At 41.8% G+C, this 112,990-nt stretch overlaps 5 protein-coding genes across 6 annotated transcripts; 1 reads left to right on the forward strand and 4 right to left on the reverse strand.

Annotated features, from left to right (window-relative positions):
* Window positions 1-5,836: 5,836 nt before the first annotated feature.
* LOC117516292 (casein kinase II subunit alpha') lies at window positions 5,837-25,168 on the reverse strand. 2 transcript variants are annotated; one of them, XM_034177233.1, is made up of 12 exons: window positions 25,065-25,168; window positions 22,671-22,782; window positions 20,742-20,843; window positions 19,046-19,096; window positions 18,787-18,846; window positions 15,811-15,894; window positions 14,790-14,900; window positions 14,326-14,427; window positions 12,360-12,460; window positions 8,280-8,428; window positions 8,115-8,197; window positions 5,837-6,396 (listed from the first exon to the last, which is right to left on the reverse strand). In XM_034177233.1, exons 1-11 carry the CDS (start codon window positions 25,166-25,168, stop codon window positions 8,121-8,123), a joined length of 1,053 nt encoding a protein of 350 aa, XP_034033124.1. In that variant the 3' UTR covers window positions 5,837-6,396; window positions 8,115-8,120. The 2 variants fall into 2 exon arrangements, with proteins under 2 accessions (XP_034033124.1, XP_034033123.1); XM_034177232.1 differs by having other exon boundaries at window positions 5,837-6,400; window positions 8,101-8,197.
* An 8,411-nt stretch (window positions 25,169-33,579) lies between these two features.
* On the reverse strand, window positions 33,580-41,632 carry znf319b (zinc finger protein 319b). Its single transcript, XM_034177231.1, has 4 exons — window positions 41,357-41,632; window positions 38,395-38,573; window positions 36,436-38,312; window positions 33,580-36,402 (listed from the first exon to the last, which is right to left on the reverse strand). The coding sequence occupies exons 2-3, from the start codon at window positions 38,397-38,399 to the stop codon at window positions 36,455-36,457; spliced, it is 1,863 nt and encodes a 620-aa protein (XP_034033122.1). The 5' UTR covers window positions 38,400-38,573; window positions 41,357-41,632; the 3' UTR covers window positions 33,580-36,402; window positions 36,436-36,454.
* A 403-nt stretch (window positions 41,633-42,035) lies between these two features.
* usb1 (U6 snRNA biogenesis 1) lies at window positions 42,036-49,735 on the forward strand. The gene is made up of 7 exons (XM_034177234.1): window positions 42,036-42,331; window positions 43,444-43,583; window positions 43,707-43,890; window positions 46,130-46,183; window positions 46,528-46,633; window positions 47,886-47,966; window positions 48,831-49,735. Exons 1-7 carry the CDS (start codon window positions 42,186-42,188, stop codon window positions 48,936-48,938), a joined length of 819 nt encoding a protein of 272 aa, XP_034033125.1. The 5' UTR covers window positions 42,036-42,185; the 3' UTR covers window positions 48,939-49,735.
* Window positions 49,736-51,143: 1,408 nt separating this feature from the next.
* On the reverse strand, window positions 51,144-64,326 carry pla2g15 (phospholipase A2, group XV). The gene is made up of 7 exons (XM_034177235.1): window positions 64,012-64,326; window positions 55,829-55,985; window positions 54,355-54,473; window positions 54,105-54,203; window positions 53,144-53,368; window positions 52,900-53,012; window positions 51,144-52,812 (listed from the first exon to the last, which is right to left on the reverse strand). The coding sequence occupies exons 1-7, from the start codon at window positions 64,142-64,144 to the stop codon at window positions 52,411-52,413; spliced, it is 1,248 nt and encodes a 415-aa protein (XP_034033126.1). The 5' UTR covers window positions 64,145-64,326; the 3' UTR covers window positions 51,144-52,410.
* A 16,077-nt stretch (window positions 64,327-80,403) lies between these two features.
* Window positions 80,404-98,364, reverse strand: lcat (lecithin-cholesterol acyltransferase). The gene is made up of 7 exons (XM_034177236.1): window positions 97,909-98,364; window positions 92,392-92,548; window positions 91,941-92,056; window positions 86,001-86,096; window positions 85,572-85,796; window positions 84,570-84,765; window positions 80,404-81,906 (listed from the first exon to the last, which is right to left on the reverse strand). Exons 1-7 carry the CDS (start codon window positions 98,069-98,071, stop codon window positions 81,498-81,500), a joined length of 1,362 nt encoding a protein of 453 aa, XP_034033127.1. The 5' UTR covers window positions 98,072-98,364; the 3' UTR covers window positions 80,404-81,497.
* Window positions 98,365-112,990: the final 14,626 nt, after the last annotated feature.

The following is a 112,990-nucleotide window of genomic DNA, read 5'->3' on the forward strand; positions in this document are numbered from 1 at the left end:
TGTTCAGAAGAACAGCGTAGTTTGATTAAAAAGTTGATGATCTCCAATGCTTTAAAATTGACAACAAAAAAAAACAGAGACGCGTGGAAGAAAACGGAAAACAACCATCAAAATGGATAGAAGAATAAACAGAATGGCAAAGGCTCACCCATTGATCAGCTCCAGGATGATCAAAGACAGTCTGGAGTTACCTGTAAGTGCTGTGACAGAAGACGCCTGTGTGAACCTAATTTATTTGCAAGAATCCCCCGCAAAGTCCCTCTGTTAAATAAAAGATGTGCAGAAGAGGTTACAATTTGCCAAAGAACACATCAACTGGCCTAAAGAGAAATAGAGGAACATTTTGTGGACTGATGAGAGTAAAATTGTTCTTTTTGGGTCCAAGGGCCGCAGACAGTTTGTGAGACCCCCAAACTCTGAATTCAAGCCACAGTTCACAGTGAAGACAGTGAAGCATGGTGGTGCAAGCATCATGATATGGGCATGTTTCTCCTACTATGGTGTTGGGCCTATATATCGCATACCAGGTATCATGGATCAGTTTGGATATGTCATAATACTTGAAGAGGTCATGTTGCCTTATGCTGAAGAGGACATGCCCTTGAAATGGGTGTTTCAACAAGACAATGACCCCAAGCACACTAGTAAACGAGCAAAATCTTGGTTCCAAACCAACAAAATTAATGCCTCGCAGATGTGAAGAAATCATGAAAAACTGTGGTTATACAACTAAATACTAGTTTAGTGATTCACAGGATTGCTAAAAAAGCAGTCTGAAAATCATAGTTTTGAGTTTGTAGCATCAACAGCAGATGCTACTATTATTGTGAACACCCCCTTTTCTACTTTTTTTTTTTTAATAGCCCAATTTCATAGCCTTAAGAGTGTGCATATCATGAATGCTTGGTGTTGTTGGATTTGTGAGAATCTCCTGGTACCCTTGTTTCCCATGTAACAATAAGAAATATACTCAAACCTGGATTAATCTTTTTAGTCACATAGCACTACTATTATTCTGAACACTACTGTATTTAAAAAAAAACTAATTAATTAAAATTTACAATATTTCTATTTTTATTTGTATTTATTATTCTGTCTCATCTTTGCGAGTCCATGTATTTATCTTAGTACTCTAATTTCACTATCCATGTCTCACACGTCCTTCCTGGTCTTAGAATCCTGACCTTAACCTTTGGTCACTCCTGAACACACTTAAAGATTAAATGCACCTGGACCAGTGGAAACAAGAGGGATCCAGTTTCCTCTGGTCCAGGTGCATTTAATCTTTATCCTAAAAGAAACACACACGAGGCCATCACGGGACACACACGTGGTGGACGCGACGTACCAACAGCTCGCGGTCCAGACGTTTGTGGCGAGCTCACAGAGGAAGCAGCAAATTATTCACACAATCACAAAATGTGTGGAAACCACCAGCTTACATGTGCATGACCTTTTGACCTAACAGCAGCCACCGCCACATCTGTTGCTAAATGCCAACAGCGCTGCGGCATGCGCACGCTGACACAAACACGCGGCAGAACGTGACCGAGGAGTCGGGTTGTAAACAGGAAGCTGAAGCTCCAGTTTCCTGATGAAGAACTGATCCTCTCACACACAGACAGCAGGAACAACAACGTTCACCCCCCCCCCCCCCAAAAAAACAGAAATAAAAGGTGTAAATGTTGCTTTAAAAAAAAAAACAAAAAAAAAAAACCTCCATTGACTAATTTGCAAATCCATAATCTGTGCAGAACGTTTTGCAGTGCAGCAATTTGGTGCAACATATTTTTTACTCAAAAGAAATTTTTGGTAAGTGGCTGAAGGTCAACCCCAGAATGACCCTGACAGAGTTCATTTGGGCAAAGGTCAAGGCACAGTCACTGGAGTGGAGGAATTTTGATTTACAAACTAAACTTGATGCACAGACATCTGTGAATTCCAGAATAGACCCTCGTCAGCTCAACCAAAGGTCAATCATTAGGATGAAGTTTAAGGTCACTGCATCTTTTTTTGTTATTGGGAAAATTTAACTCAAACAAGGTGACACATGCTACACTTTCCCATGAATAAGAAGACAATTCTGATCTAATCTATACAACAGACCACACAAATGTACGGTGGCCATCCCAGGGTGTTAGCTGTAGTCAGGTAGGGGTTAATGAAGAATTACACAAGGATCAACATTTAATGCTCCAATCATATTTAGAAGTATACCATTTTATTTCTCTGATCATGAACACTCAAAAAAAAAAAAGAAGTATAGTTTGGACCATCTATGACGAACATTTTAGACTTATGGGGGAACAAATTAAAGTTGTTCCAAATTTTGGTAAACGTGATGCAAATTATTTTGAGCAAATAGGATTAATAAACAGTACAGTTTTTTACCGCACTGAAGGTTGACTTTAGAGTACAGGTCAAACAAGATCGACGTCTATTGCATTTTATGATACACGAGACACTAACGTGATAACTAAGCATGACAGATGCTGCAAAGTATTCCATTTACAGTAGTGTTCAGAATATAGTAGTGCTATGTGACTAAAAAGATTAAACCAGGTTTTGAGTTTATTTATTATTGTTACATGGGAAACAAGGTACCAGTAGATTCAGTAGATTCTCACAAATCGAACAAGACCAAGCATTCATGATATGCACACTCTTAAGGCTATTGAAATTGGGCTATTAGTAAAAAAAAAGTAGAAAAGGGGGTGTTCACAATAATAGTACAACCCCTGGCAAGAATATGGAATCACCGGCCTCGGAGGATGTTCATTCAGTTGTTTAATTTTGTAGAAAAAAGCAGATCACAGACATGACACAAAACTAAAGTCATTTCAAATGACAACTTTCTGGCTTTAAGAAACACTATAAGAAATCAAGAAAAAAAGATTGTGGCAGTCAGTAACGGTTACTTTTTTAGACCAAGCAGAGGAAAAAAAAAATATGGAATCACTCAATTCTGAGGAAAAAATTATGGAATCACCCTGTAAATTTTCATGCCCCAAATTAACACCTGCATCAAATCAGATCTGCTCATTGACATTGACTCTATGTGTCTTTTTGCAAGGAATGGTTTTGCAGTTTTTGCTCTATGGCAAGATGCTTATCATCTTGAAAAATTATTCATCATCCCCAAACATCCTTTCAATTGTCCAAAATATCAACATAAACTTGTGCATTTATTGATGATGTAATGACAGCCATCTCCCCAGTGCCTTTACCTGACATGCAGCCCCATATCATCAATGACTGTGGAAATTACATGTTTTTCTTCAGGCAGTCATCTTTATAAATCTCATTGGAAAGGCACCAAACAAAAGTTCCAGCATCATCACCTTGCCCAATGCAGATTCGAGATTCATCACTGAATATGACTTTCATCCAGTCATCCACAGTCCACGATTGCTTTTCCTTAGCCCATTGTAACCTTGTTTTTTGCTGTTTAGGTGTTAATGATGCCTTTCGTTTAGCTTTTCTGTATGTAAATCCCATTTCCTTTAGGCGGTTTCTTACAGTTCGGTCACAGACGTGACTCCAGTTTCCTCCCATTCGTTCCTCATTTGTTTTGTTGTACATTTTTCGATTTTTGAGAACATATTGCTTTAAGTTTTCTGTCTTGACGCTTTGATGTCTTCCTTGGTCTACCAGTATGTTTGCCTTTAACAACCTTCCCATGTGTTTGTATTTGGTCCAGAGTTTAGACACAGCTGACTGTGAACAACCAACATCTTTTGCAACATCGCGTGATGATTTACCCTCTTTTAAGAGTTTGATAATCCTCTCCTTTGTTTCAATCGACATCTCTCATGTTGGAGCCATGATTCATGTCAGTCCACTTGGTGCAACAGCTCTCCAAGGTGTGTTCACTCCTTTTTAGATGCAGACTAACGAGCAGATCTGATATGATGCAGGTGTTGAAATGACTTTAGTTTTGTGTCATGTCTGTGATCTGTTTTTTTTTTCTACAAAATTAAACAACTGAATGAACATCCTCTGAGGCCGGTGATTCCATAATTTTTGCCAGGGGTTGTAGTGTGGCATTCAGTCAGTGAGTTTGTCAATTTGTGGAACAAACAGGTGTGAATCAGGTGTCCCCTATTTAAGGATGAAGCCAGCACCTCTTGAACATGCTTTTCTCTTTGAAAGCCTGAGGAAAATGGGACGTTCAAGACATTGTTCAGAAGAACAGCGTAGTTTGATTAACAAGTTGACTGGAGAGGGGAAAACTATTCACAGGTGCAAAAAATTATAGGCTGTTCATCTACAATGATCTCTAATGCTTTAAAATGGACAAAAAAAGAGACATGTGGAAGAAAACAAAACCATCAAAATGGATAGAAGAATAACCAGAATGGCAAAGGCTCACCCATTGATCAGCTCCAGGATGATCAAAGACAGTCTGGAGTTACCTGTAAGTGTTGTGACAGTTAGAAGACGCCTGTGTGAAGCTAATTTATTTGCAAGAATCCCCCGCAAAGTCCCTCTGTTAAATAAAAGACGTGCAGAAGAGGTTACAATTTGCCAAAGAACACATCAACTGGCCTAAAGAGAAATGGAGGAATATTTTGTGGACTGATGAGAGTAAAATTGTTCTTTTTGGGTCCAAGGGCCATAGACAGTTTGTGAGACGACCCCCAAACTCTGAATTGAAGCCACAGTTCACACTGAAGACAGTGAAGCATGGTGGTGCAAGCATCATGATATGGGCATGTTTCTCCTACTATGGTGTTGGGCCTATATATCGCATACCAGGTATCATGGATCAGTTTGGATATGTCAAAATACTTGAAGAGGTCATGTTGCCTTATGCTGAAGAGGACATGCCCTTGAAATGGGTATTTCAACAAGACAATGACGCCAAGCACACTAGTAAACAAGCAAAATCTTGGTTCCAAACCAACAAAATTAATGCCTCGCAGATGTGAAGAAATCATGAAAAACTGTGGCTATACAACTAAATACTAGTTTAGTGATTCACAGGTTTGCTAAAAAAGCAGTTTGAACATAATAGTTTTGAGTTTGTAGCGTCAACAGCAGATGCTATTATTGTTAACACCCCCTTTTCTACTTTTTTTTTTACTAATAGCCCAATTTCATAGCCTTAAGAGTGTGCATATCATGAATGCTTGGTCTTGTTGGATTTGTGAGAATCAACTGGTACCTTGTTTCCCATGTAACAATAAGAAATATACTCAAAACCTGGATAAATCTTTTTAGTCACATAGCACTACTATTATTCTGAACACTACTGTATTAATGCTATTAACCAATAATTTGCACCTTTTTTTTTTTAACCAAAATTGTAGCAACTTTGACTTTTGACCCCTGTAAAAACTGAAACTGACCGTGTCACTTTTTTTTTACGCTGTTTTTACCCCATAACTTCATCACATTCAGTTTACTTCTGATGTTCCAATAAGACAAATAATGTGGAACAAGTTTCAAAATGAATGAAGCATTTAAGATTTTTAGTCCTATGTAATTCTTCATTGACCCCTACATGGCCACACCTGCAACCCTGGATGGCCACCATACATTTCTGTGCAGGTCATAGTGCACTGAGGCTGGATTGTAAGTGTTGTTTTGTCCTATTTAAGTGGAACTGAACAGCTGCTCGGCCTGTGGACTGTTAGCTGTAAGCAGCAGACAGTAAAACTAGACGTCACATTGTTTTCAGTAAAACGACAAAGTTTTGCCAGGACAAGGACGTCCTGCGCCGTAAACAACCAAGTTACCTCCACAGTCTGAAGCAAGTTTGCAAGACGTTAAAGAACCACAATGCCACATCCATGAACTTAACACAACAAACAGATTCACTCACCACACAAGCAGAGTTCAACTAAATAAAAATCATTTATTTTTTCATTAATATTATTATCATCATCGTCATCATTCTATCTATAGAGTCCACCATGCCACTTTCAGGACTGGAGTAGTGCTAAGACGTCTGTCTGTTGAGGATGGGTAAATGGCGGCGGGGCGGGGTCAGACAGACAGGTGGGCGGGGTCTCGCTCAGGCTCACGCCCCTGCTCGTTCTCCATGCTGATGCAAACAAAGAGGGGACGATGTCCAGGTGGAGGGATAAAGACGGACCGAAATGTCTTTAAAAAGTCATTTTGTCTTCAATGACCTATGTGAGGAGCTGGGGGGGATCTGAAGGATGGGGGGGCAGCTTCAAGCTCATTGGTCGGGCTGCTTGACAGGAGAATCAGGAAAAGCCAGACTGACACAGACCGATACAGAGGAGGAGTGTGTGTGCACGTGTGTGTGTGTGTGTGTGTATGCAACTGGTCAGAATTACTTTGATCCACCGTCACTGTACACGTGTCAAAGTTACTGTCACAACTGGGTACAAAGTTGAGGTAACAAACGTCCTTCTGATTCCACATCTGCAGACAAAGAAACAAAGAGAAAAACTGTGGATCAGAAATCTGATTTCATCTGTTTTCAATGTATCACTAACCCGCCATCAGGTGAGTCGCCACCGGAGGGAAGAGTTCAAGATCACTGAAATATTCCACCAAAATCATTTCTTCACGTTTTAGTTAAGTGATCATTTAAAGAATAACTTGACTCTCACCAGATAGGACACTAAAGCACCAGCTAGTTTGACAGACTCTGCCCCCTGGTGGCCATAGTTATAACTGAACCACCATTCATGTCTTCATGTCTTGTGGTTGAACTCTGAGGTAAACATTGTGGAAAATGCTCAATTTTTGATATAACAAATCTCTCAATATATCATAGACGCGTTGCTTCATATTTGGCCCCCTGGTGGCCTAAATTATAAATGTGTTTCAGCTCTGGCTGGACGACCCTTTGGACCAGGCTTCACCTCGATGCACTGTTTCCTAAACCTGCTCTGCCTTCGGCACTGTAGGTAAAAACATTTCATTCCTCTCCTGCCTGACCCGAACACGTTCAGTGACACTGTTGCTACACTCAGGCACGTGACTCCGACCCGATGTGGTTAATGCAATCAGGAGGCTTCAAATGTATAGCGAGGTGGGAGGGGCTTGACAAAAATTACAATGTACTGGTGATGTCTAACTGAAAAGTTTAAGAAAAAAAAAAATAAGATTACTGTTTGTGGTACTTTCCCTTCTGTTGTGTACTGCAGTTAAATTAACGGAATATAATAATAATAAAAATAAGTTAAAAAATACTAACATAACCCTTTTGTAATTAAATAAATGTTGGTGGGAAAAATGCATTTTTTTTATTCTATTTGATTAGTTAATCATGAAATATATTTTTGGGGGTCAGTGACCGTAAACAATACTGTAAACAAAAGCAATGCAAAAGTCACATGACACGCTCGCATGTGAAGACGTTGTGTGGTTTTATAGCAGAGGCGAGTCAAAGTTATTTATACAGTGAAAGACAGCAGATTTACAACTGTCTGAGGTGCAGTGACTCCAGTTTAAAAAAAAAAAAAAAAAACCTTCCTCCAGCCTCCTCCAACCAACCACCAACAGATAGTTTCAATCAGACGAGGCGCTCTTTAGGTATTGTAGGGAAAGGAAAATGAAGATGGCAATCTGTGGCGACCGTACTGGATGACGGACAACCCGTTTTCAGAAGGAACCATCTTGTTACCTCCTCCAACTGGTCACCAAAGAATAGTTTCAATCAGATGAGGCATTTCTGAGATATTGTGCAGAAACAAAACATTTACAGACGGACGGGGTAAAAACACACCACCACCCAACTTCACAGCAGCACGGTGGATTAGTGGTTAGCACTGTTGCCTCACAGCAAGAAGTTCATGGGATCAGTTCCCACCTGTGGCCTTTCTGTGTGGAGTTTGCTTGTTCTCCCCATGTTTTTTTTTCCTCAGGGTGCTCCAGTTTCCTCCCACATTTAAACACATGCAGTTAGGTGAAATGGAAACTTTATAACTGTCCAGGTCTCCCTTGCAAAGAGATCTTGATCTTAACGGGACTAACCTGGTTAAATAGCGTTTAAATTAAATTAAAAGTTAAATTCATTAAGCGGAGACTTTAACATGTATAATTAAAGGGGTCTGTGTGGTTGCCTTCCAGGACCCGGGGTGGTTCTGTGGCGGTGTGGACCCGACTGTTGTCTCCTGTGACACGGCGGTTACCTGGTTTCATCGCGCTGTCGTGTTGCCACTGGAAACCATGTTGTTGTCAGAGTTGGACAGAGACTGCTCCTTCACGACTGGGTCTGCGGGAGAAAACGCGTAAGAGGCGTTTGTGTTAACGGACCCAACCCATTAGTGTGCATATGATTGGCGCGCAGCGCTCACAGAAGTATGGGTGGTCCATGGCCTCGGTGGCGGTCAGCCTCTGTTGGTGGTCGTAGCGTAGCAGCTTGTCCAGCAGGTCGAGCGCTTCAGGACTCACCAGGTGCTGGTTCTCTGTCTGCACAAACTGCTCCCAGCGTTTCCTGCTCTGCCTGTGGGGGCACAAACAGCCACCAGTCACGCCAGAATGACTCCGCCCCCTCAAACACAAACAGCCTTCACACCAACAAACAGACTCCAACAGGCTTCCACGCGGCGTTCATCACGTCTGTTTAGTGCAGGTACGCGCTATCATCTGGGAGTCGGCAGAAAGTCAAACTGCTTGTGGAGCTGAACTGCTGCCAAGACGGTTTCAGTCACGGTTCTGTTTGTGCACATCAAACACGCCACAAACACCACAGCGAACTCACTGTAAAATATCTAAAAGAAAAATGCCATGACAGGAATCTGCAACAAATACAGACTCCAGATATAACTGCAGCACGACAGAGCACAAACCTCCACCAACACTAGTTTACAAATCCACAAATTTTACCTTGGAAAAAAATTTTCAAGGTCAAAGTCCTGTTAGAAGTGACTTTTCATAAGCCAAATTAGATGTGATCAAATGTCAGGAGGATGCATTTAGTTTGTGCACTTGAATCAAAGGGTTTTTTTGTGGTGCTGTCAGGCTTTTTTCAGTTTCTAAATTCTTTTTCGGATCATTTTCACAGAAAGTTGGTTTTCTCTGCTGTGCACAATGTGTCATTGCTTTTTGGCACTTGTTTTCCAACTGATAACTGAAAGACAAACAAGCATATAATTGGAACCTCATTCAATTTTGATGTTGTAAGTAAAACCATAACAGAAAAAGGAGAGTGATTGAGACAATTTTGTTTGAGATATATTGCAACATGTACATCAAATCTCCTTAGACATAAGCGTAACGAGATTTGTACAAAGAAAGCACACCACCACTTATTGTACTCTCTTGTAATTTTCTGGACTATAGGCTGTGGTTTTTGGAGGCGGGGTTTGCTAGTTTAGGAGGTCCTGCAACTTCTAAACAAGGCAACATACACATTTAAAAAAAAACCATTATCATCTATGGCCACAAGATGGCAATGTCTACACACGAGAAGCTGCTTCTGTATACTGTGATTCAGATTCTGGAGAAGGAAGGAAGAGAAACGGACAGACAAAGACAAAAAAAAAGACAGAAACCGGCAGACAGAAAGAAACAAACAAAGACAGAAACAGGTCCTTATTATGTCCATCATTATTGTCACATTTCCCACCATCTGATTGGACGTCAGCTCCACTCTAACCTGTCCTTGCAGAATGCCATCATGTGATATTTATCCCTATTATCTTTGTTGTCTAGCGTTGTTCTATGCTGGACTGATAGACCCTCTGTCCTGTATTTAACGCTGCAAGCTGCTACGACACATGACAGAGGGGTGCGACACCAGAAGCTCCCTACCTAGCTGACCTAATTAAATCTTACGTACCAGCTCGAGCTCTGCGTTCTCAGGGTGCAGGACTACTTTGTGTCCCTAGGGTGAATAAGAAGTCTGCGGGTCACAGAGCTTTCTCTTATCGTGCCCCTGTTCTCTGGAATGATCTCCCTGCATCAATAAAACAGATTCTGTGGAGATTTTCAAGTCCAGACTTAAGATTATTTGCCCTTTCGTATGGCTAGCATATTGGCATGGTATAGTTCTAAGCTTTTTACACTTTTAATTCATTTTATTACAATCCCTGGCAAAAATTATGGAATCACCGGCCTCGGAGGATGTTCATTCAGTTGTTTAATTTTGTAGAAAAAAGCAGATCACAGACATGACACAAAACTAAAGTCATTTCAAATGGCAACTTTCTGGCTTTAAGAAACACTATAAGAAATCAAGAAAAAAAGATTGTGGCAGTCAGTAACGGTTACTTTTTTTAGACCAAGCAGAGGAAAAAAAATATGGAATCACTCAATTCTGAGGAAGAAATTATGGAATCACCCTGTAAATTTTCATCCCCAAAACTAACACCTGCATCATATCAGATCTGCTCGTTAGTCTGCATCTAAAAAGGAGTGACCACACCTTGGAGAGCTGTTGCACCAAGTGGACTGACATGAATCATGGCTCCAACACGAGAGATGTCAATTGAAACAAAGGACAGGATTATCAAACTCTTAAAAGAGAGTAAATCATCACGCAATGTTGCAAAAGATGTTGGTTGTTCATAGTCAGCTGTGTCTAAACTGTGGACCAAATACAAACAACATGGGAAGGTTGTTAAAGGCAAACATACTGGTAGACCAAGGAAGACATCAAAGCGTCAAGACAGAAAACTTAAAGCAATATGTCTCAAAAATCGAAAAAATGCAAAACAAAACAAATGAGTAACGAATGGGAGGAAACTGGAGTCAACGTCTGTGACTGAACTGTAAGAAACCGCCTAAAGGAAATGTGATTTACATACAGAAAAGCTAAACGAAAGGCATCATTAACACCTAAACAGAAAAAACAAGGTTACAATGGGCTAAGGAAAAGCAATTGTGGACTGTGGATGACTGGATGAAAGTCATATTCAGTGATGAATCTCGAATCTGCATTGGGCAAGGTGAAGATGCTGGAACTTTTGTTTGGTGCCTTTCCAATGAGATTTATAAAGATGACTGCCTGAAGAGAACATGTAAATTTCCACAGTTATTGATGATATGGGGCTGCATGTCAGGTAAAGGCACTGGGGAGATGGCTGTCATTACATCATCAATAAATGCACAAGTTTACGTTGATATTTTGGACACTTTTCTTATCCCATCAATTGAAAGGATGTTTGGGGATGATGAAATAATTTTTCAAGATGATAATGCATCTTGCCATAGAGCAAAAACATTCCTTGCAAAAAGACACATAGGGTCAATGTCATGGCATAGGGTCGTCAATGAGCAGATCTGATTTGATGCAGGTGTTAATTTGGGGGATGAAAATTTACAGGGTGATTCCATAATTTTTTCCTCAGAATTGAGTGATTCCATATTTTTTCCTCTGCTTGGTCTAAAAAAGTAACCGTTACTGACTGCCACAATCTTTTTTTCTTGATTTCTTATAGTGTTTCTTAAAGCCAGCAAGTTGCCATTTGAAATGACTTTAGTTTTGTGTCATGTCTGTGATCTGCTTTTTTTCTACAAAATTAAACAACTGAATGAACATCCTCTGAGGCCGGTGATCCCATAATTTTTGCCAGGGGTTGTAGTAAACGGAGCGTGCCGCAGCCTCAATTTTACCTAAATTCTGGGTCTTTTAGTGAAGCTTAAGGCTAGTGGCCAGCGATCACCTGAGTATCCTGTTTTTCTTGTTGTTTAATGCTGACAAATTATACTGTATTTCTTGTCTTCCTGTTGCCTGATTCTGTTTTTTCTCTCTGTTTAAGGTGCAGCTCCATCCAGAGATGGGTGTGGTATTTGTGCTGGAGACCCTCCTGTCCTGTGCACCAACAGCATTTGTGCACCAGCATGCTGAAGATGTTGAGATTCTCTTTGGGAGTGACAAGAATGGACAAGATTAGGAATGAAGATATCAGAGGGACAGCTCAGGTGGGACGGTTTGGAGACAAAGTCAGAGAGGCGAGATTGAGATGGTTTGGACATGTGCAGAGGAGGGACCCAGGGTATATAGGGAGAAGGATGCTGAGGATGGAGCCACCAGGCAGGAGGAGAAGAGGGAGACCAAAGAGGAGGTTCATGGATGTGCTGAGAGAGGACATGCAGGTGGTTGGTGTGACAGAGGAAGATACAGAGGACAGGGTGAGATGGAAACGATTGATCTGCTGTGGTGACCCCTAACGGGAACAGCCGAAAGACAAAGAAGAAGAAGATGTTTCTTTTGTGAATTGTTCTGTAATTTATATCTGTATCATGGCCCAAGCAGAGGGTCACCCCTTTGACTCTGGTCTGCTTGAGTTTTCTTCCTCAGAGAGTTTTTCCTTACCACTGTTGCTCTGGGGGTGAGTAAGGTTAGAACTTACTTGTGTGAAGCGCCTTGAGGCAACTCTGTTGTGATTTGGCGCTATATAAATGAAAATTTTTAAAAAGCGTGTACGTACTGTCCCAGCAGGTCTTTAAAACGCGGGTCCAGTTCAATGTGGTATTTCCGCAGGTAACCGAAAAGCTCGTCTGTGCCCAGGACCTTGGCGATTCGCACCAGCTAGAAAACACAAAGGAGCAGAGTTAAAGCTACACAAAGTCTACAGCAATAATGAATAAATGAGACAGTGGTCCTGTTTGAACCACAGCAAAGTTCTTAATCTCTCATTTTATAAAAGACCAAACACTGGATCAGTTCCTGGATTACTGTCCCACATCAACGCTGCAAGTCTTCAGTTTCTATCTGAAACTCACACATGGTCTCTGGACAGCTGCTAGAATCCACTTAAAGAGAGAGGAGAACCTTCCAGAAGGACAACAATCTCTGCAGCAATCCACCAATCAGGTCTGTATGGTTGAGTGGCCAGATGGAAGCCACTCCTTAGTAAAAGGCACATGGCAGCCCACCTGGAGTTTGACAAAAGGCACCTGAAGGACTCTCAGACCAGGAGAAACAAAATTCTCTGGTCTGATGAGACAAAGATTGAAGTCTTTGGCATCATGTTTGGAGGAAACCAGGCACCATCCCTACAGTGAAGCATGGTGGTGGCAGCATCATGCTGTGGGGATGTTTTTCAGCAGCAGGAACTGGGAGACTAGTCAGGATTGAGGGAAAGATGAATGCAGCAATGTACAGAGACATCCTGGATGAAAACCTACTCCAGAGCGCTCTTGACCTCAGACTGGGGCGACGGTTCATCTTTCAGCAGGACAATGACCCTAAACACACAGCCAAGATATCAAAGGAATGGCTTCAGGACAACTCTGTGAATGTCACTGAGTGGTCCAGCCAGAGCCCAGACCTGAATCTGATTGAACATCTCTGGAGAGATCTAAAAATGTCTGTGCACAGATGCTCCCCATCCAACCTGATGGAGCTTGAGAGGTGCTGTAAAGAGGAATGGACCAAAATGCCTAAAGACAGGTTCCAATCTTTGACTTATTAGAACAAATAAATTTGCAAAAATGTAATAAAAAAATATCAGTCAATATGGGGTATTGTATGTAGAATTTTGAGGACAAAATTTTTTTTCCCCCCATTTTGGAATATGGCTGTAACAAAAAAAATAAAAAATAAAAAATGTGGAAAAAGTGCAGCGCTGTGAATACTTTCTGGATGCACCGTATGGAATAAGTTACTCCTGATATACAAAGTACTTTTTAAAACCTAAAATCAAGATGTTTATTTTAAATGCCTTTTAATACCTAGTAGCTTTCTGACATTTTACTTTTGTTTTTTTATGTGTACTTTCTGATTTTCCTGTAGGTTATATTCTTATTCCTATTAATTTAAGGCACTTTGATCACCTTTTGGTCATTGTAAAAGGCTGCATAAATAATTGCTGACTGATAGACAAGCAGTATAATTGTGGCAATACTTAAAAAAAAAAAAAGAAAAAAGAAAAATGCCATTCAAACAGTTCGTCGTCATGTCCCACAGCCAGTACTCAAGGTTCTTGAGTTGGAGCAATATTTCCACTTGGTGGACATTTACCATTAATGCAGGTACAGTAATTAAAACATATGTACTGCACATCTTAGTCATACACAAGTGCAATCAAATCACTTTTAATTGGATAAATAAATTGTAATAAGCTGCAGTAAAATGTTTGACTCCTTCTGAAATAAGCAGTGTACCATATGTTGAAAGTTCATTTCTGTGCTGGTGACATCTGCATCGCTGCATTTAGGTTTCCTCATGTGACACACAGCTCTAAACGCTGAATATACATACGTTTCATACAAATGGCTCAAAGGTGTAATTGTTGTTGGAGGGCTCTGCAGGATGTGTGCACGTGTGCTCTCACAGAACAACGAATCCTCTAAAAAGAGATGAGACAGCCCCAGGTTTCACTCAGAGACGCCACGTGCTGTTTATCAGCACTCTGTTTGTAGGATGTGAATCCTCGCCGGTGTCAGACTGACCTGGTCGTAGTTGTCTTGTCCGTGGAAGAAAGGCTCTTTTTGAAAGATCATACTGGCCAACATGCAGCCCAAGCTCCACATGTCCAGACTGTAATCATACATCTGAAAGAAAAGAGGCGAAGAAGCAGCTGAGCAACACACACACACACACAAAGTCCAGATCGACAGCGGTGATGTGAGTCACACCAAAGAGGCTGTTTTGAGTCCTTTTTGCACTCTTAAAATCAACATGGAACATTTCCCGTCAGCAGATCGAAGCCTTGCTGCAAACCAGAAGCTACTTGGAAACAATTCCACTAAATTAAAAAAAAAAAAAAAAAAAAAAAAAAAAGACAAGCTTGTTAGTTCAAAGTCATTTCCTGTAAGTTGAGTGAATCTCTCGTGGATGTGATTCCAGACAAACAAAAAAAAATAAATAAATAAAATAAATAAAGGGTACATAAAGCGTGGTTACATCAAGTTACCTGATAGTCCACAAGGAGTTCTGGACCTTTGAAGTATCGCGACGCCACTCTGACGTTGTATTCCTGGGAAGGATGATAAAACTCGGCCAAACCCCAGTCTATAAGTCGTAGCTATGGAAAGAGAGGTTCTCAATGTCAATGTGAAAACAAACACTTATTTTGTTTTGTTTTTAAGGGGGGGGGGGGTAATTTCATTCCCCCACTTCTATCAGTTTGTGTTCTGCCAAGTTTACTATTAAGTCACACTCATGCTGCCCCCTGCTGGTCAAGTGCAGAGGTATGCTCACTCACTCATCAACTGCTCTGGGATCGGGTCACGGGGGCAACAGCTCCAGCAGGGGACCTCAAACTTCCCTTTCTCGTGCCATATTGACCTCCTCTAACTGGGGGATCCCGAGGCGTTCCCAGGCCAATGTGGAGATATAATCTCTCCACCTAGTCCTGGGTCTTCCCCGGGATCTCCTCCTGGAACTCCCCCCGAGGGAGGTGCCCAGGAGAGGTATGCTTATTGAATTAAATGAACAACCACTAAATAATCAACAAATAAATAATTTTAAAGGGAAGTTCAGATGAGTAGCAAACAAGCCATGTCTGAAACCAACTTGAATTTAAAATCCGCCAACATGAGAACGTATAGTTCAATCACACCGAAAGCAGCTCAGCTCTTACAATAAGCGAGTTCCTCAGAGTGACAAACCCAACTCACACACAGCTCATGAACAGCTTAGCTGCTGTCTTCTATCCATGTTCTTGACACAGGACCTGATCAAAAATATGCTTTTGGTTCCAAGTTGATGATGTCATTTTAAACAATCTCACTGTTTTCAAAAATGATTCAGAACTGCGTGCATAAAACTACACAAACTAACACTCTACCAACAGGAACACAAACACTTAAACACCAAAAAGAAAACAAAAGAAAGTCTGACTCACTGAAAGACAAATCAGCAGCTAAACTTTGGTTGTGTTTAAAAAAAACAACAACAAAAAAACACACATTATGAAAATAGGCTCCACCTACCTTTCTCATCTGGTGGTCAATCATCACATTGTGAGGTTTGACATCACGGTGCATGATTCCCATACTGTGACAGTAGTCCAGAGCCTGACACACACACACACACACACACACACACACACACACACACACACACACACACACACACACACACACACACACACACACACCACACACACACACACACACACACACACACACACACACACACACACACACACACACACACACACACAGAGAGAGAGAGAGAGAGAGAGAGAGATTTCCCAAGAATCTTTGCAGGAGCTGAGCTCTGAAGTGGGAGGAGCTTCCAGTGTTCCAGAGGTAAACATTAACAAACAGTTTGGTACGTTGGTGAAAGTAGTAAATTCTAACTTTCCCCACTGGGGCTGCTACTGTAATACTCTGCACAAATGTGTTTTGTGAGTCAGCGTTAGCAGCTAATGCAGCAAACTAAAAAGCGAGAACAGCGTGTCGAGTTCTAATTCCATAAATGTCGATCAAATGGCATTGGGAACACAGGGGACTTTGGGTTGGACGGTCAAACCTTGGATCATGGTGCAGGTTTGAAAAGGTTTTTCTTCTTTCCTGCCATGAAAAAATAGATATAAATAAATAAGCCTGAACGTAAGGTTAACTTTACCAAGGGGTGACGGGGTACCAGCCATGCTTGATAGCACTGTAAACAATGCTGTCGAAGACCCCTCTGCTGGACAAACTACATAATGACACCATTTCTTCAGTTAATTCAAAATGCTGCAGCTAGAGTACTAACGGGGACTAGAAGGAGAGAGCATATCTCATCCATATTGGCCTCTCTTCATTGGCTTCCTGTTAATTCTAGAATAGAATTTAAAATTTTCCTTCTTACTTATAAGGTTTTGAATAATCAGGTCCCATTTTATCTTAGGGACCTCGTAGTACCATATCACCACAATAGAGCGCTTCGCTCTCAGACTGCAGGCTTACTTGTAGTTCCTAGGGTTTGTAAGAGTAGAATGGGAGGCTGAGCCTTCAGCTTTCAGGCTCCTCTCCTGTGGAACCAGCTCCCAATTCAGATCAGGGAGACAGACACCCTCTCTACTTTTAAGATTAGGCTTAAAACTTTCCTTTTTGCTAAAGCTTATAGTTAGGGCTGGATCAGGTGACCCTGAACCATCCCTTAGTTATGCTGCTATAGACGTAGACTGCTGGGGGGTTCCCATGATGCACTGTTTCTTTCTCTTTTTGCTCTGTATGCACCACTCTGCATTTAATCATTAGTGATCGATCTCTGCTCCCCTCCACAGCATGTCTTTTTCCTGGTTCTCTCCCTCAGCCCCAACCAGTCCCAGCAGAAGACTGCCCCTCCCTGAGCCTGGTTCTGCTGGAGGTTTCTTCCTGTTAAAAGGGAGTTTTTCCTTCCCACTGTAGCCAAGTGCTTGCTCACAGGGGGTCGTTTTGACCGTTGGGGTTTTACATAATTATTGTATGGCCTTGCCTTACAATATAAAGCGCCTTGGGGCAACTGTTTGTTGTGATCTGGCGCTATATAAAAAAAAATTGATTGATTGATTGATTTCCAACATCTAAAGTCTTTTTCTGCATTGTTTATTGCGTAAAATAAAAATTTTCATAACAAACAAGCAAAAATAACAGCTCATATCAGCCAACCACTGTAACGGGTGGACTCTGAAATACTTAAAGGAGACCTGCATTGAAAAAAATGCAGTCAGATTTTTTGAACAAAAAATGGCTTACATTTACACATGAGATCCTTCTGAATGTAGTAAAGTAAATCTGCAAGCCCAGATCTGTCATTCAATGGAGAAATCTTCATTTGAAAATGACAAATTTACAGCTAAAATTTAGCCCTCCGCAAATTGTCCCTCTCATCATGGACGCTGCCGAGACATCACGGACGAGACACTCTCCCAGCATGCATTGCGCCAATTGTAATTTGTGGATTTACGTCAGTTTGCATCTGCACCTTTTTCTTGTCTTATACGGAAGGATCTACTTTTTTGAAAACTTCATATTGTCTTGCGGCACGTTTGGTGAGTACACATTTCTTTTATTTGTGCTTGAAAATTATTTTGGGGGACCTTTTCATACGCCCGTTTGCTTGAGTGGTGTAGCAATGAAAATCTACTGTCTTTCACCTCCGGTACCATCGCGGGATATGGAGGCGAGACCCGCAAAGAATCCCAGTCATTAAAATATATAAACCTCTCTCAGCGTCCATGGAGCGCTGGGGCTCCGATTGCTGAGACGTGTGGTGCTGTGGATTTTGCTGCAAGAAGTCTGTCCTTGCAGCAACAGGTGTACCGGCCGCTTCGCATTAAAACAGCGAGCATAGCGGAGGCAGAGAGCGGGAGAGGAAGAACGGCGCCCGCTGTCTATGTCGTTGCTGATCTGAGCACACAGATCTGTATCTCACATTCGTTGCAGCTTACTTTAGGATGTTGAAACCAGGACGTGTATAAGTAACATTACTAACAGATAAAATCAATTTCAATGCGGGATCAGACTGAAGGCGGGAGCGCGTCGTCTTGTCCCTGACGTCATGGAAATGATACGGCTGTACAAACTGTTTTCACAGATGGCTAAATTGTAGCTGCAAATTTGTCATTTTTAAACGAAGATTTCTCCGCTGAATTACAAATTTGGGCTTGCAGATTTACTTTACTGCATTCACAAGGGTCTTATAAATACATATCAGCTATTTCTTTCTGAAATTTGACCACATTTATTTCAATGCAGGTCTACTTTAAGTGATGAAATTAATCACTGCAAATAAATTCTGAAATAATGAAATAAGTGTTTCTTTACTTTTACTCTGACACAAACTCCAGCTGAGGTTTACAGGTATAAGTAAAAAAACATCCACAACTAGAAAATAATTACCGGCATGGAAACAGCTGATCCTCCCACTTCCACACATGACAACAAGAAGGTTGTAGAAAAAAAGTGGCCTGAGCACCGGCCAGGCTGCCTCACCTTCAGTAGTTCATACATATAGAAACGGATATCATAATCGGTCAACTTCTGGTACAACTCCTGCAAAGAGGAAAAAAACAAAAAAACAGGTGTGCATTCAGGATTTCAGTCTGGAATCTGAACATCATAAGCTCAGGATTAACTCAAAGAGAAAAATAAATAAATGAACAAAACAGGACAGTGACACAGTGAAGACAGCGGACACACAGACGAGACACCAGAGCCCCAGACGCATGTAGATCAGAGGCGATGATTGTACCTTGAAGTCTGTGTTATTGATGCATTCAAAGACGAGCGCTGGAGTTCTGGACTGTACAGCCACCAACAGAGACAGAAGAAACAAGGAGTGTCAGAGAATCAAACAACACAAAGGAAAAGCATTCAAATAGATCTGACCCCCCCCCCCCCACCACCATCATCAACACCCCCCATTCCCCAAGGCCAAGAGCTAAATCCAAAACAGCACATGGAAGAAAATTTCCACATAGATAATTTCCACCTTCTGTGGCTTTACAAAAGATAAAAACAAAAACAAGCCTTTAGGCTTCTCAGTACTGTGGGAGGTTTATTGGGGGGGGCACGCTGACAATCAGAGGACTTCCACAGCCCAAAATATCTCTTCACAGATTTCTTGGGAGTGTTCAGTTGTGTGGGAGGACAGCCTGGCTTCTTAAACCACAGCACCATCTGACGCAAAGATTATGGGACGTACAAGCTTTTGTTTGAGCCTCATCACAATCTGAGTATGTGCGAACTCCAAAAACAAAGAAAAAATTAACTTTCTCCACAACGAATATGCAAGAGAACTAAATCTGACATACAACGTCATTTACTTTAAGTGTTCTTGGACACACAAGCTGAGGGACATTATCTGGCAATCTGGTGGCGCTCATCTGTCTGTTAGCAGTAAATTCCAGTAAAGGAGGTTTCTGAAAATCATCAACCACCACACAAACCTGAGCTCAACAAACTGATATCATAAACTATTTCACAGAGTTGCCTCCAAAAAAATGCTCCAAGTTCTCGTCGGTAAGGGTCGGTGTATGTTGAGGGCCTTTATTGTGAAAGGTCACAATGGAAGAAGTACATCTCTTCTTTTTATTTTTAATGCACTGCATTTGTGTATTAACACAACTTTGTGTGGAACACAGAAGGGATTTCTTTAAAAATAAATAAATAAAATAGTGTAATTCCCTCTGACTTGTCATAGGTGTCTTGGTGGCTTCCCTCACTAGTCTCCTTCTCGTGTTGAGTCACCAAGGTTGTCCAATGAATTCTAAACTCGAACAATGGAGTGATTAAAAGTTTAAAGTCAACACTGCAAGCACATCCTGATTGTTTCAGTTCATAGAAAATAGTACATTTTACTAGAACACAAGTCGTTACAATTGGTTAAAAAAAAAAAAATCAATTACACCGTGGAACACATTTTTCAGATCTTCACTTTCCAGCCATTATGTGGATTTCCATCACATTTGGTGTGACGTGCGTCAGATTAACCACTGTGAAAATGGGCACACTGCAACTTTACAGTATGTTCATTAAAAAAGTAAGCATTTTATACTGTACATTCAGATGTGTGGATATACTCCCACCTACTGGTTACATGAAGCCTGTTTAAGGTGATCAGTCGTACTGAGCTACATAGTCAGTTGTGATACAGTAATCTGGGACAATCTGTACTCGTCGAGTTCTTTTCATTCTTCTATCCCTGTAAGTATCTTTTTTTGTTAAGTATTTTGATCATTTGTGCCAACTGCTGGAGGGGCGAGGACGATAACGCTGTAATCCCCCCCCACGTCAGCAGCAGCAAACTACACCTCATCACATTCCAATGGTAAACTAGATGAACATTAACAAAGGTCATGTGTTAATACAGGAATTAGACAATTATAATCCACAAAACGGTGGGACAAAAGTCAAAAAAAGGTTTATCACACGATGTGGCATCTTACCACGGGGTCTTTTACAGTATCCACTAGACGGATGATGTTGGTCCCCCCTCGCAGGTTCTCCAGGATCTTGATCTCACGCTTGATCTTCTTCTTCTTGACCGGCTGATTCAACAGAAATCAAACAGACGGATTTCAGGCCACAACAACAATCCCGTCATAAAACGAGAGCAGTGACGTTTTCAGGTCAAGGTTTCCAAGTTTGAAAGTGAACCTACTGGTTTCTTCTTCAATGCCACCGCCATGTCAGTCTCATTCTAAACACCACAGTGAGGTCAACATTTCAGTTTAAATGGCTGATATTTGGAGAAAGAAGGCACTTTGACGCAGGCAGCTTTATCATTTGTATTGCTGCCACTTCCTCTTAACACTTGCAATTAGTTATTTGTTTGTTTTCATTTTGGTCATAACTGGACAGGTGATTGATTCATCAAAATAAATCAAACAGGTGTAAAAATTGTTCTGTTATAATTTATAACTAGTGTTGAAAGATTACAAAAAGCTTACCTGGACATGACGAAAACAACAACAACAACAAAAATAAAAACCTGCCGTTTAATTTAAATATCATCAATCACAACCTGTTCAACTCCAAAGCACAGACAGACTGGATATCAATCACACAAACTACCACAGATTATTATAGCACAGTATGACCTAAAATTTATATCACAGTATAATTTTGAAACAGATACAATAACAGTATATATCTATTGGTGTATTTGTCGGTCTTAAAAGGTAAAGTACTGCCATGGCAACTGTTATAGTATTCTTAATCATATTAGCAGAACAGATTTCATATAATGCAGACATGCTTTAGTACATTTATTGTGCAAAACAGCAAAAAACATAATTGGACAACAAAATAAATAAATAGGGGAGAATATCTGCACCTCCCCGAACATACACACATTGTCCCAATTTAATTTCAATCAACATGCACAATGCAACACTCAATACAAAAATCACAAAAGAAAAATAGGCCTGTGTAGTATGAAGGTAAAGGCTCTTGAAAGATGTTATACATATTTTTTATTTTCATTTTCCAAAAAAGTTGACCAAGTTCTTTGCTTTGAACAGCATCAAAAATTAATATGTCAATTCCATGACAATTAGATGTAATATATTTTATAGAAAATTCATACATTCTAAATCTAAAATAAAATTTCTAAAGAGTTTTCTTGTTTTTGTTGGGGGCTTTTAAAGCTACATTTTAATCACCTTCAGAGAAATTTATTAATTTCCAGAGTTTGTCATTTGCTGTTGTGGTCCAAAACACATGGAGTACAGGCCAAATGTGGCCCGTGGGCCCCAAATTGGGCAGCGCTACATGTGTTGTGGTGTTTATTGGCGCTTTCAAATATAACTGCTGTGAAACAATCATAAAATAACATTTACTGCTCCAATTCACTGCTTTGTTTCAGCAGAAAACCATCTTTCTGTCTCTTCAATTCTCTCTTTTCATGTAAAGGAGGAGTCAGTGGTGTAGATTTAGGCCAGGCAGTGAAATTTGCTCCCATGGTAGAGGTCTCCCAGAATGGAGCAGAGCCTAAAAGTACTACATGCTGCGCATCCTATATCCTATGCATCCTATTTTCAGAGGATTTGCTGATGACAACAAAGTCTGCTACGTCAATCAAGGCAGTGGAACCAAAATCCATATCGTCGAGCTAACTCGGACCAGTGCAACATGTCATTGTTTATAACACCCACCTCCTGTAGGTGTGACAATTTCAACACCCACAACTACTTCCAGCAGTAACAGGACACAACAGTGCACACTTGGCAAAATCCCAATTTTAAAAATGTCTCATATTTCAGAACAATGACTGTTTCAAAAAAGCTTCAATGTTTCAAAACATGCAAACGACAGATGTGACACTGGTCACAGTGATTGATATCTGCCCTTTGCCCAAGGCCAGATTCACTCACCTTCAAGATCTTGACCACCACCTTCTCATTGTTTGTGATGTTGATGGCCTCAAAGACTTCACTGTACTTTCCTCTGCCCAGCTTACGCACCAGCTGGTAGTCCTCCTGGTTACTATAAAACCAAACAAATAAGTAAATGAACAAACAAACGCAAACAGCATTCATTAACACCCTGTGCGAGTTGTTGCTAAATGTTCCTACAGCACTGTAACTGTGACTAAGGTCTGGCTCGTGGTCAAGAATTATTTTGGTTTCCTGTCAGAGGTTATTAAGCCTGAAGATGGAGACAAACAGAATATGAATGGACAGCAGATGCATTCATGGGTCAGAAAAACAAGCCCAAAATCTCAGACCTCAGAGACCTCACAGGCAACAAGCGAAATTAGTCAACACATTTGAACGTCTATTTTCCATCATCAAAACACCCACAAAAATGTCTCCTACCTTCCCTTTAGTACAGTGTACATGATTAACAGGCAAGTGTTGAAAAACTTGTTGGGTAACATCACCCTTTTAAAGAGATGAGGACGGAGAGCCCACCTAACCCTTCTGCAAATATAAGTGAAATAATGATTTATAACAAAATTTTATGACAAGATGCTCAAGAAGAGATAACTAAATTTCAGCGGTGCTACAAATCTGCCTTAATCTTTGTTCTTATGTCTTATTAACATTCTCTGTGCTAGACAAACTTAAGTCATATTCGGGTTCCATCAGGTTGGTATTATTCAACTACGCAGATGACTTCTCTTACCCAAGAGCACAGACCTGGAATCAAACCCTGGTCAACATATTGCTAGACCATCTCCTACACCACAGAGCCACCTACTCTGCAGTCTCAGTATTACTAGGGAAAAAAAATGTGCAAAGAATCCAAAATAGTCATATTTTTGAAACACTATCATACATTTGAACAGATTATCTTGCATCAAGTGAAAAGTCTCACGGTAAAGTTAATAAGCTTGACTACAGTGCAACATAAACCAGTGGAGCTTCTGCCACAAGAGTGAGGAGATATGACCGATCTGTGTCAGGTACAGAGCTCAGCCTCGTACCAGATTTGTATATTCGCTATCTGCACATGCGCAAAAAATGGTCAATTTGATCTGTACTGAGTTTACCATTTGTGTGCGAACCAAAATCAGGTTTTATGTGACTAAATTCTGAACTTATCTCTTAGAAAAATGGGAATATAGTTCTGTACTGAGTTTACCCTTTCTGCGTGCAGACCAAACTGCTTGTTTTTTGCACATGCGCAGAAAGCTCACACCTGCACAGGTAGCGAATATACAAATTTGGTACTGGGGTCATCTCAGTCTGGGACACCGGGGGTCAGTTTTTTCTAAGAATGGTATATTTAACGTTAACTTAATCACAGTAATGTGAAGTCAGTTTCACATGGACTAAAAGTGCTGGGAGCTACTGACTGCACGGGCACAATGCCCCCTACCTGGCCCCTTGTGGTCTAATTTGGAAATACTGCCCATGCGGAACTTGCTTATTTGTGCCGAGCCACCTTGTGATGTAAAGCTGGTAATACATCATTCAGCCCATATACTGCTGGTGTTGTCGCCAATTTATTTCCCCATTCTCCCGTAGTAGCTGATGACTGGGTTAAAGTCAGGGTAACCGTTACAACAACTGGAATTAAACGGGGCAGCGTCCCTGTGACCTGACCTACTTGGACTCATTGAATACCACTTCCCACTTCCTGTTTTCTGCACGCACCCACAATGGCGCCTTGCTGAATTTGTCTTAGCACAGGCAACATCTCCCAACAGTATATTTGGGGCTTTCTAGAACATGCCCATCTTATTCAGAACAGCACAAAAGATCTGCTGTAGAAAAAAGGTCTAAATTTTTGAAAGACTGTCAGTAACCTGTCAGTTGGCAGAGGGATGCACAGCACACTGAAAGCGCAGCACTCATGATTGACCACCACTGAAGGCTTAGAGTTTGAGGCAGGACAAATCCTTCTATATGCTCATGGTGGCCTACTTCTTGCCTTGTACAATTGCAACTAAACATTGTTGACTTTGCCACTTCATACTCTCACAGAATAGATGATATTCTTATGGTTTCTCAGGGAACTCTGTGGGGATCTCTTTTAGAGTCTTATAAGATGATGCAACTGTCAGGGTAACTGCTCATAAGCTCTAATTTAAGAAAAATAGAAAGTTTGGCATAAACATAAATGAGGATTGACTTTTCTAAAACAAACAAAATGACAACAACCCACATGCAAATGGCTTAAAGTGGGATCTCAGTTCTGCATAAACTGTGCCATCACACCTAAATATGTGCAACAACAGAAAGCCATCTGCTCCACTCCCCCTCACTGTGGAAGCAACAACCTGCAGCGAAAAAAAAAAATAAATAAGGACATGTTCTCACTTCCAGTTGGGGACGTGGGCCTCATAGTCCCAGTACTCCCGGGTCTTCAGCGTGTTGACGTCTGCATACACACGGGACTTGCTACCGGCCACCGGACCCGGCATGGCGAGACCCGTGGCTCGGGCGATCACGGAGATCCGGAATCGCGAACAAACCGGAGTAAGCAAGGAGGGACCTATTCTCCGTGTGGGTGTCAGGTGGATCAGATCTGCCAGAGAACCGGAGAACGCAGCCGGTGGTATACACCAAAAGGAGCTCGCCAGTCGGACTGTCAGAAGCAGCAGAGCCGGTGTCGGTGAGGCTGGTCGGAGTGCAGCTGAGGTTAGGCGGAGGGCCAAGGAGGAGGCATCGGGTGCTGAGGTAGAGAAGAACAGGAACCCCAGGAACCACGGAGAGGAGCAAACAGGAGCCAAAATTGCTTACGGGCCTGAAATGTGAAGAGGGGAAAGCGTTCCAGCAGCGCTTGATGGTCGGTCGGGAAGGGCGGCCGGCCTCGGTGGTCCAGCTGGTTATCAATAAACCGCTAATCAAACAGATGAACAGCAGGCAGAGTCACGGAGAGATCGATGTTGTTAGCTAACGTTAGCCGCTAGTGATGTTACCGCAGCGCGGAGACGTCGCACCGACGGGGAGCGCGCGGCGCCGAGCACCTCCACCGGCGGAGCCCGCGTCATGTGAACCGCACACCGACGGCGGAGACCCAGAATTCGCAGCTTTCCCGTGCAGCCACAGACCTCCCGGGTCGACGGGGCAAAAGAGGAGCGAAGTGCGAGAAGAGTGAGCGAGCGAGCCGCCGGAAGTGAAAGCTCGCCGTCTGCCGGGGTTAAAATGTGGACGTTTCCACTGGGCAGCCACGCGACAGCGACCTCTAGTGTTACCGAAATAAAAGTAAACAGGAGTGACCTGGTTCAGCATTCCACACGTAACCCCTTAATCAAAGTTCCTACATTCAAGGTCAAAGGTCAGATTTTATAGCAACTTAACAAATGTCATGAAAAATGCTGCTCATCCGACAGATTCTATGTGATTTTGATCAAATTTATACTTACATGTTATCTAGTGAGCCATCAAACCTTCTTTTCAACAGCCTAAACTACAACCCCTGGCAAAAATTATGGAATCACCGGCCTCGGAGGATGTTCATTCAGTTGTTTAATTTTGTAGAAAAAAAGCAGATCACAGACATGACACAAAACTAAAGTCATTTCAAATGACAACTTTCTGGCTTTAAGAAACACTATAAGAAATCAAGAAAAAAAGATTGTGGCAGTCAGTAACGGTTACTTTTTTAGACCAAGCAGAGGAAAAAATATGGAATCACTCAATTCTGAGGAAAAAATTATGGAATCACCCTGTAAATTTTCATCCCCCAAACTAACACCTGCATCAAATCAGATCTGCTCGTTGACATTGACCCCATGTGTCTTTTTACAAGGAATGTTTTCGCAGTTTTTGCTCTATGGCAAGATGCATTATCATCTTGAAACATCCCCAAACATCCTTTCAATTGTCCAAAATATCAACGTAAACTTGTGCATTTATTGATGATGTAATGACAGCCATCTCCCCAGTGCCTTTACCTGACATGCAGCCCCATATCATCAATGACTGTGGAAATTTACATGTTCTCTTCAGGCAGTCATCTTTATAAATCTCATTGGAACGGCACCAAACAAAAGTTCCAGCATCATCACCTTGCCCAATGCAGATTCAAGATTCATCACTGAATATGACTTTCATCCAGTCATCCACAGTCCACGATTGCTTTTCCTTAGCCCATTGTAACCTTGTTTTTTTTCTGTTTAGGTGTTAATGATGGCTTTCGTTTAGCTTTTCTGTATGTAAATCCCATTTCCTTTAGGCAGTTTCTTACAGTTCGGTCACAGACATTGACTCCAGTTTCCTCCCATTCATTCCTCATTTGTTTTGTTGTACATTTTTCGATTTTTGAGACATATTGTTTTAAGTTTTCTGTCTTGACGCTTTGATGTCTTCCTTGGTCTACCAGTATGTTTGCCTTTAACAACCTTCCCATGTTGTTTGTATTTGGTCCAGAGTTTAGACACAGCTGACTGTGAACAATCAACATCTTTTGCAACATTGCATGATGATTTACTCTCTTAAGAGTTTGATAATCCTCTCCTTTGTTTCAATTGACATCTCTCGTGTTGGAGCCATGATTCATGTCAGTCCATTTAGTGCAACAGCTCTCCAAGGTGTGTTCACTCCTTTTTAGATGCAGACTAACGAGCAGATCTGATATGATGCAGGTGTTAGTTTTGGGGATGAAAATTTACAGGGTGATTCCATAATTTATTCCTCAGAATTGAGTGATTCCATATTTTTTTCCTCTGCTTGGTCTAAAAAAGTAACCGTTACTGACTGCCACAATCTTTTTTTCTTGATTTCTTATAGTGTTTCTTAAAGCCAGAAAGTTGCCATTTGAAATGACTTTAGTTTTGTGTCATGTCTGTGATCTGCTTTTTTTCTACAAAATTAAACAACTGAATGAACATCCTCCGAGGCCAGTGATTCCATAATTTTTGCCAGGGGTTGTAGAAGTTGACGGAAAATTTCTGCAAGGATTGTGTTCGATAGCGCCGTCCTACTGGCCAGCGCGCAGAACAACAACCGAGTCGCTTGATTGCTAGTCGCTTTATTGTGTTATCATTTTATTATATTGTATCCATTTTATACAATGGCATTTTAATGATGAATAAATCAATCAATCAAAAACCAGAGTATATTTCATTCACACAGATCAAGTCTTGTTTTGTTTAATAAGCTCTGTGTTGGTGCAGTGATAAGAGCCAGCGTCTGCTGTCACAGTCAGTGCTGCAGTGAAGCAAGTTTTAAAAACACATTTCACTCTCCTTTACTTCAAATACTCTCCAAGTCTGTTTTTGATGCATGGCACATGTGATATACCCTTCTTAACAGCCAATCAGGTCATGATTTCCACATAAATGAAAGATTTTCCCCTTGTAATAAATTGTAACAAATAAATTTGTTTAATCAATATTAGTGTCCTAATTGTACTACTGCAATGTTGCACTAAGTGGAATTGGTGAGTCGTATATATATATATATATATATATATATATATATATATATATATATATATATATATATATATATATATATATATAAAAATCAAGACATACTGGGAGCACATTTCTGTTTTCATTCTGTCATACAACACCCCTTTCTCAAAGTAAGACCCTTCGGCTGCTCCCTTGTTTGCATTCGGGGTCACCACAGCAAATCCAAGGTGGATCTGCATGTTTAATTGGCACAGGTTTTACGCTGGCTGCCCTTCCTGACGCATCTCCACATTACATGGAGAAATGTGGCAGGGGTGGGATTTGAACCCAGAACCTTCTGCACTGAAACCAAGCGCATTAACCACTTGGCCACCACCCCTTTCTCATGATCTACATAAATACATAACACCCTGATTTTCACACAAATTTTCTCAGGTGGACCTGCATCAAAGCTGTTCTCAAGGTCATGGTTAACATCAAAAGGTCAAATTCTATGGTTGCTTTAAATTTCAGGGCAGTGCCTCACAGCAAAAAGGCCTCAGATTCATGTTGTCTTTGTGTGGCTTCCTCCCACTTCCAAAGACATGCAGCTTCAGTGAACTGGAAGCTGTAGATGTGACTGAGAGTGTTATACAACTTGGTTTACCAAATTTCACAAAGAAAGAAAACATTAAAAAAAAAGCTACGCCTGCTACAATTACTGTCCCATTTGGACAAAAGTTATGGACAATGTTCTTCATTGTCACGCCCAAGATCACAGTTGATGTCAAAAGTCAGATTCCACAGGTACTTTATACTCACAAAAATCATTCTCCTATAATTATGGACCAATCTGGACAAATTGTGCTGTGTTCAAGTGATCCTGCATCAAAGTTGTGCTCAAAATCATGCTCAAGGTCAAAGATCTGATTCAATATAATGAATTCACAAAAATTGCTTTTTCTCCTACAATTACTGTCCAATTTGGAAAAAAAAATTGCAGTGTTCCTCAGATCATTCTGCATCAAAGTTGTGTGCATGATCAAATCCGAAGTCAATAGAATGAGCCAGTATGAGTGACAGCATCAATGATGCACGGGTTGAAAACAACTGCAGTGCCCCCCACCCCCACTATGTGTCAACCAACCCCACCTTTTACTCATTTGTATTTTTGATACTAGTTTTCTATGAGTCCATAAAATAAAAACCAGATACCCAATTGGGGCCTGAAATTGGGTGTAATTGGTGGTAAAAGTAGTGTTGAAGAACATTGTGAGCAATTGGTAAAGATTTGAACAATTTTAAAACATTCATTAAGTCAGGATAAACCATGATCCAAAAAATAAAATTAAATAAAATACTGTAATTTATTTAAACTGTGGAGATTGGTTCCAATATGCATTAATCTGATCAACCTCAAAATGAAAAACACGAAAAGCAGGTTTGAGATTTTAACAGAGAAATAATAGCTTTTTGTAAAAAAAAGGGGGGGGGGGGGGAGAAAGAGGAAGTAGTGTTTTGTGCACATGCAGTGAAAAAATTTAAATTACAATTGTTATCATAGGAGATCAAACCGACAAGCAAACCACAATCAAAATCTAAGTCCTTTCATATTCCTCTGTCAAGACTGTGGATGCGACTGACATTCTAGAACTGGCCTCCACAATCATAGAAGATACTGTAAAGCCCGGCGTGTTGACTTGTGATAATCCATCGTCTCATCAGACAGACGGATGCCATGAGTATGAAGAGCAAAATACGACAACGGGGACCCCAGACTGTTGTCTGAAGTCGTAAATCAAGCAAGAATGAGAAAGAATTCCACCTACAAAGCTTCAACAATTAGTGTCCTCAGTTCCCAAACACTTATTGAGTGTTGTTAGAAGGAAAGGTGATGTAACACAGTGGTAAACATACCACTGTCCCAGTTTTTTTAAAACATGTTACAGGCATCCATTTCAAAATGAGCAAATATTTGCACAAAACAAAAAAGTTTATCAGTTTGAACATTAAATATCTTGTCAAAATCAAAAACCACACACAAAAAAAAATTATCCACAGAAATCAATAGACAAAATGCGAGAACAGGACAGCCAGTCTTATTTCTTTGCTGCACCAGTTATTTCTTCTTTTTTTATTAAATATCTTGTCTTTGTGGTGTATTCAATTGAATATAGGTTGAAGATTTGAAAATCATTGTACTCGTATTCTGTTTTTATTTACATTTTACAACGTCCCAACTTAACTGGAATTGGGGTTGTAAAACAAAATAAAAACTCAATAAATAATAAAAATTGGACCAGATTTCCTCAAACAAAAAACAAGAAAGCAAATAAGAATATATCAGAGACCCAGCCAAAACGTTTGTCCATCATTTGGGTAAAAACTGTATTTTGTGCATGTTTGCCCAAGTTTTCTGTGGGAGTGTTACAGACTCGAGTTTGGACTGGATCCTGCTGGTGAGACTTGTCTTTCTGTGAGCTCTTCCATACCAACAATCTAGGAAAAAAAACAAACAAACAAAAACCCAAACTTCTTTCAGTATTTTGTTGCAACACTCAAGAGGAAAACTCATGGATTTTTCCTCCTCAAGGACCTGGAACCTTTAGACTGGTGATACACCGAGTGTCAGTTTGTGCTTTTATTTAATGTTTTGTTCTTGATTAATTGTAACTTTTGTGGGGTTGTGATGGATGAGGTGCTCGAGACCTGCAGGTGGTCTCGAGCATCTCTCACGCGAGGTGCTACACTGAGCATGCTACCTTTAAAGTCTGTTCAGCTTTGAAGACTCTATTTGACTGCTTTGGCTCATGTTTGTGATAAAAAGTTTGACACACTGAGCGATCAACCACCTTTAAAGGCCAGTGAGTGTGTTCAGGTAAAGTAAACCGCCGCCTCAGTACACAGAGAAACTGAGAGCTAATCAAAGTCAAAGAGGACCAATGACAGAACTCATTAAGTTTATAAATGCAAAAAGGTTTTATTCGTTAGTGCCGTGTGTAACTGAATGCTAGAGTACATACATAACCTTAGCATAAATGTACACGTACTGTACGTCATCATCACAATGGAGTTTATTTTTTTTAACTACATAATTCACATAACTACAGTGAACCTGGTAAAAAGCTATGAGAGGGAAGTGTCGTGAGGAGGTGAGCAGCACCGGTTCCTAGAGACAGAACACAGGAACGAGAACACGGAAACGAAAGCATGCAGACGCCAAGAGACACCAGGTTCCGATCGGTTCCTCGCACAGAACACGCTGGGAGCAGGATGCTGCTGGAACCTTTAACAAAAATGATTTTCCACTCAGGGATTATTGCGCAGGAGAAAGAATGGAATGTTTGTGCTTATCCCTCTCTGTTCCTCAGCTGTCAGATAGTGATGACTGTACCACCCCCCCAAGGACTTGACAGCTTCTTAAATTTTACTTTCCATCTCAAATCTATCTTGGCCATCATGAATAATACACATGATAAGACCTCTTGATGACAGTGCTGCTGGGACAGATTAGTCTTTGGCATTGAAGTATAGATATTTTAAGTCTACTGTCAGCACTGTGCAGCGGCCGCGGTTCCATCCTTCAGTACCTGGCAAGCAATTTTCGCTAATCACCGCCCAGAATTCATCATAATGAAATCATTCAACAGTTTGAAGCAGGATACAATGATGGCACGTGAGTGAAATACAATAACGCACACTGAGCCCAAGGCCCTGGTCTCTCCCTCCAAGAACAGACAGTCATATCAATTTAAAGACATCAAATTATATTAATCATACAGACAAATGTGAATCCACTAAAACACACCCAGTACTAAAATCACAACTGTTGTCAAAGAAGCCTGATATTGAGGGGGAACCGGTAAAAAGATAAAGGGTAACCAGGTCATCAGAATTCAGTTATTCCACACCAATCAGCTGTAACCAGTCAATTGAGACCCCTGCAAATTGGATTACAGGTAGTCAGTCTGACATACTTTAGAAATGATTAATAACTTGCCAAATACATGGCCAATGTTTGACATGGTGGTGCTGAAAGTGCCTCAGAGCCCAATACGAAGCAATGTTTGGAAGGTCACGTCTCCTACAGTAATACATTAAATTGGCTCAACTTCGGCTTGTTTATACTTATGTTTAGACTGAATAAGGTGATGATGTTTACTCAGCAAACCATTTAGTGCAGTAACTGACAAAATGACCTGATTGTTTTGGAAAAATGAATAAAAATGCATATATTTCAAAATTTGAACTGCAGATTGATTTTGTTCAATATGGATTAATACAGAAAAAACTAAGGTGCTGGTATTTTTCTGTTTATGTTTGATGAAGTTTTAAAGCGACCGTGTCAAATTAATTTGCAGAATTGCATATTATCATGTTCACTGAGTACGAGAAAACTACATAGACGCCTTTTGTTTGCATAACTCAGTAAATTAACACAGAATATGTTGTAAGAACAGAGCGTCATAATGAGGCTCGGAGATGTTTGGCCATGTATGAGGAAAGCTGATCAATTATAAAGAATACCAGACTGACTACCTACAGTATTCTCTAAATTTTATGCAATCTGAGTCATGGGTTACAAAGATATGATTGTTTTTGTCAGCTCTTAAAATGTTACCATTCAAGTTGACAATATCAGAATCTTTATATCTCAACAATACCTTCAACTTATTATTTTTCCTCATTTTCAGAGAGACCACAGCAGCCAGCCAGCCACTGATTTGGTGTGGAATGATCAAATTATGAGGATGAAGGTGGACAGAGAAGGTCAAAAATCTCCTGTGGGGAAGACACACCCTCTCCCAACTTTAAGGTACAGGTAAGCAAATTTAAAAACCATGATTAAAAAAAAAAAAGAAAAAAAAGAAAAGAAATAAGGAGTGGGGGAGTCATTTCCAGCATCTCAGCATGCTGCAATTAACAGCTGAATAAATTAAAAAATAAAATGTAATTTTTAAAAAAGGTAGGAAGAAATGGAAGCTCTCCCAAATGTCCAAAAAGAAAAGAAAAAAAGATAATATTTAATCCAAGTAGCATTTCTATGTAAGCAGAATCTCATAGCATTTAAAGAGGAAGGCATCAGTAAGCGGCATAAACCCCGAACGCAACAATATTAAAGAATAAAATAAAATACTGAAAGTGCAGGTCCCTCCCGTGAGAACAAACTGTCTGACAGACCAGTAAAATTAGTGAGTTAAAAAAAAAAAAAAAAAAGGGGGGGGGGGGGGCGCGTTGGTTGATATACATTTGTAGAACATTCCTCTTCCATCTGAGTTCCCGTTTGACAGATTACCATTTTCATTCTCTCACTCCACCTCATGAAGGTGACTAAAAACACACACACACACACCAGGTAACCTTTTAGATTCCCTACAGTCACTAGATTATAAAATCAACTAAAAAGCATTTTTCAAAACATCTGGTAAAAACTAGCAAGAATACCAAAAACACAAAACAAACAAAAATATATAGCTTTTTTTTCTCCCTCCTCTTTCTTAAAGAAACACCTCAGTCATTTCCAACACTCACACGTCTGCACTATGTACAGTCTGAAACAGGATACTGACACATTTTCACCGTCTGACAGCGCTAACCTGTGCAGGACCGGGACGAGTATATCAGCATCTGTATTTGGCTACACATCGAAACTGAAGGGTGCTGCTGATTAATGTGGAAAAGTGCTCTTTGGCTCCGCCCACAGCTCTGGATCAGGTGAAACCACACTGACACTCACACTAATGCTCTTCATACTCCTTCACATTTTATGTTGCAGCCTTGTGCTCATCTTTTCAGTACACTCCATATTGGTGCTGTGGAGCAAAACAACAGGTGTTCCGGTGTCGCCGACCGAACGGTTCCCCCCTAAAATCGGTCCACTCTGCCTTCATTGTGCATGTGTCATTAGCTGCGGTTCACAGATTATCACGTTTCTGTCTCAAACGTGACTCCAGTCATCATCTATCTCAGCGACAGATATCTGAAGCTTTTGTACAACAATCATTTCCACCTAAATTCAGCATTATTTCATCAGAAAAGACGGAGGAAGCGATCAGAGCGCCGCAGCTACACGAGCTGTTAGCTGATGCGATCACTGCGCGTCTGTCATTTCAAGGCATCATGGAGTATCGCCTCGTTTCTGCTTAAAACTGACTTTAAAACGATTTAAGAGGTTTTACCATTATCATCTGATGGTTAATAATCCAATTAATCCATGTGATCGCTTTGGGTGAAGACTCTGTCTCGGACAAGTGGCTGAGCTCCGAAATGACAAAAGAGCGGTAGAGGCAGGGTGGACCAAATTTTATGGGAAGACATTCGGTCTGTGGCACCGGCATTTGGGCACTCAATCAATCAATCAATCAATCAATCAATCAATCAACTTTTTTTTTATATAGCGCCAAATCACAACAAACAGTTGCCCCAAGGCGCTCTATATTGTAAGGCAAGGCCATACAATAATTATGAAAAACCCCAACGGTCAAAACGACCCCCTATGAGCAAGCACTTGGCTACAGTGGGAAGGAACTCAGCGACATTTGATTCCCCCTGGATTTTTGATGCACAAAAAGTAGGTTGGTGTCCTTTTAGCTCACGCTGATGGTATTTAGCTATGAGATTACTTTATTACCCAAGTATCTCGAGTCTGCAATGACTTGGTGTCAAGTAATCATGTAGTATCATCCATAGATGGATGCACACATCTTTAAAGCAACAGGCACAAAAACAACTCATTAGTTACCAGTGGTAGAACGAATCATCAAGTATCGTGATAATCATATTTTGGAACCTGTATCGAATCAGATTATTTTTTTAGATTAGTATCGCAATACCATGAAAAGTCAAAAATGATGAGCTCTTGCGGAAGAACCATAAATTGTTGCAGAAGAACCATAAATAACATCCAGGATTACAATTTATGCTTATAATAATAATTATAAGTATTATATAACTTATAAGAATAATTTGCTTTTGTAAAGTTAAACACTTCACCACAGAATACGTTGTACTTAATTAGTGTGACCAGCGATGTAATTATGGGTTATGATATGTATCGAATCGTGATAGAAGTATTGTGATATTTATCATTTCGTGGAGTTAGCGTCATTGATCCACCTCAATTTAATTAGAGATCTTAGAGATATGACTATGGTACCCTTTTTTAAGACATCTGGTGCCATCTATTAGCTTGCTGAAAAGATGTACACATTTCTGTACTTCATTCCCCTGTAATTCTTTTGACATTAAAGGTTTGGCTTTTGCGTGAAAACAAAATGTCAACTGTGCCACTTACAAACAATTGGAAAGTTGCATACAGTGTGTAGAAACTCATAAAACGGTTGTACCTCAGTCAAATTTCAAATCAAAAGGGTCTGAATACTTGTTCATTTAATTAAAAAAAACCCTAAAATCCTGTTTGTTTTGTCATTTAGCATTAATGTGATTGATGAGGGGGGGAAGTTTTAAAACGCTTTTAGCATAAGGCTGCAACACTAAATCTAAGAAGAAAAAAAAAGTAATTAAACGTTTGATAAATGCAATGGATCATAAATGATTTCACTGATAGCACAATAAATCCTAATTTTTTCATTTCACATTTCCTAGGAAGAAAAAAAATAAATCTAATTTATGGAGCACTGGAGGTACTTTGTACATTATAAAAATAAAATAATAAAAGCCAGACAAATACAGAGCAGGTCGATCTGAGGTCAGACAAAAGAAAAGGAGCTATCAGACTTAAAAAACAAACAAACAAATGTATCAGTGATTCAGCTTTACCACAGTAACTTTAAACTGCAAATTATTTTTAGACTAATGAAGGTTGCATGAACGTGTACAAGAGTCAGACACACTTTGACGTGCTCTATTAGCCAGTCTCTAGCCGGTCCCGTTTGTTTAAACAAACAGTTTCTGCACTATAACTTTTCTGAAAAAGAGTGGAAGGGCTTTAAATGTATATATATATAAAATAAAAAACTAAAAGTTTGGCCAAATCATCATACATAACGGCAAATGTTTCCTCAGAAAACAGTCCGCCACAGTTAGAAGCTACATCTTCAAACTGAACATCGCTCCCATCAACTGTCAGCATTCTGATGCCAGAGAAATGGAGGAGGAACAGGTTTAAGCATAAAGAATGAGAAAGGCATTGAGTGGGTCTTACGGAATGATAGGTTCTGGGTTATTAATGCAAGAAGGCGCTGATGTGACACTGCTATTCGACTGAGTGCAATAAAAGTAGCCCGGACCATCCTGTAAATGTGGTAAAAGTGGGGCTGGCTAAGTGGTCTAAGAGGGATAAAGAGGACGTTCAGGAGTTTGACTGTTTGAGGTCTTCAAACACAAAGGAAGAAGTCACGAGATGAACTATATACACTGTGGCACCGCGTAGTCCCCACCGTCAGCTGTGTGCTGCACTGTGTGATCCTGTAAAGAGCCCAAGTCGCTGAAACGTTCACCACACCAGACGCACTTGAACTGACCTTCCCTGGAGTGAGTGGCCTGGTGTTTGTTCAGGTGCTCGCGCTGCTTGAAGCCCTTGTTACAGTGGGCGCACTTATAGGGCTTCTCTCCCGTGTGCACTCGCAGGTGCCGATTCAGATCCGACGAGTACTTGAAACGTTTCTCGCACTCGGGGCACCGGAGTGGCTTCTCGCGCGAGGGGTCGCAGCGGTGTTGCACAAATTCAGAGGACGACAGGAAGCGGCGGTCACACAGTGAGCATTTCAGGGGCTTCTCCTGACAGTGAGAGTTTTGGTGACGCTGTAACGTGGAGCCTTTCTTGTAACCTTTGCCACAAACGTCACATTTATACGGCTTTTCGGGTGAGCTGGCTGGTGAATCGCCGCATTTGTGTCTGAGCAGCTCTCCCGACTGGCTGAACTCTTTCTGGCAGGATGCACATTTGAAGAGGTTGTCCATCCCATGGACATGCTGGTGGTAGAGAAGGTGCGAGGGCTGCATGAAGCCTTTGTCGCACAGGTTGCATTTAAAGGGTCGGTCGGTCGGGTCTTTGTGCATGCGTCTGTGGCGTACGAGCGCATACTGCTGCCTGAAGCTCATCTGACACTCATCACAATGGAAGGGCCGCTCCTCCGAGTGCGTCCGCTCATGCTGACGAAGGTCAGATGGCCGTTTAAAGCCCTTCCCACAGGTGGCGCAGCGAAACGGGCGGGAGCCCTGCGGGTGACAGGGGTGGTGAAGAAGTTCAGAGGACTCTTTAAAGTGCAGCTCACACAGATTGCATTTGAACAAGTGTTCCCCAGAGTGGACGTACATATGGCGCACAAGATGCGAGCGATGCTTGAAGCTCTTTTCGCAGACAGCACACTTGAAAGGCCGCTCGTTGCTGTGTGTCCGCTGGTGGTGCTGTAGGTGAGATGACTGGCTGAAGGCCTTGTCACACGTGTCACACTTGAAGGGCTTCTCTCCCGTGTGCACCCTCTCGTGTCGCGTGAGCTCCGACAGGTGTTTGAAACCCTTCTGGCAGATGGAGCATTTGTACGGCCGGTCCCGCGCCGAGGGAAATGGCAGAATGGAAGAGCTGCTGCTGGCTGAAGCCCTGTCAACACTTGGCTGCTGGGCGCCGGCCCCTGAGGAGTTGGGTGTGGAGCTGCCGGGTCGGTAGGTCTTCTCGCAGATGGAACACTTCATGGGGTTGGTGCTGTTGTGAGATGTATGGTGCTGGGCTAGAGACGTGAGAAGGGAGAAGCCCATCTTACAAACCCCGCACACAAAAGGTTTCTGTTCCACCTGAACACACTGGTGCTCCAGCAAGTCTGTTGCCTGGTGGAAGATTTTCAGGCACTGGGTGCACTGGAAGGACCTGTCCTGAGTCACCATGCACTGGTGCTCATGTGGGTTTGACAAGTGTGAGATATCATGCCCACAGGCGCCGCACTTGTGTCCTCCCTCCGTTCCCACCTGTATGGAGGTCTGCTGGGCCTGTGCAGGGTGCTGTTGCTGCTGCTGGCTGTGTTGCCCTCCACCGTGCTGTTGAGACCCGCTGTGATGCTGGCTGTGCTGGACATGCTGGGTCTGCTGCTGCTGTAACGATGCGGCTTCATGCTGCAATACAATGCCGTACACTGTACATCCCAATGAATTCTCAGCTCCTGAAGGAATGGTGTGCACCACAGGAGGTGGAGCAACAGCATGCTGCTGCCAGGCCTCTGTCATGCGGGCACGGGTGTAGGGATTTAGTTTGGCAGCCGGTGTGGCCCAACTAAAGAGAGAAAAGCAGAATTGTAAATATTTTAAGAAATAAGCAAAATATTTCAATATCTGTGATTGAAAGAAAAACTCACTCCATTTCACTGAGTGGCGCTACAAAACTGGAACCGGCGCTTGGCGTAGGGGCCGTGTCTAAGGACTTGAAGACCAAATGCACGATGCTCAAAAGAGGTGTGTGGCGATCAGAGCTGCACCGCAACACAAAGGGAATTCAACAGTTGGATCCTCAATTTTCTTGGTCTTAAAGTGGAATCTATGAAAAAGAATCAATATCTGTCAGAACCAGTGTACAGCTAAAATATATTGACATTTCGTTGTTTTAAACAAGACAGACTGGCATCCTGTCCAGGGTGAACCCCGCCTCGCACTCTGTGACTGCCGGGATAGGCTCCAGCCCCCGCCACCCTTAATTGGACTAAGCGGTTGAAGATGACTGTGTGTGTATATGTTTTTAAACAAACAATATAGGATCCAAATTCAGAGTCACAGTGTTGCTATACCACTGAAGTACATACAAAACATGATATGGAACATGATACAAATCTCAACCTGATGGACACCACTGTTGACAACTGGAAGAAGACAAGTCACTCATTACAAGTGAGTTATTAACATTTAGAAGCAGTTAAATATTTGTTTACACCTGTAATGTTTGCAAAATCAACCTGTAATTTTTGTCTCTGTATGCCAGACAATTCCTTGTTGTGATTTTTGTTTATTTCATTGTTAGTATGGCCAAAGCAGATGACCACCCCACTGAGTATGGCATGTTTGAGGTTTCTTCTGATAATCAAAAACACCTGACAGTTTTTTTTTTTTTTTTTTTTTTTGCATGATGGGAAATTTTTACTTTTGTTACGGTAGAAACAAAGTGGTCCTTTAAACCACAAATGCTATAAAAGACAGTCCAAATAAAGCAACCATAAAATGAGTAGTGATGAGAACACTGATTCACTTTTACAGATCCAGCTCTATGAGATCATTCCTCTGGTTCTTTGCTTGTGTTTCCAAGTTATTTATAATCCACCGGCTTGGTTGCCAAAGTAACCACAAACAGTCTGGCTCACATTTGTTTTGTTTTTTTTTGTTTTTTTTCAAGCTATTCAGTGGGGTTTCCTACTCCAATCAGTTTAGTGGTTCTTTACAAATTTCTGACTTTGGATCAACTCATCAATTCATGACTTCCTGTACTCAGATCAGCTCATTTGTTACAACTTCCTGCTCTCAAATGAGTTCAGTGTTGTTTCTCTTTTATTTTAATAAACAGGCATCATGGATCTGTACTGCAGGGAAAGCACGGGGAGTTTTATGGTTCATTTAACGTCACGGGGGGGGAAAAAAAACATGAAAACTAGAGGGACATTCAGTACACTACATACATTCACCGAAGTACAACAAGCCCTTCAACCATATTTCAGCGTTTCTAAAACTATAAATTAAAATGTAATTCTGCACTTTATTCATTCTGTACAGAGGTGCCCAAAACTGTATGTTTACAGCCATCAAAATTCTACTCTTCTGAAAAAAACTGTGGAAATAGCCAAGGCTCCAGGACTGAGTCTTGTGGGACATCACTGCTGACATTTGCCCAGTCTGAATATTCATCTTTTAACTATTTACCCTTTCTTTAAACATCAAATTCTGATTCGTTATCTTCAGTCTACCAACAGTGTTGACTATGAAACATGGGTCTGAAGCTAATTCTAAAATAGTTTACAGTATGTGTGGTTTACTGATTCTGCTCTGCATGTTAGACAATTCCTTGTTGTGGTTTTATGTCATTGTTAGCACAGTCAAAGCAGATGGCCACCCCACTGAGTATGGTCTGCATGTATCATCTACTAAGGAGCCAGAAAGGTATATCATGCAGGTTTGATGTTTCTGCATGTTTGCTATTTTTATGCCTGATGGCAGCTATGCATATGTAATGTAGTGATAACATGCAATTCTATTTGTACATAGCGCTTCTGATTGGTACTTTTGTTTTCTATCCATGTGTATGGATGAAATTCCGATCCAAAATGTTATTTTCTATAGCTATGATTCTTGTGATATATTTATTTTCTTTCTACTTGAAGTAGAAAAAAAATGCTTAATGACTAGGATTCAAACCCAGGGCCTGGAGCTCAGATGGCTCATGCCCGACCACTGACACCACAGTAGCTCACACTCGGCAATGGGTCATATCTTGAAGTTGTAATACGTACCACTTTTGATTAATGGCTATGTGATAGGGTGAGTACATAGCTCTCCACAGAGTACTACTGGGCTCTCTGGATAAACCCTAAAACAAATCCTATGGGATTATTGTTAGCCACTTCTTTTATGCTTTATGTACTTGTTTGGAACAGTGTTTTTGATGTAATATTATTTGTACTGTACTGACCTCTGGTGGGTGTGAATTACAAAGTTTACAACCATTCACTGTTACCCTTTGCAGCCTTCCAATTTCCATGTCCAATTTAAAATCGCCAACCAAACCAAAACATTAGGAATCACGCGCCTTCAGGCTGTAAATGTCACATTTGGCACACACAAGCATGCATGCACACACACACACACACACACACATATATATATATATATATATATATATATATATATATATATATATATGTGTGTGTGTGTGTGTGTGTGTGTGTATGCATGCAGGTAATAAAGCGGTTATATTGATCATAAGAGCGATTTGTGCAAAGACTGAACTTAATGCAAGCCGTAAAGAGGATGATGAACGTCAGCTCTTTTCAGCATCACGTTTGAACAAATGCCTTATTTTAGTTGTTCTCACATTCGTTACGGAATCCTATTTCTTTCCACACATAATTCTTTAAATTAATGCTTTTTTTTTTAACATAAACACGAGCAGAAGACAGAGTCGGTGCAGCAAAGGAGCCACTTTAGCTTAGCCTAGCTTAGCTACATAGAAACCAAACGAAGCTAATATTAGCATGCCACTGACTGCCTTCTACCAACCGCAGTAATGACTTGTTAGTTAGTGACCAGGGTGTAGTTGTAATAAGGGCCGTTTTTACATACCCAGAATCCATGAAAGTGGACAGAAAATCCCAATAAAACGTTAAAGATGACTGTAGCTGTGAGAGCTAGCTTTCTTCATCGTGCTCCTTGTTCGAGCGCTGGAATTTTTTCTCTTTTTTAATATCTGCGAGTCATTAAGAGGGAACATGTTTCTTGCTCTTTTCCAGACTGCTCGCTAAACGTTATTTTGTCATTTATTTTCGTTTGGCTATGACTTAATTCTGTTGCTTAGCACAAAGAAAAAAATGGTTAAAAAAACAGCTAGCAGCTAGCTGGTGAACAGCGCACACAGGAACATGAATAACCCATCAGGTAGCGCGCGTGCGCGTGCACATACAAGAGAAGGGGAAAAAAACGCGTTTTATTGAGTTTAATCCGAATTTATTCATAAAAGATTACGATTCCATTTAGGTTTTTGTAACGCGTGTTCGACAGTTTTATTATTAAACGCAATGTCATGTCCTTCTTTTGCATTTATTTAAAAAGTTTAATGGTTTCGTGCGATGACTACATTTGGTTGAACAAATCTCTGTTTATTTATTTGTTTGTTTGTTTTTTATCTTTCTTTTTGCTTAATCTTTGTTGCGATGTGCACCGAACGTGTCTGTGGCTCGGAACTACTGCCCTTTAGGGGGCGTGTTTGCGCACGGACTGACTTCAGCAGGGCAACCGGTTGTTTACACCGGAAGTGCTCTTCCAAAACGCCGCAAGCGATAATTCCTCGTAGCGTTAGTTGTCATATTTGTATGTTTTACATTTACGTAGTGTAGAGTTCAGTGATGTTTTAAATTTGACCGTGTCTGTCTGAGCCGGATGCGGATGTTGGAGGATGTTGGTCGGCTACAGCAGCAGCTCCGAGGAGGAAAATGAAGCAGAGAAACTCCATCGAAGACAAAAGCGTCAACAGGACGCGGAGGCTGAAGATGGTTTGGCGATTAAGAAACTCAAAACCGAGGAAAGGCTTTATAAACCGAGGTAAATGAGCCTTTGTGACGTCACAAGGCAGGTTTTTGGGAAACGACCTTTGGTACAATGTTGAAGATTTTAAAGGGGCTGGGAGCACCAGCTGGGTTATGCCAGTCCTTTTGTCTTTGTTTATACATTTTAATTACTTTGATCCTCACTGGTGAGTTTTGATCAGCTGTCTTTGATTATGTTCCGTAGTTTAGGCCCTGATTGATAGTTGCCACCTGTCTGTTAACTGTTTCTGTGTAGGCTCTCAGTTGTCCAGGTGGTTTCCATAGTAGAGAAGCCTGAATCTTCGACTGGACTGGGTTGCTTGACGCGAGGGCGTTTTGCTTCAAATCGCAGAAGCTTCCTCAGCTAAAATTCTTGTGCTGGTGGTCTGACTTCTGAGCAAACGTCCTCTACTATGTTAACTGTGTTGTTTGTCAGCAGAATTTCTCAAAAATACATTTGATGGTCATTCGGATAACAAGCCTGAAGCAGTTACGATCAAAGTTCAAAGAAGAGATCAACGATTAATGTTGAAAAATCCACACCTTGAGTGGGATTTGCACCAAAATTGTGGCCAGTAGGAATCGCTGTGCATGTGGTAGTCAGTGGGTCTCAGTCCCCTGACAGCCAAAAGGATTCTCTGGCCACTCAGGCCAGAACCCGGGTTTCAGATGAATGGTCAGAGCATCTGCCCCCCCAATTCTGGAGATCGTGAGTTTATGTCCTGAGGGGAGCGAGTGGGAGAAGTCAATTACAAGGCAGAAGCAGAGAGAGTACAAACCGCTACATCTGTGCCACAATTGTGATCCTGTTTACAGCAATCCTTGTTACAGGATCAAATTAATCTGGATCAAATGCAGTGTCAAGCTCAAAGTGTTTAGGTTCAAAGCTGGAAAAAAATATCAAAAGCAATGAGACACCCCTTGATCTGAATCTGCACCAAAACTGACATACTGTTTACAACTATATTTATTACAGGATCAAATGCAGGGACAAGATCAAAGGTATTACAATCAAAGATAAAGACTCAAAGATCAAAAACATTGATCCACCCCTCAGTTGGGATTCAGATCCTTGTTGCAGGATAGAGTGAATCAGGATGCACTGTAACAGTGGTGTGTTTCTGGCAGGTTGCCCATCCCCGGCTGCCTATTGAACATGTTTCCAGAGGACGTGGACCCAGAGACTGAGGACAGCTCTCTGCACGGAGGACGCGTCCGCTCTTTCAAACACGAGAGAGGAAACTGGGCCACCTACGTTTATTTGCCATGTAGGAGTGATGGTGTCCCTGCGGGCTCTCCATGTATCTGCTGTGATCTGGTTTCTGGCAATAATCACATTACTTGTGTGTTTGCGTCTGGTCTTATCTGCGTCTGTCTCCTTTTCCCATCAGACAGTCCAGATGAAGACTTCAGGGAGCTGCTGGAGCAGCTGCTGTCCACAGCAAAGGCCTGCGGTGTGGATTTGACCCCGCAGGAGGAGTTTCACCTCAGCCTGTCGCAGACGGTGGTCTTGAGGCACCACTGGATCCAACCCTTTACCCAGAGCCTGAGGACGGGCTCAGCACCCTGCAAAAGGTGTGTGTGTGTGTGTGAGAGAGAGAGAGAGAGAGAGATGAAGATTTAACGAGGAATTTAATTATCTGTATGCACCACTCTGCATTTAATCATTAGTGATTGATCTCTGCTCCCCTCCACAGCATGTCTTTTTCCCGGTTCTCTCCCTCAGCCCCAACCAGTCCCAGCAGAAGACTGCCCCTCCCTGAGCCTGGTTCTGCTGGAGGTTTCTTCCTGTTAAAAGGGAGCACTGTTGCCAAGTGCTTGCTCACAGGGGGTCGTTTTGACCGTTGGGTTTTTTCCGTAATTATTGTATGGCTTTGCCTTACAATATAAAGTGCCTTGGGGCAACTGTTTGTTGTGATTTGGCGCTATATAAATAAAATTGATTTGATTTGATTTGATAAAAGTTTGCTGTGATGTAGGAAAAAAGTATAAAAAATGCTAAAACTCATTATAAATGTAACAGTATGCAGAATGTGTCATTGTGCTTGATTATAGCTGTCTACAAAATAACTCATAAATATTTCATGGTAGACACTTGATACTTACGTGATAGGTAAACCATATCGAGAAGACGAGCTGATTAGAGTTCAGGATTGCTTTGAGGGTAATGTTGTGTTTTAACGAGGATGAAGTGAATTCTCTTTTGAGTACAATAGCTCACAACTGTTACGTGGTGCAACCGACACTTGATGTGTATTCCATAGGTAACCCCTATGGAATAGAGGAACTGATTAGATTTTAGACTTGTTTACTGTGTAGCTTTGCATATTATTGAGGATATGATAATTTCTTATTTCTGGACAGTAACTCATTAATATTAAATAGTAAACACTTGATGCTTACACCAGAGGTATCTCCCCTGGGAGGTAGATGAGCTGATTAGACTGTAGTTTCGTTTTGTGCATACAATGCATCTAGAAAGTATTCACAGAACTTCACTTTTTTACATTTTGTTGTTAGTCTTTTTCCAAAATGGATGAAATTAATCATTTTTTCCTCAAAGTTTTACACACACAATACCCCATAATGACTATGTGAAAAGGTTTTTTTGTTTTTAGGTTTTTGCAAATTTATATATATATATATATATATATATATACAAGAAATCACGTACATAAGTATTCACAGCCTTTGCCATGCATCAACAAAGTATTGAGCAAAGGCTGTGAATACTTATGTACGTGATTTCTTGTTTTGTTTTTGGGGGAGGTTTTTTTTTGGAGTAAGGCTGTAACATAACAAAATGTGAAAAAGTGAAGTGCTGTGAATACTTTCTGGATACACTATAAGTTCACGTTACTGATGATTGAGTGATTTTTGTACCAGCTAATACTCATGAATACTTCATGATAGAGTCCGTATGTTGTGAATGTGTGTATATTATGGGACGACGTACAAATATCAGTTGTTGGTCTCCAAACATTCCTAGCTCAGGAGCGTTTGATTAGATTTGTACGAGCTGTATAAATCCCGGGCTCGTGGTACAAGGAGTCCCAAACAGGAAGTGACAAATTTTGAATCCACAGTGAAACAGGAAATGTCAAATGTTGAACACTTCCTGGAGCTACAGCAGAGGATATTAACCTGTTTTCATTATGTTGTTTTTGCACTGGTATATTTATCCTCTGGAAGGGTTTTGTGTAAGTTTTTGTTTCTCTCAATTAAAAAAAAAGAAAAGAAACAGGAAATGCTAAATGTTGAGTTGACATTGAATCCGGGAACGCTAAAGTGAGAGGCAGCACGTACTTTGACAGCATGAGGTCACTCAGTGACTATTTAGTGTGTAAATTGCATGAAGGCTTTTAGCCATGCTAATGCTGCCCAGAACCATTTAAAATGAAATGGTAAATGTACTGCATTTATATATCGCTTCTCCATCTGCATCAGACGCTCAAAGCGCTTTACAATAATGCCTCACATTCACCCCGATGTCAGGGTGCTGCCATACAAGGTACTCACTACACACTGGGAGAAACTAGGGGATTAAGGACCTTGCTCAAGGGCCCTTAGTGATTTTCCAATCAGGCTGGGATTTGAACAGAGGATCCTCTGGTCTCAAGCCCAACGCTTATCCACTAGACCATCACCCCCCAGAAAATAAAGTGTGAAGGACCTAAATGACATGGTGAGACACAGAAGAGCTCCGCTCATTCTTGTTCATGTCCGTGACATGTACATATTAGTCACAGTGATTGTGTACACGACATGCTTCTAATGTTCATGTAGGAGCTGATTGTTGGTCTCTCGTTGCCAGGTTTATGTGCTTGGCAGACAGGCTGAAGGTGTACTGCAATGCTGAGAAGACAAGGTACACTCACACAAGTCTGGAACTCCTGCAGAGGAATTATGGGACTCTTGATGGCTCCCCTCATTTAGTCTCCTTCCTGCACGATCACTCACTTTTGGAGAGCTGCCCGCTGCAGACAGATTTACCGCTCAGTGCCATAATCTCTGTATTTCTTAAAGATGGATGGAAATTAAGTTGAAGAAAATGATTTAATGTGTTCATCCCCCACTTGTCCAAAGAAAACTGGCTGTAAAAGTGATGGAAGTTATCATGTTAATGAGGGTCTATAATTATACATTCCATTATTTTGGCTTTGATATTTTTGCACACACAGACTTGGCTTGACGTCTTTTTGTTCCCTCCAGGACCTTCCTGGGGATGGAGGTTTCTGCCGGTCACGCTCAGCTGCTGGACCTGGTCCGAGTGGTGGACAGAACTATGACAGAGTTTGGTCTGGACACGTTCTATAAGGTCTGAATTGTTTTGTGTGTGTGGTCACATATTCCTGCCTGCTGATACTTCCTTATGCAGGTTTAATTTTGTGGAACCCCCCCAGATCATGTGTTATAGGAGTCATACAAAAGAAAATATAAGCAATTTCTTTTTTACTTTTGCAGTTTACTGTAGGAAATGTATAAAAGAAGAATTTCTCCTGTCATTTGTCAGGCTTGTTGAGCACACTGTGGTGGTTTTCCGACTTGAGGAACATCGTCAGATGATTTTCAGACTTGTGGTTTTTATCCCTCGCTGGCTGAAGGGGAATTATGTCTTGGTGATTTCTGTCTGTCCGACCATCCATCCGTGCCAAAAAGTGTATACATGTTCTGAAATCAACTCCTCTCACATTCTTAGTAGGAATTTCATATAACTTGGTATAAGTCCTTGCTATAGGTTGATAATACGTATATTGTAATATTTTACAAGCTTGACCCATTTTACCAGAGTTATGGCCCTTGATTAACAAACCTAGACACTGCCAGTTTCATGAGTTGGTGCCTGCATTCTGAAATCAGCCCCTCACATATTTAGGATGAATTTCATGAAAATTGGTACACGTCCTTAAAATGTTATCAGAATGTAACATGAACTTGTACCAAAGCAGCATTTGACAGCAGGGAAATCGTGTTCTGAGCACTCTTGTTCAGACTTGTCGAAAATAATGAGGTGGATTTTCAAACTTCCTCAATGCAATCAGATGATTTTCCAACTTGAGGAAGGCCATCAGCTGGTCTTCAGATTTGCTGAACGCGATCAGACTTCTGGAGCATGATTGGGTGGTTTTTCAGGCTTCCCGAACGTGATCAGAGGGTCTTCCAACTTGAGTAACATGATCAGGTGGTCTTCAGAATTGCTGCATTGAGAGATAATCTGGTTTGTTGCCCCCCATTAATTTGAGTCTTCAGTACAACTAAGGAGCTTTAAAATGGTTTAGAACAGGTTCATCACCCTTTGAAGTCATTTTAAATGGTTCCAAACTTGAGGCAAATAGTTTAAAGGTGATTTAAACTAGTTTTGATCATCAGTATATCTGTGGATTTTTTTTTTTACTTTTATGTGAAAATTTGTAATTTGAAGATGTCTCCTTGATTTTGTAGACAGTTTTTAATGTTTTTACTCTTTTCTTACACCTTCTTCTTCAGTCTGCCTCTGTGTCACTTCCTCAGCTTGGAGTTCTAATAAAGCTTTTTCTTGCTTCGTGCTCTGTCTCCTGTGTGGTCTTTAGGATCCGTCTTTCCACGTGAGCCTGGTCTGGTGTGTCGGAGACCAAACCGCACCGCTGCAGGCGTGCATACAGCGGCTGCAGGTACGTGCACTTCCTGTTTGTGTCCTGATCCACAGACACTCGTCCTTAGTTGTAACGCCCTGAAAAAGGCAAACTGCACCTCTAAAATCACCTGTTGTACTTCAGTTTCATGTTGTGTAAACGGTTAAAGGAGACATGTTACTCACCTTTAATTCAGCAACCTAACATATGACATCAGCAGAGTTTATTTAAAAAAAAACGTTTTTACCCAGATGACCTCATAAAGAGATGAAAATAACATTCTGAAAACATCTGATGAAAGGATTAAACATCCTTTGTTGTTTTTGCATCAAACTGAATTTATCCTGAAATGTATTTGTGATTGTTTATGTCAGAATGTAATGATGTCTGTGTCCAGGACACAGAAGCTGAGTTTCCCCCTGAAATCTTTTTATTATTTCAAGATGACACTCCCCCCAGACAACAGAATTAGTTCCTCGTTTTCTGCAGAAATCAGAACTTTGTTTTCCCAATAATTTTCCTGTTATCTCTGGAAAGTACAAGTTTGTGTTCCAGAGATAACTGATTTTTTTTTTTTTTTTTTTCCATTAACTGAAGGAAATGAAACCTTTCTCCTAATTTTAACAGAATTATTTTCTCATTGTCTTCAGAAAACACAACTCTTCTTGCACAGGAGAAACCAAACGTCCCCTCAGGACACAACGAGCCTGACAGGAAAACAGTTTTTTCAAGCTGATTAAATTAGTCCACTATCTTCAGGAAATTAAGTTTATTTTCATGGAACACAACAGGGAGAAGGAATAAAACCCTGTTGACTTCCATACAAAATCCAATTTATTCTGATCTCAGACTATCTGAAGCAGAATTTCCCAACAATGTGATTTTAATGTTTATTTCTTTAAGAGTCTCATTGATGACCCCGATGAGGGACCCTTCCACATGAGTTTGGACTGCACAGAACTGCGCTGCAGGACAGGAAATAAAATCTTCCGCTTCTGTCTGGACTCCTGAAACCTGATCTTCAAGCAGACGTGTTTGGAAGAACCAGCTGGTCCGGTGAAAGACAGATTTTTTGTCCTTTTAAAGGATTTGACATTTTCCTGCTAATGTCACGATTAAGTCAAAAGACTTGACTCTCTGCTGCCCCCTATGCATGTGACACTTCATTTTCAGGTTGCACAAGCAGCTTAAAATCAAACTGTTGATCTTTGCCCAATATTTTAGCTTCCATCACTGGTGATGTGTCTGATTCTAAAATACAAGAAGTTTTGGACACTTTGAACTCTCCAATTACCTCTGCCAGGAAAGTTATGTACCCATTTGTTGTTTTTTCATCATGATTTAAAAAAAAAAAAAAAAAAAAAAAAGCTTGTTTTCACAAAAGTTCATGGGGAGGCTTGATCAACGGGGGGAGCACAAAAAAGGAAAATATTTATTATGAGATCAGCTGTGAGAGTGCAACATTTTTGTGAAGCTTTTTGGAAAACTCACTGTGATTGTTGTGTGTGATGGACTACATTATGTTTTGGGGTTGATCAGATAAAAGGCGCGGGGTCAAGTTTGAAATAATGTCAACCATGTGAAATTTGCCATTTTTGCTAATTAACCTGTTTTCCAAAAAGTTTGGAATAAAACCATAGAATTTGAAGACTGCTGTGAAGAGATGTCAAGATAATTTTTTTTGTTTTGTTTTTGTAAAACTTGCTTTAAAGATTACAAGACGGGCTGTTTGGGCCGCGGTGCAGGAACCCTGTCCACTGAGTGCTGCTCCCATTTGTTTTCATGTATAAATATCTACAGTGGATTTACAGATGCTTTGTGTGTAATTGTGCGTTGGTTTCAGTGACAGTGAGTAAGTGTAGAGAAAAAGCATCACTGACATGAAGTCGTTTAGTATCTCACGCCTCTGTAAACCCATCACCGCCTGAAGGACGCTCGCTCACTTTCTGGAAAATGGACTCAGTCTCAGACCACAACTCGCCTGAATTCCAAAAAACAAGAAGTTGAAGAGAACTTTTAAAATGTTTATTCTGCAGAAGGCAACACTTAACCTTTTTCTTTGATAGTTCACAGCAACAGGATTTTATTGGGGGGGGGGGGGGGGGGGGGGGACAGACTGCATTGCCATGGTGACACATTTTGTCCTTCATGTGACAATCTGAACTACTCACACACCAGAAATGAGAGTCAATAAAACGCAGCAAAGATCCCATCTTTGGATCAGTCCAGCTTGTTGAGGCACTTTGTTCCAACTAAACCTGAGGAAGAAAAAACACAAACCAAACAAACTACAGGACAAAGTGAATGAAAAACGGCACGTGCACGCACACGCTGTTTAAATGTATGCTGGGAAATACAGGATGCATGAGTAAATGCAACAAATCCTAACCACCAGTGAGGTAAAGTTGGCTTAAAAACTAACTGTCAGACCTGAAACAGAAAATATTTTGAGGAGAATCTGCAGACAAAAGGTGGAGTTTGGATATGTTTATATATTTAAAAGAGTCAGATAAGCAGCATAAAATGAAAAAGAAAATGATATCTCGCTCCAAAAAAAAAATGCATTTCCTGCAGCTTCCAACATTGGGTGAAAACCCGTCCTGTAGGGGGCGCTACATCGTCGGTACATTCAGTCAGCTACAAACGTTCAGTAACAGAGTTTCATGTGCATCATGAGCCAGTGGAAAATTTAAACCAGTCAGTTTGCTAACGCCAACGGAAGGAGGAGCGCGATCAGAACTCCAGCCTATACGTGACTGATGTCAGATCACATGACTACTGGCCAGGGATGGGGTGGGATTCTGAGGTGAAGGAAGGGGCGGAGCTAACGAGAGCAAAATTGATGGTGTGAGTCCACTGATCTCCATCTCTTGCTCCTGCTGCAGCTCGAGGAACAAATAATAGAACAATTACGATCAGAGTGACTACGATACAATAAGTAAGTGGTAAGTGGGCAAAAAGAGCTACTTCCTGTGCATTGAAATAACCAATCTGATTGGATGGAGCAATAATTATATGGGGTGCACATAACTGGTACTCATGGTGCTCGTGTGTGCTAAACATCATTGATGCACAGCAGAGGAAGACACTTTTCCTACAATCTGTCAATTTCCTCTTATGAAGCGCTTCCCTTGTTTTCTGTTGCACATCATTTATTTTTAGCACGTGAAAGCACCACGAGTACCAGTCATGTGCATGCCTGATTATATATACATGCACCTGTATGTAATTTTGTTTATGCTCATCTGACAATCACATTAATGATGCATGCAGCTTCCATTTGGAACCTTTCATATGAACCTTAAGTACCTTCTGAGAGTTGGGAGGTGTGTGTGTGCGCGCACGCTCTAACAAGTGCTCATCCAATCTGATCAGCTTCCTCACTGCAGTAATAAGTCAAAGCTTGTCGTTTTTGTTTTGTTATTGCTGCTTCACGTTACAGCTCAGGAGCAGAGTTTGATTTTTCTTTTTTTTTTTTTACTGATATTAAACTGATCTCAGGTACGGATCAGAATGTTTTTCTGTGTAATCCGTCATCACAAGATGTTGACCGCAGACCTGCTCAGAGGTTGAAGCACAACTTGAATTTTATGTTCAGGAATTAGTGCAAATTAAGTTTGTATACTCACAATATTGAATAAGATGTCCAAAAATATTTACAACAAAATGGCTGAAACTAATGATTTACTGTAAACTCATCAGTAGGCGTCGATAACACGCAACAAGATTTTATGTCTGTAATTTTTATTTTAACTATATCAAAGTTTTTATTTTTGTTGTTCCACAACTTTTGACAAAAAATTAACAGTTCTGATTACACAAAATTGTTTTGTCCCTGAATTTATTTTGGAGCATATTTTAAGTTCTGTATGTAAAATTTTGGTGGCAACACTTTAAAAAAAAGTTTGTGGTCTTTCAGGGACATAATTTGGTTTTTGGCTGTGTGCGCAATAAACAAAAGAATCCGCCATCAAATCAATACAAAAGATTTTTGCTGAAATAACTGGATTTGTTTTTGTAAAGATAAACTGTGACCTGTCATACTAACAGAGATACAAATGTGTGCAGCATCTCCTAGCTTAACAACAATCATCAATAAAAAAAAAAAAAAAAAAAAAAAAAAAAAAAAGCTTTGCATAACTGATGAATGGTAATTTTATATCTATCTGAGTTACAATCCTCTGTCGTGGAACATTTAATACAAGTAGGTACAACGCAGAAATATTATTTCAAATTGAACATCAATATAAATTATTTAATTTGCTCAACAGTAAACAGTCTAGAATTAAACTACAGCTAGAAAATTAATTAGAAATGCAATTTATTCAACTTCACTAAAAATTAATACCTTTTTAAAATTTTTTTTTTTTTTTTTTTTTTTTAAGTTGCCTCGCGAGGAAACATGATGGCAGTTGGCGTCCAGACAGATGGTGCGGGGTCATCTCCTTCTCCATGTCCCTGCCCACCCTTCAGACCCCACCCCTCACGGGGAGAACAGCACGGTCTTGATGTAATCCACGGTCGTGACGTTGAGCAGCATATTCACGTGTTCGTTCCCGGGAAGCTCTTTTAACATCACAGGCTGCGTTTGCTGCCCTACCCACCGCATGCACTGGATGGCGCTCTGCAGATTCACAGTCCCGTCTCCATCCCCGTTCACCACCGTCGGCTCCTCGTCCGGAAACTTGTCCGAGTACTTGAAACCTGCCGAGGTGGGAACGCTGCTGCCGTACAGGCAGTGGATGGCCACGCCGGGAGGCGAGAGGTCGTTCACCAGGTGCTCCGTGTCCTGGCGGATCAGCCAGCCGTCCTCAAATCCGATATCTGAGTAGAGGCGCTTGTAGTCCTGCACGGTGTAGTTGGCGGTGGGCGTTTGGACCAGGACCTGATGAGTGATGGGAATACGATTATGGTGAACTGTTTAACTTTTCTGGTTGGTGGGAAACTGACAAACTGACACGGGCAGGCAGACCTGATCTTTGGCCCAGGAGTGTGCATACGGGAGGAGCCAGCTGGTGGAAGCAGCCGTACGCTGCTGGGAACGAATCTTCAGAGGGCTAATCACAGGAATACGATTATTATCACCTGCATGCAGAGACAGGAAACAGCGACCGAGAACTGAAAGTGATCTGGGACTTTTTCCACAACAGGAACTGAAAAATTAGTAAACATGCTGCTGTGATCTTGCGCACATGCTTGTTGGTTCCACCCCTTACCAGAGATAAGCACCCGGAGTGTCTTGGCCACTCCGGCCCAGGGCGGGCCCAGAGCGATGAAGGCTTTGATGTATTTGTCTTTCCAGGCCTGGGGCTGCTGGTTGAGGAAGTACAGTGTGTACATGTTACCCATGCTGTGGGCGATCAGCACCACGGGCCCGCCGGCCTTCTCTGCCATCTCCTCAATCATGTGCTGCAGCGCAAGGAAGTACTCCTTATTCTCATCTGGAAGGGCGAGAGAGGAGACGAAAAGAGCATCAACAAGTTCCCTTCAAGTATAACTGAAGAGTTTCCCTGTTATTAAAATTGGGCAATTTCAAGATTCCTGATTGAGTCCGTCTTTTTTTTTTTTTTCTCACCTCAGAAAAGCGCACACGACCATAAACAACAATGAACCGAGGACACGCGTTTCAAAGTCCAGACATCCTGGTATTTAACTCAAGAACTTTTTGCAGACTTTATAAACGGCAGAAATCCTCTCAAAAGTGAGATTTGAGAAGGAGCAGCAGACTAACATCATGGTTCTTCATACGTCACCAACAATAACACAGCTGCTGTCATTCAAAGCGGCTGCGTCCCCAAGTATACAGAACTTTATGGCTTAAAATGTAGAAGTTAGAAAAAGAAGTTACAACCCCCCATACAGTTGTCATAGAGGAGGGAACTATCTACATAGACCAAAACTATTTATTTCTGCTCTAGAGTTGGACATTTTAACATGGACTTGAATGGAAACGGCACCTTTAATTTTTTTTTTTTTTTTTTTTTTTTTTTTTTTTTAACCAACCAACCTCAAGTGGCGAGTCAAACGACTGCAACTTTTTCTTCTTCTGGTAGGGCTTCACCTGAGACCATACAAACTTACTGCTTGAGTTTAACACATAACAAAATAAGAAGTCTACAACTGCCCCCACCCCCCCAAAAAAACAAGAATATGCTGGATGTTTGTTTATTTTCTTACTTGGGGCTTTCCTCCAATCATAAGGAGCTCCTCTGACATCATCATCTCGAACATAACCCCATTCAACCAACGCCTGCACGACAGTAAAGAAATACATACCTGGGACACACACACACACACACACGAGAGATATTTCAGCGTCATCTCAACACGTAACCAACACAGACAAAAAAAACAACCCGATCTTCTCCTGAATCATAAGAACGTGTACGCATTTCTGTGTGACCCCATTGTGGGGGCCTTCACTCACCCACACTGCGTTTGCTGGGGTCCAAATACTCCACAGTGTCTGTTTGCCCAAATCCAGGTACACGGATCTCCACACCTGGTGGGCCCAAGGATGTGTGTGTGGTCCTGTTGTAGATTAACCTGCACAGACACGGATTACAACATGGATCATCTGAGCAGATTGAGATCTTCACTTGTTCAAATAAATAAATAAAAACACAACAGACACACCTGTTACGTATCTCCCACACAGCTCTGACAAATATTGGATTATGCAAAATGCAATTATTTTCCAAGCAGCACTGATGATTGATGAGATTTTTGGCAAACTAATTTTCTAAAACAGGGGTGGGCAACTTGTTCCAGAAAGGGCCAAGAGGGTGCAGGTTTTCTTTGCAGCCAGTGACTCCACCAGGTGATTTCACTGATTCATTGATTCCATCTGTTCAAAGTGATATTAATCACTTTGATTAATATGACTGATTAATGAATATCAAGTGATATTCATTAATCTTTTTTTTTGATGGATGTGACTAATACTCCGATGTGACTTATGTATAGTCTGGAAAATACACTACGTATTTTTAAATATGTACAGAAGTAGATCTGGGTTATTTAAAAAATAAATCAAATTTGCTAATCCACATTATTTCTGAAGTCTTGAGGATTAGATTCCAAATCGACACTCATTTGTCAAACTGCTGTTAACTCATCAGTGACAGACAGGTTCATGTTTAAACCCGCAGCAGCCTCATGTCACACCCACATCATTATAATCCATCAAACACGTAATCAAGATTCTCAACATGTTTTTAAATACTGTCATCACTCAGGAACATTTCTTCTCACCTCGACATTTGATTTTAGTCAGACAGACATCTCCTCCAGATAATGTCTAGACTCTAGAATAATGAACCACTTTGACATACAGTATGCCTTTGTGATGTCATAATTCTTCAAAAACCTTTAGCTTTAAAGACAGGCAGTACTGGAGGATGAGCCAGATCAAGACCTAAACGCTCTGCTCTTCCTTCGCAATAGGTCAAGAAAATTTTATCAAAATCTAGCCATCACTTTTTGACAACCTGTTCGCAGACAGTGTGACTACATTAACTCTGCCCTCCTTTTGTCATGAGCAGAGCCAATAACATTCCTTTGTTTCTGTTGGTGGGTCGATGGGTTCAGAGGTCAGTCTGCTGCCTGCTGATAAGTTTTAGCTGCAAGTCGACCACATGAACCACCGCGTGCAATCATCTGACACATGATCCCGAAAGGAATCTGCACCACAATGCTAACACTTTTATCTTGTTTAAATAAAAAACTTCACATACACAGCAGATATTAGACAGGTTAAACTTTTTTTTTTTTTGGTCACCTTTGCCACAAAGTGTTATTTGTACAAGTTCTCGTTCCTGGTTGTAAACAGGAACATCACGAGAGCATCTGCCACTCACTAACAGACTTCACGGAGATGAGAAGCTCCCCAGCCGTCATACCTGATGTTGTCAATCCAGCAGTCGATGGCTACGGGGACCAGCAGCTCCAGGTTGAGCCACAGGGTGAAGAATGTGTCGGTCTTCTTGTAACAGATGTAATGAACCACACTGGGTTTATTCAGTTTGGCCTCCAACTGGTTCCCCAGATCTCCGGGAACTACAGCACACAGGAACAGAGTCTCAACGGAAAGGACAATATCGCCAACGCCACCCAGGACGAGATATGAAAAATGATTCAGGAGTTTCATGTTCATATATCTGCACTAGCTGTGTATTTTAGAACCATGTGTGATGCATTTGTTCCACGCAGGAAAAGACATTTAAATGCAGAAAACAGTGTTTCAGTATCTCATCTAGTTCCAAAGATAAGGTCAGCAAGGTATTTCAGCCGATGACCTTCGATTTGACCTGAGAGCTATGATGTCTACATGACTTGTGTTGGAAGAGGACTATACACCAAGTTTGACTGAAACTGCTTTTTATAGAAAACCAGAATGAAATTTAAGACCAACATTACAATAATAATAATATAAAATGTCTGAGGGTTAGAGACAAATTTAGCCAAAAATGTATTTCAATATTCTCAATCCTGGTCCTCAAGAACCAAATTACTGTGGATTTTCCATTTGTCCCTGAACTAACCACAGCAGATCAGACATTTTCACATCAATTAAGGCTTTATTTTTACATGAACAAATTCAATGCCTTTTAAGACTAAGGATCGACGGAAACCCCGTTTTAGTGTTTTGAAGATATCGCCATAGACAGAATACAGTGATCCCATATTAAACCTTGGCATTAGATCTATGACCTTGCAGGGGTCATAGTGGCCAAGTGGTTAATGCGCTGGGTTTCAGTTCAGAAGGTTCCGGGTTCAAATCCCACCCCTGCCACATTTCTCCATGTAATGTGGAGTTGCGTCAGGAAAGGCATCCGGCATAAAACCTGTGCCAATTCAACATGCAGATCCACCTTGGATTTGCTGTGGCGACCTCAAGTGTAAACAAGGGAGCAGCCAAAGGGACTTACTATTAGATCTACGACCTTGACATGACCTGTGTTGGTAGGTGACAATCAACCAAGTTTATTGACCAAGTTTGATTGAAATTGTTCTTAGTGTTTTGAAGATATTGCCACAGATAGTAGATAATGACCCCTGATTTGACCTTGATATTTGACTTTAACATGACTTGTGTTGTAACATGATGATCAAACGTCTCTATATTATTTAACAAGTTTGACTGAAACTACTTAATGTTGTGAAGATACTGCCACGATCAGTACATGATGACCCCTGATTTGAACTTGATGTTACACCCATGACATACACATGATTACGATCCGCAAAGATCATCTAGAAAGTCTGACTAAAAATCGCTTTCAGTGTTTTGAAGATATCACAACAGTCAGCGACCCCTGATTTGACCTTGACATTAGATCTATGACATAATCAGTGTTGCTGGATGATATTTTGAAAATATCGCCTTGATCAGGAGATGATGACCCCTGATTTAACCTCTTAAACCCTCAAGTCCCCAAATTTGGGGCCTTGCCCTGTTTTGGAACATTTGAACACTCATAACTAACCAGTGCTGACACCAACATACACTTATTATACATCAAAATGTCAAGCGAAGTCTCCTCTACAAAAGTATCCACTTCAATCACATATCAGCTAACCACAGCTGAAACACCAAGCAAATAAAGACATAAATCAGAATTCATTTTTTGGGGGGAAAAAAAACAAAACAAAAAAACAACAACAACCTCATTTACTCCTACCAAGTATTTACTTTCAAATTTTTTTGCATCCACAACATCCCGTAGGACCTGTCTTTTAGCTGATCCAAACGTTTGCATTTTTGACCTTGTACAAGCTGAGAAATAAATCATAATGTGTGGGTATGTGATTTTGGTGAAACAGGCTCTAGGGCTTAAGGGGTTAACCTTGACCTTAGACCTACAAATGACCTGTGTTGCCAGAAGACTATCCACAGAGTTCATCCAGAAAGTTTGACTAAAATTGTTTTCAGTATTTCGACGATATTGTGACGGTCAGCAGACGGCAAGCCCTGATTTGATCTATGACCTTGACATGACCTGTGTTGGGAGCAAATGGTCCACTGAGTTTATGCACCACATTTTGTTGAAATTGCTCTCAACATTCTGAAGATATTGTGGTGGTCACAGAGACATGACCCATTACAACAGCGTCTTTCCGCTTTGTGGCGACGTAAGGCCAAACTTTGGATCAGTGACCACGTGTTCTTCAATCTCAGATTTGAGATCAGTTTTCTTAAAAAATTGAAAGTGTTCTTTTTACTATCAAAGGTTCACTTTTGGTGCTTTTTTTTTAACTTCTTCTGTACTAAAAAGAGGAACTTTTGACTTTCAGGCAGTCAAAAACCTGATTCCAGTTCCAGATTCAGTTCTATGTTCTGTTTAACACATGAAACTCAGAAGAACCAACAATTAGTTAAAAAAAAAAAAAAAATCCTCTCAGGTTACTATGTTTTCTCTCAAAGTCAAATGAATCAAATGAAAGTAAATACACAGTAACATGAACAGTCTGCTCTGTCAGGTTTGGTCTACTTGATCATTACAGGATCACTTTAATTCACAGGTGGGAATTTAAAAAAAGTACATTTATTCTCCTGCTGAGCTTCAGAACTCTAAACAAAACCCTCCCAGAGTCCAACAAGCTCTCAGATCTGAAGTATTAACAGACGGATTAATTTATCAGCATACAAAGAACCATCAACTGTGTTGATCAATAATAAAACTAATCTGCAACTTTGGATCATGCAAAAATATCCGACTGGGCTTACTAAATTGCAAACGCTCATTTTTCACCATTTTCTGACATTTAACATAAATTTTTTTTTTTTTTTTTATTTTGAACATGCATTAATTGTAGCCTCCCAGCCTTTCTTTGCAGCTTTTTCTTCAATCAACTTCCTTTAATGCATGTGATTAAAACAGACATTACAAAATTACACAATAGTTAGAGAGCAGGAATGTGACTTTGCAGGATATGACTTTGCAGGATATGACATGCTCAAGACACCCATCAACCACAAACACAATAAAAAGCCATGTGATTGCAGCATGATGCTGCAATCTCAGAGTCATGCAAGCTGCCCCACTTCCTGGTTGTAAATGAGCCAAACATGATGAGATTTCTGCAAGATGCAATTTGTCACGACAGATGAAATGGGGGTTTATGCGCTTAAATTCCTGAATTGGATTATACGAGCTAAGTGCTGAGACGCTTGCTCATGGTACAGGGAGTCCCAAACAGGAAGTGCCAAATTTTGAGTCCACAGTGAAACAGAAAATGTCAAACACTTCCTGGATCGACAGATGAGATCTCATGGAATCCTGCGGGAATACAGTGGCAAGTTCACACTGAAACAGGAAGTGCCAAATTTTGAGTCCACAGTGAAACAGAAAATGTCAAACACTTCCTGGATCGACAGACGAGATCTCATGGAATCCTGCGGGAATACAGTGGCAGGTTCACACTGAAACAGGAAGTGCCAAATTTTGAGTCCACAGTGAAACAGTTAATGTCAAACACTTCCTGGATCGACAGACGAGATCTCATGGAATCCTGCGGGAATACAGTGGCAGGTTCACACTGAAACAGGAAGTGCCAAATTTTGAGTCCACAGTGAAACAGTTAATGTCAAACGTCGAACACTTTCTGGATCCTACGAGATGAGATCTCATGGGATATTGTGGGAATTGAGTGACAAGTTGAGACTGAAACAGGAAATGCCAAATTTTGAGTTCACAATGAAACAGGAAATGTCAAATGTTGAACACTTCCTGGCATGGGTGGAGCTAGAGCAGAGGCCAGGGTTGCACTGGACTCCCCTGAAATCTGATTGGACACAGATGATTCACATGTTACTGCTTCGCACATCCGGTTGAATAGAGCTGCATTTTAAAATCAGTGACACATACTGACTGCTAGGCCCCTCCAGTACAGTAGTGAGCGCTATGTACCACAAAATGTTCTAATCCACCTTAGTAGAAGAAGAAAAGCAGCTGGTCTGCTTTGTGTCAGCCTGATCCCATCAGATCTCAGAAGCTAAGTAGAGCAGGATCTGGTTAGTACTTGGATGGGAGACCTCTCTGGAACAGCGGCTGTGTGCGTTTCTCCAGGTAAGAACTGGAGTTGCGCCAGGAAGGGCATCCGGCATAAAACTTGTGCCATTTACCAATGCGGATCTGGCTGTATCCGCTGTGGCGACCCCGAACAAAACCGGGAGCAGCCGAATGAACAAGGAGAAGAAGAAAAATGTCTGACTCACAGACTCTTAATGACCAGTGATGCCGGTAACGCTTTACTTAGTAACGCGTTACTCTAATCTAACCACTTTTTTTAGTTTTAGTAATCTAACGCGTTAATCTTTCCAAATCAGTAATCAGATTAAAGTTACTTCTCTAAGTCACTGTGTGTTACTATTATTTTTGCGTTGTGGGTCGATAGCAGCATTAAACTTGGTCCGTGGGCAGGGGGTTGGGGTTCGACTGAACTGCCCACTTTAAGCAAGCTGTAAGCTTTTCATCCGCAGTTTTCTGCAGCAGCTACAACTCGTTCTCACCTCTTAAAGTGCGGTGAAAACAGCACACCTGCACTGAGCTTTACAAAGACATTTTTATGCTTTTTTTTTCCTCCTTTAGTTAGAATTCTGAGCTGAGCCGCTCCGGATCTGCTCGTTAAAAACAGCTGATCCTCCGCAACGCGTCAACAACTAACTATTTTCCACTCAAATGCACCTAAACTCTCTTTCTGAGGACCATATGATGTGAAAATGCAATAAAACTTTCTTACCTGTAAATCTGGTCATATTTTCTGCATAAATAAATGTTATCCATTCTTTGTGCTCAAACGCCAAAGCAGGGGTGAATCCAGATGGAATGGGGGCGTGAGGCAGGGATGTGCCCCCCCCTCACAACACCCCTAGATTAAAGGTCCAGTTTTATAATAATTTTGACAAGTAAAATGTTTAGAGAGAATTTAAATGTTAGAAAAATGTTAGAAAGAATTTAACAGTTACATTTATAAACAATGTAGATTAGAAATTGCAAGTTTTACTGTTACAGTGCTGTCAACAGTTAAATATGAGGTCAAGAAAGAGGTCTTTATTTTACTTTTTATAAAACAAGTATTTATTTTCATTGAAGACAAGAAAGCGTGACTATAAAGTGAGTTTTGACAAAACAAGTACCATTGTCATGTTGAGGTGGCAGAGGGTTGTTGTCGACAGCTGGGGAAAGTAACTAAAAAAGTAACTAGTAATCTAACTTAGTAAATCAATCAATCAATCAATTTTTTTATATAGCGCCAAATCACAACAAACAGTTGCCCCAAGGCGCTTTATATTGTAAGGCAAGGCCATACAATAATTATGTAAAACCCCAACGGTCAAAACGACCCCCTGTGAGCAAGCACTTGGCTACAGTGGGAAGGAAAAACTCCCTTTTAACAGGAAGAAACCTCCAGCAGAACCAGGCTCAGGGAGGGGCAGTCTTCTGCTGGGACTGGTTGGGGCTGAGGGAGAGAACCAGGAAAAAGACATGCTGTGGAGGGGAGCAGAGATCGATCACTAATGATTAAATGCAGAGTGGTGCATACAGAGCAAAAAGAGAAAGAAACAGTGCATCATGGGAACCCCCCAGCAGTCTACGTCTATAGCAGCATAACTAAGGGATGGTTCAGGGTCACCTGATCCAGCCCTAACTATAAGCTTTAGCAAAAAGGAAAGTTTTAAGCCTAATCTTAAAAGTAGAGAGGGTGTCTGTCTCCCTGATCTGAATCGGGAGCTGGTTCCACAGGAGAGGAGCCTGACAGCTGAAGGCTCTGCCTCCCATTCTACTCTTACAAACCCTAGGAACTACAAGTAAGCCTGCAGTCTGAGAGCGAAGCGCTCTATTGGGGTGATATGGTACTACGAGGTCCCTAAGATAAGATGGGACCTGATTATTCTTACTCAAGTAACTTGAGTAATCAGTAAAGTAACCAAGTTACTTTTTCAAGGAGTAATCAGTAATCAGATTACTTTTTCAAAGTAACTGTGGCAACACTGTTAATTACACCAAACATATTGGTGAGTAAACAACCGTATTTTACACCAGAAATGAGGTCCAGGTTGTTAAAAGCGGCATTTCTCCTTTAATTCGAGTTGCCTTATATATGCGTGTTTCTCCAGTGATTTCAAAGAAGCAGGCAGCTGCTGATTTATGAGATATAACGTGAAGATGCTCAGGCTGAAAGAAATGCAGGTAATTTACTCCTCCTCTGTTCTGTATAAAACCTGTGTAACCTCTTAATTTTGCTCTCTGAAGGACTTATTTTTAAATAACCTTTTAATTTTGCTGTCTGAGTGACAAATAAATCTAAAGTTATCTTCCTTAAACTCAAACTGAAAGCAAATCTCTACAGTGATATAAATTAATTAAAAATATAAAATCCAGCTTCCTGATTAAGTGGTGTAGAGGAGGATTTTCTTAAAAAAAAAGACCCGAATGTTCAGCTACAATTTACCAGAAAGTACATCTGAGATGCAAGCCTAGATTTAAGTCCAAGACATATTCAGTGACTTGGAAATGTTAATGTTTCCATCCCCTGACCTGTCTGAAGAAAACTGGCAATAAAACAGATTATTATTTACAGGTTTTATCAAGTTTTAGAGATTTGCTTTCAGTTTGAGTTTGAGGAAGATTTGAATTTTTTATTCTTTATATTTTTTGTATTTCTTGTATTTGAAATGGCATAAACAAATTAAATTGTGTGAAATACCAAGTGTTCCAATACTTTTGGAGGGCACAGTATCCTAACCTTATGATGAGTGCAAAATGAGTGTGGTATTATTACTGTTTTGTTTAAGAATGTTTCATTTTCACTGTTGCTGCACTTCGTGTGAAATCATAGTCATATCGTATATCATATTGATATGACAATATTGTGATAAGATAATTTGGCCATATTGTACAGCCCTACTGTCAACTAGCTGAAAAGTTTGAATATTAATTTACATCTACATAAAAAAAAAAATGCTTAAAGTAGTAGGTTAAGAGGGCTGTAATTAGGGGGGTCTGGGGGGCTGGAGCTACCCCCAGAAGCTGAAGGTTCTTAGTCATGCTAATGCTCCTCAGAAGCACTGACTGAAAATAAAGTGTGAAGGACCTAAATGACATGGTTAGATGGTGAGGAGCTTCCAGGCACGTGAGAGGCAAAAAAAGGAAAAATGCTTAAAAAGGCGGCGGGGGGCATGCTCATGCTCCCATGAATCATTTTACTGAGAAAAAAGTCTGACCGACCTAAATGACATGGTTGAGCTTCACTCGTTCATGTCTGCGACATATACATATTAGGTTGATAGATTTTAAAAGGTGCGAGGTCTTAAAAATTTTGTGAGGTGAAAAATAGAAAGGCTGCTCCCTCAGGATCCTGAGAAAGTAGAGAATCACATTCTGTTCCAGCACAGTCACGTGATCAGGGAGCTGCTGGTGAGTGTAAACAACGACGACCACAAGCACGTCGGTTTCAACAAAGATTTACAGTTATACTTTCTCTGGCAAGCAGGTCTTAACAATACATACGTGTCGTAAATAAAAATCAATGGTTTATAATAATCCCAGAGGTCTGAGTGCCTTTTCTTACATAACCAAATTACGCATTAAAATACATCAATTTAAGCAGGCCACCAAAGAAATCGATAATAATTTCTCGACAAAACATGACTGAACACATTTCGGATTCGGAACCGATCGGAAGCATTTCGGCACAAATAAGATTCTCCAAGTTGGACGACTTCCAGTAAAATAACACTCACATCATGACGTCACAAGGCTCACCTGTAGGTTTTTTTTTTGTACAAGTAAGCTAAGCAGTGAGCCGCTTAAAAAGTCAAGTTTTTACTTGTTTAAACATAAACTGGATAAATATGGGTAAGACGAACTGGAAAGCAACTACCGTAATTTAACCAGCCTGAAGTTGATTTTGTATGTCATGTCAATTTTGACTTTTTTTTTTTTTTAGACCAAACGTTAAAATGTTGATTTCTTTAATGGAGTCCGGCGCGTTTGTTGTGGCTACACTACACCAATGCGAGGTGGAATAATTTGCACAATGTGACACGAAAATAACAAAATCTCAATAAAGCACTTACTTAGGACCACAGGGGGTCTTTGGAGTTGACAGTTCTTGTCGTTGGGGCATCTGTCCAGTGGTTTTCCGCTACACGGAACAGACAGCAGCAGAAGCAGCCAAGTGAAGGCGGTTATCCGGTGCCGACCCGCCATGACTCCCCGTGTCTCATAGCCAAACGCTCAATCACCGCCTTCACGTCGTCCGAAGATCGACGGTAAAAATCCTACTCAGATGTTCGCTCAAACCAACGTTCTCCGAGTGACGATAACAGTCACGAGGTCAACATAACGTCTTCTTCTTCGTTCCTTTAAAGGCAGGCATCCTTATTGTTTACAACATTGGCAACAGAGTTGCCAGCTCTGTCATTTACCAGCGGAATGGTACTGTCGTAGGATCATTTTCTCCGCGAGTCGGGCACTTATTTACATGTAAAGTATACATGTAATTTTTTATGTACTTCTGTGACCCTCGTGTTTTAAATAAACATACTGAATTGAAATGACAATGAAATGAATATGACTAAAATAATCCATATTTTTAATAATTTATGCATACCCACCAAACTGACTCACATGCATGTAACACGTCACGCGCTGTCACTCTCTACTTATTTATGGCGTTACTTTGTGGATATTACAATAAATCTAAGGCTAAAAGCTGTAATGTTTTTTGGTGTCCATTGGCCTCTTTGCTGATTTTATCAAATACGCCTGGCAACGCTGATATATCAAGTCAGAAAAAACTATCAAATACAAAAAAAAAAAAAAAAAAATTAAAAGGAACTATGCGGGTTTTACATGTTTTAGTGAAATGCCCAAGAATTTTGTTTGTGTGTTGCCTTTGATGTTGTTTAACTCCACCTAAAAAAAAAAAAGAGGAAAAAATCATTTATACGCATGTAAGTGCCCTGTATGGTGGCCGTGAAGTGCACACCAGATTGTGGTCGAAGCACATTAACAAAACCCACAGTTAGCAATACTTCACATAAGGCACACAGAAAACTAAAAACACATTTCCCAGTTCACTGTTATAAGTTATTTTGTTAAATTCTACAAAACTAAAAACACATTTTCCAGTTCACTACTTTATTTTATTAAATTCCATTTTTAATAAAAGAAATGCTTAATTCAATTTATTCATATAGTGTCAAATCACTCCTGGTCATCTCAAAGTACTGTATGCAAAGCACAAGGTGTAGAATATAGACCTTACCCACCCTATGACCAAACACACTGGTGATAAAGGAAAGTGGAAAAACTACCTACAAATAGGAAGAAACCTCGAGCAGACCAGACACACTATGGTGGTCATCTGTTTAACCATTCTGTTAGAGAACAAAAAAGCCACAAGTAAGTAAGTAATGTTTATTTATGTAGCACCTTTCACAGACAACGAAAGTCACAAGGTGCTTCACAAAAGACACAGATAAAAATTCTGAGAATAAAATAAAATGTACATCACAATAAAATAACACTAAGACACACACAGTGGTCATAAAACAGCCCTCTCACTACTAAGGTTTGAATCCCTGGAGAAACAGATGGGTTTTAAGTTTGCTCTTAAAAACATCGACAGAGTCCAGCGAACAAAGAGACAAAGGCAGATCATTCCAGAGCCTCGGCACAACGGCCTGGAAAGAGGGATGTCCTCGGGTCATAAAGTGGGTACGAAGAACCCTCAGAAGGTGGGTTTCAAAAGTGAAACACACAGTAAACGTAGAACACAATGTCTGAAGGATCAAACAAATATAGTTCATGGCTGTCATTTTGTTTGTATTTTTCAAGTGATGTATTTTCAGCTTTGTTATTTACATGTGCTTAGATTTTGCTTTATGTTCAGAAGAATAATAGTAATCACAGTCATATTACTTGTGCAGTGCTTTCTACCACACACTACCAAGATTTTCACAATATCAATAAACAAAACAAATAAACCAGTACACAAGAAAATTCTATTTATTTAAAAAAATCACATAAAACTACAACCCCTGGCAATAATTATGGAATCACTGGCCACGGAGGATGTTCATTCAGTTGTTTTTGTAGAAAAAAAGCAGATCACAGACATGACAAAAAACTAAAGTAATTTCAAATGGAATGGAATGGAATCACTCTGTAAATTTTCATCCCCAAAACTAACACCTGCATCAAATCAGATCTGCTCCTTAGTCTGCATATAAAAAGGAGTGATCACACCTTAGAGAGCTGTTGCACCAAGTGGACTGACATGAATCATGGCTCCAACACGAGAGATGTCAATTGAAACAAAGGAGAGGATTATCAAACTCTTAAAGGAGGGCAAATCATCACGCAATGTTGCAAAAGATGTTGGTTGTTCACAGTCAGCTGTGTCTAAACTCTGGACCAAATACAAACAACATGGGAAAGTTGTTAAAGGCAAACATACTGGTAGACCAAGGAAGACATCAAAGCATTATTATGCTTTGATGTCTTCCTTAGACATTATTATTATTATTATAGTGGGCAATTTTAACATCCACACAGATGCTGAGATGACAGCCTCAACACTGCATTTAATCTATTATTAGACTCTATTGGCTTTGCTCAAAAAGTAAATGAGTCCACCCACCACTTTAATCATATCTTAGATCTTGTTCTGACTTTATGTTCTCTAATGCCATATAACAACACAGTGCAGAGTAGCTACCTAAACTCTGTAAGTGAGATAGAGTATCTCGTCAATAGTTTTACATCCTCATTGAAGACAACTTTGGATGCTGTAGCTCCTCTGAAAAAGAGAGCTTTAAATCAGAAGTGCCTGACTCCGTGGTATAACTCACAAACTCGTAGCTTAAAGCAGATAACCCGTAAGTTGGAGAGGAAATGGCGTCTCACTAATTTAGAAGATCTTCACTTAGCCTGGAAAAAGAGTCTGTTGCTCTATAAAAAAGCCCTCCGTAAAGCTAGGACATCTTTCTACTCATCACTAATTGAAGAAAATAAGAACAACCCCAGGTTTCTTTTCAGCACTGTAGCCAGGCTGACAAAGAGTCAGAGCTCTATTGAGCTGAGTATTCCATTAACTTTAACTAGTAATGACTTCATGACTTTCTTTGCTAACAAAATTTTAACTATTAGAGAAAAAATTACTCATAACCATCCCAAAGACGTATCGTTATCTTTGGCTGCTTTCAGTGATGCCGGTATTTGGTTAGACTCATTCTCTCCGATTGTTCTGTCTGAGTTATTTTCATTAGTTACTTCATCCAAACCATCAACATGTTTATTAGACCCCATTCCTACCAGGCTGCTCAAGGAAGCCCTACCATTATTTAATGCTTCGATCTTAAATATGATCAATCTATCTTTGTTAGTTGGCTATGTACCACAGGCTTTTAAGGTGGCAGTAATTAAACCATTACTTAAAAAGCCATCACTTGACCCAGCTATCTTAGCTAATTATAGGCCAATCTCCAACCTTCCTTTTCTCTCAAAAATTCTTGAAAGGGTAGTTGTAAAACAGCTAACTGATCATCTGCAGAGGAATGGTCTATTTGAAGAGTTTCAGTCAGGTTTTAGAATTCATCATAGTACAGAAACAGCATTAGTGAAGGTTACAAATGATCTTCTTATGGCCTCAGACAGTGGACTCATCTCTGTGCTTGCTCTGTTAGACCTCAGTGCTGCTTTTGATACTGTTGACCATAAAATTTTATTACAGAGATTAGAGCATGCCATAGGTATTAAAGGCACTGCGCTGCGGTGGTTTGAATCATATTTGTCTAATAGATTACAATTTGTTCATGAACATGGGGAATCTTCTTCACAGACTAGGGTTAATTATGGAGTTCCACAAGGTTCTGTGCTAGGACCAATTTTATTCACTTTATACATGCTTCCCTTAGGTAGTATTATTAGACGGTATTGCTTAAATTTTCATTGTTACGCAGATGATACCCAGCTTTATCTATCCATGAAGCCAGAGGACACACACCAATTAGCTAAACTGCAGGATTGTCTTACAGACATAAAGACATGGATGACCTCTAATTTCCTGCTTTTAAACTCAGATAAAACTGAAGTTATTGTACTTGGCCCCACAAATCTTAGAAACATGGTGTCTAACCAGATTCTTACTCTGGATGGCATTGCCCTGACCTCTAGTAATACTGTGAGAAATCTTGGAGTCATTTTTGATCAGGATATGTCATTCAAAGCGCATATTAAACAAATATGTAGGACTGCTTTTTTGCATTTACGTAATATCTCTAAAATCAGAAAGGTCTTGTCTCAGAGTGATGCTGAAAAACTAATTCATGCATTTATTTCCTCTAGGCTGGACTATTGTAATTCATTATTATCAGGTTGTCCTAAAAGTTCCCTAAAAAGCCTTCAGTTAATTCAAAATGCTGCAGCTAGAGTACTGACGGGGACTAGAAGGAGAGAGCATATCTCACCCATATTGGCCTCTCTTCATTGGCTTCCTGTTAATTCTAGAATAGAATTTAAAATTCTTCTTCTTACTTATAAGGTTTTGAATAATCAGGTCCCATCTTATCTTAGGGACCTCGTAGTACCATATCACCCCAATAGAGTGCTTCGCTCTCAGACTGCAGGCTTACTTGTAGTTCCTAGGGTTTGTAAGAGTAGAATGGGAGGCAGAGCCTTCAGCTTTCAGGCTCCTCTCCTGTGGAACCAGCTCCCAATTTGGATCAGGGAGACAGCCACCCTCTCTACTTTTAAGATTAGGCTTAAAACTTTCCTTTTTGCTAAAGCTTATAGTTAGGGCTGGATCAGGTGACCCTGAACCATCCCTTAGTTATGCTGCTATAGACGTAGACTGCTGGGGGGTTCCCATGATGCACTGTTTCTTTCTCTTTTTGCTCTGTATGCACCACTCTGCATTTAATCAGTAGTGATCGATCTCTGCTCCCCTCCACAGCATGTCTTTTTCCTGGTTCTCTCCCTCAGCCCCAACCAGTCCCAGCAGAAGACTGCCCCTCCCTGAGCCTGGTTCTGCTGGAGGTTTCTTCCTGTTAAAAGGGAGTTTTTCCTTCCCACTGTTGCCAAGTGCTTGCTCACAGGGGGTCGTTTTGACCGTTGGGGTTTTTACATAATTATTGTATGGCCTTGCCTTACAATATAAAGCGCCTTGGGGCAACTGTTTGTTGTGATTTGGCGCTATATAAAAAAAAATTGATTGATTGATTGAGCGTCAAGACAGAAAACTTAAAGCAATATGTCTCAAAAATCGAAAATGCACAACAAAACAAATGAGGAATGAATGGGAGGAAACTGCAGTCAACGTCTGTGACCGAACTGTAAGAAACCGCCTAAAGGAAATGGGATTTACATACAGAAAAGCTAAACGAAAGCCATCATTAACACCTAAACAGAAAAAAAACAAGATTACAATGGGCTAAGGAAAAGCAATCGTGGACTGTGGATGACTGGATGAAAGTCATATTCAGTGATGAATCTCGAATCTGCGTTGGGCAAAGTGATGATGCTGGAACTTTTGTTTGGTGCCTTTCCAATGAGATTTATAAAGATGACTGCCTGAAGAGAACATGTAAATTTCCACAGTCATTGATGATATGGGGCTGCATGTCAGGTAAAGGCACTGGGGAGATGGCTGTCATTACATCATCAATAAATGCACAAGTTTATGTTGATATTTTGGACACTTTTCTTATCCCATCAATTGAAAGGATGTTTGGGGATGATGAAATCATTTTTCAAGATGATAATGCATCTTGCCATAGAGCAAAAACTGTGAAAACATTCCTTGCAAAAAGACACATAGGGTCAATGTCATGGCCTGCAAATAGTCCGGATCTTAATCCAATTGAAAATCTTTGGTGGAAGTTGAAGGAAATGGTCCATGACAAGGCTCCAACCTGCAAAGCTGATCTGGCAACAGCAATCAGAGAAAGTTGGAGCCAGATTGATGAAGAATACTGTTTGTTGTCAGAGACTGCAATGTTGTGAAAGTGACGTGACACGGACCCACAACAGGGGGCGTTAATGAACGGACAATGGATAAGCCAAAAGTAACAATTTAATGTTGTGAATCGCACAACGACGTACAGACAACAACAATATGGTGGACTGTCAATCATACACCAGGTGACGTGTGGGCAGGCTCGACGATAGAAGACGCCTGGCGAGAGAAGAGCTGGATCCCCACACAGCTTCCACCACCAACGGAGCTGAAGAACACCGGAGCCGCCAAGCCCTGCGCCCCAGGTGGCCGCTGTCTTATCTTTGGCTGCTTTCAGTGATGCCGGTATTTGGTTAGACTCTTTCTCTCCGATTGTTCTGTCTGAGTTATTTTCATTAGTTACTTCATCCAAACCATCAACATGTTTATTAGACCCCATTCCTACCAGGCTGCTCAAGGAAGCCCTACCATTATTTAATGCTTCGATCTTAAATATGATCAATCTATCTTTGTTAGTTGGCTATGTACCACAGGCTTTTAAGGTGGCAGTAATTAAACCATTACTTAAAAAGCCATCACTTGACCCAGCTATCTTAGCTAATTATAGGCCAATCTCCAACCTTCCTCTTCTCTCAAAAATTCTTGAAAGGGTAGTTGTAAAACAGCTAACTGATCATCTGCAGAGGAATGGTCTATTTGAAGAGTTTCAGTCAGGTTTTAGAATTCATCATAGTACAGAAACAGCATTAGTTAAGGTTACAAATGATCTTCTTATGGCCTCGGACAGTGGACTCATCTCTGTGCTTGTCCTGTTAGACCTCAGTGCTGCTTTTGATACTGTTGACCATAAAATTTTATTACAGAGATTAGAGCATGCCATAGGTATTAAAGGCACTGCGCTGCGGTGGTTTGAATCATATTTGTCTAATAGATTACAATTTGTTCATGTAAATGGGGAATCTTCTTCACAGACTAAAGTTAATTATGGAGTTCCACAAGGTTCTGTGCTAGGACCAATTTTATTCACTTTATACATGCTTCCCTTAGGCAGTATTATTAGACGGTATTGCTTAAATTTTCATTGTTACGCAGATGATACCCAGCTTTATCTATCCATGAAGCCAGAGGACACACACCAATTAGCTAAACTGCAGGATTGTCTTACAGCTATAAAGACATGGATGACCTCTAATTTCCTGCTTTTAAACTCAGATAAAACTGAAGTTATTGTACTTGGCCCCACAAATCTTAGAAACATGGTGTCTAACCAGACACCATTGAATTGGTCATTGAATTGAATTGAATTGTCTTCAGCAGTCAGACCCGGTACTGCTGGCAGAGAACAGAGACAGTCCTGATGAGTGTGAGTTCACACATTCAGTAATCCCACAGTCAGTGTTTAGTAAAGGAGGGAGAACCTCCACCTCCAATCACACACTCGTGCAGCTCCTGGTTAACCACTTATCTGGTTTGGAGTGTGAGGCGAAGCCGTCGCTGTCACACCAAACGCCAATTCCTCAGACAAGGCAACACTCCAGGAAAACGGCTGCAACAGAAGTTCAGGTTATACACACAAAGTGTCAGTCAGCAGAGAAATTACCTGAATGGTAGCTGATTTCTTGGCGGGGAGGTGGAGTTGCAGTCCGGCCTTTATGGTGGTGGTGATGAGTAGTGGATGAGTGACAGCTGGTACGGATGATGAGTGACAGCTGTCACTCCTGGTTGCTCCGACGCCCTCTCGTGCTTGAAGCCCGCACTTCAAGCAGGGCGCCATCTTGTGGTGGTGGGCCAGCAGTACCTCCTCTTCAGCGGCCCACACAACAGGACTCCCCCCTCAACGGGCGCCTCCTGGCGCCCGACCAGGCTTGTCCGGGTGCCGCCGGTAGAAGTTGGCCAGGAGGGCCGGGTCCAGGATGAAGCTCCTCTTCACCCAGGAGCATTCTTCGGGTCCATACCCCTCCCAGTCCACCAAATACTGGAACCCCCGGCCCTTCCGACGGACATCCAGGAGCCGGCGCACGATCCAAGCCGGCTCCCCGTCGATGATCCGGGCAGGAGGCGGAGCCGGTCCGGGGGTACAGAGGGGTGAAACGTGGTGAGGTTTGATGTGTGACACATGGAAAACCGGGTGGATCCGCAGTGAAGCTGGCAGCTTCAGCTTCACTGCGGCTGGACTGAGGACTTTGAGGATGGGGAAAGGTCCAATGTATCTGTCCTTCAGCTTTTGGGATTCCACTTGCAGGGGAATGTCCTTTGTGGAAAGCCAAACCTCCTGCCCAGGAGGATACGCAGGGGCCGGGGCACGCCGGCGGTCTGCATGGTTCTTGGCCCTCGTCCGGGCTTTGAGCAGGGCAGAGCGGGCGGTACGCCACACCCGACGGCACCTTCTCAGATGGGCCTGGACCGAGGGCACCCCGACCTCTCCCTCCACTAGCGGGAACAATGGGGGCTGGTACCCCAAACACACTTCAAATGGGGAGAGGCCGGTGGCAGACGAGACTTGGCTGTTATGAGCGTACTCGATCCAGGCCAGATGGTCACTCCAGGCCGTCGGGTGCACGGAGGTCACACAACGGAGGGCCTGCTCCAGTTCCTGGTTAGTCCGCTCTGCCTGCCCGTTCGTCTGGGGGTGGTACCCAGACGAGAGACTGACGGTGGCCCCCAGTTCCCTACAGAAACTCCGCCAGACCTGGGTGTTATATGGCTGGGGGGGCCTGGCTGCCGGTTTGTTTGTCGTTTGGTTTCCTCCCAGGTGGCGTGCATTTGGGACTGAGTGGCTGTGTTGCTGAGGCTGTCAGGACCTCACCCTGATCACCTGCGACTCGTCAGGACTCACAGCTGAGGTGCATCTGGATGGATTGGAGCATGTTGGCATTTAAGACTGGAGTGCACAGTGTGTATTTGCCAGAGACTCGACCTTGTGACCAGATGGGTGAGATCGTCGTCTTGGGAGCCATCTCATCAGCAGCGGACGCTGAGAATGTCCAGGTTTGATGCACGGTCTGTGAAAGAGGAGGGGGTGAGGTCTCACGCTCGTCAGCACACTTCCTGAGGTACGTTGGATTTTGTGACTAACAGTTATACAGTCAGTAAATGTGGTGTCCCTCACACCTTATTGTATTGAGCTGTATGTTAGTCATGTATCAGCTTCCACTGCGGTGGAGTTTTGTGAACGGGATGTTCCATGCCTGCAGGTTGGGAAGCTGATCAGCAATCAAGCCAGGAAGTGTTTGCTGTTTGTACACCTTTAAGTGTTCTGTGTGTAGAGTGTGGACTCACATAATGGTTCCTTCTTTCGCAGACTCGGTTGTTGCGGCCACCTGGGGGGTGTCGGCGGGGTCCTTGAGTCCGAAACAGCTTCTGTCTCCGGACCGTTAGCGCTGCTGGGAGCGCACCACGCCAGACCGCACCTTTTTGTTATATTATCTTTTGTTATTATCACTGTTATGTATTAAATTCAGTTAGCCTTTGTACCGTGCTCTGCTTATTTCATACTGGGTCTTTCAAACGCTGGTCGGTTCTCCGAGCTGCGTCCGACACATAACACTGGGAGGAGAACTGAGGACCACGATCCGAGACAATGTCTGATGGAATCCCATGCAGACGCACGACGTGGTGGACCAGGAGGTCTGCAGTCTCCTGGGCCGTCGGGAGCTTCGGGAGGGCCACAAAGTGGGCCACCTTGGAGAACCGGTCCACTATCGTTAAGATGGTGGTGTTTCCCTGGGACGGCGGGAGGCCCGTGACAAAGTCCAGGCCGATATGAGACCAGGGGCGACGAGGCACAGGCAGAGGCTGGAGGAGACCTTGGGCCTTGTGGTGGTCGGCTTTGCCCCTGGCACAGGTGGTGCAGGCCTGGACATACTCCTGGACGTCGGCTTCCATAGACGCCCACCAGAAGCGCTGCCGGACCACTGCCACGGTCCTTCGCACCCCTGGGTGACAGGAGAGCTTGGAACCGTGACAGAAGTCAAGGACCGCAGCCCTGGCCTCTGGTGGGATGTACAGTTTGTTCTTCAGACCGGTCCCCAGGTCCGGGCTCCGTGTCAGGGCCTCCCGGATGGTCTTCTCCACGTCCCAGGTAAGGGCGGCCACGACAGTGGACTCGGGGATGATGGTTACAGGGGGTCTGACAGCTCGGTCTTGACCTCCTCTTCGTGCACCCGAGACAGGGCGTCAGATCGTTGGTTCTTTGTCCCAGGGCGGTAGGTGATCCAGAAGTCAAAACGCCCGAAGAACAGCGACCAGCGGGCTTGCCTGGGGTTCAGACGCTTCGCGGTCCGGATGTACTCCAGGTTCCGATGGTCCGTGAAAACCGTAAATGGTACCGATGCTCCCTCCAACAGGTGTCTCCACTCCTCAAGAGCCTCCTTCACCGCAAGAAGTTCCCGATTGCCGACGTCATAGTTCCGTTCAGCTGGGGTCAACCTGCGGGAAAAGTAGGCACATGGATGGAGAACCTTGTCGGACTCCCCGCTCTGGGATAGCACGGCTCCTATCCCTGAGTCAGAGGCATCCACTTCAACAACAAACTGGCGCTTGGGATCGGGCTGCACCAGAACCGGTGCAGTCGAGAACCGGTGTTTCAACTCCCTAAACGCGGCTTCGCACCGATCCGACCAGGTGAAGGGGACTTTTGTGGAGGTCAGGGCTGTCAGGGGGCTAACTACCTGACTGTAGCCCTTGATGAACCTCCAGCAGAAATTTGCAAAACCGAGGAACTGTTGTAGTTTCCTACGGTTCGTTGGTTGGGGCCAATCTCTCACTGCCGCAACCTTGGCCGGATCAGGGGCGACGGAGTTGGAGGAGATGATGAACCCCAAGAAGGACAAAGAAGTGCGGTGGAACTCACACTTCTCGCCCTTCACAAACAGCCGGTTCTCCAACAACCGCTGTAGGACCTGACGTACATGCTTGACATGGGTCTCAGGATCCGGAGAAAAGATGAGTATATCGTCTAGATATACGAAGACAAACCGATGCAGGATGTCCCGCAAGACGTCATTAACCAACGCTTGGAACGTCGCGGGCGCATTGGTGAGGCCGAACGGCATGACCAGGTACTCAAAGTGACCTAACGGGGTGTTAAATGCCGTCTTCCACTCGTCTCCCTCCTGGATCCGGACCAAGTGATAAGCATTCCTAAGATCCAATTTCGTGAAATTTGGGCTCCATGCAGGGGCGTGAACACTGAATCCAACAGAGGTAACGGGTATCAGTTGCGAACCGTGATCTCGTTCAGCCCTCTGTAATCAATGCATGGACGGAGTCCGCCGTCCTTCTTGCCCACAAAAAAGAAACCAGCACCCATCGGGGAGGTGGAGTTCCGGATCAACCCGGCAGCTAACGAGTCCCGGATGTAGGTCTCCATTGATTCGCGTTCCGGACGTGAGAGGTTGTACAGCCTGCTGGACGGGTACTCAGCGCCCGGTATCAAATCAATGGCACAATCGTACGGACGGTGCGGGGGCAGCGTGAGTGCCAGATCCTTGCTGAAGACGTCAGCAAGGTCATGGTACTCAGCCGGCACCGCCGCCAGATTGGGGGGGGACTGAAACCTCCTCCTTAGCTGTCACACCGGGTGGAACCGAGGATCCTAAACACTCCCGGTGGCAGGTTTCGCTCCACTGAACCACAACCCCAGACGGCCAATCAATCCGGGGATTGTGTTTTAACACCCATGGAAAACCCAAAATCACTCGGGAGGTAGAAGGTGTTACATAAAACACAATCTCCTCCCTGTGATTCCCAGACACCACCAATGTCACTGGCTGAGTCTGGTGTGTGATTAGTGGAAGAAGGGTGCCATCTAGTGCCTGCACCGACAATGGTGACGGTAAGGCCACCAGAGGGAGCCCAACCTCCTTTGCCCATCTGCTATCCAGCAGATTCCCCTCCGACCCCGTGTCCACCAGTGCTGGGGCGTGAAGGGTTAGATCCCCACTCAGGATCGTGACTGAGATTCGTGCAGATCGTCGGAGTTTCCCCACGTGGGTGTTGTGACTCACCCTTAGCCCAGTCTCTAAGGACGAGTGCTGTTGTTTTGACCGTTTGGGGCATTCTCTCTGTATGTGCTCGGTAGAGCTGCAGAGAAAACACTCTCCACGGATCAGCCTCCTTTGTCTCTGATCTGATCGTTTTTTGGCCCTGCTCGTTTCCATAGCAACGTCAGCAGGGGGAGCTGTTGTCACGTGGAGAGCCCTGGCAGTGGAGCGTGGGGAAGTCGGCTCCCTTTCAGACCCGGGAGGAAGAGGGACGGCGTGTACTTGACCACACCTCTCATCTCGCTGCCGTCGGTGTTCCGTTAATCGGTTGTCTAACCGTATAACCAGGTTGATAAGCCCATCTAAATCCCGCGGCTCGTCCTTTGCCACCAGGTGCTCCTTAAGGACCAGAGACAGTCCGTTTACAAAGGCGGCGCGGAGCGCAACAGCATTCCAGCCGGCTCGCGCTGCCGCGATGCGGAAGTCGACTGCATACTTCGCTGCGCTCTGACGCCCCTGTCTTATAGACAGCAGCACACTTGAAGCGGTCTCGCCTCTATGAGGGTGGTCGAACACCTGTCGGAACTCCCTCACAAACTCAGTATAAACCGTTAGGAGCCGTGAATTCTGCTCCCAAAGCGCCGTAGCCCAGGCGCGTGCCTCTCCTCGAAGCAAATTTATAACGTAAGCCACCCGGCTAACGTCTGACACGTACATGACGGGACGCTGTGAAAAGACGAGCGAGCACTGCATCAAGAAGTCCGCGCACGTCTCCACACAGCCTCCGTACGGCTCCGGAGGGCTTATGTATGCTTCAGGGGACGGTGGGGGGGTTCATTGAACGACCAGCGGAATGTCTGTTTCTGGCACACGGTCAGCAGGAGGAGGTGCTGCAGCAGCGCCCTGAGCACACGCTTCCACCTGGGCGGTGAGAGCCTCTATCCTACGATTGAGAACACTGCTCTGCTCGGTAACTAAGTCCAACCGAGCGGTAAAGGCGGTTAAGATGTGCTGCAGCTCACCCAACACGCCTTCTGCTGGCGCCTGTGCACCTCGCTCTTCCATTGGCTGTTCAAGCGATGGTTGATGCCCCTCGGGATCCATGACGCTGGCCGAGAAATCCTGTTGTGAAAGTGACGTGACACGGACCCACAACAGGGGGCGTTAATGAACGGACAATGGATAAGCCAAAAGTAACAATTTAATGTTGTGAATCGCACAACGACGTACAGACAACAACAATATGGTGGACTGTCAATCATACACCAGGTGACGTGTGGGCAGGCTCGACGATAGAAGACGCCTGGCGAGAGAAGAGCTGGATCCCCACAGGTTCCACCACCAACGGAGCTGAAGAACACCGGAGCCGCCAAGCCCTGCGCCCCAGGTGGCCGCTGTCTTCAGCAGTCAGACCCGGTACTGCTGGCAGAGAACAGAGACAGTCCAGATGAGTGTGAGTTCGCACACTCAGTAATCCCACAGTCAGTGTTTAGTAAAGGAGTGAGAACCTCCACCTCCAATCACACACTCATGCAGCTCCTGGTTAACCACTTATCTGGTTTGGAGTGTGAGGCGAAGCCGTCGCTGTCACACCAAACGCCAATTCCTCAGACAAGGCAACACTCCAGGAAAACGGCTGCAACAGAAGTTCAGGTTATACACACAAAGTGTCAGTCAGCAGAGAAATTACCTGAATGGTAGCTGATTTCTCGGCAGGGAGGTGGAGTTGCAGTCCGGCCTTTATGGTGGTGGTGATGAGTAGTGGATGAGTGACAGCTGGTACGGATGATGAGTGACAGCTGTCACTCCTGGTTGCTCCGACGCCCTCTCCTGCTTGAAGCCTGCGCTTCAAGCAGGGCGCCATCTTGTGGTGGTGGGCCAGCAGTACCTCCTCTTCAGCGGCCCACACAACAGGCAAGCTGTTATAAAAGCCAGAGGTGGTGCAACAAAATACTAGTGATGTGTTGGAGCATTCTTTTGTTTTTCATGATTCCATAATTTTTTCCTCAGAATTGATTCCATATTTTTTACCCTCTGCTTGGTCTAAAAAAGTAACCGTTACTGACTGCCACAATTTTTTTTTTCCGGATTTCTTAGTGTTTCTTAAAGCCAGAAAGTTGCCATTTGAAATGACTTTAGTTTTGTGTCATGTCTGTGATCTGCTTTTTTTCTACAAAATTAAACACTGAATGAACATCCTCCGAGGCCGGTGATTCCATAATTTTTGCCAGGGGTTATAGTCAGGAACAAGAAAAATCAACACTGAACTTGTAAAACCTATTTAATGACAACAAAATGAACTGAAATAACCCCAAGCTGCCATCATATCACACCTTTAAAACAAAAACAAACACTAATTATAAGTAACAGGTAACAGACATGTCTTCGATATAGATTTAAGACTAAACACAATCAGCCTAATCTTGGCTGGCAGACGGATCAATAATCACAGTACGATAAGGGCCTGCTGACTTCTTTTAATCTTAAACACCTTTGGGACAGAGCGGACCTGAAAAAAAAAGATTACAAAGGTTATACATCAACAAGGCTGGAGTGTGCAGAGGCATTCAAAAAGAACAATAAATAAATAAATAAAACAAACTGTACATTTGGACAATACTATTTGCATGTCTTCCCAATATATGCAACGTGAATACATATTAAATTACTACCACTCATCCAAAAAGAAAAAAAAAGGTGGGGGAGGGGCTTCTTTAATGTGTATCCTTCATGGCCATCATAATACACTGCAGCCTCATCTACTAAAGTCACAAATCCGGAAGGGCATCCGGCGTAAAACTTGTGCCAAATACCAAAACGGCGACCCTGAACAAATGGAAGCAGCTGAAAGAACAACAAAAACAAGTGCTCTGAGAGCACAAAATGCCCCGCTGGCAAATGCTGCTTTGGCACATTCTTGTAACATTTCAAGGTATTTAATAACATTTGTTTTGTCGACACACATCAACTATTTGCACTTCAATCTAAAACTGTAAAATGAGCTAATTTTAGTGAAGAATTTCTTTCATAAATCAAGAGAAACATTTCTTGCTAATGAATCACAGAATAAATATATTATTTTCCAAATTAACCTGTTGAGTCAGACTGTGCACGGAAAAATATAATTTTCTATGATGCGCCGTTAAGTCGAACAATTTGATAATATGTGTATCACCAACTTATAACAAGGACTTGTAACAAGTTTCACAAAATTCCTCTTAAAAATGTGAGTTGATTTCAGAATGCTTACACCCTTTTCAGTACGGACAGACATTGCCACGACATAATCCCCCTTTGGGCCTTTGGCTAGCGGGGGATAACAACAACATACTCTGAGAAAAACTGCCAAGAATTTAAATTAATGCACCATTCATAAGAATTTTGCACATAATGTAAATGACATGTGGTCTAACTATTGAAATATTTGTCTTGTTTAGTGCTCAAAGTTCATTAAAGTTAGCTGACATAAAGGCAGCAGCACATACGAGTATAAACACCAATCATGTGAGACACGCAAACATTTTGTGGGAAAAGACTTTTTATTAAATTGAAACATTCAAATACATTTGGTATGTAAATACACAAATCAAACATCCAAATCGTGTGATTCTACAGTCATAATTAATGAATAAAAAGTAACAGTAATTAGTTAAGAAAATGACCTGTGACAAGAAAACACAACGCAAGGATTGTAAAGTATTTTTTATAATCCTCAACGTACAGAACAAAAATAAACTCAAAAAGAATATTCTAGAGATTTCTATTGCACTTTAATACTGATATTATCACTATCCACAATTTTAACAATCCTAAAAGAAAACAAAAATTGTAGTGATAAAGACTAAAATATGTTTGAAGGTCTACTGCAGTCTTGAGCTTTGCACCGCATTGGCCTGTGCAGATCTCTACCACACCAGAACTACAGGGGGCACTATACATTCCTCTATGATGCACCCATTGTTAAATATGCCATTACCCTGCCCTTTCTACTTGTTTGTCTAGAGTTGTGTTGGGAAGGGTATCCAGTGTAAAATTTGTGCCAAATCAACATGCGGCTCCACACTGAATCTGCTGTAGCGATCCAAGCAAATCGAAGCAAAAAAAAAACAAAAAAAAAAACAAAACAACAACAACCAAAACAAAAACAACAAAAACGGTTTTGCTAAACCATTAGCATGACTAAATTAGCTGCACTAATTTTGTAACAAACTGGACAGCTGCATTTAATAGGTGACATTTCCACTTGAAGGTGTGTGTATTTTATTTTGGCATTAACAGGAAACAAACTTGTTTACACAATTATGCAAATTCTGACACGTATGTTGTTAGCATTAGCCTCTCAAACGTTGCACGCATCGTCACTGCCCTACTGGCTGCACATTCTCGTGCTGTGTTCAAGATAATTATAAACAAGTCGGCAACGTGCGACTTCCGAAAAGTGTATGTTTGTTTAATCTACTCATAAAACAGGAAGCCTACAGTAACATATTTACACTTTGATGTTGCCTTCATGAGAAACATGTTAATATGTTATTATAACTGTTTGCCATGGGCGAACACGATGCAAAACATCTCAGGTGAGTGTATTTCTATTTCTATTCTTGAGTCAGTAACAATGTCAGTTATCTGTGCAAAAAGGTCAATGCTGGCAACTTCATTAATATTTAAAGAATCAATATGCATATATATCACACAAAAGTATCAAATTTGTTAATGTAATTAAATTACAGCACGTGAAATACGTAGTGTCTTAAGTCATTACTGAGGACACTGTCGTCAAACACGACATACAGTACTTTGGAAAATACTGTAAGTAAAAATTATTACAAAATTATTTGACAAAATTGCTGTGACGTCAGATCAGTGACCTCGGCCTTCACGGATCCTGCCCAGTTTTCCAACTTGGAATTGGACTTGAATGGCTGTTATATTGGATTTTTCAGAGTCAGAGCCCCGACACCCCAAGTACAATCTAATGCAGCATCACATCAAGTCATTTTAAATCGTTGCACTTCCATGCAAACTTCAAAGAAATAAAAAAATAATAATAATAAATCACATTGGAGCTCATAATGTCCCAATTTCCAGCATGTCATGAATGCTGCATAAGATCTACAGGTTTACATGTTCAAAGCTCAACAAACTGGATCTTTCGATGTTGTACGCCATCGTGGTGTGGGTCTCAAATGTCCCAATGCACCACATACATAATCATGTAGAAGATGCGTGAAAAATATGTTTTGCCACAATAACGTGGATGTACCTGAACGCCCCCCAAAAATACTCTAGATTACAGTTCCAATGTGTCTCCTTCAGAAAGTTAGTGGATGAGTGCATGGTTTCTGGGTTTTGTACTGCTTAAAAGTATTACAGACATAAATGAAAGCACGTACATTAAAATAATCCAAACATCTCAGTTTGTAATCACAAAAAAGGAGAGCAGGGTAACACTCAGCAGTTTGTTAGATAATGGGGTTAAGGCTACAGGCCACAGAGCACACGCTCAAATTATATGCAAGTCCAGATTACCACTAATTTAGACTGAAAACAAAGTAAATAATAAATATATAAGCAGTCTGTGGTTTGGTTCTTAAAATCTGCCGTAACTCTGTCAAAATCAAGCACTTGATGTGTTCTCCAAACTCTGAATCCTAACTGCATACTGTGCTGCTTTACGTCTGCAGTCAACTTCTGTGGGCGTATCCGAGTTACCTTCCAGAATTTGCTGGATTTGGCCGAGCACCTTTTCGTTGAACACGATGTCCAAGTGCGGCAACCCTCTGAACTCGATTATGTGGACGGGCTGCTCCTGCTGCCCCTCCCACTGTTTGCAGAGACTCATGCTAAAGCTTGCCACAGTGTCATCCCCGTCAGCGTAAACAAAGTTGACCGGGTCCACGTTGGGAAAGCCCTCATCATAAATGTATGTTACCGGAGTTTGTAGCCCTACGCCGTACATACACCACACCTCGACACCAGGGGGGAGTAGATCACCAGTCAGGTTCTTCGTATCCTCCCACATGTACCTGTCAAAAACAACAGAAGGGTCGTTTTGTTCAATTTGCAGTGACGATTTCATGTCACACATCATGTACAACCCTGGACAAAAACACACGTTTCCCCAAAACGTGCATCATGTTCTCATTCATCCACTGACAAAATACAACGTAATGGACTTTTTGTACAACAGTAATTTTCAAGGTGATAGGTTAAATGCCAAAGTCAGGAAAATATTGGAAACATCCCTATCCTTTATCATTGAACAAATTTTCAAAAATTCATAACTCTGTAGAAAAAGATAAAATTTATTTCATATTTGAGAGCATTATGTAGGATGGCATCCTTTATCAACTGACAAAGTTTGATCAGGATCTGATCTGGATTACAGATTTTGTGTTGTGTGGGCTGCCAGAAGAGGAGGTACTGCTGGCCCACCACCAGAGGGCGCCCTGCCTGAAGTGCGGGCTTCAGGCACGAGAGGGCGCTGCCGCCTCAGGAACAAGCCGTGGTGACAGCTGTCACCCATCATCCGTGACAGCTGTCACTAATCATCCAATCCACATCTGGAATAAAAGCAGGAAGACACCTCCACCACACTGCCGAGATATCATCTTCTACCAGAGGTAATATCCTCAGCCTTTTTGTGATATTTTGTAAATCAGTTTATTGTGAGTGTTTGCAGGAGTACCGGTCCTTTTTGTGGAGGCTGTGCAAGACGGCACTCTTTTTCCTCTGAGGGATCGCTGCAAGTATTGAGTGAGAGGTGGAGGTGGAATTCCCACCAGGATTGTTACTGGGTGTTCACACACCCACCCTTGACTGTCTTTGCTTTCTGCCAGCAGTACCAGATCCGACACGCCGTGAAGGTGGCCACCTGGGGACTCCGGGACTTGGCGGCTCCAGTATTCCTCGGGTTCGGTGGCAGTGGGAATCGTGTGGTTCCGGTTCGTTTCCAGACGGGTGTCTCCTATCGTCGAGCCTGCCCACACGACACCTTATTGATTGACTTTTGCACATTCTGTAATCTGCTGTGTTTAGTTGTGTCATTCACAACAGTAAAGTGTTATAATTTGACTCCTTCCATTGTCCGTTCATTTACGCCCCCTGTTGTGGGTCCGTGTCACTACACTTTCCCAACATTTTGTGGGCATTGAAACCCCATTTAATGTATATTTTACATTATATCTTAATCAAATGTGTCCCAATCATTCTCATATTCGAAAGTGAGGTGCAGACTGGCACTCACTATCACCTGACAAAGTTTGATCTGGATTGTTGAATTTGTGGATATTTGATTTTAATATTGAAAAGCCCATTTGGTGTACATTTTGCATTATATAGTACTCAAAAGTGCCTCAATCACTCTCATTTTTCTGTTCTGGATTTACCTACACCACCAAAATTGGATGGAGGTTCCAATTTTATGCCTGTCTGTCTTCCAGTTATCAGTGCCAAGTGCCAAAAGGTAATGACAAATTGTGCAAAACAGAGATGACAAATGTTCTGTGAAAATGATCTGAAAAAGGATTCAGAAACCTAAAAAGTTTAAATAAAAACCTGACAACAGCACAAAAAAACCTTTGATTCTCATGCATGGACTAAATACATACTCCTGACATTTGATTACATCTAAGTTATCAAAAGCCACTTCTAACAGGACTTTGACCTTGAAAATGTTTTCCAAGGTAAAAACTTGTGGAATTGGAAACTAGTGTTAGCGGAGGTTTGCGCCCTATGAGCGCAATGCGCTATTCATGTAAACAAATTGCTTTGGTGCTAGAAATGGATTTACCAAAGTATTCAGGTCACAAAAGTAGTGTCAGATATGAAAAAGATTTTAAGAAAATGTACAATTAATAATAATAAAAAAAAAAAAGATATATGTGCTGTGCAATGCAGCAGCGTCACCTGCTGAGAACTACATGGCAGAGATCTGGACCATTCCAAACCAGTATATTTGTAAAACAGTATCTCTATCCTGTCTGTTGCTCTTGTCCTATAATTACTTTTTGGATTAAGTAAATAAATAACATGTCAATTTCTGATTTTACAAAAAAATAAATAAATAAAGAGAAAAATTACGGTACTGTTCCTGATGATTTTCTTTGTTTCTAAGACAAAAAAAAAAAGGTAAACAAAACCCATTCTGTTTGAGTTTATGAGCCTTGACTGGTGCCTCTGAGTGTGGATCTGCCAATAACGAACACTACATGCTCACAGCAGGCAGAGAGAACATACACCATGTGACATACTCTGGCTTGTAGGATTGGTTGTGACTCAAAGATCGACCACTGATTTTCACAGATTAGAATTTGTAGTTTCAGGAAGTGGTCGAATTAAGTATCTGAGATATTCTGTCACTGCTCTGTCAATAGAAACATGACAAAAATTACACTTAGACTCACTGGCATGTGTCCCTGGACCCCAGAGGATTAAGAGCAATACGCCCACAGGTGGACAGATGAGCGCAAGTGCACTTACTATTTAACCATAGCGGGGACTGGTCATGAAAATGACAGCTGTATTTGTCTGAACCTAGCAACGACACATGCGCAGCGCTATCTGCTGCTTTCTGCTAGGTGGAAGACAGAGCCCTCAGAGATTTGGCTGAAGCTGGTGATGCAAAGACTGATTTGTCAAACAAGCCCCACTGACAAACTGAAATAATTTTGAGGTAGGTGAGGCTTACCAGCCATCCTCAAAAGAGATATCTGTGAAGAAGCGCTGGTAGTCCTGCTTGGTGTAGTTAAAGGTTGGTGTGGAAATGAAAACATGGTCATTCGGCCAGGCCTCTACCGATGGCACCATCCAGGGATTAGTTGTTGTCGTTCTCTGCTCCTCGCGAATCTTGATGGAAGAAATCATCGAGATGCCATCATTTCCACCTGCAGTAAACAAAGGTGGTATGCTAGTACACATGTACAGTCTTATGAGGCAAACTACACTGAAGGTGTATACCATGCACACTCTACACACCACGAGATAAACATACTGTATGTCTGTAATGGTGTTTTTGACTGTGTATGACGTCATCATATGACTTCATTATTAAGTCATTCATACCAATCAATCACAAATATTTTGTTGATCAATTTATGCTTTAGGTCATCCATCTAGGTTTCTTGATTGTTGATATATATATACATATATATATATATATATATATATATATATATATATATATATATATATATATATATATAAAAACCTATATATCAAAGTAATACTGCTACCAAGATTGATCCATCTAGGCTTCTTACTTGTTGAGATATACAAGATATAGCTTAAGATATATAAAAAGTGTATGAAAGATCATGTTGTCATTGACCTTTTTCCAAACTACTGCACAATCTAATCATCTCTCCGTATCCAATAAATATTCCTATCAAGTTTGAAGGAAATCTGTCCAGTTGTTTTTGAGTCATCTTGTTCACAGACATGCAGAAACACACAAATGAAAACAATACCCTGCTATTGCCGCTGCACAGTGTAATAAAACGCTGCAATTATTCCAACTAGGAAGTAGACAAAACAGTAAAATCCACAGTGTAATCATCAGTGAGGACCAACCAAAATTTACAGGTACTAAGAAAACAGGTAGAAAAAAATACACAGCTCAATACTCAATTTAATCAAAGCTAAAGTGCCAAAATTAGTAGTAAAGATACAGGGTAATATATGTTTCACTTACCTGATGCCATGACCTTGAGTGTTTTAACAGCGCCCCCCCAAGGAGCTGCTAAAGAGATGAAGCCTCTGATGTACTTGTCTTTCCAGGCCTGAGGCTGATGGTTGAGGAAGTACAGAAGGTACTGGCAGCCCATGCTGTGCCCCATCAGGTAAACAGGCTGCTGGTACTGATCGTACATTTCTTCCACCAGGCCCTTCAGCTGAGCTAAATACTCTGAATTCTCATCTGTGGTACCACAGAGGACAGGAAAGACTTCAAACAACCACCATCAGAATTAATAAGGACGAGTACTTTAGCATGGCTAAAACAGCACGATTTCAATTCTTACAAAAAAGCTCGTAGGAGTCATCACGGTTATTCCCGTCTACTGGTTTTAAGACGTTGACTTTCACTGTATTCTATCAGTTCTTGTGTGACTGAACCACTCACTTGGTGCGAATCTCCAATCATACGGCGCTCCTCGGACCGTCTCATTGCGGACATAGCCCATGTTGACCAAATGTTCCACCATAGTGTGAAAATAACCTGTTAGACACAGCGGCAGACTCAATCAATACCAGATATCAATGTCTATATTTGCTTTACTTGCAGTAAAAACAGCTGAGCTACAAAGTTCATCAGGTGTTGGTCTGTCACCGTGGCCTTCTGGGCCTTTTGGGGTTCTTGCACATTGACATTTAACAGCATCCGATTCCAATGCAACACTAAATAAATCAGTTCTGGATATTTGATCTGGAATTATAAATTAGGACATGAAAAGGGTGAGCAATTTAACTGTTAAATTACCTTTAGATAGATAGATAAATACTTTATTAATCCCGAGGGAAATTGTGTGGCATCTGTCGCTCTCATTCATACATATAAAAGTTACACAACAAGTTAAAAAATAAGTTAATGAATAAAAACAGCACCGAGACAAGTTAATAAATAAATAGTACAAAAACAGCATATAAAGTGCAACAAGTTACAGGAGTCAAGGCACCTGACACTATGTTTAGGCATTTATAGCCCTCGTCTGCTACCCCTGGCTGATGTGGCTACATTATACAGCCTGATGGCTTGCGGGACAAAAGAGTCCTTCAGTCTGTCAGTGGAGCATTTGAGGGAGAGGAATCTGGAACTGAAGGCGCTCCCCTGCTTGGATATCACAGAGTTCAGCGGGTGGCTCTGATTGGACAGGACTGCCCTGATCTTGGAGAGTGTTCTCCGCTCCAGCACCCTCTCTACAGAGTCCAGACACAGTCCCACCACAGAGCCGGCTTTTTTAATGAGCCGATTCAGCTGCAGAATGTCCTTCTTCCTCACACCGCCCCCCCAACACACAACGGCGTAGAAAAGAACACTGGACAAGATGGACTGATAGAACATGTATAATAACTTGGAGCAGACCCTGAATGAAGCCAGCATCCTAAGAAAGTACATTCTACTCTGTCCCCTCTTATAGACAGCATCCATATTAGCTGCCCAGCTCAGCCTGTTATCCAGCTGCAGCCCAAGGTACCTATAGGTGGAAACCACCTCCACCTCGGATCCATCAATTACGATGGGCTGCAGAGACAATAATAACAAGGGGAAGAAAACAGGGTGAGGGCTGTAATTCCTACACAGTTCACCTGATCTGGATATAAGCACTGTCAAATTATTTAAAATTCAATCTGCTGCATCGGTCAAAAGTAAATACAGTATATTTTAAAAAGTGTAAATGATGATTAAAATCCAGCTCAAAAGCCAGCCTCTGATAAGATGTTCATTTGGATTATTTTCAACATGGTATGAACAAGATTTTTTTTTCTCCCAAAGATTAGTAATAATAATAAAAAAGATATCCATAGCTTGATCAAGATCCACCTACTTTAGGAAAAGAGAGGAGCATAGGGTGACAGAGTGGAGGAAGGTGCACACAGATGGACTACATTCTTTGTAGGAGATGGAAGCTAAAATAAATTAGAGACTGTAAAGTGGTGGCAGGAGAGAGTGTAGCTGGACAGCACAGGATGGTGCTTTGTAGGATGACTTCAGTGGTGAAGAGGAGAGTGAGAGCTCAACAAAGGATCAGATGGCGCAAATTGAAGGAGGAAGACTGTTGTGTGAAATTCAGTGAGCAGGTGAGATAGGCACTGGATGGAGGTGAAGCAATTTTGGACATCTGGGGAACTACTGCAGATATGGAGAGGGAGACAGCTAGGAAGGTACTGGGTGTGAGATGAAGAAAGTAGACAGGAGTACAAGGAGATGTGGTAGGTGAAAAAAGGGGCAAAAGCGAAAGAAAAGGCCTTTACAGAGCTGTACAAGAAACTGAATAGTAGGGAAGGAGAAAATGACTTGTACCAATTGGCCAAACAAAGGGCAAGGGCTGGAAAGGATGTGCAGTAGGTTAGGGTGGTAAAACATGCAGATGATAATGTGCTGACAGGGAGGAGAGTGTGTTGAGAAGGTGGAGAGAATATTTTGAGGAGCTGATGAAAGAAAATGAGAGACAGAAAAAGCTGGATGATGTTGAGAGAATAAATCGGGAAGTGCAAGAGATTAGTAAGGATGAAGTGAGAGCATCTATGAAGAGGATGAAGAGTGGAAAGGCAGTTGGTCCAGATGACATTCAAGTGGAGGCATGGAAATGTCTAGGAGAGATTGCAGTGGACTTTCGAATCAGAGTTTTTAATAAAATTTTGTAAAGTGAGAAGATGCCTGAGGAGTAGAGACAAAGTGTGCTGGTTCCTATTTTCGAGAACAAGGGTGATGTGGAGAGCTGCAGTAACTACAGAGGCATAAAGATGATCAGCCACAGCATGAATTTATGGGAAAGAGTAGTAGAAGCTAGGCTTAGAAAACAGGTGAAGATCTATGTGGATGGAGCCACCAGGCAGGAGGAGAAGAGGGAGGCCAAAGAGGAGGCTTATGGATGTGGTGAGGGAGGACATACAGGTGATTGGCATGACAGAGAAAATTACAGAGGACAGGGTGAGATGGAAACGATTGATCTGCTGTGGCGCCCCCTAATGGGAACAGCCGAAAGAAGAAGAATCAAGATCCACCCCAAAATTGAATAACTTTTTTCCTGACTTGGCATTTGAACATTCTGTGACAAATGGTTCATTAGTTTTCAAGTAATCCTGAAATAACTAAAAACATCTGGATGATGATTATTATTGTGAATAAAATACATTTTTGTCTTGGAAATGAGTCTGAAAAAATAAGGTTGTCTTATAATAAGGGCTTACATTTTTTTTGTAATTTAAGTTTTTACTGATTTTCAAAACATTTACAAAAACAAATATAAACATAAACAAAGGCTGGTGCATCCCCCCGTTCAAGTTAACAACGCAATACAGGTTATAGTAAGACAGTTACAAAAACAGATATCTGCAGTGAGCTGGAAAAAAGTTAGAAAAAAAAAAAAACCTCTAAAGCAGTATCACAGAGGCCTTATATACCACTTCTAAAAGTGTCCCAAAAGCTGTTCCATTCAATGTCTCTGTCCCCTTTCAAGTTGTTGAGCATGGCCATATAAGAGGCTGCCTCCGCCACTGATTTAATCCAGTCCTTTATCTCAGGGCGCACAGTGGTCTTCCAGTGTCTTAAGATAATTCTAGATGCTGTCACAAGACCAACCATAACAACTGAAAGGAAGGGCCTACATTTTTTTTTTTATTGTAGGTGGCATCAAATATTCATGAAAAAGTGTTCACTAAACAAACAATTTGTCTTTAGTAAACCAGCAGATCTTCTGTCCAAGGACCTAGAGTGTATGTTGTAAATATAACATATCTACCATGTTATTAATTTATCATGTTCACAAAAATCTGACCACACCCACAGAAGCAACCGTAGACATAAAAAAGTGGCAGATTGGACATTCCCCATACTTACGCATCTTCAACATCTTACTCTAATTAAGGGTCACAGGGTGCTGGAGCCTATCCCAGCAGTCATAGGGCATGCGGCTAGGTTCACACTGGACTAGGGCTGGTTATCAATCAAAAATTTTCAATACGGTACCAATACCAATACCTTCACTTTGATACCAGTTCCTGAATGATACTTTTTTCAATACCAATTTTATAAGATCAATTCTAGTAAAAAGAAAATTACATTACACATTGTACAAATCTTGAGTTTTATTTTTCTGCTTTGGTAATTTTCCACTCCAAGCAGTTTTCTTACAAAAAAAATAAGCAACAAATGATTTCCAGTGCAAAAGAACACTTGAAAACACTCTGTAGTTTCTGTCAAAAGCATTTACTTTCAGACATTTTGGCATGAATGTCACTCAATACCTCTGCAGAGTTGCCGCTTCTGAAAAGCAGCAAAGCAATGAACCATTCGAAGAAAAGGGTCAGAGCAGTGCTTCACTGCTTCAAGCTTCAAAACAGTGCACGTATTAAGTTGCAGTTGAAGTGGAATCCAGTGATGGAGATTTTGAATCAGGCTGCTCGTGCTCTGTAACGTCCACAGGTGGACTTGAATGCTGAGAGGAGGACGGCTGTGGACCGCTCTTCTTGCAAGTGATTAACCTCTGGGTACCGAAACTTGGCACCAAAAGATGAGGCATGTTTTGATACTCGGTACTACCGAAGCATTTCGGTCTGTGCCATAAAAGAACCGAAGTTCGGTACTCAGCCCAACACTGGACAGGACCCCAGTCTGTCGCAGGGCCACATATAGACAAACAAACACATTCACACCCGCACGCACAGCTATGGACAATTTAAAGTTTCCACTTAGAAATCATGGAGGGGTCTGAAATTTTCATCTTAGGTGCATGTCCACTGTGAGAGACATAATCTAAAAAAAAAAAAAAAAATCCAGAAATCACAATGTATGATTTTTTTAATAATTTATTTGTATGTTACTGCAGCAAATTAGTATTTGAACACCTGTGAAAATCAATGTTAATATTTGGTACAGTAGCCTTTGTTTGCAATTACAGAGGTCAAACATTTCCTGTAGTTCTTGACCAAGTTTTCACACACTGCAGCAGGGATTTTGGTCCACTCCTCCATACAGATCTTCTCTAGATCTTTCAGGTTTGGAGTTTCAGCTCCCTCCAAAGATTTTCTATTGAGTTCAGGTCTGGAGACTGGCCAGGCCACTCCAGGACCTTGAAATGCTTCTTACAGAGCCCCTCCTTAGTTGCCCTGGCTGTGTGTTTGAAGTCATTGTCATGCTGAAGACCCAGCCATGACCAATCTTCAATGCTCTTACTGAGGGAAGGAGGTTGTTTGCCAAAATCTCGCAATACATGACCCCGTCCATCCTCCCTTCAATACGGTGCAGTCGTCCTGTCCCCTTTGCAGAAGAGCACCCCCAGAGTATGATGTTTCCACCCCCATGCTTCACGGTTGAGATGGTTTTCTTGGGGTTGTTCTCATCCTCTAAACATGGTAAGTGGAGTTGATTCCAAAAAGCTCTATTATGGTCTCATCTGACCACATGACCTTCTCCCATGCCTCCCCTGGATCATCCAGATGGTCACTGGTGAACTTCAAACGGGCCTGGACATGTGCTGGCTTGAGCAGGGGGACCTTGCTGCCCTGCAGGATTTTAAACCATGACAGCATCCTGTGTTACTAATGTAATCTTTGTGACTGTGGTCCCAGCTCTCTTCAGGTCATTGACCAGGTCCTCCTGTGTAGTTTTGAGCTTTCTCAGAATCATCCTTACCCCACAAAGTGAGATCTTGCATGGAATCCCAGACCGAGGGAGATTAACAGTCATCTTGTGTTTCTTCCACTTTCTAATAAATAATCATAACAGTTGTTGTCTTCTCACCAAGCTGCTTGCCTGTTGTCCTGTAGTCCATCCCAGCCTTGTGCAGGTCTACAGTTTTGTCCCTGGTGTCCTTAGACAGCTCTTTGGTCTTGGCTATGGTGGACAAGTTGGAGTGTGATTGATTGAGTGTGTGAACAGGTGTCTTTTATACAGGCAACAAGTTCAAACAGGTGCAATTAATACAGGTAAAGAGTGTAGAATAAGAGGGCTTCTTAAAGAAAAATTAACAGGTCTGTGTGAGCCAGAATTCTTGCTGGTTGGTAGGTGATCAAATACTTATTTGCAGCAGTAACATACAAATACATTATTAAAAAATCATACATTGTGATATCCGGATTTTTTTCTAGATTATGTCTCTCACAGTGGACATGCACCTAATATGAAAATTTTAGACCCCTCCATGATTTCTAAGTGGAAGAACTTGCAAAATCGCAGGGTGTTCAAATACTTATTTTCGTCAATGCATATATAATTAAAAAATAGAGGTTTGAATATTTGCAATGGTTTACTCAAAACAGCAGCAAAATAAAAAAAAAAACCTTTTCTGTCATTAGAGCTATTCGGAGTGGGACTGTAAAGAGTGGTAGTGGGACCACTTACCAGTCAGTCGGTTTTGGTCAAGAAATTCAATACTATAGGTCATCCCAAATCCTGGCACCCGTACTTCCACCCCTGGTGAGTTGGATGACTGCCGAGTTGTTCTGTTGTACACAAGTCTAAACCATCGACAAGAACATTGACTGGTGTTACAGTCCATTTTTTGCAAATAACATTTCTCTTACATTACCCTAGTAATATCTAGAAAAGTAGTTTAGGTCCTCTAGTATGGTTCTCAAGTCTGCTGTATTTACACTGACCTGGGAAAATTATGACAGCACAATATTATTAGAGATGACATGCTATTGCATATTACTAAAATGTGACATTAGATTACAAACACAAATGGAAAATATTACTGTGGCTGTGACAATTTATTCTATATATAGAAAAACTTGTGCCTGTTGTGTCTGAAGATATGAGGAGGACTTGGGACAGGGTCAGTTCCAGTTACCTAATGTTATCGATCCAGCAGTCAACACCTACAGGCATAAGCATGTTAAGGTTAATCCAGAGGGGAAACCAGTGGCTAGTTTTCTTGAAGCACAGCCAGTGGACTAAAGTTGGTTTATCTAGCTTTGCCTCCAGGCGGTTCCCCAACTTCCCCGGCACTGGAGACACAAAATGCACACACATAAACATACGAATGAAGAAGCTGCAATTAACCGCACGAGACATATTATTACAGTTATTTGTTTTTAAAAAATGGTCAGAAAGGACAGACATGGTCTGCCCACAAAAGCTACCAGCCACTGCTAGCGGGGCTCTGGACTCGGCTCAGTGTGGCACACACTACCTGTTACTCAAAGCGGCCATGCCTCTAATGTTTCATAACTTTATTCAAACAAACTACCTGCTTCGCCCACTTTTGCCGCAATTGTCGTACTGGTACGTGTTAGGGGTCTACTGGATCACGGTATTATTTAAGTACAAGACGAATAAGATGTTCGGTACGTGCACCAGTAATCCTGTCCCCGTGTTTACGATATATCAGCATTTGATTTTGCAAGCTGTTAGTCCGCTGTTTTATGCAGCAGCTCCAAGTTAAAAAAAAGAGCTGTCATTGTCTCTCAACACGGTAACAACACAGTGAGCAACGAGCAGCACACCTGCAGTGAGCTTTACAAAGATTTTTTTTGTACAAAGATACAAAAATGTTGTGAAAGTGTCATGACACGGACCCACAACAGGGGGCGTTAATGAACGGACAATGGATAAGCCAAAAAGTAACAATTTAATGTTGTGAATCACACAACGATGTACAGACAATAACAATACAGTGACTGTCAATCATACACCAGGTGACGTGTGGGCAGGCTCGACGATAGACGACGCCTGGCGAGAGAAAAGCCGGATCCACACAGCTTCCACCGCCAACGGAGCTGAAGAACACCGGAGCCGCCAAGCCCTGCGCCCCAGGTGGCCGCTGTCTTCAGCAGTCAGACCCGGTACTGCTGGCAGAGAACAGAGACAGTCCAGATGAGTGTGAGGTCGCACACTCAGTAATCCCACAGTCTGTATTCAGTAAAGGAGGGAGAACCTCCACCTCCAATCACACACTCGTGCAGCTCCTGAGATAACCACTTATCTGGGTGGGGTGTGAGGCGAAGCCGTCGCAGTCCACACCAAACGCCAACTCCGCAGACAGGGTATCCGTCCCAGGAAAACGGCTGCAAAAAGAGATCAGACTAATACTCGAATTTAAGTCAGCAGAGAAAATTACCTGATTGGTAGTTGATTTCTCGGCGGGGAGGTGGAGTTGCAGTCCGGCCTTTATGGTGGTGGTGATGAGTAGTGGATGAGTGACAGCTGGTACGGATGATGAGTGACAGCTGTCACTCCTGGTCGCTCCGACGCCCTCTCGTGCTTGAAGTCCGCACTTCAAGCAGGGCGCCATCTTGTGGTGGTGGGCCAGCAGTACCTCCTCTTCAGCGGCCCACACAACAAAAATTTTTTTACACTTTTCTTTTCTTTCAAACTCTGTGACCTCTGTGAGTCTCCTTGCTGTGTTAGTGCAATAAAAACATGCTAGAAACACAGACCCATGACGTGCTAATAAAATTACTAATGCTCTTTCCGTCCCAAATATGCCTAAAGTCTCTTTCTGAGGATGGCATGAAGTTGAAAGCTGAACACTAACAAACCACTTTAATCTGCACTTTTCAATGTCCTTGTGCAATATCTGTAACTATGTGCAATATTTCCCATGCAATATTATTCCACAGTTGTAAATAATTCTCATTTTACATTTTACTTTGGTCCACATTTTATTTAGTTGTACATATACTTAAATAATTTAATGTTAATATTCATTATCTTTTATTTGGCTAACAATTACTCGCACCTCAGAAAAGCACCTTTTGTGTTGTGTGGGCCGCTGAAGAGGAGGTACTGCTGGCCCACCACCACCAGATGGCGCCCTGCTTGGAGTGTGGGCTTCAAGCAGGAGAGGGCGTTGGAGCCGCTGGGAGTGACAGCTGTCACTTATCAGCACCAGCTGTCACTCATTCAACTCATCACCATAAAAGCCGGACTGCAATTCCACCTCCTCACCGAGAAATCAGCTACCACTTGAGGTAATCTTCTCTGCGGTGATTATTGTTGTATCTAAACATTGTTCTGTGTGCAGCCGTGTTCCTGTGGACTCAGTCTGAAGCTGGACTGGCGGATAGTGGGAGTGCAACGTTTTTCGCCTCTCACTCCTTCCAGGGAAGAGACTGACAGGAGCTGCACGGGTGAAACTGTTTCCGGAGGTGGAGGTTCTCCCTCCCGGAGGAACTGATCAAGGGACGATTACTGGGTGTGTCTTCACACACCCACCATTAACTGTTTCTGTTTCTGCCAGCAGTACCTGGTCTGACAGCTGGAGATGGTGGCCACCTGGGACTTGGGACTTGGCGGCTCCGGTGTTCTTCAGATCCGCTGGCGGTGGAAGCCGTGTGGGATCCGGCTCTTCTCTGGACAGACATCTTCTATCCTCGAGCCTGCCCACACGTCACCTTGTATAGGATTGACTGTACTCCTCTATTGTTATTGTCTGTATTCCTTTGTGCAATTCATAACATTAAATTGTTACTTTTTGGCTCATCCATTGTCCGTTCATTAACGCCCCCTGTTGTGGGTCCGTGTCACTACACCTTCCCAACATTTTGGAGCTGCACGCAAATCTCATTGCAATGCAAATTACAATGACGGTAAAGGCGATTCTGATTCTGAAAGCACTAATAACACCTTCTTACCTGTCAATCAGGTTGTGCTTTCCACATAAACATACAAGTTCTCTATTCTTCCTGTTCACAGACCGCAAACCAGGGCCAAATCCAGACGGAAAGAGGGTGTTGTGGGGGGGCGTGTTCCCCCCACAACAGGCCTAGATTAAAGGTCCAATTTTGAAGACATTTGTTATACTCCTAAATACAACTACTACTTAGAATAATAATAATAATAATAATAATAATAGTAATCCATGCATCCATCCATTTTCTATACCCTTTTACTCCAATTAAGGGTCATGGGGGGTCACAGGGGGGCAGGGCCATAATAATAATAATTAGGGAATAACCCTGTTATCTCTGATGATTTGCACTGTAAAACTTCTTTACAACCTGTAAAACGGCTATTTGCGACCGTATAACAGCATGAACGTCCGCAAATCATCAGACGCAAGGGGGTTATTCTCATTCTAATCCAATTCCACTGTTTGCACGGTTTATTTTTCTGTAGGTAATTCAGTCGGTGAGGCTTCCTGTCGAGGCAGCGTTGCTCCAACAGCGGTCAGGGCTCAGCGTAATCCATCAAATGTGAAAATCCAAATGTTAAACGGTAATTCTGTATCAGAATCCACATTGATACTTTTGTATGGTGGCTTAAATTCACCCATTTTGGCAGCAGCAGTACGCGAATTTCTCTCACTCTCAGCTAACAGCGCGCGGCTGGTGTTCTGTGGAATTGTGCACAGTTGCGTGGAGGACAGGAATGATATTCAACAGGAATGACATCTCATCAAAACACTGGTCAGGGCGCGGGGTAATACATCCAAATGTGAAATGGTCGAATATTTTGCCACCGTTACCCCGATATTATACGGTCTGAAATCTCACACGCTTAACCAATCAGATTTATGGAAAAAATGTAATTGGATTAAAAATATTATTATTCTTGTGGCCCAGCGATAGACTGGTGCCCTCTCCAGGGTGTACCCCACCTCATCCCTCCCCGCTTTCAGATCACGGCTAAGGGCCTGCTTTTGACATTGGCGAATGTGAGGTTTACAAATTTCACCTGCACAGCACCTCCTGCTGGCCTCCAATACACTCACTTGTACAAAATAATTGAAGGTGGTGGAAAATGCTCCAAAACAGCTGTTTCTATATAAATGCAAGATGTTTCTCATATATCTTAAAATTCAGCAAGAAATAAATGCTTCTGAAACTAATAACGCTGTTTTTGTAATCAGCTAACACATCCTGAAGTGATTTACAAGAGAACTTACAGGGATTTTACCGTGCACGATCTGAGAATGCCTCATTAAGCGACAAAGCCAACTGTGTGTCACCATCATATGTAGCTAATGCTGCGTTTACACATAAGCAGGACGCGCTACAAATGTCATTTTTCTGTCATTTGTGGCACATTCCTGACATTCTTAACGTGACTTAACACAAATGAGTAGGGTTCCTAAAAGTACGTTAAAATCACATATTTGTGATATTCGTGGAGCACGTTTTTGGCTGTCAAAAAAATCTTACATGAATGTCACGCACCACCCTCATTTCACCTCATGTCGTGGAGTTCGCAACTGAGCCTGTTGATACTTGTTGATTCGTGGTGATCCTTAATAGAGCATGATAGCATTCGTAGTGGTTCCTGTGATGGTTCTTGGAGTCCATCCTCTCAAGTGTTATGAATTGACACAGAAACTGTCAAGTTCTGACACGAATTTTAACACACTTTTCACTGTGTGCCACTACGAATCATTTCTCTCACATACGCAAAGTTAAACCCATTCAGTATCATTACTGCAGTTTGCCGAAGAAGGACAGTGACACCAAGTCGGCTAAATCTTGTTCCAATGCTCATCGGAGCGCTCCTGCAGGTGTTCCACCTGCTGTTGTGCCTGAGCCAGAGGAAAGCCGTGTGCAGCCAGACATCTGGTTCTCTCAGTCTCCTCCTCCTCCTTTCTGTGCAACTCCATGGCATAGTGCCCAACTAACTAAGCATGCAATCACAAAGTTCTTCTGCTGTGAATTCATGTGGGTGTTGAGGAGCAATTTAGAGCGATGTGAACTGTTCAGCAGCTTACAGTAGCATGAATATGGGGGGGGGGGGGGAGACAATTTGCCTGATTCACAACATTCCTGATAGATTCATGACAGAACGATGCGCTGTTTCCCGCAATAGTGTGCAAATGCGTAGAACATTATTCTTGAATGGTTCGTGATCATTGGCCAGCGATATGTGCCATTAATCGTAACAGGTTGCAACAGTTCTTGAGGACTCCTGACGTCTCTGTCCCAAGTCATCACCTTCATGATCAGCAGCCAAGAATGTATACTTTGTGGCATTCGTGACTTGTCAGTGTTATGTGTAAACACAGCATAATGTGACCATAGCTTAAGAGTCAGCTGGAAAACATTATCAGGGTGTTAAATCAACACTTTCAATTTTTTTAATTTGACACTCAGCCACACTGGAGAAAAAAAGAGGAAAAGCTTGATGAAACTGCCTCAACTTAACACTTAGATTAAGTTAGTCCAACTTAAATTGAGAAGTTGGTGTAAAAATTTCTTAAATGAACATCAATCTACTTAATTCATTTGAGTCTTAACAAATGAAGCTGTCATATTAAGTTGGGAAGGTTCTCAGAAGTGTGCGCTCTAACGAGTGCTGATTTAGACGACAAAAAAAAAAAAAAAAAAAAAAACCCCGAACATTAAGGAGAGAAAAAACAGCTTTTTGAGTGACGTCTTACCGATGACGAGCGGAGGCTGGGTGGTGTTGCTCACCGGAGCTTCTCTGGGTTTGGCGGCCGGAGGGAAGAGGACGTCAAGGAGCCAGAAAGCTGAAGAATGATGAAGCACCGACAGGAACGTGAGGAGCAGCAGAGCGGAGCAGAGGAGCCGAACGGCTGCCATCTTCCCCCGAGAGCCCGCAGACTGTCTGAGGCGGGGGGCGACAGCAGCGGCGGCGCGCGCCGCGCGAGACGGTCAAAGGCGGGAAACACGGGAGCGCGCGCACACATAGAGGCGTCAAAATGTTAACTTTTTCTTTTTTAACGTCAGTTTACTTACACAGAAGGATGATTAATCAGGAATTCGTCTGCCCACGGTGTACGCAAACACACACACGCATACAAATAAAACGTGTCCAAGTCACTCCATGTTTTATTGATCTTTACCAATCACACACTTAACAGTGCCGAATCGATGATTGACCGAGAGTACGAGGATGACGTCATAGCGCAGAAACCCTTTTCCGAGAATCCAAAACTTTTCTGTGAAACTGAAAAATATAGGGGAGAGAGGGTTTTGTCACAACAACAGGGAACTGGTGCTGCATTCAGAGGTAACTGGACTTATCGCTTCTCGGTCGCTGCTACACATCACTGCCACCCCCCCCCTCCCCCAACAATACTAACAAGTTTTAACATATCTGACTTTTTATTATTATTATTATTATTATTATTATTATTATTATTATTACGCACCTCTGGCATGCCAGTGGGTTGTTAGCTAGGAGCTAATGCTCCTTTCCAAAGCATTGAAACTGGAGATGGTATCAGGTCAACATATCACCTACCAACTCATAGCACCTGTTTGATCAATTCGTAACACCTTGGTCAAGTTGTAGTACTTTTCAACAGCAGCTAAGTTTTATTTGTTGTTATATTGTTGTATATGTTAATTTGTGCCGCTAATGTATTTTAAAGTCACTTCCCATCGCAGTGTAATTAATACTTGTTTAGTGTGCCGTTTTGCCATGCAGACAGTGTTTTGGTTACACTTGTTGATTAACAAGCAGTAAATCGCACAAATCACAAACTCTTTTTCAACACACCACGAGGTATTCCACATCTGCGAAAACAAGGACTACCCACGATGGGGGGTCAGACTTGGACAGCAGTTTATTCCCTTTTAACCTGCCAGCTAACTCTAATAGTATGTTTGACAAACTCCCAATTTTCTTGTTTACCATATAATAAAGCAGTTATAGACTTTTGATTTCGGTGTACCTGTGATTATGCGGCCCTGGTCAGGATGGGGTTCACCGAAATCAAAAGTCTATAATTGCATATAATATTACTGAAAAAACAACAGCATTAGCCACTAAGCAGACTGGAGTCGCTTTTTATTATCATTAATTTTAGCAAACTTGTGTCATATTAAGATTCAAATGATGGAAAACATTTTGTAATTGTCATAAATAAAGAGAATGAGATGTGGTTGTGGGTTGATAATGCAATGAGGCCATGTGGTCGTGATGCAATGTGGCTCGCAAACTGTTCAGAACCATCGGACATTCAGAAAGACCTGACAAAATAAAACCTCTACTTCCAGTATTGAATTCAAGGTTCCTATTGCACCTTCATGGCGACCTTTTGCAGGCTTGGGGCGTACAAGGTCCCCACCACACTGCGGAACCGTGGAACCCCCTTGGGTCCTGGGTAGCAACCACCCAGGCAGACAACAGCAATAGGCCTGTCCTAAATTTTAATAGCCACCTATCATGAAAACCACTGCCCAGTCTCCAAAATACACTCAACAAAAATATAAACGCAACACTTTTGGTTTTGCTCCCATTTTGTATGAGATGAACTCAAAGATCTAAAACTTTTTCCACATACACAATATCACCATTTCCCTCAAATATTGTTCACAAACCAGTCTAAATCTGTGATAGTGAGCACTTCTCCTTTGCTGAGATAATCCATCCCACCTCACAGGTGTGCCATATCAAGATGCTGATTAGACACCATGATTAGTGCACAGGTGTGCCTTAGACTGCCCACAATAAAAGGCCACTCTGAAAGGTGCAGTTTTATCACACAGCACAATGCCACAGATGTCGCAAGATTTGAGGGAGCGTGCAACTGGCATGCTGACAGCAGGAATGTCAACCAGAGCTGTTGCTCGTGTATTGATTGTTCATTTCTCTACCATAAGCCGTCTCCAAAGGCGTTTCAGAGAATTTGGCAGTACATCCAACCAGCCTCACAACCGCAGACCACGTGTAACCACACCAGCCCAGGACCTCCACATCCAGCATGTTCACCTCCAAGATCGTCTGAGACCAGCCACTCGGACAGCTGCTGAAACAATCGGTTTGCATAACCAAAGAATTTCTGCACAAACTGTCAGAAACTGTCTCAGGGAAGCTCATCTGCATGCTCGTCGTCCTCATCGGGGTCTCGACCTGACTCCAGTTCGTCGTCGTAACCGACTTGAGTGGGCAAATGCTCACATTCACTGGCGTTTGGCACGTTGGAGAGGTGTTCTCTTCAAGGATGAATCCTGGTTCACACTGTCCAGGGCAGATGGCAGACAGCGTGTGTGGCGTCGTGTGGGTGAGCGGTTTTCTGATGTCAATGTTGTGGATCGAGTGGCCCATGGTGGCGGTGGGGTTATAGTATGGGCAGGCGTCTGTTATGGATGAAGAACACAGGTGCATTTTATTGATGGCATTTTGAATGCACAGAGATACCGTGACGAGATCCTGAGGCCCATTGTTGTGCCATACATCCAAGAACATCACCTCATGTTGCAGCAGGATAATGCACGGCCCCATGTTGCAAGGATCTGTACACAATTCTTGGAAGCTGAAAATGTCCCAGTTCTTGCATGGCCGGCATACTCACCGGACATGTCACCCATTGAGCATGTTTGGGATGCTCTGGACCGGCGTATACGACAGCGTGTACCAGTTCCTGCCAATATCCAGCAACTTCGTACAGCCATTGAAGAGGAATGGACCAACATTCCACAGGCCACAATTGACAACCTGATCAACTCTATGCGAAGGAGATGTGTTGCACTGCATGAGGCAAATGGTGGTCACACCAGATACTGACTGGTATCCCCCCCAATAAAACAAAACTGCACCTTTCAGAGTGGCCTTTTATTGTGGGCAGTCTAAGGCACACCTGTGCACTAATCATGGTGTCTAATCAGCATCTTGATATGGCACACCTGTGAGGTGGGATGGATTATCTCAGCAAAGGAGAAGTGCTCACTATCACAGATTTAGACTGGTTTGTGAACAATATTTGAGGGAAATGGTGATATTGTGTATGTGGAAAACGTTTTAGATCTTTGAGTTCATCTCATACAAAATGGGAGCAAAACCAAAAGTGTTGCGTTTATATTTTTGTTGAGTCGATCCAAGGTTAGCTTGTTAGTTTTAGTTGTTCCGTGGCTTGGAGATGGGAGAGTGTTTGGACTTCATTTGTCCCACCCAGTATTATTGGATGTAATTTATTATTGAAATATTATGCTGTGACTTGGTTTGCATGATTATGAAATAAAATAAATAATAAAATCATCCATCATTAAACCTTCCACATTAGTGTCTATAAAGATCACACAGTTGAGTGTTTGCACACTGTTTACTTTTTAAAGCAAATAGTATGTCTTATTTCCCCATAGAAATGTGGGAAAAGATGCTGTGAAAGGATTTCAGACGGTGCCTGAAGACAGCACATTCCCATGTCTTCATGTGGACACTAACAGGAACGCTGCAGGTTTCATCAAAGTGTTTCGCCTGATTTAATCCTTTCATTGCTACTGTCACATCCCAGCCATAGATTAAAGTCTTCTGTTTTTTTTTTTTTTTTAACTATTTCAAGGGAACAGAAAAACAAATCAGGGTTCACCCAGATGTGCAAACATGCAGCAAAAGTCAGCTTGGGGTTATAAGAGGTCATTCACTTATGGTACCCTTTAGCCTTTTAAAATGTGGGGTTGTTGGCTCGCACCTGTAAATCCGAAATCTCTCAGAGGTCGTTGAAATGCAAATGTGGTGAAATCCATGTCTAATAAAATTTCTCCAGATAAAGAGCCAGTTGGAAAGCAGTGTTTTTGGTGGGTTTTAAATCTGGTCACTTACATTTACTGTATAGGTATGGAAGAATCATGAAACACGGGATGTGATGGTAATCTGTCCGTTGTGCCAGTGGATGGTAGTCACATGAGGTTTGCCTTGATATTCAGAGTGGTGTGGGAGCTGTTTCTTAGACATGGCAAGGATGTAAATTTCGGGACACATCATCAGTAGTGTACCTTTGAATCACAGGGTGTTTCAGCCTTTCAATACTAGACATTTTTATACAAGTCCTTTTCCCTGAGTCGAGCTGACCACATACCTTGTTTGCCCTCCTCCTGGACGGTTCTGACCTGGGTTCTCAAGTGGGGTGTGGGGTGGGGGGATTAGTGTGCTGTTCTTCGAACCCAGCAAGGGTCCTTCTGCTTGACCCATATCCACTGGCTGCTTCTTTCAGCCGCTTCAGAGACTGATGTGATTGTCTGGAGCCTGTTCATGTGTACCAAAGTGTTTCAACAGTATGAAGGTGGAAGAAGCCACAAAGCCTCTGCATCCCACTTCAACTAGACTTTTGCATTTCGTCCTTATTGTAGAGTGTCTGCTGCCAGTTCTGTGTAGTGCAGTTTCTTGCGCTCGTAGTCCTCTTCGGTTGAGCTCTCCCATGGAACTGTGAGTTCTATGCTGTAAACAGCCTTCAGGGGGGGGACCAAAGTACCAAGCCTGGCCAAATGTGGTGGCTACAATCTAAGGTGGAAAGATTAGTTGCTGGCCAACAACTAGCATCTTCTAATCCTGGGCCATGGCTAGCTGTCCAGCTTCTGGTGTGGTATAGGGATGGTTGGACTTTTTCAGTCCCTTTCAGATGTATGTTGGTGCCGTGATGGAATTGGTTGATCTCAGTGGCAAGGAGCTGGTGGTATTTCTCTTGCTTTCAAGAGCTGCTGCCATACTCTTGAGGACCTGGTTGTCCCTCCAGGTCTAGTGGTTGATATGATTCCTTCTTTGTTATGTTCTTCAATGCCATATACCAACACAGTGCAGAGTAGCTACGTAAACTCTGTGAGTGAGATAGATTATGTCGTCAATAGCTTTACATCCTCATTGAGCACAACTTTGGATGCTGTAGCTCCTCTGAAAAAGAGAGCCTTAAATCAGAAATGCTTGACTCTGTGGTATAACCCACAAACTCACAGCTTAAAGCAGATAACCCATAAGCTGGAGAGGAAATGGCGTCTCACTAATTTAGAAGATCTTCATTTAGCCTGGAAAAAGTCTGTTGCTCTACAAAAAAGCCCTCTATAAAGCTGGGACATCTTACTATTCATCACTAATTGAAGAAAATAAGAACAACCCCAGGTTTCTTTTCAGCACTGTAGCCAGCCTGACAAAGAGTCAGAGCTCTATTGAGCCGAGTATTCCTTTAACTTTAACTAGTAATGACGTCATGACTTTCTTTGCTAATAAAATGTTAACTATTAGAGAAAAAATTACTCATAACCATCCCAAAGACGTATCGTTATCTTTGGCTGCTTTCAGTGATGCCGGTATTTGGTTAGACTCTTTCTCTCAGATTGTTCTGTCTGAGTTATTTTCATTAGTTACTTCATCCAAACCATCAACATGTCTATTAGACCCCATTCCTACCAGGCTGCTCAAGGAAGCCCTACCATTATTTAATGCTTCAATCTTAAATATGATCAATCTATCTTTATTAGTTGGCTATGTACCACAGGCTTTTAAGGTGGCAGTAATTAAACCATTACTTAAAAAGCCATCACTTGACCCAGCTATCTTAGCTAATTATAGGCCAATCTCCAACCTTCCTTTTCTCTCAAAAATTCTTGAAAGGGTAGTTGTAAAACAGCTAACTGATCATCTGCAGAGGAATGGTCTATTTGAAGAGTTTCAGTCAGGTTTTAGAATTCATCATAGTACAGAAACAGCATTAGTGAAGGTTACAAATGATCTTCTTATGGCCTCAGACCTCAGTGCTGCTTTTGATACTGTTGACCATAAAATTTTATTACAGAGATTAGAGCATGCCATAGGTATTAAAGGCACTGCGCTACGGTGGTTTTGAATCATATTTATCTAATAGATTACAATTTGTTCATGTAAATGGGGAATCTTCTTCACAGACTAAGGTTAATTATGGAGTTCCACAAGATTCTGTGCTAGGACCAATTTTATTCACTTTATACATGCTTCCCTTAGGCAGTATTATTAGACGGCATTGCTTAAATTTTCATTGTTATGCAGATGATACCCAGCTTTATCTATCCATGAAGCCAGAGGACACACACCAATTAGCTAAACTGCAGGATTGTCTTACAGACATAAGGACATGGATGACCTCTAATTTCCTGCTTTTAAACTCAGATAAAACTGAAGTTATTGTACTTGGCCCCACAAATCTTAGAAACATGGTGTCTAACCAGATCCTTACTCTGGATGGCATTACCCTGACCTCTAGTAATACTGTGAGAAATCTTGGAGTCATTTTTGATCAGGATATGTCATTCAAAGCGCATATTAAACAAATATGTAGGACTGCTTTTTTGCATTTATGCAATATCTCTAAAATTAGAAAGGTCTTGTCTCAGAGTGATGCTGAAAAACTAATTCATGCATTTATTTCCTCTTGGCTGGACTATTGTAATTCATTATTATCAGGTTGTCCTAAAAGTTCCCTGAAAAGCCTTCAGTTAATTCAAAATGCTGCAGCTAGAGTACTGACGGGGACTAGAAGGAGAGAGCATATCTCACCCATATTGGCCTCTCTTCATTGGCTTCCTGTTAATTCTAGAATAGAATTTAAAATTCTTCTTCTTACTTATAAGGTTTTGAATAATCAGGTCCCATCTTATCTTAGGGACCTCATAGTACCATATCACCCCAACAGAGCGCTTCGCTCTCAGACTGCAGGCTTACTTGTAGTTCCTAGGGTTTGTAAGAGTAGAATGGGAGGCAGAGCCTTCAGCTTTCAGGCTCCTCTCCTGTGGAACCAGCTCCCAATTCAGATCAGGGAGACAGACACCCTCTCTACTTTTAAGATTAGGCTTAAAACTTTCCTTTTTGCTAAAGCTTATAGTTAGGGCTGGATCAGGTGACCCTGAACCATCCCTTAGTTATGCTGCTATAGACTTAGACTGCTGGGGGGTTCCCATGATGCACTGAGTGTTTCTTTCTCTTTTTGCTCTGTATGCACCACTCTGCATTTAATCATTAGTGATTGATCTCTGCTCCCCTCCACAGCATGTCTTTTTCCTGGTTCTCTCCCTCAGCCCCAACCAGTCCCAGCAGAAGACTGCCCCTCCCTGAGCCTGGTTCTGCTGGAGGTTTCTTCCTGTTAAAAGTGAGCTTTTCCTTCCCACTGTCGCCAAGTGCTTGCTCACAGGGGGTCGTTTTGACCATTGGGGTTTTTACGTAATTATTGTATGGCCTTGCCTTACAATATAAAGCGCCTTGGGGCAACTGTTTGTTGTGATTTGGCGCTATATAAATAAAACTGATTGATTGATTGATTGATATGCTCAGATAGGTGGAAGACGAATCCTGTTTTTAGTTCGCTCACCTCGCACCACCCATCTTGAGGCCCTGATAATGACTTCCATGGTCATTGGGAAGGCCAGGGGTGAGATTGTACAGCATGCCATGATGCCTACTTCTACACGCTGCAATGGTATTGTAAAGTCTGCGGTTGTGAAGCACAGTTACAGGTCTTCAAAGTAGGCTTTTATTAGGTGAGTGATGCATAATGGAACGTGGAAGAAATTGAAGGATTCCCAGAGGAGGTTATGGGGAACTGATCCAAAGGCATTAGCCAGGTCAAGGAAGGTGACATGGAGGTCTCTTTTGTCCCTCTTCACCACTTGGATCTGGTACCAGATCATACTGGTATGCTCCAAGCAACCAGAGAACCCAGGAATGCCAGCCTTCTGTATGGATGTATCAACATACTTTTTCTTCTCCAGGTAGGTGGACAGCCTCTGTGCTATCATGCTCAAAAAGATTTTCCCCTCAACATTGAGAACACAGACTGGCTGGAATTGACTGATGTCTGTTGCATCCTTCTCCTTGGGAATTGGCACACATCCAGCCCTTCGCCACACCTTCGGAATTATTCCCTTCTGCCATTCTATCCCATTCGGCCCAGGGGCTGATGCTGATCTTGCATCCCGTACTGTGTTCTCTACTTCCTTCCATTTTGGAGGCCCAGTCTCCAAGTTGAATTCAGGAGGTTGAATAGGTGGGTTGTCATGTGGGATAACTAACTGTTCATGCCTTTTTGTGTCACGGTAGACCTTTTCCAGGTGCTGTTCCAGTTCCTGCTTTGGAGTTTTCAGGGTTCCACTTTTTTCCTTAGTGAAAAAGGTCTTTGATGAACTTGAAGGGTATTTTTCTTGTTTTTTCCTTCCTGTTACAAAGTTTGCTCAGGTTCTCTACTCTGTGCAGGGTTGCCAACTGGTATTTGATATCTCCGTGGAGAAGCATGAGACCATCTTTCTCTGCATCAGAGGCCTTCGTCCACTGCTTTCTCTGTGGTCTTCTTTCTCTGACCAGTCTTTTGATCTCTTTCTCCCTCCTGGATTTGGCTGTTGCTTTGTCGCTTCTCTTTACATTTGCGTCAAAGCGGTCTTCTTAGTAGTGGTAGATGATGTTGCCCATCCTTTCCAGCTTTTTCTTTGTTGTGCCCACTTGTCGCTCCAGGATTCTTGATAGGTCGCTGTTGACTGTTTCCCACTCTCTTTTCAACAGCTTTGGGCCACTTCACACTCGGCCTGTGCAATTTCATCTTTTCCTCCTTGGGAGGTCTCTGTGGTTGGTTGGGTTCCTCCACCAGCATTTCTGTGCTTGTATTGTCTTCCTCAGTGACAGGGACGTTGATGCTCTGCGACCTTTGGTTTTTGTCCTGTCGCTACTGTTATGTGTCGACGCGGATTGAGGAGCGAACCTGCGTCAGACAGGACCCAGCGCTAAAAATAACCAGAAAACGGTTCCAAACAAAAACTATTTATTATACACCTGTGTTTAAAAGTGTAAAAACATAAAAAAACAACGTCCCTCTGGTGGAGTGATTCGTGGCTCGCTCTCCAGCGCCCGCAAGGATTAAAGCCGGCGCTCCTGGACTTCCTACCACCGCCAAACACCCCCCAGGTGGACACGACAAACTGATTCTCTGTGAAGCAAAGAGACGGTGAGGTAAATCAACAGATACAACTATATCTTCCAATAAACACACGCTGCCAGCAACACACTCAGGTCAGTGTCCTTTCTTTTACTTTATGCAAATGAGCAGCCTCTCACAACAAGTGGAGGATCACTTATCCTTCACGCCACAGCAGTGAGAAGCAAACTGCGCAACTCTCTTTACAATTCCAGTACACTGTGTAACAAAACACCAAGTTACTATCAACAAGTACTTAAACACTTAATTACCTTTCGTGTGTGTGCTGACAGCATGTGTCCTCACCCCTCCCTGCTTCACGGGCTCCATGTGTCAAAACCCAGGCGCGGTCCTCAGCGTCTCACAAACGAACGTCACAAGGTCGAGTTCCCGGCAGTTCTGCTTGAATCACACATGACTTAAATGCAGAACGCCATCCAATTATCTGCTTCAGCTGCAAGTCGTCCAGGTTGCACGTGAGCACCAAGCACAGGTGCTTTCCATGATGTTGATGAGGGTGAAGACTCTTCAGCCAGCACCTTCTTCACAGACAAATCAGCCCTCATGCCACCTGGAGAGCAAAGAAAAGAAAAGAACACCAAAACATCCAGCCACGCCCCCCCCAACACACAACAGCGACTGGTTACTTTGTAAGAAGTACTGGTCAATACCAGGCCCCTGTCTCTGCTCTCTCAAGCACCTTCTCTTTCCTTGGTGGGCCCTCAACCCTCTGTATAATGTTTTTTTGACCAGCCAAGTGTAGCACTTGACGGGTGTCTCCAATAAACTGCAGCAGCGTCGGAGACTGCCGTCATGGCTAACTAGCCCATGTGAGTTGGACAGTCCCAGTTGGGTCTATTCCCTCCAGTCAGCTGTCTCTCCAAGCTGTCACACAGACTTTCCGAAGTTGCCAGCTGTCCTTACGCAGTTGTCACTGGATGAGTCCAGATGCTCAAAACCATGAAACACTGGACGTGATGCTAATCTGTCTGTTGTGCCAATTGATGGTAGTCACCTGAGGTTTGCCTTGATGTTGAGTGTGGTATGGGAGCTGTTTCTCAGACATATCACTGATGTAAATTTCTGGACTCATCATAGTGTACCTTTGTGGATTATAAAAGATACAACATGGCTCATAGTAGGAGGTTCATATAAAAAAATTCATGGGTTTGCATACACCCCAAAATTTTTAAACCATTTCTTTACCAAAGTCCTCACTCTACAATAAAGCTCAGTAAAGAAAAAAAAATGTCTTTTTGGAGATGTCATATTGGCAGTATACAAATAATGAATGTTTATGGGTACAACCGTAAGAATATTTGCATGAGTTTAAAGATAAAATGTGTGTGAGACAAAGCACTGCCTCCATCTTTCAAATGGAAATATTTTCTGTTGCGCTCATGAGCATTCGTTATTTGTTTTATATGACACCTAAATTGATCACAGTCAATTTAAACTCCACATGTTATAGATAGTTTTCTGGTATTATGGACACATTTTTACAAAAAAAACAGTGGAGTAATTCTATGAGGCAAAATGTATGAAATAAAAAATGAACAGTAAATGGAACCAAGCTGCACAAAAAAAAAAAAAAAAAAACTTGCGTAACTCATACAGTGGACTATTTTTCTATACAATGGGACTAATAGTCAATGCCACATGACATAGAATCCGCCAATCAAATGACAAGTATCCATTCATATATCTTAAACCTCGATCCAAGCACCATCTCTCCGCAATTGTTTGTTGAAATCTGTTTCTTAAAGCCTTTATTTGTTGTTGTATGCACATAGAATTAAATTAGCCTACTCCATTTAACCCATCCTAATTATAGTTAGATGCAAGCAAACCACCAGGTGCCTGACAAGCTCCAGGTATACAAACACTACCTCAGTCAAGAGAGGTGAAAGGAGCAAGATATTCACGCTTTGATGTTGGAAGTATAGTCAGACAAACTGTGCTCACCTCTGTTGTTCGGCGGCGACAGTTACACTGACAGTCAACTACACAAATATTTGAAAAGGGCAAGAGTACATCTCAAGTGTTGCATTTACATTTGTCAGTGTAAAGTCCAAAGACCTGTCCCTGCCAGTAAGACAAGCTATTATGAGGCTGAATGGGGGGGGGAACAAAAACAAAACACCAATACAAACCCATCAAAGAAATAGCAAAGGTTGGTGCATTTTTAATAATGAAGGAATTAGTTTATACATTTCAGGAACAACTTTCAACAGAAGAGACAAAAACTTTAACTTGTCTGGCACAATGGAAAGATGAACTGAAGGAATTGCTAATGAGATGAAGTGGATTATCTCACCGTGGTAGAGGGAATGTTATGGGCATATTGCCAATGCCAACAGGGCTGATTTATTACTATTAGTTGTTGATGTGTCTGTGTTCTTGGTAATTTTTCTTAAATTTTTCCCTTTATCTGAATATACCACTGGTGGAAAGGTTAATTAGAGTTAGTTAATTAGGTAGGTAGTGTGATTTTTGGACATAATTGATCTAATGTCAGTTCTCCACCTTGAATAAATCTTGTGCATCACTGGTTTAAAAACTCTTTCTAAGTAGTAAAATATGTTTTGTTTTGTTTTTTTGTTTTTCTCATTTGATTGTCTATTATATTTACAAGAAACATAGATTGATTTTTTTTTGGGCACTTAATTACTTTGTGGTCCTTGAAGAAATGGATAGTAAGCAGGCTTGATTTCATTTGATTTGATTCCATTCAAGATGACATCAGCGTCATATAGTACATTCACATATAACATAAATAGACATATAAATTACTATACAAAACAATACAAATCTACCATCTCGAATCATAGATAATGCATGAATGTGCTGGCACTTTAGTAACTTAACTGTTTTTTTATTTTTCAGAGTAACACAAATACAAAACCAAAAGTGTCCACATCAACAACAACAAAAATAAACCAACATACAAGTGCCCCAATAATCCCAAACCTAGTCTTCTGCTTACATCCTTACAATAAATGAAATAAAAGGCTTCCAAATAGCTTCAAATTCATGCACTTTGTCCTTTTTTTCCAGTGGAGTCAGTGTCATTTGCCATAGCCATTGGTCCAGTGTTAGTCTGTGGGATTTCTTCCAGGATACATCATTTGGCATTAAGTAAGCCTAAAACCAAATGTGTCCGTTCATTCTTAGTGTAATTGTGCTTCTCAGTGTAGTGGCCAAATAAAAACAACGTAGGGTCCATTATAATTCGTTTGGAAGCAATCTTTTCCACGACATTTCTTATCTCTTCCCAAAACAGTATTTTTTTTTTTTTTTTTACAATACCTCATACAATGTATCAATGTTCCTCTGTGTTCTGTGGATTTTGAACATACATCAGTGGCCAAGTGGTTAATGCGCTTGGTTTCAGTTCGGAAGGTTCTGGGTTCAAATCCCACCCCTGCCACATTTCTCCATGTAATGTGGAGTTGCGTCAGGAAGGGCATCCGGCGTAAAACCTGTGCCAAATCAACATGCAGATCCACCTTGGATTTGCTGTGGCGACTCCGAGTGCAAACAAGGGAGCAGCCGAAGGGACTTACTATGTGTTACATACACCTGCATCAACCATTTAAACTGTATCAATTGAAGGCATGTTAATGGATCTGGTGTGAGTCAGAATGCATGTTTTCTGCCAGCCTTCCTCTGACATATCTAATGATAAGTCATCCTTTCAAACCCCAAGTCTGTCGTTGGAGCTCTCAGAAACTCTGCAATTATAAAAATCAGAAATTATATGTTTTTCGACTATCCTGTCAACATTTTCTCTTATATTGTTTGACCAGGTTTTGACAGTTGCTAGTTTTGATTTGTTCTTATAAAATTTGTGATTTGGAGATATCTAAAAAAAATGTATCCAGGTGGAATTTGTTTTGGAGCTCCTGAAAACTCAGTTGACCCTCTGAATCAGATAGATAAAGATTTTGAATTGTTTCTATGCCATTATTGTGCCATAATTTAAAAGCAACATCAGTTCCACCGAGTGTGACCATTTGGTTGCCCCAAACTGGACTGAATTGAGGTAAATTATATGCTTATATTATATTATAATTATATGCAGGAGTTTTTTTTAGCATCCCTCCATACGCTAATCATATTTTTTAGGATTGGATTTTTAGTGTTGTATTTCTTTAATTGAGTCTGAACACAGGTATGAAGGGAGTGTTAATTTCAGTCCTTGAGCTTCCATGTCCACCCAGTATGGTGAGTCTGTGGACTCGGTTTGTGTGTCATACATCACACTGACAAAGTGAGGAACCTTGGGGTAATTTTTGATCCTACGTTGTCCTTTGACCTCCACATTAGAGATATTATGAGGACTGCTTTCTTCCACTTGCAAAATATAGTGAAGATTCATCCCATCCTGTCTATGGCTGATGCTGAGACCCTGATTCATGCATTTGTCTCTTCTAGATTGGACTACTGCAATGTTCTATTTTCTGGTTTACTGCAGTCCATCATTAGGGGTCATCAATTGGTTCAAAATGCTGCTGCCAGACTTTTGACATGAAGCAGAAAGTTCGACCACATTACACCCATTTTGGCATCTCTTCACTGGCTTCCTGTCCTAGTGAGATCACAGTGAGATAACCTACAAGGGTAGGCTGAAAAGTTCTAAGGCTCACTTAGAACTTTTCAGCCTACCCTCGTATAATATTATTCACGGACTGGCCCCTCCCTACTTAGCTGACCTAATTAAACCTTACATACCAGCTCGGCATTTTCAGGGTGCAGGACTACTTTGTGTCCCTAGGGTGAATAAGAAGTCTGCAAGCCACAGAGCTTTCTCTTATGTGCCCCTGTTCTGTGGAATGATCTCCCTGCATCAATAAAACAGTCAGATTCTGTGGAGACTTTCAAGTCCTGACTTAAGACGCACTTATTTTCCCTTTCATATGGCTAGCATGCTGGCATAGTATATTACTATGCTTTCTACCCTTTTAAATTAATTTTATTAGTAAACGAGCGTGCCATGGCCTCAACTTTATCTAAATTCTATGTCTTTTAGTGACGCTTAGGCTAATGGCCGGCGATCACCTTAGTATTGCTTTTGTTCTTCTTGTTGCTTAATGCTGACAAATTATACTGTATTTGTTGTCTTTCTGATGCCTGATTCTGTTTTTTCTCTCTGTTTGAGGTGTGGCTCCATCCAGAGATGGGTGTGGTGTCTACTTCTGCAACCCTCCAGTCCTGTGCACTGGCAAAATGTCCTGTATATTTGTTTTTGAAAATTCTTTTGTCAGTTGTGTCTGTTGCATGGTCCAAGCAGAGGGTCACCCCTTTGAGTCTGGTCTACTTGAGGTTTCTTCCTGAAATCACCAGAAGGAGTTTTTCCTTACCACTGTCGCCTGTGTGCTTGCTCTGGGGGGTTGGTAAGGTTAGACCTTACTTGTGTGAAGTGCCTTGAGGCAACTTTGTTGTGATTTCATGCTATATACATGAAATAAAATGAATAGAAAAATGTCACAGATCTCAACTGTGTAGCCGAAAAATACAGCTGGAAAACTGGGCATTTTAGACCTCCACAGTTGTATAGCAAATACAATACGGACAATCTAAGCCTGGATCTTCTATTTTTTTTTTTTTTTGGCCCTTGTTTTTTACTGTGATTTGAAAATGCCAAGAAAGTGGTCAGATTGGGATTAAATAGACAGATTAAAAAAATTCTAACCAGTCCATATAAATAAAATACACAATTATACATTCTCATAAAAAGATCACTAAAAAGGCTAAAAAAAAAAAAAAAAATCACTAATAAAAAAGTCATAGTTGGAAAAAAATGAAAAAATAAACATTACATTAATAATATACATAATAATTTAATACT

Source organism: Thalassophryne amazonica, chromosome 8, assembly GCF_902500255.1.
Source record: "Thalassophryne amazonica chromosome 8, fThaAma1.1, whole genome shotgun sequence".
NCBI classification, from domain to species: domain Eukaryota; kingdom Metazoa; phylum Chordata; class Actinopteri; order Batrachoidiformes; family Batrachoididae; genus Thalassophryne; species Thalassophryne amazonica.

What these genes read in the sequence shown, in the direction of transcription:
- LOC117516292 (XM_034177233.1), bottom strand. Translation starts at nt 25,168, where the DNA reads ATGCCGGGTCCGGTGGCCGGTAGCAAGTCCCGTGTGTATGCAGACGTC. An exon ending in TGGTGGTCAAGATCTTGAAG is followed by an intron (nt 20,844 to 22,670) that starts GTGAGTGAATCT and finishes CTGTTGAATCAG; the next exon opens with CCGGTCAAGAAGAAGAAGAT. An exon ending in TTGACCACCAGATGAGAAAG is followed by an intron (nt 14,901 to 15,810) that starts GTAGGTGGAGCC and finishes CTCTTTCCATAG; the next exon opens with CTACGACTTATAGACTGGGG.
- usb1 (XM_034177234.1), top strand. Translation starts at nt 42,186, where the DNA reads ATGTTGGTCGGCTACAGCAGCAGCTCCGAGGAGGAAAATGAAGCAGAG. An exon ending in CACCTACGTTTATTTGCCAT is followed by an intron (nt 43,584 to 43,706) that starts GTAGGAGTGATG and finishes TTTTCCCATCAG; the next exon opens with ACAGTCCAGATGAAGACTTC. An exon ending in GGCTCAGCACCCTGCAAAAG is followed by an intron (nt 43,891 to 46,129) that starts GTGTGTGTGTGT and finishes TCTCGTTGCCAG; the next exon opens with GTTTATGTGCTTGGCAGACA.
- pla2g15 (XM_034177235.1), bottom strand. Translation starts at nt 64,144, where the DNA reads ATGGCGGGTCGGCACCGGATAACCGCCTTCACTTGGCTGCTTCTGCTG. An exon ending in ACTCCGGGTGCTTATCTCTG is followed by an intron (nt 53,013 to 53,143) that starts GTAAGGGGTGGA and finishes CTCTGCATGCAG; the next exon opens with GTGATAATAATCGTATTCCT. An exon ending in ACTCCTGGGCCAAAGATCAG is followed by an intron (nt 52,813 to 52,899) that starts GTCTGCCTGCCC and finishes ATCACTCATCAG; the next exon opens with GTCCTGGTCCAAACGCCCAC.
- lcat (XM_034177236.1), bottom strand. Translation starts at nt 98,071, where the DNA reads ATGGCAGCCGTTCGGCTCCTCTGCTCCGCTCTGCTGCTCCTCACGTTC. An exon ending in ACTCAAGGTCATGGCATCAG is followed by an intron (nt 84,766 to 85,571) that starts GTAAGTGAAACA and finishes TGTTTACTGCAG; the next exon opens with GTGGAAATGATGGCATCTCG. An exon ending in ATCTCTTTTGAGGATGGCTG is followed by an intron (nt 81,907 to 84,569) that starts GTAAGCCTCACC and finishes TGTTTTTGACAG; the next exon opens with GTACATGTGGGAGGATACGA.